The 121,896-nt window shown below is 38.4% G+C and overlaps 2 protein-coding genes and 1 long non-coding RNA gene across 3 annotated transcripts; 2 read left to right on the top strand and 1 right to left on the bottom strand.

Annotated features, from left to right (window-relative positions):
• Positions 1-561: 561 nt before the first annotated feature.
• LOC128382743 (uncharacterized) lies at positions 562-47,752 on the top strand. The gene is made up of 3 exons (XR_008323807.1): positions 562-631; positions 40,725-40,865; positions 47,620-47,752. It is a non-coding gene; the product is annotated as an uncharacterized LOC128382743 (long non-coding RNA).
• Positions 47,465-55,543, bottom strand: fbxo15 (F-box protein 15). Its single transcript, XM_053342753.1, has 9 exons — positions 55,455-55,543; positions 53,439-53,543; positions 51,845-52,084; positions 50,119-50,319; positions 49,905-50,034; positions 49,664-49,746; positions 48,645-48,790; positions 48,121-48,245; positions 47,465-47,792 (listed from the first exon to the last, which is right to left on the bottom strand). Exons 1-9 carry the CDS (start codon positions 55,541-55,543, stop codon positions 47,526-47,528), a joined length of 1,386 nt encoding a protein of 461 aa, XP_053198728.1. The 3' UTR covers positions 47,465-47,525.
• An 8,053-nt stretch (positions 55,544-63,596) lies between these two features.
• On the top strand, positions 63,597-64,986 carry cbln2b (cerebellin 2b precursor). Its single transcript, XM_053342522.1, has 3 exons — positions 63,597-63,884; positions 64,557-64,676; positions 64,789-64,986. Exons 1-3 carry the CDS (start codon positions 63,597-63,599, stop codon positions 64,984-64,986), a joined length of 606 nt encoding a protein of 201 aa, XP_053198497.1.
• The last annotated feature ends 56,910 nt before the right edge of the window (positions 64,987-121,896 follow it).

Here is a 121,896-nt window from a genome sequence, read left to right as displayed (position 1 = left end):
ATTTCCATGTATTTTGTTCCAGGTGTTTATGACAGTGGAGCCCTATTACTGAAGGTCCTCAGCCAATAAAGTGATAGTAGGTAGTTAAATTGTTTGTAATTGTTGTTTACAGTGTGTGTGCTCTGTGAGGTCAACTTTAATTATCATCAGGGGATGAAACCAGGCTGCAAAGCTGCCTAGGCATATAAGCATATCCAGAAGGGTTCAGAAAAGGACTTACAGGCTACTATGTACACAAGCCTAGAGGATTTTTTGGATCATTATGATTCTTAGCTTTGGGATTATATGACAGCATGACATAGTCCATTCAATCCCATCTTTATCCTGTTTAGTGCATAAGCAGGTTAGATTTAGGGTATTGTGTTGTGAGTGGACTTAGTTTGTTCGACTGCTGTTTTGGATTATCTGCAGTGGGTGGGCTTCATTCCCTTTCACATTGCTACTGATTGGCTGCAATCACAATTATCCAATTTCAAATGCCACTATCTCTGTTATTTTGTGATTATAAAAAGGGAAGTTGCTAATTTTAAAATGGTATATTTATGTGTGTGCAGAGTGGAGGAACCAGGTGCACACAAAATGCAAAGTAGACTGCCTTTTTCTTCATTGCAGTGGTGGCTGACCATCATGGGTAATGTAGCCATCCACTACCCAAAACTGACAAAAAACAACAACTTGATTTCTCAGAATCGAAGGACAGATAATAAAAACTCATGATCAATATCCAGAAACGTTGAGGATATCATATCATTAATTAAAAAAACCTTAGCATGGGAATTGACAGTGGGGAAAATACTTCCAGGCAGCAGGGTCAACTTTGTTAGAAGTGGGGAACAACCAACACCTGCCACTAGGTAATCTTGGCTTCGGAAAAAGACTGCAAGATGTTAATGGACCTGGTGATGCAGCTAAACTTCTCCCAGCACATTGCCACCATCACCACCCTACATCCTGATGTGATTCTCTGGTCAAACTCCACCAAGCATGTCATCTTATTGGAGCTGATGGTACCATGGGAGGAAAGCCTGAATGAAGCCTATGAGTGAAAACTGGCCAAGTATAAAGATCTTATGAGCCAGTGCAGAGACTCAGGATGGAAGGGGAAATATCTGCTGATAGGGGTTGGATGTCAAGGATTTGCTTGATATCTTACTGCCTTCTCAGTGGTTAGAGCCCTTTGCACAGTGGGTACTGGGGAAAAAAATAAGAGAGCAGCCATTTGTGAGACCACCAGCGTGGCAGAAAGAGCCCCTACATGGGTGCAAAGTAGATAGTTGTTCCCACATTGAAACAGGGGTCTGATCAGCCTCTGCTGGGTCACCTGGGGGAGGTAGTATAATGTTGAAAGACTCCCGATGATCCCAGGAACATTACTGATGATGTATCCAGCATCAGAAGATGTTCTTAACTGACACACAACAAAATTTTTTTAGGAAACAAAAAATTGTACAAAGGCAAAGGCACTATTATTCAGTTAAATTACAATAAAAATAACAATAAAAAAACTTTTCTCGACTGCAAAACAACAGTAACCAATGCCCATTGTGTGAAGTTGTTGAACCAGTGCATTCATCTGTCCACTGCAACAAAGGATCCTACTAGAATTTCCATTGGTATTGTATCTGGACCAGTGGCACCACATAGTGTAGTGTTAAGAGGTTGTAGTCATTTCATGTATTTCTGTGAGATTAGGTTGTCACTTTGACTTGATGTGTTTCAAATAGCAAAGTGTGTTGTGTGATTGCCTGTAGTAGACAATGGCAGGATAAAACATGGTTGTGCACTGTTGTTACAACCATGTGGGAGACAAATTAAAGCTGAAATTGAGCAGTTGAGTGCTGGCTCTTTCAGAGATTCATGTTTTAGTGTCTGCATCCATATTACCTCCCCTTATTTATTATCTGTGCAGACCTCCGTGTTGAGTGAAACAGACGTACAATCAAACTCAAATTATTGGGGCCAAAGGATATGGTGTGGGGGCACTTGCAATTTATGAATGCGGGTACATACGTGCATGCAGAAACATGAGGCGCATTGAGATTATTTATGAACGGCCACACACACACAACAAGAAGTGGCAGTAAGTAACTATGGCTAAAAATGCAGTTTAAAAGCCTGAATATAATATTTTTATTGGCGGTAAGACTATAAGGCTTTAAAAGATTCAAGCTTTATTTATTTATGCAGTGGCATCTCTCCAAATGCAAAACTGTTCCTCTTTTACAGCTTTGCTTCATTATCATTACCATGCACTATTTACAACATCACTTACCATTTCAAAAGAGAAATAAGGGATTTTCACAAATATTACGCTCACTGGCTTCCCAATACAATTAATACTCAACAAAGTGAGAACAAACATAAAGGAAATACTTCATATTACACATGATAATCATCTTGAATAACTGGTCTGTTGGTAAACGGCTAATGATATGTTTCCATTTGATTTAGTTTTGAATATGATGTAGAGCTGTCCACACCAATTAAGTTGGAATGCCTAACTTGAGTGACATGTTACTGTGAAATCAGAAAATAGCCTTATCATAATCAATGATTTTCATATGTTATTTGATGGTGACAAATCCAAAATGCTTCCCCACATTAGCAAAGACAATAACAACAACCTAATTTACTTAAAGTCCAACAAGACATGTGTCAGATAGTCATTTGGGAATGTCCCCCTACTGAAGTACAAGGTTTTTGAATTTACTGAGAATGTGGAAATGAAACAAATGTTTACAGATTGCATATTGAATGTTTTCCCCTATGTGAATGTTAGTTTGAATTTTGAATTAAACACGGACAGCCCCAACGTGATGTGCTGGACTGGCGATGTTGAATATATGACACACACTGTGGCCCAAATATGAACATGTCTGTGCCATCGAGGTTTTGAGGGTCTGAAGTCATTATGATGGCTGACTCATAGCTGACGCTGGAGCTGTCTGCTATACAGAAGACACAAATGTCTGTGTGGCTAACAGTATATATCTGAAGTTACCTCTCCATCTCCTTCCTGTCGCCCCTTCCACTCACGCAAACACACACAGCAAAACAGAAAGGGTCAGCGGTGAAACTGAATCAGAGTGCAAATGTGAGGCTTTTCTGGGTGAGTCACTGTTGCACATTGGAGTAAGAACTCATTACAAACCCAAATCTCCTAGGAAGATCAAACCGCAAACAGAAAAAAAAAAAAGAAAAAGAAATATGTGGAGGCACTGTAATTTCATTTCTAATGAGAAATCAATGGGATAAATAGGTTTCACAGAAATTGAAGCTAGAGAAGAGATGGGCAGACGAAATGGATCATACTGCTAATTAATAAAGAATCCCAATCCACTCCAATATTGTATGACATCACTGTATAATAAAAGCATTTACCAGCTCAATCAATATTTAACCACAATCCTCATTGAAACCATTATTAAATTAAAGATTACAGAGAAGTGACAACAGACTGAAATGGGCTAGACACACATCACTATTCCAGTGAGTTTTAAGATGAATGGGTATTTCCCATATTACTGTACCTACAGAGTTGTTGTAGCTCCACATGATGAATAGCTTTCTATATCTTTATGCTATTCATTCAGATGTTCCTGTAATTGGTTAACTAATAGAACTCATCGCTCAACACGCTAACAGCACCCAGCCATGCTTTCTTACAATTTCTCAACTCCATTTTCTACTTTCCCACTAATCCTGTGTCCCAAGGCAAACATGCTGTTTTCTGATTGCTAAAAAACAAGAGTTTGGCAAGGTTCACATACTTTCAAGGTTTTTCTGCCATCAAGGAACGACCCTTAAAATCAAGATGTCAATAAGGTCTTGTTTTTTGTGAGAAATTAATAATTGTTAGCTGCTAATGTGATTTGTAAGCCTGTAATGAGTTTGTTGTAGATATTATTCACATTCAAACAATTTCTAATTAATTGTGGCTTCACAGGAAATACAACAGCCATGAAATTGCCATACATGTTTTTGTCTCCTTATTTCACTGGGTTACACATAGTGTGAAAGTGTGAAAGTAAAGGGATAGGGAAAGGGTTATGTGCAGTTGAGTAAAATTGACTCTCAAATGTCCAAATTAGACAACAACACTTGTATTTCTTTTCTCTCAGTATGACACAAGTGTTTTCTCATCTGATGCTGCTATTGACAGGAGGCGTCCAGTGCTTTCCAAAGATGTTGCAAATCCCTGTTGCAAAGATTATAGCATTATTTTTCAGTAACTATTATAGTCAGGGTTTCATCCCTGAGTTCAATGAAAGCCTCACAGTTAGGCACTGACAGAGCAGAATGGAGTCTTTTGGGTATGTTAAGGTACTTTTTTACATGTTAAATACATTACCACTATGTTAATACACCATGCCCCACCGTTTCTCCTCTTTGTATAACCTAAATAAACCCAACAGCACTCATGTCTGCAGTACCTGTGTCATGTTTTTGCTAGCAACTACATTCACAGTAACTCAGGGGTGTAGCCTATAGCTCATTGACAAACTTGATGTATGTATTTTATGTCAGTGAGACATTTCTGGTGAGTAAATGATCACTTGCAGTTTATGTTACTAAATCAGTTCTTTGATTTACCACAAAACTAGCTAATGTAATGGCTTGTTAGTGGAGTTGAAGATATTCAATGAGTTGTTAATGTATGCACACATTACTACAGTAGCAGTGGATTTTAAGCATTTGTCTGATTATAAAACGCTGACTCTTTGAATTACATTCATCTCACACATTTCCACTGGTTCAACAACAAACCATTTCTCACTAAAATACCAAGTCCAACATCTTTGCCAGGATATAACCCATGCAAAAACATAATGTACTGAATAAATGCACTAGGTACACCATGCAATGATCTACAAGTGTGACACCTATACATTATTCAGAAACTTGGCTCTTTGCTCCTGTTCATGAACTTGGCTCTTCATTCTTTTACCTTTGGGCTTTCTTTAGTGGTGTCGACATCAATACTGTACACTTGCTGTCTAGAAGAATGTGTTCAGGTTGCTGAGCATCGTTATAGCTTACACTGAAAACAAAGTGCACTTTAAATAGTAATAATCAAAGACTGCCAATGAAGTGGTTCTCTGGCCGGTGATGAGCTTCTTATCCATCACGATGCTGATGGCCTGCTTGCTGGTCCCAGGAGCAAGAAGGTGTGGCTGCTGATGCCCCTCCTGGTTCTCAAGGTGTTCTTATGGGCTCCTGCACAACTGAGGGGGAAAAGCTGTAATATGTTCTTTTAGCCTTACATATGTTGTTCAAAGCATATACTGTAGCCCAGTGCATACCTGGTAAAACATAAGGTGGCCCAAGGTGCTGATCTTCACTGTCTTCTTTTTCATGGCTTGAGGTGATAGGACATGCAAGGGCAGTAGGAAAGATGCCATATCACTGTCACACTCTGTAGGAAGCATAAAAGTCTGGCATCAGCTTTATTTAATCACAACTGTGTTCCCTTTTGGCACTTCAATTTAACCTACTACGTGTGATCTATGCAAGCTTTTTGTGCCGTGTTCAGTCTGTGTTCCATTATAAATACTGTGTGTGATCTAATGCATTCAAAATCATACCTTGATAATCCTCAGAGGATTCATCATTGTACTGATTCCTGGCAGAATTCAGTAAACTCTGGAGCACTGGGGTGGAAGTAAGACTCTCTGCTTCTCGGATTACCTTTGTGCCACTTCTCCAGCAGTTTGTCAGCTATTTCTGGAGGCTAAAATCGTGAATTATCTGCGAAAACACAGAGTTAAGAACATTTTTGATCAATATACATTACCTGACAATCAAACTGTTAAACTTTTACCTATAAATTATGGTAACAGAAAAGGATGTTAATACTTGCCAGCACTGAGTATCCAGCAGCCTTTGAAACACTGAGAGTAGAGTGTGTGCTTCATTGGGGCTGTGGATGAAGGGCTGTCTATATTCAAAGGTCTCCTTCATCCTCTGCAGGATGATGTCTCTGTCATTGATGTGGTTAATAAAGGATATGACTTTACAACAATCTTCATCCAGATGACCACCAGGAGAGAGGAGAGGAGGGGTAGCTCCCTTTCCTGTCTTGGACATCTCCGTTTTATTTTCGGTTGCAGGGACACACGTTTAATCTTTCTCTGAATTATCTTGAGCCTCTATGCGATCATAAAAGACAGAGACATAGTCCAAGTTCAGCTTCATAATCAGCAAATAGCAGTAACCCCCTTTTAACAATTTGTTCATAGAATAAATGAAAGTCTGGAATCACAGTCACTAATCAGAATGAGTAGAATCTGACTTTACTGTGATTCTGAAACAGACATCCTTCTGTAGCAATGGAAAGTATACATCCATGCCACTTCATGCCTAATTCAACAGTTGCAGTAAATCCTACCTTCATGAAGGTTATAATGTCCACTGTTTTTTAAAACTAATTTCGGAGGCTTTAGTTTGTCCGGCTTCAATTGCATTATGTTATACCAGAGACATTTCTAATTTTCTCCACCCCATTTATATCAGTGAGAGGTGTCAAAATATTAGAAACACCTCTCGATATAACATATTATAAGTTACAATAGCACAGTACTGCAGCCTCCAAAATATCAATAAAGTTGAGTGCACCTCTGTGAAACTATTTGTTTTTTAATCAAAATCTTTATGAAGGAAGGATTTATTTCATGACTGTATTAAACTGCTTTAATTTAATCTAGGTGGACCTAACAAACTGACATTTGAATGTATCAAAGGGGCCCTGTACAGTGTGAAGTGCATCCCTAAGTAATCTTAACACTGTAATTTCTCAATGCAAAAATTAAATTAGAGAATGATATGCAATTACAGTACATACACAAGCTATATATACAGCACTTTCCTGGAGAGGGGATATTTTAATGCGGGGAACAAGGTGACAATTCCCAGTGCAAATTTCTCTTCAGTAATTTGCTGTGAGATTCTCCTGCAATGAAAAAAAAAGAAACTTTGTTGTTTGCTCACTTATCCAAGTACCTGAGAGCACTTAATAGGGATGGGATAATTATCACATTACTGCAGTAATACAAGTCTACTGCAGTGTTGAGAGACCAACACTGTCATTGCTGTTTTTTCTCCAATCTTAAATGCTGGTGTCCTTTCACAATCCAACAAGGTGACTAGTAACACACTAGAGGTAATTCAGCCCCAGATCCACTCCATTCCTTATTTAAGCAATCATGCACTGTGGGAATTTATTTAAAAGGAGAAAAAGAAAAGTTCAGTTAAATGACTATACCTTCCTAACTGCTGGGGCGAGCTGTCCTATTTCACACAATTCTGCTCATCCTTACAATTAAATCCATATCCTTCTATCATCAGCTTACCCCCAGTCTCAACTATGTGTGCGGCAAGAATGTTAACCATCTGTCCTCTTCTACTGTCACACAGCGTCCCTGTCTCCTCATATTATTCAAGCACTGTTGTCCCTCCAGGTTTCCAAACAGTATGGTCTGGATTTGGCTCTGCGTTTATCAGAATTTAATTGGTTATTCTTTGGATCACAAAGAACCTTCTCAGAGTTACATAAGAGTCAGTACAAAACTTGAGTAATTCCAATAGCAAACACATAAAAAGTTTAAATATTTCCTCTCTCTCAGACGTATGGTTAGCAGTTCTAGTATGGACTAACAGCAGCAAACTGGTTTCAGTCATCATTATGATGCATGATAGTAATGATGAGTCAAATAAAGCCAAACTTGATCATTTTCCTTACTCAGTCAGTTTTCATATTAACCATTTCATAATGGTTGAATGTCCAATGACCACCTACAATACAATACACAATAAAACCAAGCTACTTATGAAATTTACCTAATGCATCATGACTGTCCTTGATTACAAAATAAGTCCCCTCCATTGCAGATAATTCTGTTTACACTGTTTAATCTATCCGCAGTGATGTCTCTCAAGAGGCTTCAGACAAAATGGCATGTGAAAATAGTTATGGTTAGGGTTAGGATTGGGTGAATTTAAGTTCACCCTCAGAATTCTTCCAAATCAGCTGCTTGTAATTTGATGTATTTCTTGTGGTTTTGGTTTCTTCACGATCGTTTTAACACAACTAAAGGATTTTAATGGCAGAGTCACAGCAATGCTCAACCCATCTTTAAATATTGTCATAAACTTCAACGCATATTATTTTTCAATGCATAAGTGTATTTCTTTTACAATGGCATACTATACTACTGTATTTTAAACTATAAAGACCAACCACTTCAGATTCACAACCATTCACTACCTGCTCCACTACTACTGCAGGGCTACAGTTAGTTGACAATGTGTAATACAGCTTGAAGTTGAAGGTTGCCAAATAATCATGTCTATTATCCCTCTTATCTTACTCTTTCACTCTTTATCATAATAGCCCACTTTTCACCAAACACATACAAATCTTGCAACTCTGTATAGCTCTTACATTAAACATTATGTGTAGTTAAAGTAAGGGGTGCTTCACAATCTAGTTTAATGCTTTTTAAGACCTTTATGAGTTTGTAATTAACCTGACAATATTAATAGGGATATTTCTCAAAATCTCATAAAGTAATCAAATTAATGTCAAATGCAATGAACTGTGTCCCACAATTATGCTGTGTTATGTGTTTAAAAAAGCATTTAAATTCAACATTAAAATATTAATTACAATTTGCTTGAAACTGTTGAAACATTTTGACAACACGGTGTAAAACAATAAGGCTGTTGTGGTTGGCCTCACCCTCACAGAGCAATTTCCCCTATTAAGAGACACTCACTCAGAAGCTCTGAACATACAGTATATCTAACTTTCATCCACTTTAACAGTCCATTAAATCTGTAAACACCAGCTAAGCAGTCACCAAATTAAAGTCTGCTCTCCTCCTTCATGTTGGCTGCTGTGGTTCTGCACTAAAAACATCATTATCCAGATTCAAGCAACTATGAGACATAATAAGAGGACTTTGTGTCTTCTCAGAACCTCTGCCTGACCAACTGTTGTCAGCTGAGGATCATCTTACTGTTCTGTGCACTTCTTTAATCTTGTTACCTTTTGTGAGAGCAGGTGGTTTATGGAGTACCAATCAAAAAGTTACCAGAGAAAGAAAAGAAAGAGCTGGCCTGACTCACAACCAAAGACCAAACCATATTTTAATAAGTGAATCCCGTGGGGAAAAATATTCACCTCAAAGTTTAGGACCTACCATAATAAAAAAATAAGAGATTTAAGACATTTTATGTAATATACTATCTTCTAGACCCAAATAACTTAAAACTATTTTCTGAAAAAGCTAGCTTAATGTTGTGTGTCTTATTAATAGCCTACGTATGCTTATAGCCAACTAACTAATGACGACAGTAACAAATATTGGTATTTATTTTACTTATTGTAGAAAAGGCCAGAACATTCTCTGAAATTTGAAACAGTAAGCCAAAAATAAGCAAGTTAATACCAAATAGCAATAACAAGTAATAACATGAATAGAATTGGTTTCAATAAACTCAACACCAATCTCCGCTTCTCATGCTTGAGGCAAGGGAGCGAAAATGGTGTCTGTTGATGCTGCCCAAGTGCCCAGATGTTAACACTCATAGGCATTGAATATCATAAACACTGTAACGTTTTGCCAACAACAACAGTTAATTCCTCAGAATTATAACGCTAGAACCCCAACACTTCAGTCAAGTGAATTTGCTGTGCAGTAATTAATTAAGATTAATATAATTTGTTAATTAATTAATTAATCAATGAATATGTAATTTGTTTTTTTAAATCTATGAAACCTTGCTTACCAGCCCATTATAATTAACAACAATAATGACTATACTATCATGAATGTATGAACATGATTTTTATTGTTGTAGTTGTAGCTGTTTCTTTATGGATAAATCATATATTGTGTATATTGTGTACATATTATTAGCAAATTTCTTAAAGCCTCAAACAGCAAAATTGACATTGGGCATAAACACCTTGTATTGTTCAGGCTCTGATTCCCACCACTCCTCATCTCAACCTCACATCACCTGCAACCTCATTGCCACCAAGTCTAGTGTTATAAAAAATGACAGAGAACTGGGAGCAGTAGAGACATAAAAACACAACAATGCGTTAAGCTTTGTGACCTCCCGCTCTGTCCTTTCCCATCCCAGGTGATAAAGAGTTGCTGAAATCCTTTTGGTCTGCTGTGCCCCTCATGATACTGTATCCATGTCCCAGGGGCCACTGTCCCTGCTTTGTTGCAGCACACAGAAGTACATACTGTAAAGATACAACACACAATGGCAACAAAGGTCAGTCAGAAGTAGGTCGTATTGAAGCTATACTTGTCCTCATGGTGCTCTGACCTCAACTTTCTTCTCCAATCCACCTTCTCAGGTCTGTGTTAAATTCCATCTCATACTGTCACACTGGTCTCTGTGGATGTAGGTTATGGGAATTTGAAACTGATCTGAGGTTGAGAATACCTGGAAAAGAATTACAAAGAGCGTTCAATTGATTGGTCTTGCAAGTTGTGAAATAAATTGGTTTTGATATGAGAAAAGCAGCAGGTTCAGCTCTAGAAATTCAAAGTAGATACAGAAAAAGTCGCTTTTAAACTGGACCCTGTATCAGAGCTTAAAGTCTCATGTGTCCAAGTAAAGATTTACCCTTGATTATCATATTTGATGCTGATGGGTTCACAGGAGGGTTTAAATCCAAATATCACAGACATTTTGGAAAAGTCTCGATAGTTTGCTTGATCCCATTTATGAACAAGCACCAAACAATCAAGGTGACAGGAGCACATCAGAACTCCAGCAAAACTCTCATGATTTTATTCTGACATTGGACATTTGTCTTTGTGCATTTGGAATAATCCTCCACAGTGGAGTACAGTGGGTGACAATTGCCTTAATAATACAAGAAATATTTGTTTTGTCCACAGTGGGCATTATAAATAGATCAACTCATAAAGTAAAAAGCATGCTGCCATGGGGACTCATACATAAAACATGCATAAATCAACATAAATCATCAAGATTTATGGTTAAAGATTTATGTATGTAAAGATTAAAGATCATTCACTGGCTGTGGCATGTGTGCTCTGACAATATTGTTTGGTGTACAAACTGCTGGACATTTGTTCCTCATCACAATTCTGCTATTTCTGGATGACTGACCATATTTAACTGTCGACCTTGTAGTGAACCCAGTGCGATGACAAAACAGGCTGCCTGGCTCCCTTTGGGTTTGGGCTTCTCACTTATTTATGGGTCTAATTGCTTACTCTTCTTCCTCACTGGGAGATGAAATGTTTGAACTTCTGGGCCAAAGCACTGATGTTGTGCTGGCAAGCTTAGTTCATCTGGAAAAGGGCAGAAGAAAGAAAGAAGAAAAGAGCAATAACTTGCGACATAATCATTACTCCGGCGGGTTTTCTTTCTCAGAAGGCTCACTTCTGAGTCGCAGACTCAGCTGTCTGCAGATTAAACATTACCAAGCTGATGAACAAATGATCACTAATCAAATGGGCAATGAAAGATGTCTGAGTGGCAAGGTTTGACGATTAACTGAGATAGCTTCTTAAATAATTAACTTCTAATTAAAGAAGGTGAAGAGCATTGAAAAAGTAATTTCTTGTGTATCATTTACTAGTCATAAGTCTGTAATAAAAGAGTGAAATGGGGAGTAAAATTAAGTTAATATGATTAAATCAATCGGCAAAGCTTTAATCATAGCACTTATAGTACAGGCATCTGAGACCCATTCTGTAACAGCTGCTTGTATCTTTCATTTAATTCACTGACTCGTCAGCAGTTATGAATCAGGCAACAAGTCCCCATACCTAAATGATAAAACAGACTGTTTGTCAGTGCCTTTCAAAATGACTTGTGTGACTAATCTTTCTGGCAGCCACAATTTCAGTTCAACAAAAACTACTTGGTTAATGTTTGGGGAAATTTGCTCTCATGGTTTATAGAAAGAAAATGTGCGTACCAAGTCAGCTGTTTTATACACCTTTTTTCTAATAGATGTTTTACAAAGAAAGAAGAAAATCCATCATGCGACTTCTACCTTTGCGTTCTCAGGCTAAATGGATGCAGATGGTGTGCACACATGATTTGGTTTTTACTACAGTGGGTGTCTTCAAACATGGACATGTTAGAACAGAAAGATGCAGATGATGAAATTTAGACCAAAGACCCATGACTATGCGAGTGTAAAAACAAGTCATTTCAAGCATTTGAACAAATTCAGAATGTGATTTTGTATATTTTATTTTTTATAAATTTAATGTGACATGAGAAAGTATAAGGATGCACACATTATAATTAAGGATACTATGCTCTTGATTCCTTCCCATTCATTACTATAAGGCTCTAAATATCACAGAAACAATTTAAGACATTTCTAATTTATTCAGTAAAAAATAGCTCACACCTTTCAATAAGTTGTTTATTGCAAAGTTGAATCAGACCGTATCAAGCTATAAAAAATATTTTTCCATTCATAAATTGTGAAATTTATTCAAGGCTGAGAAACAGAATAATGAATACTTAATTGACTGATTCATCATGATTTTTGTAATTTTGTTTATTAACTGCTTTATTGATAGTGTCTTGTAAATATGCACTTAATCATTTTGTTAATTATTTTTTATATACCTATTAATCTGTTGTAATTAACCACTGAGCGAGTAATTAATAATGAGACTGGCACACTCTGCCCTGCATACTAGATAAAAGCAATGATTTGCAGATGTAGAACAGCAACTGGGTGTAAGAAACGAGCAAAATCTACCATCACACTGGAAATGTCAACACTCTCAAGGGCATGGAGATGAGGACTGACTGACAGGCTCATCTCCTTCTGGAAATCAATGTCTCTGTATTCTGATCACAATATAGTTTTTTCAAGGTCCAACAGAAGATGTTCTTCCTTGTCTCGCTTTCTTTGCCACTGCCACACAACAGCTGCAACATTTCATCTGAATGGCTGGGATGATTGTTGGGTGATGGCTGTGCTTAGTGTCAGAGCAACTCAAGAGGACAAGATGATTCCTGTTGACCTCTTCCATCGGAACAACTGCCTCTTTGAAGCCATTTCTGGTGAATTAGTGTCAGCGGCAGCATCTACAACAGTGACATTCCAACAGCATTCACACTTATCAACCACCACTCCATAGACACTAACCATCTCCACCCTGCAGAGCAAAGAGTCACTGCAAGTATAGTGTGTCCTATATGTAGTCAAGTGAAAAACAAGGATTTCAGTCAGGATTTCTGGAGCTCACATCTCTGTTAGTGATGCAAAAAAGCTGGCATTTAATATAGTTAAATACTTACAATATGATGTAGAAAACAATGACTTTATGCACAACCTCAGCATTGACTACTGTGATACCTTACTGGCATGTCTCCCTGCATGTACATTCAAGCAGATGATCCAAAATGTGGCAGCGAATCTGGTCTGCAAGCCGCGTAAAACAGCACAAGTCACTCGTGCCTAACTTTAGTGAATCATAACATGTGATATGATAACGATTAATCTACAGATCTTCCTGTTATAGATGAGATTAAACTTCATTGCAACAGACCAGGAAAGACTTGTATTTAGCCTAGCTGTTTGCCAGAAATTACTTTTGTTGTTGTAACATATATTTTAAAATAGCGAGGATTAACATCAACAAGATTAACATCTAAGCTTTACGATAGAATCATAAGGAGTATATAAATATCAATTGATATTTATTTTAATTCAAAACACAACCTGCTCTCAAGGTACTGAAATCTGATCTAACACAGCATGATTTGTTGTCCCTAGTGGAAACAAGATTCCAAGCTGAAGCACTCGTTGATCACGTGCCATACCTACCAGCCGGTTGAGAGGAGTGAGGAGTCAGCAGTCAATGGCAGTATAAAACAGAGCAGTCAGTGGTGTTATAAAATATTTTTCAAAAACTGTGAATCACTGCAGCCATGAGAGGTACTTGGGCATACAGTCATAAATGTACACAGACATTACAAGGCTGATAAGTCCAGTATGAGGATTAGCTGTGGACAAATTCACATACTGATACTCAAACACGACCAGGATAACACCTGGCAGACATAAAAATTAATTAATTAATATCATAAAAAACAACCTTACCCACTATGATGCCCTCTATGCATTTCTTCTATGAATCACCTGTTGGAATCTACGTCATACCGGACCTAACCTTAGCTTTATGGCACTTGCGTTGTTCTCTCCTAACAAAATACGTTGGCCTGTGTTGTACTATTTCTCAAGTGTACCTCACTACGGATTCCATAAAAGCTGATCAGACATCATGGGAATCATTTGAACTAGAATACACATCAGCAACATCATACTTCTTGTAGACTCAGCTCATTCCGTTGGTGGTTAGATTGACCAGTTTTGTTCTTATGGCTCACATTTTACTTTAATAGCATATTGGTATTTGTACAATAAAGAGTCTCTTGTAATCCACATATTTACATATCAATGAATGGGAAAATGCTTTCAAAATATGCTTTATCGACTTAAAAGTCAACCTTAGGCAGTGTTTATGTAGTTTGATGAAATCTGAAATGTTGCCTAAAGTGGTGTTTTGCAGTGATTATCTGAGTGTAACAGTAATCTCCACACTGAAAGATCAGCTGGTTATTTGGGGTTTTTTTGGGGGTAGGGTTGTCGATTTTTTCCCCTAGAATTTAACAAAAGCTTGATTTACTATGAGCTATTGACATAACTCTTCAATATTGCAATTAATACAGTTAGAGGTGTAATAGTCATGCAAATCTCCTACAGCAGCTACCTCACACTTATTTTGGGTGTTAGTCAAATATATTCCCCCCTAAATACTGAGATACCACATTTAATATACTGTATACCCTGCTGCTCATCTGAGAGTAGCTGCCATATTTCTTCCCTAAAGACAAAAAGTGACAAAAAAAATACCCAGCTTTCAAATTAAAAGAGTGATTTTCTGGTGTAATACAGGAAAATCCACTTCTATCCCCTCTCTATCCCCCTGTTGAGGGAGGAAAAGCCTGCTGAAAATGAAAGAATCTTCTCTTGAAACCAGGCACCAAGCCAAGCACAATGTCTGTTGGTGCTGCCAGCCCCAAGGATTCAAAGGAAACAAAGGAAGGATTCATTCAAGACCAGCAAAGGGGGTCGACTTTTCAAACATGGCAATTAACCCACGGCAAAAGATTTTGGTGCGGTGTTTGGATTTGTCAAAAAGAGACGGTAAACTCCTCAGTCACTAGTTGGTTTGCTTTGATGGAGAAGGACAGCATAAGAACAAGAGGGAATGTTATTCAGAGAGGCAACAGTAAATAATATTGGGAAAGCAATTAATTTGAGCTGCATTAAAGATATTTCGAGAGCAGCTCTGAGGTCATGGTGCTCTGTCACCACATATTTTAGCAATAGCTTGATTACAATAGGTAATAATAAAAAGTACAATCCTGGGACTAACTCACTTACTATACATTATGTAAGTGTGTTGTAAATCACAGGCCTGCAAAGTGCTGAATTTAAAATAACCTGAGGCAAAATGGAGGTCAGCCTCCATCTCCTATACTTGCTCTGCTTCTCAGGTGCATTAGCTTTGATAATTTATTGTGTGACAAGCAGCCCACCTTCTATGTGTACATTACTGTAATAAACACCACAGAAAAGAAAAGTAAACTAAGGACACCTTTGCTTGTCCTGATTAATGATGTTGTTTCTGTTTAGCACTGAGCATCTGGTGGTGCCTGTTCTCACAGATCGTGCGCCCATGGGAGTCAGGACCCAGAGCAGGAGACAGGTGCCAGCAAGTCAAAGGGCACATGTACTGTACAGAGAGGGGTGTTATGCATGGTGAGGTTCACCCCCCTTTACTCCTATTTCCCATTGGACAACACTGTCATTAACCTTCAGTCACGGCTATCTGATGACAAAGCCCACTGGAGCGGCAACTCATTTGCTTAATAAGAGACCTTATCTGAGAATGAAGGATGGAAATAGGCAGTCAATCAACAAAGAACAGTGAGAGTGAGCATATCCTTACCTCATTAAAACAAGGGCTGGTGTATGTAGACAGAGACAGGCAGGTTACAACCACTGCCATGAGCAACACCTGCTAATTTATCGCAATAGATACTTAAAATATTTAGGAATACAGTTTTTAAAAGGTTGATCCTTGAATGAAAGTGTTGCCGAAAAATGCAAATGCCACAAAGAGCAGCCAAACTTTAAGATGCTGATTTGCGCTACTTTTGAAGTGTCAGAAGGGTTAGACACATCAAACGTTTTCTTTTTCCTTTGAATAATAAATAAAATAATACATTTAATATGTACCACAGTTTTCATTCATAGTGAAACATTGAACACAGTGCTACAGCATTAATAACACAGAACACATAACATGAAAAAAATAGTAATAAGAGTTAAGATGAAAAAGCCTTCCTGAATATAAAGGATTTTAGGCCTTTTTCAAAACAGTCTAGGGTGCTGCCTTCAGATGGTCAGAAAGGCTGTTTCCACAAGCGTGGTGCAGCAGAGCAGAAGGCTCGATTCATGGAGGTTTGTGGTGATGATCAGTTTCTGTAGGTAGGGAGATGATGTCCATTAATGGACCTGTCGACTAGCAGGACTTTGTAGTCAATCCTGAGGGGATAGGGAGGCAGTGCAAGGAAAAAAGGTCTGGTGTCATGTGTTTATGTTTTTGCACTCAACATCAGCGCTGTACTGGAGCCTCTGGATGTTCCTACCAGGGATCCCTATGAAGAGTGTGTTGCAGTAGTCCAGTCTTGAGGAGATAAAGGGTCAGAGAGGGGAGAGAGATACTTTGTCTCATATGGTCATTAAAAGTCAGCTAAGGTTCAAACCTAACACCCAGATTGGTGACTGAGGAGGAAAGGGGGATGTCCTGGCTGTCAAATGTGAGATGAGGTATAAGGAATGACTGAAACTGATGTGGAGTGCCAATAAGAAAAGCTTCTGTTTTACTGCTGTTTAACTAGAGGAAATTTGTACTCATCCAGGCCTTTATCTCCTGCTAAGACATGTGCTTTGTATCAGTATTTTGCAAGGTTCAAAAGTTGGACTGTCACCTCGCTAATAAGCCCGATTTGCAAGAAGTGTACTGTCTGGCTGCAGCAGAAAGTGTATAGCTGTGGTTTTGTCACACACAGACGCAGGCATTAGTCATCAGCCCAATCTGCCTCTGATGCCTGATGAATTGGCAGGCCATAGTGGAGATGGCAGGCAGGCAGCCACAGTACAGCAATTATCAATCACACACGCTGTTGGACTGTGCTCATATTTCATGCCACCATTGTCAAATAGGATGAATGTCACGCTGGTGGATTGATATGCAGTAAAAACCCTGTACTTATTGTCTTATTCATCTTCAAAAGTAAATCTCTGTGGTTGGTATCTTTGTATTTAAAAGACCTTTTCTTTTCTTTTTTTAACAAATGTCATATGAAACATTGACAGTGATCCATTTAGTATGACAGCATCCTGCTCAGTTATATTGACCACATGTCACCAAACAATTTATCAGCCAACCACCATACAAGGCATGCACTTAAAAGTCTCCCCAAGGCACTCTATCTGGCTCCGGAGAGGTACTCAATGTCACTTGTCTTCTTGGGCCAACTGTTAAGTCTGACAGTCAGTAGATAACTTTATTATAGTACGCTATGAGCAGCAAGAAGGGGAATACTTTCGGGTAAATTGCCACCCTCAGTGTAATTTGAGCCTCATTTCAATTAGTTGAGTTACATTTGGGCGAGCATGAGAAGTTAATGGTGTCTGCCAATCTATTTGCACATTATAATGAAGCCAGAATGAGCAATCAGAGGCGGCGTGCCTCAAAGTATAACTGGCACCACACAAGAGGGACAGAAAGACATAAAGAGAGCGGGTACAGGAGTGTGAGGGGGCTCGGGCTACACTGAAGTACAGTATAATTACATTTGATAGAAATAGATAGCACAGAAAGAACAATTTGAAGTACATTATGGACCTATAAATGGTTTTGACAACATGTTTTAGTGTCTTTATAGAGCAAGTCCTAAGAGCTACAAAAGAGACACCACTTTTAACAACCACTTTCACAAAATGCTTACACTGTGGATATCGCTGCTTGTCCTTACGCGACATTGAATGAACTACATGTAGACAGTACGAGCAACCTGATTATCGCTAGAGAGCATAAGAACACTTAAGTGATAGATGTGGGCATCAGTAAAGGTGTCAGAAGCCATGTAAAAAAAAAAAAAGTAATAGGATGGCCATGAACTGGGAATAAATGACAAATACTGCTCATCATTTGTGTGCTAGTTTCTCCTTTGTACACTGGCTTGGGAGTAAAAAAAAGGTATTTAAAGGTTATACAAAAACTGTACACAGGCAAAAAATAAATGAAGCCTCTTTGAGGTGAGAAAGATAGACCTCAGGCAGGTTGAAAAACAGGCTGCAACAAATAACATCACAGTGCTATTTAATAATAATAATCAGCATTTTTCAGTTCTACTTGAGAGTGAATTCAGTCACATGTGAACCAAGATTATTAAGCAGCACAAGATTGATTTGCATTATGTTTCCAAGGCTAGGTTATGAGCTTATTAGAAACTCAATATCTTCAATTTGCAGGTTGGGAATCTTGCAGTCACCTTAAAGAAATGTCACGACCCGCTCTCTTCATCACTCTCCTGCTCTCCCTTTACATTAATTACCTTTTGTTCCTCATGCCTAAGAGCGATTATGAAGATCACGGTTTCCTTTCATTCTGTCAAATATGGTAATGAGCGGAACAATTATTTTCTGATTTGATGGGCTTTATTTCTTACTCAATATTATGTCGAGTTATAATGGATTTGGTAGTGATTTTAAAAGGATACGTGAAGATCAAACACTGCATAGGACAAAAGCCCTGTAGTGTCCTTAGAGGTGTTATATTCTTATGACCTTTTAATAAGCTCATTGAATGCATTACACAGAAGTGGGGAGGATTTAAATAGATTCTGAGCATTTAACATTTTTCATGCATGCTGGGGAAATCTTAAACTTTTTTTTCCTTCACTTAAATATTTCAATATCTCATTTGAGCCTCTGAGCTGGATCATTCCTTACACTGCCAGTGACATTGTAGATCTGCTCCATGCACAATGGGATGAAAGAACCAGTGCTCAAGTGGTAATACCATCAAACAAGCAGAGCCAGCCAGCTACATGTACAGTACTCATTTCAAGAAATTGTCCTCATGAGTACAATTAAAGTTGACTAAAAATGACCTTCAGTGACAGCATAAACTGGAATTCTTGCTTTTCATTTAATCACTTGATTTAGTGATCATAATTTATTTAATATTAACTAAGGTCATCATATTCTCTATGTAATATCTTGCTGTGCATATTGTTTATCAGTAATGGATTGTACCATTAAAGATTACATCTTGAATAGAAATTGTGAATAATAAAGTAGGAAACAATAAATGAAACATATTACGATTTCGTCATTAATTATGTGTACTTTTTTTTAAACTAAAAGTTGCAAGAAACTAGAAACATTGGATAGTGTGTCAAGGCAACGAGCCCTATATCTTATATGATTGTATAGTTAGGACAGTGGAGGCAAGTCCACTTCAAATTTAATTTTGTGCAAAATGCCTTAAGAGTTTCTATAAAACTTGCCTGGAATTTGGTTCGTATAAAGTAAGAATTGTGTTTGATCGAAAATATCTGGCACATAAAGAACCCCACAGAATATTTGTGACCAAGTGTAAAACTTACTCTTGATTTGTAGTCTTGTATGGAAATGCTTACAACATAAGGATTGATGACTGCGTCTTGTTTTTAGATCAAGCTATCGTCTTAGTTGGCATTCAGACTGACATTAGCTCTGCGTGAAGAAAGCAGAATGGGGGCAGTGCGTTGACGCAGTGGGGTGCCACTGCAGAGGGCATGGGCAAAACAACGACAGCAGATAAAACAGTTGCTGCTGTATTAACTTGTTAAAAAATCCTTTATGCAACATTTGTAATACTTATAGTAATACACTGTGCAGTGTTTTAGCATCTGATTAACCTTTAAATGCATTAATCTGTAGCTCAAACTCAACTTCCTTAATTGTATTTCATTGTCTCACTGATACCTTAAACAACACGTCCCCACCAACGCAACCCCTTGCATTGCTGTTTAAAACTGGGCTGATTATTGCTGTTTTACTATAGAGTAGGAAGTATTCTTCCTCTTCCTTCAGTGCTTGCCATCAGCACTTTCATCATTTGGAATGGCACTGGACCAACTTTTGCATTACATCCATTTGATTGCAAATTGACATAATTGGAAATTATCTCAATAATGTCTTTCCAAAATAGCAATTAAGGGCAATGGAGCCATAGGCAACCAGAGAGGACCAAACTGAAAAGGAAGGCAGAGAGAAAATGATGAGAGGAAGGAGAGGAAAAGAAAAGAGAAAGCTTTTTGCGGGGCCAGCCAAGCAGCAATTGCTCTGCACAGTTGAACAGTGGAGATAAGCCACAAAGCAGATGCCTGCATATCAAGTGCTTGCCTTAGTTGCCACATTTCCAATAGCTGACTCACAGCTGTGATTCGCCCAGAGGACAGGGGTGTATGTTTGTGAATGTACTATATTTCTTTTCCTGTGTGTGTGGCTGCCACTGTGCTGGTGTCTGAATGTTTGTTGGATTAGGAGGTGTTCAAGACAAAAGGACATGTCTTTCAGAGGGTCATGGTCTGGTTATTACCTTTGCTCAGTCTCTGCGACAGAAACAGAGCAGGAGGCATCGATCATGTGTGGCTCTGTGACCGCAGGAGCCATTCGAGATGCTTAAGGAGACAGATCAGTGGTTCACTGCTAACTTGAATGATTAAGAGCTGATTGAAAACTGAAATATAGTGGCACCTTGTGCTGACATCTGTGAAAGGCTTGATGCTGATGGGACCATGGCAAAACAGATCAGAGGACAGGGATATGATATTTTTCTAACTAAACTGAGTACACATGGACAGTTAATCTTTGCATATCATTGAGCAAAAATGTGAACCATATTTCTTAAGGTAGCATGCAGATATGTCAGTGCCAATACAACTCTGTTAGATCAAATTATTCTGCCATGTGTTTTCCAACCTTGGCTGCACAGACAGTTCTGCAGTATCATTCTCAATAATGGTTTTTGTTTTTCTGTCTGCAGCATTGATGCTTCCAATCATGTTTTCATCCTTGTTCAATTTCGCCTGTTGTCCACAAGTCTGGGTGAGGCTGGTTTCTCTGACACTCCCTTTTTTGTCTGTAGCCACTATTCACTGAAGACATGCAACAGAGGAAATTAAGAACAGGATCTTTCCTCAGGATTTTTTGTGCACTGTGCAGAATTTCCAATTAAACATCTGTCTGATGTGGAAAAAAGAGAATGATGTTAGGTAGGAAATGTATGTGTCCGGAAACTCTGTTTTTTATAGAATACACAAAGTAATTACCAAATACATGTCTTGTGCACCACAGGGTAAATGAATTAAAAGATAAAAACTCTGCATATGTGTAATAATATGTAAAGGTGACTGGTCAAAGATAAAGCTGAGATCAGAAATTACTCTCAAGATAGCCTTGGTGCTTTATTTCCAGTGTCCACAGCTCAAAGAACTATACAAAACTTGAATTGATGATTGCCTAAAAGGCTCATGAATGTACTGTGTAAATATGATAATTATGTAGTGTGGTAGAGGGTCTGTGAGAATTAAGAGAAGATGGACTGAAGCTATAATTTTAATAAGCAAACATCAGGGCAGCATGGCCAATTAACAGGCACTCCGCAATAGAAAATGCCAGAGCACATGAGATAACAGATTAGCATTAGCACACAGCATTATTACTGAGTGGGGCCTATGAGAGTTGAACAGAGTGTCAGTGATTTTTCTATTGCTGATTAGGCAAACGTAAATACCAAGATGAATGTTGTGTGAAAACTGGTTATTGATTTTGCCCATCAAGAGACACACTCTCCGAGGGACTATTGAACCACTTCTCGGCATTGGAGATGCAGAAGGATTTGTCTTTAAAGGTCAATGAAGATGATTCATGCTTTGTCGAGTCAACATTTAGACATTCAGAGGAGTTAGTTCAAACTTTGGAGGGGCCTGAGAGGAAGTCAGTAGGACGTTATAGAGAAGTGCGGAGAGATAATTAGACAGGAGGAGGATTCAAACGGTGATCACGTACATGTATTACTTGGGTTGACTGAGTATGCTTGCTTTTCTTCCAGCAGCATCCTGAGTCACCTTAATGAAGTGAAAACTAGTAGATATTAAAATCAAAATATAAAACCTGGGAGATATGTGGCATACACACATGTGGTTGCCAGGTGTTTTTAATACATTCATTTACATATGTGGAAGTAAGTAGACACACAATGAGACACCCTACAAAATTTGCTTGTAGTTGTTACTCAAATATGATACCTTCCTGATATCATGGTTGGTATAATCTACATTACATAATAATCTACACTAAATTGCATGTAATGCTTTAAAGCTGATATAAGGACATTTAAGTTATCATGTTTAGTGTGTATAACTAATACAATATAACACACTTATATATTTTTTTTGAGCTTACAGTATGTTTAGGACATTCATTTAAGGGGGATACACCTTGGGATTGAGAAACTAAAACAGGTTCCGGTCTCCATCAAAGGAAAATTCAGTTTGCATAAGTGAGACAGAGCAGAAAAGGGAGAGATGGTCCATCCCCTGAATAATGCATGCTGTTGCCTGCCCACAGTGCTTTACATGCCGTTTCCCTAATAAAGACTGGCCTTTCACCAAATACGTATGGCAGTTAAGTAAGGTAATTAAATTACACATCTGACCTTAACAAAACAAATGCCAGGTGTAATCACTGAGCCTGCTCATTACTGCTTCTGGTTTTTGGATGTCACTCTCAATTATTCATAGCTTTCCTAACAGACATGTAGGAATATACCATCGTCACTGGATTTATATTTATGTTGACAGGAAATGTTGTTTGAGGGGTTGTTTTATGAAGCTCTTTATTTCTACTTTTAACACCAGCTTAGTGTCTTTTAAGGTATTCTACTCCACCTAAAGAGAAGGGTAGTTGTGATGTTTCATGACAGTTGTTCTGATATGGAAAACAAGCATGTGATATTTTATCCAAGGCTGAAGGCTTTAATGTTTTTCAATTTATGATTCATGTTGAGATGTACGGTATGTGTTTAGTAAATGGCTTTTCATCAGTGATTATCAAGTGACCTGAATTTTAATTAATTTCATGATCTTTAATACTTCCATTGATACTCAGTGTTTGAAGGTTTCTGTGTTGGACATTATAAAAAACCCAACACAAGCCTATCGTACTGACTCAAAGGAACTATTTTTAATTTTGGGAAATATGCTTATTTATTTTCTTGTCACAAGTTAGATGAGATTGATTGATACCACTTTTATGTTTGTATGTTAAATATGTAGCTATAGCCAGCAACCGGCTAGCTTAGCTTAGCATAAAGCCTAGAAACATAGGGAAACAGTCAGCCTGGCTCTATCTAAAGGTGACAACATCTGCTTTCCTGCATCTTGAAAGCTCACTAATGAACACATTATATCTCATTTGTGTAATCCATAGAAAAAATTAACTGGTATTGAGTTTCTCATTTATCCAAAGAAAGTGATTGAGCACCTTTACTGGAGTGTTGAACTTTTCCTATAAAGGGGATGTATCAGGCACATTTCCAGGTTTCTATTTATATTCTGGGGGTGTAATGGTATGTCTTTGCATGATTTGTCTTATACTTAATGGCTGTGGGCATATATGGTCAGTAGAAGTCACTTTCAGAGCAGGCTGTGACCCTGGCTTTTTACTTTCAGAGAGCATTTTTACATATGTTTACCTCTAGTTTTAGAAATTTGACCATTTTTACCATGGGCATCTGACATATAGCACAATAAAGTCTTATTTCCTTCACAGTCTCATAATGAAAAAGGGGTGATGACATGATGTCCTGTATTAAGGAGTCTTGTAATGCTTACTTACTCAACGTAACATTAATCATCAAAATAAGTGAAATATCAGTGTTATTGATAAAAGTAATACATGTAACATAAAAGTTTTAGAAGGGTCTAAGCTGAAACGCTGTAATGTTCATCAGCTTTGGCAGGATTCAGTTGGAACATCTGTTTTGCTTAAGACACTTAACTTTACTGCCTGTGTCCTTTTCTAATCTAATGCTGAATAATCAAATTTAGAAGATATATTGTACAGCAGCCGTCAGTTTGACGTTATCTCTCACTTTGATTTATTTGCACAGCCACAAGCAGATGATTTGTAAACAGGGGAAGGCTGCCTGGGTTTGGCCTTTTGATACGACAGATCATGAAACGTTTGACTTTGAGAAGAATCTGTACACAGCTGTCAGTGTATGGGCAGATTAATAAGTGATAACAACATTGGGTGGAGTTCTCATTTTGAAAAATGAACAAAACAAAAGACAAAAATCAACTCTACATTGTGCATAGTTTATACTGCAGCAGGGCTTTATATTCCAGAGAGTGCTCATTCATGGAAAACTGCAAAGATTTCACCAATTTAACCACTGACCTTTACAGAGCAGGATTAAATAAAGATCCTAAAATAGTTTACTTTTAAGGTTCAAGTTCAGTTTGTGTTTCTTGTGTGGAAATGTGGTTTAAGTAAATTCGCTCAGCATGCAGCAGCATTGCATGCACATACATAAAAACATCACTGGCCAAAAGCATAAAAACGATGGTATGATTCAGCATGACATGTATAGTAAAACACCTTTATGATGATACATTAAATCAAATCCAGTTCACAGTGAGCAGTGTAGCAGGGAAAGGATTTTATGGTTGGTATTTCCATTTGTATAATTGAGCTATGATTAGTGATACAGGACATTTAATCGTCCTAATTGTTTTAAATTTTACTGCAACTAGGATATCAGATGAAAAAAGTTCCTGTTTTAAGCCTACATACTTTATTCCAACATTTGGGTATTTGCATGTACACAGCCTCATTATATTTATCTCACTATTCTATTTGGCAAGGATGGAACATGATATACTAATGAGCTGCCAGCAAAATTAATTTGGAAGTGGTCCCGGTCAATTTGAAATGTTTAATCATCAGATTACTGACTGACAAAATAATCCAGTGTAACTTTGAAATGTGCACTTAGTCTTCTATTTTGGCTTTTAAACACAAAACTGTCAAAACTCAAATGTTTGTTGGTTGGAACCTCTATATTATCTCCCTATATTGTTTTTTTCCCCATTTAATCTCTTTGTGATTAACACAAAAACTGTTGAAATCTTATTTAAACGATAGGGGTCTTAAATTACACAAGGCATCAAAGGTGTGATGCTGTGTTCCTGAATTCTGGATCATTTTGTGGCTTTTAGTCAGACTGTGTGAGTGACAGCAGCAGGGAATCAGAGAGGATTAACTCAGTCTTTAATGTTGCCACCCTGCATGCAAAACAGTTGAGCTTGTCAGTTGAGATTGCATCCGCGAAACGCTACCAGGGAGGTCATGAGAGAGAGATCAGTGGATTTTAAGCTCAGGGAAGGATGCATGTGATGCTTCTTTATGTGCATTGTGATGGAAACATCAGCATGCCATTTGCAAATGAATGCAAGATGAAAGCTTGATAGTTTTATACAAGAGGGTGCACAGTGACAGACAGTTATTTATATTTTGTTTTTCATGAGTGTAGAAGAAAAACCTGTTAAGCCTATAAGAACAACAGAGAGGAAAAGGAAGAAATGGCAGTGACTCAGAAATGTTTAGTCACTGACAAGCAAACAAAGCCTGACTTTAAATAAACAGGATGTCCCTGAACAAAGTAACTCCTAAATGTGTGTACATTAGTTCTGGTCCAGAAGCATCTCCACAGTTGGAAATTCAGCTTCACAGAACCATGACAAGCAAAGGTTTTTGGTGCTGCTTGGCCTCTTCTGTTGAGGATAAAAGAATGCAATTTGGTATTATATTATGTTATAGTGCACAAGCTTTGATCTAACATTTTGCAGCTGCTTAAGTGTGGTGGCAATAAGTGCTTTCTTTATTTCTGACCTGCTAACTGTTGAATTTTCCACCATTAATGTGCACTGGGTCAAACTAGGCTTTGCGGTTATAGCAAGAACACACCAAATGTTGGGTTTAGACACTGTTTCCCCTTGAGATAGTGGTAAGCAGTGAGTCTGCTCCTTTTGGGGAAAACGGGAGGCATTCTGATAGTGTTGCTATAGCAGCCAAGGTCAGATGTGTTTGACTGTGTTCCCTGAACGGGGTAAAGGTAACTGGAATCAGAGGTGCAGTGTTGGATGGAGGACAAAGGTCCTGGTTGTTGTCTAAGCAATGTTTTGTCTATAGACCAGTAGACTAAATTCTGTGTATTGTAGATGTGTTGGATCTGCCCATATTTGGGCATGGCTCAACCTGTGGCATTATCTGTGTGTTTAAAGTCTATCCCTGGAGGACAGAAACTTCAGAATTGATGGGAGCATCAGAAAATAATGTGTACTGATCATTCATTCATTTCTCCTTGGCCAAGTAAATAAACCTTTTCAATGCAAGACATCCTGGACTCCTGTCTACTCTCTCCATTGATGTATGGCTGCATAGTTAAAATCACTAACACTAACCATAACACAACCCATGGAAACTGTTTGTCTGCATCAAAATCAAATTAAACTATAAGAAACAGAAGTTAAGCATAACAATATTAAATATAAGCTATTTTAGTATGAGTTACTTTATCTCACAGTTTTAGCCACTATACTATGCATCAACAGGATAATGAATTAAAACAGAAACTAAAGAAAAACTAAAATTTCTATGTATAGATGTTAAAAATGTGTATTCTTCTTTTTTCTTGCTTATCAGTGGTGCGAGGCATGTGAGCTGCTCAGTTTATATGAACAATGTCATGCAAGCAAGGTAACATTATTAAATAATCAGATGATCAATATCAATCACATTTTATCACTGCAGAACCAGGAGAGCAGAATGGTCAGGGAGGTTATCGTTGCCTTCTTTTTAAAGAAGAAAAACCATCTAATCCTGTTTATGTTTCAAACAGTTCAATTTCACTTCCAGCTATCTGAAATTCAAAGGAAGCCCCAGAGGTGCTGAGCAAATGTTTAGGCCTGCAGTAGGAGGCCATACAGCTTATTCAGGTGTAACGGTAATCAGTCACTCAAGCAGCATCACACCTCTTTTGATTCAAATAAACTTTAGCGGATTTCATGCCGGCATAGCCAATTGTATGTTCAGATCAGCAAACTGGTGTCCTGGTGTCAGGACTTTGCTGAGCATGCGCCACATTAAACTTCTATCAAATATAAAATTTCTCTCTCTCTGTCGCTCCTGTTTGAATATGTGCAGACTGCAACCTCCAGAGAAAGTGTATGATGATTTGCTGACAGTGATTCTCACACTTGCTGTTGTTGAGATGTGTTGGGAAAACATTGCATTTTTTATGGTCTCACAAAAGCAGTTTAGGAAAAAAAATGGTGTCATACAGTACGTTCACTTCACATACTCACTGTAACGCAGCAGCATTATGCTTTCAGAAACCATGTTAGCCAGTTAAAGAGCGCTGGTTAAATTGGCTGACTCAGCTCATGCTCTAATCTGTTTGGAAATACCATATAAAAGTGCTTATGTGTCACTTATTCTTCAAGACCCTCATTATTTTACATTGATCAAATGTTTGCTTGATGAAAGTACACCCTTCAATTATTTAATTGCCTAGTATTTCCCACTAACACTTACGATATTAGCCTTTCAAAACTCAGTGTAATACAGGCGTGTTTTGTAAGCAGTGACTGAGGAACTGAGGACTTTCCTTGACTTTGTATATTTTAGCAACATGTCATATTTGAGGGAATTATGATCAAAGTTGGAGGGACTGTTTGAAGTGATTCAGTGAAGTCTGGCATTTAATGATACTGTGAGATGTTTGATCCTAGCTTTATGCATAGTATGTAACCAGATGAGTTACCCATCCCCACTGACCACAGTTCTTTATTTTCATCTTTTACTTAAATCTTGTACTAGAGTTCATCCTCAGTGTGCAGCAGAAGGTGACAGTGAACTTCCCAATTTAGAAGGCTTAATTAACCCGCTTGGGTCCTTGCCAAGCAAGCAACTATCACAGCTTGAGGCTGAAACCTATGTGGAAGTACAGTACCTTAAAATGCAATGCTACAGATGGCCGCTAGATGTTAACTTCCATTCAAAAAGCGTCCACTGCTCTCTAGAAATAAAAAGGCTACCACAGAGGGTTATTATGGTCTCATGTAAAATTACTGGTCCATTATTAAGAATTGAAGACTTACAGTAGCTTTGATGTCTGCTGTGTGGGTTTTGATTGACAGCTGTGATTGACAGTTCATTCGTCCGCTGCTCTCCCCAGCTCCTTGCATTGAGTCTGACTATTCTGTAAGTTTAATGTTCCTTGATTACGATACTTGCCCCTTTCACACTATTCAGGTTAAGTAGCTAATGTTAGCCCTAATGTTCCCAGGAAGCTAGTGTTCACTTCAGTCTGAGGTAGCGGGGCATGTTTCCAGAGTGTGAAAGGCAACACCCCACACTCTTTATTCACAAGTTCCTGGCTCTTAACACAAAATATGGTGCCGACCATAAGCTGCACCTCTGAGCTTAAAACAATGTAACTGAATGAGAGACATTGCTATTTCTATCAGGGTTTCCCACAGCACTTTACAGCTTAGGTGGCCGCCTAAGCAACACCTAACTAACGTCTTAAAAAAAAAAAAGAATTGATTACCACAAATCCAACACTTATAATGTGGGAAATTCCCGCACACATTTACAGCGATGTTTATTAATGTTCAACCAACGTCTGCAGCGGTGCTTACTGCAGGACGACCGGAACCGCTGTGTCCGACTGATTTTGACCCTGAACACACCTGTACCTAGCATAATGCAGACAAGCTAACAGTGATATTAAATTTAAGGAAACAAACACAGGCCGCTGGTTAAAACATAAATCTACATCATCTGAGGCAGAACCTGCTCGGAAAAAAACAGCGGCGCCCGAAAGACTAATGAAAACAGCGCCATGTGACGTCAACATTAACAACGTTAATCCTCAAACAGGTAACTGTGACGTTACTATAGTAACAAATTTCAGGCTAACCGGCTCAGAGTAAATGAACCATAGACATATATACATAGACATATATGTCTATGATATGAATGGCTCCAAATAAACAGGTGATATACGTGGCGCAATGTGTAAAATGGTGCAATGCTGAGCGTTTTATCAGCTAATGTTACAAAACGTCAATTTTAAATCACTCAAATGTTTCTCATTTAACAGACCTGAAGAGAGAGAGTGAGACATTCAACCCGTCTCACTGCTACCCACCACCTTAACTAACTAATTTTCTGGGGGAAACCCTGTCCATGTTTATAGTTGATAGTCCTATGCTTCCCAATCTGAGCATTATATATCCTAAAACCATTAAAGAAAAAAATGTTCAAGCATTTAAACCTGCAATAAATGGTTGGAGAGCACCATGCCCATTAAGTTGAGGTCCAGAAAACCTGATAAGTTAAAATAAACCATAAAGCTATGTGGAGATGAAGGGAACTTCAGAGTTGGGTGTTAATGCTCTGTGGGTTCATCACTACAGCTATAGGCTACCTTTCACATTATATATTTGATGCTTCATTATTATAAAAAAATATTGATAGACACTATAAAAGACCACAAACCAAATGCTTATATTGAAAGGAAACCTTAGAGTTCACTCCAGATTTTTGGTTCTGCTGTTGCCTGAAGGTTATATAATGTTGAAAATAAAGAATATTAAGTAAATGAGATTATGTTCTTACTCCTCGGTAAATAAAGCCAAAATAAACTTCTTGTATCCTCTTTCCTGGTGGCATTTAATGGAATTGTAATAATGTGAATACTTTATTGAATTTTATTTACCCTAACCATGGAGGGAAAATTTTTGCTTCTATTCCTTGAGGGAGATTAAGGACAGGTTCAACTACAGGACACATAGCACGGCTGCTAAAAGGGACACTTATACTGAAAAATGCTCGACACATTGCCAAGAAAGAAACCGACTGGAAACTTCATCCTTAACAAATTGCACTGTATGTCCTGAGGCGTTAAATTGTCAGCAGATTATCGGGACACTTGTAATGCTTCTTCTATTTGCATGCTGGTCTGACTGACTTTTTTCTGGTTCATATTATAAAAACTGTACATTTATCCAGTGTATTCTGCAGCTCATTCTCCTCTATTTCTTTTAAATGTTTGTAGGTTTGTGGCAACATACTGTAAATCTTGTGTCTTCTGAAATCTGTCAATAAGCACAATGGGAAAATTCCCAAACAATCCCTTGCAGAGATATATTGCAGCAGTCATTCATTGTTTTATGCAATACATGCAGTTAAAGGTAAATGCACATTCTATGCACAGGCTTTTTTTCCCTTTACGCCATTTTCCTTTATTTATGTGAGAATTAGTCATCATGGAATGCATTCATCATTAGAAGCATAACAAATGCAACTGGCGGATGTTCTTTACAACTGAAGGTTAAAGCACTTTATCATATAATCCGGCTCTGCTGGCCCTCACAGGATGGAGGAGTAATGGCCTCCCCTTCAGCACAGCTCACTCATAATACTCCCCAAACAGGAAAAAAATAGACTTACACTAAATCTTGTTAATAATTTAGCTTGGGCCAGGGGGGTTGAGGCACAATCTGTTCTACATTTCAAAGAGAACTATTTTTTTTATGGATTCAATTAACAACAGGTTAAAGTAATATACCTTTGTAGTAGCAAGAGATAACACAGAGAGCATTTGTAAGGTGTCACGTCAAATGACAAAGTGTGCTTTTGCAATATTAGAGGCTGTTTGTCAAGTCGGTGTTATCATTTACCCGACACGTTTGCTGAGAACTGAGAAGCTGACGGAAGAGAACAAATGTTGAACAGTCAAAGGAGGAAAGGGTTTTGCCAAGAGATGATTTAAGCCCCTAAAATGTATAGTTTAAACAATATCCCACTGTTAGGAGCTATATTTTGGCAATAAATGTAATACACTGCAAAATCTTAAAGGTCAACTAAATCTATGTTATTTGACTTAAGACCAGTGACAAAGCATAGAAGTATAACTTTTATTATATCCCTGAGATCTCCTGAGCTTATATTGACTGTAATTCAGAGACAAAATGTTATGTGTTGAAAATGAACTGTGAACCTGCTAGAGATTTATCCACTTATCTCTAGCAGGTTGTCTCATGCTAAATCAGAAATGTTAATGAGATTGATAAAATTAGACACATCAAAACATTTCACTACCCTTTCAAGAGTTGAGTTCATACCATCACAGACCTTGTGGGGTTATTCTCCAGAGCCTGAACTTGACATGAACCTATGAGCTACTGTTTTAGTTGAGCATGCTGTTTAGTTTCTTATGTTACAGCTGCCTGCGTTCAATACTGTGGCTGGAATGTAATTTATCTTTCTGTGTGTCGGTGATTTCCATTTGTTCTCATCAGCGATGCCACCATCAGATGCATCCTTAGTTGGAACTCTCAGTTCTCAATATCATATAACACCTGGCTTCTGAAAACCCTCATCTCTCAGCTGCAATTTAGGTTTTCAGCTATCTTGGTTTCCTGCAATTTGCATCAATAGTATAAAGATCCCTTTCAGATATGTTTTAGGACACATAAATAATAATAATGAATTAGATATGAGATGTTTACACTGCAAAAATGTTCAGCTAGCATGTTAAAAATCCATAAAAATATTTTATCTCATTAAAAAACTGAATCTGTGGATATGCTATTTTTGTTCAGTTTGAAAAGTTGGATGCCTCCTGCTTTACTGAAAAGTCAGTTCCCAGTGAATGTGCATTGGAGGCTTCACATTTCCACATCATGCTTGTGTAAGTGTAAGTCAGTCTCAAATTAGTCAGTTTTTGCCTGGAGAGAGACTTTAAGTCAGCACATATAGGGTCTTTATAACACCTTAATCCATATTCAATTAATACTTTAATTAATGGCGTCTTGAGGGATAGCAATTTGACCTTAACAATGAATGTACTTTAATATTTCTCATGTGAGGTACTGTTTTAAATTCTCCACCAGTCAGCAGAACCGATTATGGATTTGTAATATATTTTAGACAAAAAAATGTAATTTAAAAAAATGAGCAAACCAAAGAAAAAGCTGATAATACCTCCATAATGAAAGTCTGGAAATTTGGAGGAAAAAGAAAAGAAAGAATAAGATAAGAATTCAACAACCAACAAATTGTGAAGTGTTGTATTCTTTCTTGCTATGTTTCTGTAGCATCCTCCCTTATATTCTCTCAACCTCCTTCCCTTCATGTCTCAGGTTTTTCAGTCCAAGGTCAGTTTATTACACCAAGCCTGTCACTTTCCTAAATTCCAATTATGGTTTCGCCCTCTGCTCTAAGCGTGTTGTGAGGAGTCCTTGACAGGCCCAACACAATCAACCTCAGAGTCATTATCGTATATCAAACACATTGCAGCATTAGTGACAGTGTCAGTGCTCGAAGGCAAAACCTCCATTTTATGAATGGTAGCCCTGACAAGTGTCACATTATTGTGACTACAAATTTAGTCATATCTACCAAATTAATAGGTCTTCACAAATGGGTTGTAATAGAACAATGGGAATGCAATACGGAAGACATAACCTTGTTATGTCTTCTTAAAATTAAATTTTGCTGGGAAATGATGCACACTTGCCACCAATGAATGATCCAATCTCACAACAATGGCTCCACTAAAAACACTGCTACAGTATGAATGCCTTCAGCTATCTGGGCTATGGCATCTTCATTTTTATGTATTACCTTCTGAAGTCAGTTGTAAAACAAGGTTTGAAAGGCAGACTGTGCAGAGAACTCAGAGTGCTCTAAATGGAAATCCTGGATGCTTGTTGCAGAGCTCATCTTTGGCCTCTTGCTCTGATTAGTAATTCTGAAGTGTGTAATTATCAAAAACGTAAAAAAAAACTATGTACACATTTTGAATGCCTGTTACTTACAGGCCTTGATTAGCTGTTCAAATGAGAAGCAGAAACCTTTGTTGGATTTTTAACAAACTGTTTTTTGTTGATGTGTCTTATGATATGATGTGTGAAGGGTTCAGATAAAGGACACAAGAAGCTTAGGTTCTTTAGAGTATATTATTGCTAATGATTATGCCTGAACATGTGTCACATTAAATGAGAATGATAAAGAAAGTGAAATGTTCTGTTAGAGAAAAGAAAGGGCATAAAACACAATTGCCCTGCCCTCTCTTCACTCCTATCCAGGGAGGGGGGTGGGGGGGGTTAATTTATTATTGTGTGGGTCATCAAGGTTGGCTAGGCTTTACATCCTTTCTAACAATATTAAATGTCAGAAAAAAGCTGATGGATGGTCTGTGATCAGAGCTGACAAAAGAGGCACATAAAAAACACTCCCAAAGAAGTGTAAATGAGCTGAGTAGACATGTGTTCATTTAATTGAGCAAAGAGTGAGGTTTTTTAGTTTTTATGACTCAAACCACATATGCCGTTTTAGCATTAATATGCATCTGAGTTGGTTGCTTGTTGATGCTGAGATCTAAAAAAAAAAAAAAAATACCTTGTGACCTTCTGGTGTATGAATACCTGCGTGCCTTCTGATGGATTTGTGGATAGTTTTTGAATTCGTTGCTCAGATGTTTTATCATCATGATGCATTGTGCCTTGATATATCTCACTTTTTCAAGGACAGAATAGGTTGAACTTAATGTACTATAGTCACTGACATAACACAGAAAGACACACACTGATTTGAAGTACATACACTCACATATAACTTGTGCCGTGAATATTTGAATTCAGTATTTTTTTTTCAATGGTTACTGTTTTTTTTTAAATAGTAAAGAAATGCCCTCTGCTTCCAAACTGAACTAACTATGCAAATTGACTTGGCTGTACCTTAGGATGGCACTTACATAGTACTTTACAAAATGGCTGTAATTCACATGTTCACACGTGGATGACAAGAGAGCTGCCATGCAAGGTGTTGGTCTGTTCAAGGACATTTCGACCTGTGGGCTGAGGGAGCAAGAGATGGAATTGACAATCTGGCAATGCATGGACAACCTGCTCTCCATCCTGAGTCACAGCTGAGCCAGTTAACAGGTTCAGTCATACTGAAAAAAAACATAACAGAGCTACAACTACTCTGATAACTGATGATTATTTTCTCTAATGGTTTTGTTAATAAAGTGTCAGAAAATGTGAAAAATGCCCATTATAATTTCCTAGAGCCAAAGTTGGTGTCTGACCTCATCACTTTTATGACAAAGAAAATCATTATTTATCACATTTAAGAAGCAAATAGTTGCCGATTAATTTTCTGTCGATTGACTAATTGATGAAATGACAAATCATTGAATCTCTGAATCCTAATCATTATATTATATATATATATATATATACATCAAAATCCCTTGTACTTGTAAAGCTTATCTTTGAAGTACCACAGATTAACCAACAGAATATGACTGAATACTTGAATAACTTTACAGTAGAATGAACACATGACAGACACACCTGCCAGCATGAATACACTTTGCAACCCCAGGTTATCTTCCACCTCCCATGCCTTGTAAAGTGTGGCACATACAAGCCCTTAGCATAGTATGTTTGAATCTTACTCGGCACAATGTATGCAAGTGATTTTTACGCATTTGCACTTGCACTCATGGGACAAGGGCTGACTTATAGGCATAAACATAAACATAATACATTGTGCTCATTCACTCAAGGTCATGCTATGCTGCTGGGTATGCTCCCATTTGTAGTCAACAACATGAAATATTTAGCAAGCATCAGGTGTACTGTATTTGGTTTTTTTGCTGTGTCTGGTATGCTCCTAAGAAATCACCAGCAGCACCAGGCCTCAGTCATTATCTCCAGTACCAAATCTCTTAAATTTGCTGTTGGTTTCATGGAGGGATGCTTCCTAACACTCGCCTCCAGGGCTTGATAAAAAGCAGCAAACACTTCCACCTCAAGAACTCCTAAGGGCAACAGGTCGGATGAGCACAAATATTTGTGTGATTTTCAGTGTGTTGAGCATGTTGAGTGTTTACAAAAATCTTGTCCAAGGAAGCTGGACAGGTATGTATACTGTGATTATCTAAGTGCCCTCGGCAGTGACAGTACTCCATTGATTTCTGTAATCACTTTGAGGTAATTATGCAGGAATACGCTGAATGAGCTCCTCGGGGGACAACACAGAATGCTTTCTGTAGTGCGACTGTGTGATCGCAGCTCCCCAGTGACACCCGCCATGCTCTGCAGCAACCCTCTGCCACAGAAAGCTCCGACTCGACACATTAAATATGGGCATTGAGGGATGGATCTTAATGCAACAGAGCAGCATCAAATACAGAGGGGCTGCATACATTACTGCACGCTTTAAAGTTTACTTTGTGCTTGTCTCGCTAACCCTCTTCTTTTAAGTCAGGGGAACAACTTCAGTTCAGATAGCACACACTGAGCCTGGGGTTTGAGGGGTGCTGTCAGACTCCACTTACATTGACAAGTTTTATTTGAATGATCCCAGAACGCAGGAATTAAATAAGGAGGGATAGCAGCATGCAAAAAGTTGTCAAGCTTTGGTGGGGGAGGTGAGGCTAATAAATACAGCTGTAATAAATGAGATGGCAAGAGACAAAAATACAGGGCAATCTGTACAAACTGATTCATAACTTTATTATAATAATATTTCTCGTTATTATTGTGTATTTCATGTTTGATAAACCTCTACCCAGATGAACAATTTTCCAATCACAACTTGACAGACACAGAAGGGTAGGTTTGGATTTCTCCACATTAAAGCAGTGTGCAAAGGATGTTAAATGCTATTAGACATTTAAAAGATTTTGGATCTTTTTCAGCCTTTCTGACCATAAAATGTGTCTTTGGATGCATTAAACAGTGTGTTCAGCCAACATGCTTACTACCTACAGTAGTAACATAGTATTACTTCCAAAACTTCCAGGAAAATGTCATTAAGCTAGTCACATTTGATTGTCAGATTGCAGGTTATATTAAAAAAAGCCACTGTGCAGTATTTCCATACCGTGTGGAGATAAGTTTATGATAATGCTGGCAGCTCTGTCCTGCTCTTTATCTGATTTGTGGAATTTTACATTTTAGTTATCCCAGCCAACTTTAAAGAGATAGCATTACATTTGTCAAACGTATTGGGTAGTTCTCATCCTATAAAGGATGTGTGAGATTCAGTTAGTAGATTGTAATATATATAATAGTAAGGGCTTTTCAGAACACTTAAATGACAGGGAACATTTGCATGTCTTTGTATTACAATATTAATAATGACTATAAAATCATGATATCATGATAGATGTGTGTTCACAGAACTTGACAGAGCATTTCAGACTTTTGTGATGAACAGTTTCCGCTCAGTAAGCAGAGGTGATTTTGAGATGAGGACTGAGGCTGTTCCACTCAAGCTGTCACATGAAGCTGGCAGCATCAGTTCAACTGACACATCTGAAATTGGCTTTGGTCTACCTGTGTGTATACACTGGGATCCAGCTCAACCTTTTTCTGTACTGATCAGCTAGAAGAAAGGGCAAAGTAGTAAAGGACAGAAATGGAGACAATTTGGAGCAGAAAACAACATGCTTTGTCATGGTGGTTCAACACAAAGAGCTGTCGGTCATATTTATAAACCAGAAAACATTAATATAATACATAAGCTGCCCAAACGTACTTCTAATTATTTTAAAATTGTCATTTATATGTGGTGGTATTGTGTGTCATGTAATCCCATGTGGGATGAATCATTTCATTGGTATGAAACAAAAATAAAAATGCATTCATTCATCAATGTAATCCACATGCAACCTAGTTAAGTATATAGCTGCTTTGTCGATTCTTGCGACTCCTATAAGGACATGCTTTTTATACATATATACAGTATTTTTCAATCTGCTATGTGTATCTTCCATCTGCTTTCTTCCCATAAAAATAATTTGCATATGCTGGGAGGCTTTCTGGAATATCTTAGTCATACTTTAACTCCCTCTGTTTATCACAGCCCAAACACTTTCATTCCCTTTTGTTTAAAACATTTAAGATTTACACCTACTATGTTCAAAATGTCAAGGACGAAGCTCACTAGTTAAATTTCAAACAATAAATCAGATGCCATGATTTGTGCATGCATGCCATCCTCCTTGAAAGGGCTTACGTGTTTGTGCTTCTTAAATCAAAAGGCTTTCTAGTAGCTAATGTGATTTTCCCTGCATTTGTGTGTTGGCTGTAGCTCTTACGTGACTCTCCCAGATAGTGGGATCATTGTAAATTCCTAAGGGTGTTTTTGGACGACTGTTGTTCTTAAGAGGCTCTAAATAACATACAGCCCCCAGAGCTATGCTTATGCCATGCCTGCCTATGTACTGATATAATAAGTGATGCAACGCTTGCAAACTAAATGGACTCGTAAACTAAGTGGACTTGCCACTCAGAATTATGGTGATGTTTGAGCATGCCTGCTCATGAAAGTTTAATGTGTAACCTGCTTTAAGGCATGTTTGGGGTTGTGTTATGCATACACCTGTAGGCTGTAGCAAGTTTAGAATATGTATCCTGAAACAACATTTTGGCAAAAATGAGATTAGGTGTGATTGTTGTAATTTTTCCTGCTGGGAGTATGAGATTGTTTCAGCCATATCAGTTCATGAGCCAACCTCTAAAAGGCTTTAGTGGATGGAAGGAGCAGGAGTAACACTTTTGACAGTTAACTAATATGTCTAGTAATAATTTACTAATGGTGTGCATGTTAACTAAGGTATTAATGTATGCATTATTTAATAGTTTCTAAAGTTGCTATTCACATAAGTTATTACTGTAATGCGCATTAACAGTTTACAATAATAAACATTAAGTAGCTGTTAACAAAATCTAATGAAAAATGAAATCTGTAGACACACTCCATTGTCTCCATGTTGAGGTTTCTTGTTCCTTTATTTTCATATAGACATTCTTTAATTGATTGCCAAATCTAATTGGCTATTTATTAATGTTATTGTGACCCTTATTATAAAGCTGAAAACATGTAATCATTTAGTAACACTTCATAAATGCATTGGGATGCTGAATAAGCATTATTTACCATAACTGACCATCTATTAATATGTGTGACCCTTATTAATTTGTAACAATCACACAGCTATTAAACATTAGTGAAACATTTCCAACTGGAAATCAAGTTATCATGACAGCCATGATTCATTCCAAATTAAAAAAGATTAAAATTAACAATTTTATCATTCTTTGAAAGGAACAACAAAAAAGTGATTTCACTGTTCTACAAAAATAATGACAAAAATGTTTCCCCTTACATACATGTTAACTGCAGCTTTATAAACTATTACATTTTGTACAAATGTGTACCTTAGATAACATAAACACCATGAGTAGATATAGAATAGATATATTCGTTCAAGGTAACTATGTGTCAGTTAATTATCTGTATTAACTGATATTAATGTACCCTTATTGTAAAGTGTTACTGGAGTGGGCAATGATCACATTATTTGTGTTTTGTATTTTATTCATAATCATTAAACATGCTGAGGAAACTCCAACAGTCCCTCCAGGAGACCCTGCAGCTTTCTTCCAGAATGCAGCAAAGGAATTGCTGCAGATTGGCAAGTTATTCCTTATGTGGAAACAAAAAGAGGTAATTTTGTAATAAATATACTGAAACTTTAGAAGATACAGACTTGATTCAGCTAACTCAGACAAGTTTGTGATTAACTTCAACAAAGTCACACCTAAAAAGTGTATTTAATGTATGAGCAAAGGCTATATACTACAGTAAAACTGATATAGCAGCGCATAGAATCTGAGACGTACTTCATATCAGCAAAAACTAAAGATTGAAAAACCTTATATGAGATACTGTGTGTTCATTGCTGAAGTGGCACAGGTCAAACAAGGTACCCCTGTGGTGCTGCTGGAACAACCAAAATGGACTTGGGGCACCCATAGAAAGAAATGCACTGTTGGCAAAAGCCCTGTGACGTTGATGAATGTTGTCCTCCGAGGGTTAGGTAATATTCTCTGATGAGATGCAGTGTGTGCTCCAGCCCACAAGGTTGTGAGTACAGCAAAAGTGATGACGTGAGGGTGTGGAAGCCAGTACAGCAGGGCCACAGGATGAGGATGGAGGAGTCATGAGAACGCTGATAGAAACAATTTATTCCATCACACCTGGGCATCAGACATGAATGCAAAAAATACAATGTCATTTCTTTTCCCTGGCCAGATCCATATCAAGGTGCTTGTTCCACCCATATGAGCATGTTTTTCCATGAGTAAACAAAGCAACTGTGCATACAAATATAATAATAATACAGCAACTTTTCCAATACCAACACTGGAGTTATCTCACTGTAGACTTGGACAAAACAAATGATAAGATAAGCTCCTTATACTCTGCACTCTGGTTGCATTCTCCTATGAATTCTTACAGAATTGCTGCTGTCTTAATTAATTCCTCGTTCTGCCTTCTTAATTTGTACAAGCTAAATTTGACAAATCTATTGTATAAGGTGTTTGGAATTGATTAAAACAACCAATGACAATAGATTAACTAGTGTTATTCCCCAAATCTTTATTTTGACATTCATTATATGATGAAGAGTCTTATTTTTCCCTGGATGTCTTGTAAACATATAATAGGGAACATTCTGTAGAGCATTCAGAAACACGTTAAGCTTCATTTGCAGATAACAAAAACCAGAGTAGATTCATTGTGAGTCATTATTGTTGTTGTTCTGGCCTAAAGTTGCTTGGCAAGCAAAGCAATTTCCCAAATCCAGGACTGCTGAACATTCATCTAAAGCATTGCTTCAATATCAGGATGCTTTTATTGAGTATGACCCGCAAATCACTCAAAACTGCTTTAAGGGAAAACAACAAAAGTGATTATCTAGCAAAATATACACAGAGATTTGCTGCATGTCTGCCAAAAGAGTCGGGTTATGACCTGTACAGTCCACAAAAAATGTTGTAATAACTATTGACTCTTGGAATAATGGGACTGATTTATGTAATATTCATGTAGTATTGTATTAAGAGAATATATAATGTTATGCTGTGGATGTATTGAAAAGGAAATAAATGGCATTTTAAGATATTATAGAAAAGGGTGAGAGAGTCAAGAGGTGCTTCAGTGTCTTCTTCTGGTCATTTATTCTTCCTTCTCCAAGGCTCCTGCTCACTAGTGTATCGCTGTCAGTAAATAGTGATTATGCTTTAAAAAATAAGGACAAATAAAGATAAACACTATGAAACACACTGTAAGGAGTTATTTTAGGCAAAAAGGCAATTCCAGTGTTTACATGTTTTAAAGTTATGCAATATAAAGCCTCTTATCTCAATGCAAAGTCTCTGAACATCTTTGTAAGCTATAGGGGATATTTACAGGATGACAACTTATGCAAACAAGAAAAATGATCCCCACCATTTTCTGCAATCACTATTAAGCTGTGCTTCCTCTGTGTCATGTTGCCCACCACCCCCAACCCCAGCTTTCACATGAGTGTAAGAGAAAATTACCTCTCGGGTTCCAGACATGGAAAGACCATTCATCTTACTAATACCAGAGGTGAGTGATCATGAAGTGTGGAGACTCCAGTGAAAAAGTTGGGACCCAAGCGTATCAATCATCATCATGCCTGCAAATGGAGATCTCTCATCACACACCACACCAGGTAAGAGAGACAAACTAAAGCCCTTACCTCAACTGCTACTAACTGTGCTCATTAGTCAGATATGTTGGTCCTTACAGTATTTAACATAGCACCTCAGGGATTGTTGCTGTGGGAGAATAACTTTCATTAGTCACAGGCAGATCTGACACTTTCAATCATGGAGTGTGTGAGTAAAGGGATTGCCTTTGATTAACATGACAGCATAATTTAACGAGGTGCACCATACTTGACCTTCCACATTCATTCCACTTTGGTAAAGTGTGAGTGACTATGGATTAGTCTGGGTACCATGTAGGATATCAGCTACATACTGTAGAACTGCTGACTATGTTGCACTACTGGTTTTTAAACTCAAAACCTTCATGGTGAAATTCAGGGGATCACTTTGTCCTCTGGGAAACATAAATGTCTACAATGCAATGTATTTGGTAACTATTTCAATGAATAAGTGGGAACTTCAACCTGACAATGATGCTAGATAAAAAGTCAGGGCATCACCAAAGTTTTTACAGTTCTTCCTCTGAGCAGCATTGATATATGTACCACATTTCATGGAAATCCATCCAAGCTGTCTTTCTCTAAAAACCAAACATCATGGTGGTGATAAAGGGAGGACAAAATGTAATGTCAACCCTCTAATAGTTGAGATATTTCAATTAGTACCAAAGTGATGGCTGACAGACCTGCAGACACTGCCTTCCCTAGAACCATGCTGCTAGTGTGGCTAAAAAACAACTAAGCATCTTTTTCTCTTCAACTAGTAAGCCTTTTGTATGACACTTGATTCCCTGCTATGTGTCTGTAAGAGATCAGCAGATATGTTTTACGTTTCCCCCTCCAAAGGTCACTCTTCTTGTGCAAAAGCCAATGGCAGATAAGGTCCCAAACGCTCAGTCAAGGGTCATTGCCATAGTAACAGCGGAGGTGAATCTCATTAATTGAATACGCTCCACAAAACCAGATCCTAGCAGCAACATAAAACATGAAGACAGATGTAGAGAGAATCTGTAAAAGCAAACACATTCAGTGCCAAAAAACAAATTAACTGTTAATGGCACCACGAGAGACATGGAATTTTATACCGTTCATAGACCATAGTGAGTACAGTAGTTAAACTGAATGACAATGTTATGACTCAGCGACATTTACATTATTTGGCAGGTATCCGAGAAAATGCCAAGGTATAAGTGTGGCAGACTGCCCAACATATCTGTCTTAATTTGCTTTAACGACAGGTGCAAGCATGTGGAAATGTTATCCCGGTTGCAGTGACTGCCATCATCTTTAATGGATGTCACACACAGGTGGCCCCATAACAGAGATTTGATTAAAAGGCAATAATACCCTACCAGACTGGATCGGTTAACTGTGTCTGTAATAGAAGTACTTGTAATGGCAACTTTATTGTATTGAAAATTTGGATTCAACAAATGAGAACACAAAAAATGGAGAGACAAATCAAAAACATCAATTAGTGGTGATGTTAATGTTTTAATGTGGTTTTCAAGTGTGACATCTCACTCGGCCAAATCCCTAATAACTGCATTTCCAGTTTTCCAAACAGTACTGTCACCAATGTCTCCAACAATGACCTCAAATGACCCCAAACTATCTGTGTTTAATTTTTCATTTCAGTCAGAGCTGTAAGCTGGCAATGAAGAACTCACTGTGGCACTTCACAGTAACAAGTCAGACACAAGCGGTGAATAATGGTCCCCTCGGAGTATCCCAGTGTCAAAAGTCTACACAACACTCTACCATGTCATGGATACAACTAACCACTGGCTTTTCAATAATTCATAGACTTACAGAGGAAATAAACAGTGCCTGGTTGGTTGTTATTGACCAAACACATCACTGACTCTTCAGATACATACACTACACACATATAAGATTTAGCAACACAAAACCCACGAGTGCAGGTGTTTGTAACCATGACACACACCATTAAAATCAGTCCACATATAAAGAGGGAGGCTTTCTTTGTGTGTCTCAACTGTGCCTCAGTATGATCCTCTCTCTCTTTGGTTATATATCTTTCCGGCTCTCTCTGTCTATCCCTCTTAATAGTGGTTCAGATCAATAGAGTTAGCCTCAGGCACAGACCTTTGCACTAAAACCAATTGTTCCAGGAACTCTGTACTAGCAGAGCCCAGACTGTTTTCTGTGAATCCTGCCTGATTTTTGCATCCTACATTCTTTTTGCAATTTAGCTTGTGTATTTTTTTTGTTAAAATGCCAGGGAAACATTTTGAAGTAATATTATATATGAGAGTTCAAATATGCTCCAAATTTGTCAAAGGGTTGTGATTCATTTTTAAGCGACAGTCCATGTTGGGAGTTATATACCAATGCTCCAAGTTAGCATTAGCTGCTGGATGACATCTCTATAGGTAATTCACAGGCTAGCAATCTCCTCATACCCGAATTAGTCGAATCGAAGAGTTCAATTCATACATCAGGTGCATTCAATCACAGATTCAGGTGAAGGGCTGAGGGGAGTACAACTGAGCAGGGAAAGGGAGGTGAGGGAGGAGCAGAATCATTTGCATTCAAGTCACATGCTAGTGCTAGCTTGATTTCCAGAATATGCATATTTTATCTTTATGTAAAAGTTGCTGCTATGTAAAAATACTCTGCCTAAGTTTTTTATTGATTACAAGTCTTGTATGTAAAACCTGAATTCACAAGATAACTACAGTTGTCAGATAACAGTCATGGAGTAAATTGACTGTAATTTCCCTCTGAATTGTAATCAAGTAGCAGAAAATGAAAATGCACAGGTAAAGCACCTCAGTATTGTGCTTGAGTAAGTCTATACAAGTACTTGTGACTAAGTGTCTGATCATCACAACCTGTATCACAGCAATATGCAGGAATATAACTGTACATTTACTCTACTGTAGCCTATATCATTCCAGACTTAAGGCAACACCGGACCATGCAATAGGAGTGGCACTCCTGTCATACTGCTCACTGAGCTCTAGGAGCCACAAGATGAGCAACAGCTTTGATATAAATGGATTCCTCCACAGCTGTGTGGTCGTGATGGACCGCTTAAAAGGGGTGAATAAACCGGGGATGTCACTGGGCATCGTGAACCTTTTATAGTACAATCACCCCCTTGAAGCTTTCCCCACTATCCAGTTACCCTTCCCAACAGGGATTGAAAGAGTGGAAGAAATAGCAGCTGAAAGAAAGGTGAAAGAGGGGACTGATGGTCAGTGGTAACAGGGTTCACTTCCAGCAATGCAAATGACTGGCCATCTGTTATTTTATGGCGTCAACAAAACATATTTTGCTAGATTATGCTTCTACTAATGGGAGATTTTTGGCATAGGTGCTGTGAGCTGTTGTGGGTGATGTTTTTGTGATCATTACAAGCACAATTAACTTCCCTGGCCTCACCTCCTTACCCAACGGGGTAATAAATGTGAAATGTTAGGGATTAGGGTTTGAGAGGGCCGTGCACTCATCAATGTGACACAAAACTATGATTATCACCCACTCTTTTGGGAAATGCAAAATTGTGATCTAATATTCTTTTAAGACAGCAGTATGAGTTCAAAGGGTTGATGTGAATGAACAAAAAAGAACATGCGTGTTGTGTGCACATTTGCACACCAAGAGACAATCACGATCCCTCCTGGAGAATTTAATTAGTTGACTGTTTTCCTCCAATGAGAGGACTAAATAAAGCCTGTGTCATTTGCTTCTGAGGCTGAATAGTTAGCGGACCGAGCTGGTCACTCACAGGGGAGAGAATTAAAGGCTAAAAATGGAAGCAATTTGCTTCCAAGATTAGCCTCTGAGGAAACTAAGAAAGAAACTAAGAAAGATGAGTTTAATGAAGCTTTATGTCACTAAATTTATTAGGTTTTGATTAACATACAGTCTTGTAATTACATTGCAAAAGAGCGGAAAAGAGAGAATTAAAAAAAACAGCATAAAGACGAATAAGAGTGTAAATGATCTGCAGAAAAGACGTTCATATTGGTCTAACAAACACATTGCCGTAAGTCATTTCTCTGTAATTGTCTTTGGCAGATGGGAAGAATTCAGAAAATATAAAGCCCTGTGTCATTTAAGGATCTCCCTTTGTTTACTGAAGAGAGCCATCTACTGGAGAACAACCTACATTAAACTATTTTCACATAACCATACATTTACATGCTTGTATAACTACATTCTTATCATTCTAATTCTTCAAGAAAATACAATTAATAGGAAATCACCATCGGGGTATTAAGTTAATGGTCTCTACATCCCCACAGACAGAACATGCAGTGCTTTCAGTCAAAGCTCCCTGATCCTTGCCCTGAAAATCCATATCCCTTGTTTAGCCATTACTCAGACTCAAATTTTTTCATAAATGGCTTTATGTTCTCACGAGTCAATTACTCGCCCACAATACCTTTGGCTCCTGCTTTTTCTAATAAAAGGGGAATGAAGGATTGGCAGTTTGCAGCAGTTGATGGCAGTTTGCAGCAGCTGATGTGACAGCAAACACATGTATGAAGGTCACTGTGATGGAAATGAGTTGTAACACACTTGTAAGCTGAAAGTCATACATGGTACACAACATTCAGTCCAGGTAATAGCCAGCACCATGTAATTTGTCAGTACATTAAGTGTTTGAGTCAGCAATCCAGTGAAGTTGTATATGGTTCTCATCCCCATGGTTGGCCACTTTATAGCCATGACATATTAACCCTGATGTATTATACATGAACTCTGGATACAGTTAGAGAGCACAAAGCCTGTAGAAAGTTAAAAACACATGACAACTCATGGGAACCTTATGATTCCCAGAGCTTTTCTGTCCCCATCACAGTTTCTGTCTCAAATTCAGTTGTGTTGCACATGACCAATTCATCAAACATACTGTTATCCCTCTTTTTCCCTCTGGCTCATTTCCCCAAATGATTTTGGATCTAGTGCCAATGTAGTTGGTAATGTGTTTGGAAAAATAAGCATCATTTTCAAGGTGATGATGACCCTCACTGTGAAAAGGAAGGGAAGCCTCTGAAATCCTATTACCTAGAGACCTGCCTTATTTTATTGCCATCAGCACCGCTGGCCCATCAGTGGCACAGCAACTGTTTCCAACATTTAGCCCTACACTAATTCTATCGCTGTGGCCAGACTTGCCCAGGGTGTGGACATTAAACTAAATTTCATCTAAATATGATTACACAAAGGCTGCCAATGCAATCCAGGTAATGTTAAGGAATAAATGCTGTGATAAAAGGAAACAGAATTTGATCTGTGTGAATCTAACTTTCATGTCATTAACAAACTGTATGTACAGCATGGCTTGTTTTTTTTCAGAAAAACAATCAAGAGTTTAGACAGAAAACGTAATACTATTATTGAGTAGATACAGTAAGAATCTACATTTGCTTATGCCAGCAAGCAAACAAATGATAAAGATATTGTGCAGTATTCTTAAAATCTTGTAGACCAAATGTGAGGAACCTTCCATGATGGATGTACTGTACATACTCAATAACCTATCATCATCTTTCCTCTAACGTCTACATAAAGTTTCTATATAGCACTCTATCACAGCCTGTCCTGATAAAATATTATTTATGGTGTATGTAAACATTTTCTTTTATTAGTGACTGAATGTTGTTGAGGAGTGGTAATTTACATGTTTGGCAGGGTAAAATGACTGCATTGACCTGAATCACCTCTGAGCCTGGGTCTCAAATTAGATTCAATATTCAATGCATGCTCTGCTAGGGATAAAGAGTGTTTACTAAGTAAATAAATAAAAATCCATATTTGTATATGCATGCTTGTGATTGAAATGTCTCTCTTTCAAATGTATTAACTTCTGTAAATAGTTGCATATCAACACATGTAAAGATACAGTACAATAAATGTGTGTTTAATTGTAACAAAATAACTTTCACAACCACAGAACACTTACTTCATCACAACTAAATTGTGATACATATTAATATATTTTAATGTTGAGGATTTGCTTTAATGACTAATATAGTCAAACCACCATGGATATTTTCAGGATGTTTTGTTTTTGTAGTGACTGTATTGAGAATAAAATTACACATGCAGTGTAAAAACATCTGGTGTGTGCCACAATTTTACATATCTTAAGACTATTACAATCAATTAATTAGCAGATCTAAAACTATCATAACATTTTCATTTAAATTGGGTAATTCAAAACTCTAGTAGTAATTATATTATAAAATAATAATTCAATGTTTCAATTCACTTTGTTTTTCATCATTGTCTTTTTATTGAGTAAAGACAATACACATTTATATCAAACAGATTGAAAATTGAGAATACAATGTGGGTGAGACATCATAAAATTCAACCGACAGGAGGACAAACAGGTAAACTGAAACAGAAAGTAAATATATCAAATTGCAAATGATTTAATACATCCATTACAAAATATATGAATTTATTCAGCATTGAAATTAAAAATGAATCTCCTTATAAATTGCTGTTATACTGTAAATACATCAATTAAGTTTAAAATGAAGCATCAGATGATACAGGTAGCACACTCTATCAATATAAACAAGGTGTTGTAGATATGCTGATTATATAGAAGCAAAGTCATAGCATGCAACGTTAATGATGAAATACCTCAAAACTTGTTCCAGAAATACTGCAGGTTCAGTAATCTCTACTGAAATGCTTGTTGACTTTGCAAGTAGTGACATAAACAACTAAACTAATAAGTAAAAATTGCATCTGCTCCTTCATCCAGACAAGATTCATCTTCACCTGACCATCAGAGTCCTGATAGTGGATTAGGAAGTGCTCACCATCGTAGTCATAAGAAGTGGGCATCTTTACCGGCTTCATGGAAACAGGAGAGCTGACACACCAAAAGGGTTTCTTGGATTCATCCAGCAGAGTCAGACTCATGATGCAGCAATTCTGGTAAGAAGTAGAAAAATAAACCTATGTCACCACCTCTTACTTATTTGGACTATTGTTGTTGTGATTTCATTTTGGTACCAATATACAGTATGCATATTAGATATCTAAAGTCTGGCAGGCACACATCTACAAAACTGCCAAAATCTATTATAAAATGAGAGATTTCAATTGTATTCTTGTTTCAGCCAGACTCTGCATTGTAATTTCTAAAGACAGCTTTTGTGATAATCACACACAAAAAAGACATGTAGGCTATTTCTGTTATGTAAGCACTGTGCTCTATCTAGTGAAATCAAGTATGCGTAGCCTACAGTACATGTAGTACCTCCACTGCACCCTGCAGGGCTTCACACTTCCAGGGCAGGATGATGCTGCCTGACAGAGGTATATGCTGCGACAAGCTGGTCCTGCTGATGGCCGTCAGTTGGATTAGTCCGTCACAGATCTGAGCTGGTCAAAGAAGACATCAGAAAACACGTAAGCCTTTACACTATAAGAAGTAGCATTGGGTGTCACCTCATAAATTAACACTATATGAGGTTAAATCACTAAGGATTAAAGTGAAAAGTTCTGCAGGTTTTGAAACATTGTGATGTTAACTGGTTATGAACGCTTAAATAACCACCAAAAACAATTCAAGTCTTATTGAACACAGCTAATGAAGGTTATTTAACTATAAATATGCATTATGAGAATAAAAAGACCACACAAAGTTACCACACATATGAATCACACTTGCTCTCATTAGAGGCACTAACCCCCCTCCCCCAGCTTTTAAATAGCTCATATGTATTTTGTCAGCATCTTCGTCACAATGTGACTTTGTGAATATGAATATAAATAGATTACTTCTCCGGCAGAAGAGCTGGGAGAAGCTTTCAGACATAATCTCGAATGCAGTGTCGTGGAGAACAATGTGTAGTTGGTAACCATGGAGACCGTATTCAGGGTCTATGTCATCAAAAGGGGGGTTGACCATTGACTCCACATAGGGGCTGGAGGAAAGAAAAAGTAAAAAGGTAAATGAAAGAGGGCCTGTGGTGAGTGAAAAAGAGCATTAAGACATTTCATTAAGAAGGCATTTCAGAGGGTTTATTACTTTTGTGGAGTGTAATGATAACGTACTTTAACAGTGTGCTCTCACAAGAAGCCAGGAGAGGGGGCTATGACCACACTATGCTGCAGACTCACAGTAAGTGCAACACTATGAAGTGAGCTATGTAATCCTGAAGATGATTCATCATACCTGTCAGATTAAAACTGAAGTGAATCACCTTCAACTCTAAACAGCAACTAGATTACAATTTATTTTCAAATGCAAGGGAATACATAGTGAACACTGTGTGGTCTAGCCCACTGGTTTTCAGTCATCAAGTGCCATCATGCCCTGTGCATTCACAGATTTCATTCAAAATAAAATAATAATAATAAACATTAAAGCAGCAAATTTATACAATTAATCCTCTGTGTTTTAAGGTCTGCTAACAAGTGTATTCAATTGCTTTAGTGTTTGGGTGGAATTAACACCTGCTCTGGGTCTTAATTACTAAAACAAATCATGGGTGTAGTCATGCTTAGCTGGTCCTGACATACAAGAAGAAAATAGTGAAAAAGGGTACAAAACATTCTTCATATAAAATCTGGTACAATCACATTATCCCCTGTGGTGGTAAAACACATGAGCCAGTGATGCTAATGGTTCCAATCTCACCCAACAGTGCATCATATAGTAGGGATCACCTCAAGAGAGTCAAACCAATCCTGTCAGTTATTGTATCCTTTGAATTTGAGCCCTAACCATCTGATGGTGATACACTGCACGCCATATAAGCATGTGAATAAAAGGCGCCTGTTCAAGTGCAGCCTACCGATCAGAGGATCCCTGGATACTTTTTTCCACCAGCCTGTGGAAGTGAAGGGTGAACATGAGAAAGGCAATGCAGCGCTGGTCCTGTGAAGAGAGCCATCACTCAAATTAGACATACTGCACATTGTTTATATTACTGACAGGAAATGTAAGCTATTTACCAACCTAAATCACCTTTCCCAGCTACTGTAAGGTAATGAACAATAATTTAAAAGTGCCATGACTGCCTTTGAAGTAATTACCTTCCAAACACCAACAATGATGCCAGGCTGTAGCAGCTTCAGTTCAACCAGTCTGTCCTGGCCAAAACCCTGTGCGTTTTTAGTTAGAGTCTCCATGTCTAACCTTGCCATGAGGGACCTCCAGCCAGGTCTGACAGAGCAAGGAAAAAAGACAGTAGGAGTGAAAAGAGGAGATAGCAAGAGAGAGAGTAGATATGGACACTGGCTGTCTTACTTCTTTAGGCCGGGGCAGTTGAGAGCTATCCTCCTGACACCGTGGAGTTGCAGGGTAGAAATCTGCTGGTAGTCGGGCAAACAGCCTCCACTCCAGCACAGAGTCACAGAAGTCTCAAAGAACTGGGACCGGCGCAGCTCAAAAGTGGCCTCATGCCCTGACTTATCAGAGACTGTTAGCTCCCAAGTGACATGCAAGTTTCTGAAATAACACAATGCAAAATAACAGCAATAAGATGAGACAGACATTTGAGATTTTGCAATAAAAGCATAGACAATTGTTAACTTGCAGTGTGAAGAGAGAAAGACATTTTAACAACACCAACAATACAGAAATTAATAAGCTCTCTGTTTTACATTTGCAACAAGACTCACTTCATATTCCTTAATAGCCATATGAAAATACTAGTACAATTGCAATTGCTGTACAAAACTGAAATCTTCTTGCAGTGTTGGTTAAAGCTGAGTCTTACACTTTAAATCATGCAAACTATGGATTTAATGGCTATTATGTTTCTTTAGACAGCAATAGGGAGTAGTGCGAGCTAAGCTTTTCATGCTAATGAAATGATATGCAACGAATGAAACGAAACCGCAGCTGTTGTGATAAATCTCTTGATCCAATTCTGTCTAAACTGTGATTCAGGGCTACCCCGACTGTGATGCAGCCGGTGTCTCGCTGAGGCACCATACAATATCAATTAAGTGGGGGAACAAAGCTAAAAACTGGAGCAGCCCAGGAGGCCTCAGATGACCCTGGGGATTTCACTCTGCATTGTCTGTATGTGTGATGTCTTGTGAAATGATTATTACCAAGGTAAATCGCATGCTCCTGAATGTCTCTAACAGACAATCCCCCACAGGGAATTGTCTGAGTTGGTGCAAGGAGGGAGGAAAGAGGAAGGTGTGTGTGCATGTGTGTGTTGTGGATGAGGGGTTGGGGGGCTAAGTAATTTACTTCAACAATTCAGACAGCCTCTGCGAGGAACACAATTATTTCTACTTCCCCTCTGTACCACAGCGACTGCCACAGAACTCAAAATTGAGTGCTGCACAGCCTCTAATCAGAGGTTATAAAAACACAGCAGAAACCGTGGCGGTGGTGGTGAGGGAGCTTTACCCTGCATGCTGGCATCCCCCTGAGCAGACATCGCATTCAGACACAGACCTCCTTTCTCACCTTTAATAAGAAAGTGTCATTAAGTGCAATATGAAAAACAAACCATCCTTTGTTTTTGATTGCCGGTGGCTTGAACTGCCCTCTAGTCTTTACCCCTGAACTTTGTTGACAGCGAGGGTGGACCTACTAAGTTTTACTGTTTGCAAACCACAAACCGTACAGGGATTCCCATGATACCCCACAGAGCTGCTGCCTATTGTAAACAGCTACACATACTGAACAGATGGCAAACTCAGAATATGGTATGGTTTACAGTACAATGTGATATACACTAAAACCAACTATAAAAACATCTCATTTTCAACTGAAATGACCAGAGAAATAATTCGATATTTTTCTTAGCTATTGCTCAGTAGCTGAGAGGTTCAAATACTTCACAATACATAGTAAGCACTTTGATTAGCTTAATTCACTTGCAACACTTGTCAAGCCTCTCAAGTGTCTAGTAAGGGAAATCAAGCACCAGGTACATTAAACAAATCATACATCTTAAGTATTTCATCTAAACGGTTTTCAAAAGCCATTTCTGCCTTGCTCCGTCTCTTACCTGAGGACCCGCTCTGTTTGGCTGGGCAGCCCAGTGTGACGGCTGATGAGTCCAAGATGTCTTTTCCACTTGTTCATGTCATATGCAGCGACAGTCTTGAAGTGCAGCCACTTCCAGTAGCCCACAGCCTGATCACGAACCTCAACTGTGGCCATCTTTGGCAGCACCTTGTCCATGCACTCATGTTTTGACTTTTTCTTCTTCTTAAACTCTGCTATGTGGATCTTCTTCCACAGGGAACTGTAGTGATTGTATTGGTAAAAATGGACAAAAGACAAATGAGTGAGTGCCTGTGAGTAGAAAAAACTACTGACTGAATGATATAGAAAATGTCTAGTATGTTTTTTTGTTAAATGTCTTCCAGCCTAAAACAGTAAAATTCTCTGATGTTTCCTCATATGAACAGTAACAATCAAATGTTTGGACAAACTATGAATTATGTAGCTAAAGCGATTTCTAATTAGAGTTTGAAAAATATTTGTCATTCAAAAAGTGAATCTGCAGTGAAAAAAACAGAAATTAAAAAACTCTTATGTCTCTATTTTAAATCAAGAATAAATAATGGAGATAGTTGCTCTACAATCAAGGCAAAACAAACTTTGTCAGTCAAAAATACTTTAAATAAGTGTTTTTTAAATGTACTGAATATAGAAATGATCTTTCTGGTATAGTATATATTTTTCTATATTTTTAAACCTGCATTTACTGATTTTTTTGGCCACTTGGCAGCAGCAACAGCTTTTTGTAAACAAACAAAATACATAAAAAAAACTTTTATGGTGAGCAGTTGCCCATGTACACATTCAGCAGATATGGGACAACATTAGCATTCATCTGGAGTCATATTTTGGGCAGAGCTTTTCTGATGAGAACAGCTGCCTACATCTGGTGCATTCAGACAGAACAAGCAAATTTTCGCCTCGCGTCATAGGCAACTGCTGGACTGTTTGTGTTTATTTGCCCAAAACACCCAATGTACCAACTGTACGTTAGCTTTGAGTGCATCGAACTTGTCTGTGGGAATATGCCTGTATGTTTGTGTTCAGTTTAGACTCCCGTTCTTGCTGTTATTTCCCTCCAGTCTCTCTTTTTTTCCCTCTTGTCTCTGCAAATTTATGAAACAGATTCGTAAAGCCCTGCAAAAACGAGCAAATTCTTCCGCATTTTCAACTCGCACAGACACATCAATTCGCACTACCCTAGGTGAATTTGCGTGTACTGACATGTCTGACTTTATATGTAATCACACAACCTCTAAAATTTGTTTCGTGGTCCTTTTGAAACACTTGCACACTAAAAATAGTGAAGTTGTAGGCAGAAAATAAAAAAAAATGAGATAGAAGACACTGTAGAGCTGATTATTTCCTATGGGTTCATCACTGCAAATGACCATTTTCAAGTACCCATGTGATCCATTATTAATATAAAAATGTTGATCACAGTAGCTTTAAGAAAACAAGACTTTAAGGATCAAAATATAGAAAAAAACCTTAGAGTGCAGTGTTTAGAAACTCACTGACTTGTCTTTACTTACTGTCAATAATGTACTGTATATGTATGTGTGGTGCATTAACAAAACCTGGATGATACTTACTTATCATTGGCAAGCTGATAGAAGAGTTTATTGATGTGACTGATGCTGAAAAGAGCGGAGGCGTCCAGGTATGACAGGATCTTGATCAGGATCTCAGATGGCATTCTACGAAAAAAGTAATTAGACATGACAAGGAAGTGACACAGACGTTTTCATGCCACCTGTTGTTCTGCAAGCAGTTCTTTGGAGGCACCGGAGTATGAGACAAATAGGCTCTCAACAGACTACTTCATTTTTATCTTACACATCTGGCAGTAAATGACCCGTGTCAATGTCCCTATTTAGCTAAAGAAAACAAGCACAGCATAAATGAATAAATCTGTGATATTTTAGTATTTAGTATCATTAATGATATCTTTATTACATCTACCTGGTAAGAAAATGTCCTGTTCCTATCCTGTTAACCTGTGTGCCATCCATTATAATGCAGACAACTGCTTTCTTCAGAAATGTTCAGGTGACTCAGCGGTTGTTGGTTGGACTGAGGGTGGACATGATGAGGAATACAGGCGCATTATTAGGATTTTGGTGCTACCACGATCATCTACAGCTAAACATCTCACAGAATAAGGTTATTGTGGATTTTAGGAGGAAGAGGCCCAAATCAGTTGCAGTTACCATTCAGGGGACTGAGGCGAAACTCATGTCCAGCAATAGATACCTTGGAGTAAAGCTGGACTGGCACTGGCACTGTCCAAAAGGGGGCAAAGCCTACTGCATTTTTTCAGAAAGCTGAGATCCTTTAATGTCTGTAGGCCTTTCCTGTTTACCTTCTACCAGAGTGTGGAGGCCAGCTCCATCATTGGGGCATGATTCAGCAGGTGGCAGAGGTGAGATTGCTTTCAAAGCTGAACTCAATAATGAGCAATCCGACACACACCCACTTCATGTCCTGGCAGGACTGAACACTGCAGGAAGTGTAAACTGCCAGCTGCCATCAGATTGTTTAATTAAATTTAATTTCTGTGTTGTATGTACAGTATAACATTGTATAACATGTATTTATGTGGATATACATTAATACATGTACATTTGGGCATGCATGTTATATATTAGGGCTGGGCAATATATTGATATATTATATCAATATCACAATATGATATCACCTTAGATTTTGGATATTGTAATATCATGACATGGCATAAGCAGTTTAGTAGGCCATATATTTTTTCCATTTTATAATTTTAAATAATGTAAGTCACATGTTGCACATTGCACACTGTGTATTTTATTAGATATGACCTATTTGTGCTTAGTTTTAGGTGGTGTTTTAGGTGTTATGTTCACATGTCTCCTGTGGTTGTCTTGAAATGAGAAATGTTGCTCAAGTTTGTCTGATTGCACCTGCCCTGGTTAATAATGCTTAATCCTTCTAATTTCAGTACTTCACCTCACTTCAGTAAGTAATCGTTTTCACTTTTCAAAATAGCAACACTTAATGAATAAATCATCTTTGGTGTAGTTTTAAACTGATGAACGTTACATGCTAGATTTCAGCTACCAATTACTAAAATAGTTAACTTTTACTAGACATTTGGAACAGTCAGCACTCTTTTGTAGCATCTCTATGAGTGTGAAAAGGTAAACAATAATATAATAAGATAACAATGCAGAACAAGCTTCTCAAATGTGAGGATTCCCTGCTTATCTCTTTGTTATGTCATTGTAAATTGAATATCACTGAGTTTTAAACAAAACAAGCAAACCTCCACCCTTGTAAAGGTAATAAAATGTAACTCACATTCTTTTTATTTTTGTATTTTGGTGTTCTTTGCTGCATTTAGTGCCCACACATTCACCGGGGAAGGAATTAGGTTTCTTAATTTGAGTATGGAGTTAAGTGTCTCACTCTCAACACATATAACTGTATTGATTTTTGTTGTGCTTCTGTTGTGTTTTGCTGTAAACACCGTCTATAAATCCCTTCACTTGCCACCGTTTCTGCACACAGTTTTGGCAGGAGTGCTAAACTCCACGCAGGTGAAAAAACAGTAAAGTAGCATGTTGACAGATTACCTTTCCATAAATGCAGGAGATGATTTGTCAGCTCTTTTGGACGTCCTCACCGGCCGCACTGTGGGAGTAATTGCTTTTCGCGCTGCCATTTGTTTCACCGGTATTGACCCCTTTGAAACGACATTAGTAAGGGCAGTTTAAGGCCAATAACGATGAAGTTTTAAATGTTAACGAGCGTAAAGTAACGTACTAATTGTAGCAATAATTCCGCTAAATGAGAACCGGTTTATAGCTCTTGATTTGTTATTGAACTTCTGAGCTAAAAGTCTAAACTGTCCGCGTTCTGTCGCCATGGTGACACAGTCTTCCGGTGGGGAGTGTCAACATTTGCCTTCAATATAAAAGAGGGGGTAACTGTTCACGTTTGTTATTGTTTCTCGATTTTTTTTCAGCGTTGTGAAAGGTGTTGAGTTATGTAGGCTACACCCAGACTAAAGGGTGGGCCACACCAGTAATTTAGTCTTTCAATACAAACATCACAAATATAGTCACTATGAGTCAAATTTCACTCCAACACTGGAGCTTATACTGCCCATAAGGCAACTCAATTGTGCCTGTCCGACCCTCCCTGTCTGGTAAATGGAGGAATGTGCTCATCTTTCAAACTCCACACCCACGGTTTGTAACAGCTTTTATGACAACATTACCCGGGTTAGATTTATTTTATTTTAGAAAACTCCCTTCAGAACTGCTAAAGATAACTGCTTTTACAGATTGAGAAGTAGGCTATACTGTGGGCTACTCCTTTTGGTAAGTTAAAGGTGCAGTGTGTAGAATTTAGTGGCAGTCGACAGAAATGGAATATAATATGCATAACTTTGTTTTAATTAGTATATAATAATAATCACCTGAAAAGAAGAATTTTTGCATTTTCATTACAATAAGCCCTTTATATCTGCATAGAGAGTGGGTTCTGTAGATGTAGAAACGTCTATGTTTCTACAGTGGACTGTCTTGAGTGGACAGCTTGGAAAAATGATGGAGGCGTATGATGCATTTGAAAGACTTATTCCCCCTACACTTACATTGTAAAAGAGGCATTGGTAAATCAGCGGATACATTTTTTGAGTGTCACAATGACAGAAAAATGTGTTGTGTTTACGTGATATTGGCTAATTAGGTAGAGATAATGATGATACAATATTGACATTTTTTACTATTATTAATTGTATTTGTACTTATCTGTGACTGGCTCCATTATTAACATTGAAACATTAATCTTGATGATTCCAGAGCTGCTTCAGTCACAGTGTTATGTCTGCACATACCACTTAAGCCAGCACCATTTGGAGCTCCTGTTCAGTTACACTGAGGCCTACATTTTTGAGTACACAGTGCTATATTATAAGGAACATTTTTATTAGATGATATAATGCAGCACTATAATGGCACTTCATGTTCAAATTACAGGTGACTGGAACAACAGCCCAAGTTCAGTTCAGTTCAGTTCCAGAGCATTTTCTGCCATCTAATGGTCCTCTGTGGGGTTCCTCCAGGGAGCGCTGGCAGTGTTGTGGCCTAGGATGAAATGGTCTCCTTGTCACCTGTGGACATGTCATCTGTAGTGCCAGCTGATGACTCTGACACTGCCTCTTCTCCATTTGAGGACATCTGTAGTGTAATACTGGACCACAGTTACTAGTTGTCAGCATCTTTCACAAGTTGAGGAAGTACCACATTACGAAACCTAACTTAAAAAGTGGTACCTTTAGAAAGAAGCTCTGCAAAAATATACTGTTTCAAAGACATCAATCCTTTGAACAAAAGGTGAAAAGTGTGAGATGGACAGGAAACTACTTTTCTCTTACCTAGTTGCACTATAGCCCAGTTATTTTGTGTTTACATTTGACTGAACTGTAAATCTCAACATTGATCTCAAACTAGTTTTGTGGCCACCATAGGCTCTCTCACTTCTTTGAAAGGGAAAAGGGGAGGAGGGGGTATCCAGTTGGTTGCTATCTGCAACATCAATGCTAAATGCCACTAAATCCTAAACACTGCACCTTTAACTGATCTTTATTTGTTAAATAAGTGGAGTGTCACTCAGGTGCATATAAGAAAAGTGAAACCACACATGAACAGTATATATCCTAATGTTTATTAATGTAATTATAGTCTTTCAAAGAATCCACTACATGCTACACTACTTCTACCTGTACTTTTCTACCTTCTACTTGAAATACTCAGTATGGTGGTGCAGTGATTAGCACTGTTGCCTCACAGCAAGAGAGTTCTGGGTTCGGACCCCCAGCCAGCTGGGGCCCTTTTGTGTGGAGTTTGCATGTTCTCCTTGTGCCTGCGTAGGTTCTCTCGGGGTACTCCAGCTTCCTCCCACAGACTCAAAACATGTATCTTAAGTAAATTGGTCACTCTAAATTGCCCGTAGTTAGCCCTGTGATGGACCAGCGACCTGTCCAGGGTGTACCCTGCCTCTCACCCACACAGTACCTGCTCATGGCTAGCTCTAGAGTATAAACAGTATGGAAAATGAAAGAATGGAATTTAAAAATACTCAATCACTCCTCTCTTACTAAATATGTAGAAATGCTCCATTACAAGTACATTTTAATGCATAATATTTAAAAGCTTGGTTTTACTGCAGTAAAACTATAAATGTATTATTGGCTGAATGTAAATAACATTATAAAACAGTAACAGTACTCCTGATGCTAAATGGTTCCTCTCAAAGGAGGAAGAAAGAGGCACAGAGGAGGGACTGCTCTCCTATGCTGGACAGATATGCAACTGCTCTGTGTACAGAATACATCAGACTAATAATAGTAAAATTATAATTGTGGAAAATGAGACTGACAATATAAAAGACTGAATGCAAACATACAGAATGAAAAATGTAGCTCTACACTGAGCAACTTGACCTTAGACACATGACTTTCTCTCCACCATGAAGACTTGGTAAGAGAACACGTGAAAGGCAGCTTGGATGTTCATGGATTTGTGGCTGTTCAACAACAAACAGATTGTGCTCTGAAATATAGAGGACTAAATATAAAAAGTTACATGTAATAGAAACACACAATTAAAGAACAAGCACTTCAAATCTGTCACATTTTACACGTTTGTTATCTTGGGGGAAAAGGCCTTTTTGGAAAACCTTGGTGTGTGTAGGCCAGGATTTGAACTGCTCAGCAACTACAGCTATGTTGTATAGAGTAGTGAGTTTGGTGCTGGGCCTCAGCTCTTTCCAGCTTGAAGTATGGATTTGAGTCCATGATATCTCCAAAGTAATCCAAAAACTTTGCAGTCCTTTGGAAAAGTTGCAGATAATTGAGAATGTGTGCTCAAAGCAGCAGTAGTCGAAAAACAACAAGACAGACGAGGTGTATACAGAGAGTGAGTCTGTGTGAACTGACAGAATTGGCACTAGGTGGACCAGAAACTAGACTCTGTAACAATCAGCCCTGTAACACAACATCACTGTGAGGTTTTGTTCTTTTTTTCTAATCAGAGCTGATTTATTGACAGGTTGCGAAAGACCCCTGATCATTTTGTTTAGTGGTAGTGGTAGTTGTATTGAGCATGGTATTAAAAGTTGTTTTGTTCAGACATCAGCTCAATTTAAAACTTCACAATTCACTGAGTGATTGTGTGCTGTTTATTAACCCTCCTGTTGTCCTTGAGTCAAGGAAGGAAGGGAGGAAGGAAGGGAAAAAGGAGGGAGAAAGGAAGGGAAGAAGAAAGAAGGAAGGAAGGGAGGAAGGAAGGGAAGAAGAACAAAGGGAGGAAGGAAGGATGGAAGGGAGGAAGAAGGAAGGGAAGGAGGGAGGAAAGGAAAGGAGGAAGGGAGGAAGGAAGGAAGAAAGGAAGGGAAAGAAGGAAGGAAGGTAGGAGGGAGGGAGGAAAGAAGGAAGGAGGGAGGGAGAGAGAAAGGAAAAGAGGAAGGGAGGAAGGAAGGACAGAGGAAAGAAGGAAGGGAGGAAGGTAGGAACGAAGGAAGGAAGGAGGGTGGGAAGGAAGGAAGGAAGGTGGATGGAGGAAGGAAAGAAGGAAGGGAGGAAAGAGAGGAAGGAAAGAAATAGAGAAGGAAGGAAGGGAAGAAAGAAGGAACAGTCAAAACAGACGGGGTCAATTTGACCCGGAAGGACGACACAAAGGTTAAATTAAATAAGAGAATCAGATACCAAGTCAAGTAGCCATCATAACGGCACAAGCTGTAGTCAAAATGTAAAGAAATAGGACTGCCCCATTAGTGACGGCACATTTGTTTATTTTGTTATTTTGACCTGAGATCCGTCGCCACTGTGTGACATTCAGAAGCAAATTAAAAACATTATTATTCTGCCATGGGTATGATTGGTTTGCATATACCTGCTTATTTGTGTAAAGCTGTTTTTGAGTAAATTCACTCGAGCGGTAAATGTTTTTGAATGACAAGTTGTTTTTATTGTTTCATGTGCCATCGTTATGATCATTTGACAGATTATTTATTACTTTAACACATCCTGAAGTTTGCCATGTCAGAGTTTTTCAATATATAAGTCAGGTGTAACTATTGGGAGTCATTGTCTGGACGATTGTAACATTGGTGTTTCTTTCGTCTTTCTATAGTAACGAGCTGAAAATACAGTGACAATGAGCATTTCTTTCGCCGTCATCTTAAAATGATATTTAACTGTAAATCAATATGATTTGATGCAGGAATTTAAGGAAACAAAATGTGTTAATGGAATGATCTACATAGGTCTTAAAAATAGCATGAATCCAAATGCACATTGATTGTTGTATTTTTTTATTAAGATAATAATTTTATGATTATGTTACTTCTGACTCAACTGTGTGTTACTTTTGTCCTGATTCACACGGTCAAAAGTAACAGTGCACAACCCCTGTTCAAAGTCAAACTAGGTTAGGTTAGGTTACTTTATTGGTCTCCACCAGGGAGAAATTTGTCTTGGAGACAGGGAGAAAAGTTGCAGCACATAAATAACATACAATAAAAAAAACCAACATGCAATACAAACGTACAGGTAATAAGACAATGGTGGAACTATACAGAAGTTCTTCCACATTTGTACAAAATAGCGTCTGGATTTAATAGAACACACATGTGAGTCACATTGAAAATGAGTTTCTGTCTGTAGCGTTATCTTTTAAAATGATGTTTATCTGAAGTGTAACTTTAATCCCAGTTTTCCCCTACCTAGTAGGAAGCAGTTTTTAGGCCTCAAATGGAAGGTGAGTCCACAAATGAAACTGAGTGAACAGATCTATTGTGTCCCGCAAAATGATTAACACAACTCTTCACACACACAAAGTAATACTGTAAGCTCTAGCAGGCACAGTATGCTCTTCTGTAACCTTTCCCTGGGTTAGCAATATAACTCTTCATGAGGGTGTTAGCCCAGCACTAGCAGGGGAGGAATTGGTAAGATTGATGTTATTTGTCTTTTCACACATGCTAAGATAGAGGTCATATCTTCTTGATGTAAGACAAGAGATACAACACAATCTCCCTTCCTCCCTCTCTCTAAAAGGTTTCTTAAAGAGAGCTCCTGGTTGAACTCGTTTGAGACTCTGACCTCATTTCAAATATGAAGATACAGAGACATTTATAGCTGCACACAAACAGATGGACAGACAGATAGGAATACAAACAGAATACAAAAGTGGGTTTTTTTAGACCCCATGAAACATATGGTGTTTTGAGTACACAGTGGGCTCATTGCTGTAGACATCCTCTCATTTTGAGGATGTTTTTTTCGTACTATCTAGAAATTACTGATCATAGATCAAATAAAAATAGGTACAACATTTCAAAGGAAATCAGGAATCAGAATTAACAGCATATTACCTCAAAGTGAACTTCCTTGTAAATAAATGACAAACCTAAGTCTTGAATTTATATAGAAAACCACAAAACTAACCAGACTGACACTGAGTCCTTTTCCTTCCAAAAGCAGATGGCTCGCTTTTAAGACCCATCACGTAATTGACCTCGCCGTTCCTGGAAGCCAGTAGGCTCTGCTAGCTGTCAGGGAAAATAACCATAACGCTGTTGTCAGTCTAGCCGATCAGCTTGCCTGATGGAAGTAAAGTCCCTTTTAGGGCAACGGCAGCCCCTGGTATGGTAATGCCATGTAGGCCACATCCGTTTCCTTGCATGTCCCCCCATACTTGACATTTGATGTTTTCTGTAGCTATGTGTCCTTCTGAAGGCCTGGGGTCAGTTGTGGCTCTTGGATACCTGATGTCACTCTTCCGCATGGTTTGTCAGTCAGCTCTGACAGTGCAATGTTTGTCAAATGGGGTTGAGAAAGGGGGAAGGATGATTAAGTCTAAAATAATGTATTTTTTGTACTGCAAGTCATGTGGATCATTATACAAGGACATTGTGCAGCTGGTAGACAGTTAAGACACATATTCTGTATATTTCTGTCAAGGCTTTAAGTGCATATTCAAAGTAACTTTAAGTAAAATACTTGGTTTTGACTTGTCCTCCTATCTATTTGCTTGCATGCATTAAGATTACAGTCCCGGTGAAAATAAATTCACTCTTTTCCTCCTACTTTTTTCTTGAGCTGATAAAGTTAAATGCAATCTGTACAGACCCTCCCCTCTAAATATGAGCTCAATGCATAATGTAGCCAGTTAGCATATCTTTCAGTAAGGAAAATGACAGCTCATTAAAGGTCTAACGTGAGGGTTCACCACTTCTGAAGCCCACTCAGACTCTTCAGAGGTATGGAGCACTGATAGGGACCCTCTACACAGCTCTTCAAAGGATGATGACATGTCAGGAATTGAAAAGAAAGGCTAAGGGTGGTACAGAGCGGTGCAGGCCATTCTCTGTGAAGTGTGCGTTTTCTGAAGTGTCACCTGCTTTCAACTTGCTCAGGGCGTTTGTTAAGTGCGAAGTGCACGTGAAATAATTCGCAGATATGCCAGTACACACCCATTAATAAAATATGCAAAGCAGATATCACAAAAAAAGTGTATTATTTTAATCATTTTTATGCTTTGATATTTCTGTCACTGAAAAAAACACATTCTGCATAAGTAAAATCTACCACTGGATGGCGCACAAGTATCTTTATTGGACTCATAAAAATGTCCCTTCAAGTCTCAAATTAGTAATATATACATGAATGCTGAATGTACCATGCGACAGCAAGGTTATCCTCTGCAGCCCCCTTCATTTCGGATTAATCAGGGAGAGACATGAGAAACCCACAGCATATAAATGACAGACATTGAGAGCGAGTGATCTCTGTCGTCCTGAGGGGCCCCCTGAGCTCACAGCATTGAACTGATTAATATGTAAACAAACATTAGTACACGCACGGGCTCTTAATTGTGGGACACTTCTGAGGAGTCCTGTTGCAGTGGCTACACACAAAGAATGGGCGTGAGTTGTCCCTCGAAAGGGAGCCCAAAGACTCTTGGTTTATTGCACCAGCGATCTAAGTGCTCATTTCAGTCTGCGAGAGACAGAGAGCGTACCAGCGGGATGGAGAGCACAGGTAGGTCGTGATTTACCTTTTCTTCAGCATAAATGTCTGCAAAGTGTTTTTTTCACCTTAATTATCGACTAAAACGAGGGTTGAGATGAACTGTATCATGTTTTTTCCGAGGACAATATAATTTCTTACAAAGTGTTGAGGCGCTGAGTTCTGTTGGTAAGCATTCAGTACGCAGTACCACAAATAGTTGGTTTGATCAATAACAGACGATTACAAAATGAGCATTCATTTCTACAACTTGATTATTTACAATTTGCTATTTCCGGACAGCGGCTGGCTTTTATTTTGCGCGCCTTATCCATTTTACGCACACAGGATTAACTAAAGTGTAATGAATAAACTATATAAAAACGTATTCTGCCACAGTCTGACATAAAAACTCTGATTCTTTCTCTCAAATCATCAGGATTTACAACAGTTTTCTGAATACTCTCCCAAAATCAACTAAGACGCACAGGAGGGAGGGGAGTCACAGCCGGAGAGAGTCTGAGTGCGTCTGTGTGTCAGAAGGTGTTTGAGAGAGAGTGAGGGAGCATCACAGATAGAGGAAGAGAGAGAGGGGGGAAGACAGAAGGGAGTAAGTCTGGACCAGGTGATCGAGTACTAACAAACCTCCAAGGGGCTGCCGGGTTCTATCAGTGTGCACAGGATCAGCGATCCGACCATGGTGCCAGCGCGCTTCCCGGGACCCTGTGCCATCCTGGCACTGGCCCTCCTCTTGGGATGCGGCGTGGCTTTCTGCCTCGGCCAGAACGACACGGAGCCCATCGTGCTTGAGGGGAAGTGTCTTGTGGTGTGCGACTCGAACCCTTCTTCGGACGGAGCGGTCACCTCCTCACTTGGCATATCAGTCCGCTCTGCTGGGGCAAAGGTGGCGTTTTCCGCCGTGCGTGGAACCAACCATGAGCCGTCAGAGATGAGCAACACTTCCATGACCATCTATTTTGACCAGGTCAGATATCCACTGAATTAAACACTAACAGAGTCCAACAATAGTCGAATATGAATCAGATTTGGACCAATATCTTAGCACCATTACTATTTTTCTCTTAGTTGTTTTATTCTCCTCACGTCATATATTCTGTCTAATTACCGTGGGCGTATAGAACTTGTTTAGGTTGATGTTTCATTGATTTCATATCACTACTTGAGCACCGTGTAATCTGAGCCCGGAGTATCCATGACCTGAAGAATACAATGATGCTTTCCTTTGAAAGGGTTCATTTAATGCTGTGCGTAATTGGCGTGTTTTTGAGATGCGCTGCCAAAACAAGTGATCCTCCATGCAGGATCCTTTTACCACATATACATTTTAGGCCTTGACCGAATTTACATGTATATTGTTTTGCTTTTGGTTGGATATTCCAATATGTTTTTACGGCTCCAGTCTCTGGATAGCGGCCTGTTATACGCATCAAACTGGGAACCTTCCCAAACTGTGTATGAGTGCAGCCGAAACATTTGGCATAGCCTACCAGGGTTTGATTGATACGCCGCTCTGTAGTCACCATGCGTAGCAGGGACCCACAATACATTACCTCAAAACCAGCTGTTATGTTAAGTGAAGCATGCACATGGAAGAAAAATAAAGCGCTTTCTCATTGTGCGCCCTTTTTGGTCACAGGTTTTAGTGAACATCGGCAACCATTTCGATCTCAAAGCAAGTGTTTTCCAGGCTCCAAGAAGGGGGATATATAGTTTCAGCTTTCACGTGGTGAAGGTCTACAACAGACAAACCATCCAGGTGAGCGATTATCAAAAAGTTGGTCCATATATTCAGATTTAATTGGTGACATTTCAGTGCACGGTCGGATAAGCATACTAAACTAGAAGCCTGTCTCTCCCCTTCCCTGCAGGTGAACCTGATGCAAAATGATTACCCTGTTATATCAGCATTCGCTGGTGACCAGGACGTTACGAGAGAGGCGGCCAGTAACGGAGTACTGCTCATGGTTGAACGGGAGGACCGCGTCTATCTGAAGCTGGAACGGGGCACCTTAATGGGCGGATGGAAATACTCCACCTTCTCAGGCTTTCTAGTCTTTCCTCTATAATCTAATAATCTGCGATGATCCAAGTCGCACGGGACTCTGCTTAGGTCGAGGAACAAAAAATAACATGCCATTTATTTTTAACTTAAATAACTGTCAGCCAAGGAAGCCGACGAATATCTGTATACCTACACTCGTCCACTATCTAGTCAAATATGAACGTTTCCTTGGAGTTTTCATATATTCAAATCCATCAGTCAACTTTAACGCAATCTGGATGATTAAACGTATTGATCGGCCAGTGGCGTGTGCTTATCGGGTATGTGGATTTTTCTTGCTTGGAAAACAAAACTTTGCCAACAGACAAACGGGTGTACCTGGACAAAATGGACAAGGGAGAAGATGAGAAGTGGATGAACTGATGTCCTGGACAGGCCGAGTGTGTTATGCTCTATTTTATGTTTGTATAGCCTTAAAGATTATACGGTTTCCGTCCAAGTGAAGTATATGGAATTATGGACATCCAGAGAAGAAGTGGTTTCACGCCCAAGGCATTTTTTTGCACGAATGGAAGTTTTTCCTTTATGTTTTGTGCTGTCAATGGTGTTGCGTTTGGATGCTGAACATATTGAAAATAAGCCAAATGTAGGCCGCCGACGAGTTTATTAAAAGAGAAAAAAAGGCGACATATTTCAGCCACTGGAGACGACTTAAAGCCCTTTTATTAAAAAAAAAAGGTTATATAATTTATAAAGTACATATTCACATTACTGTGTGTTCTACATTTCGGAATCTGCGTAGCTTTGACTGATTTAATGTTCAGTGACGTTGCTCACCAAATGTACATTGTGGAAATAATAGAAGAATCCCTATATATGTCCCGCTTAATAAAAGATATTGTATTGTATAGGCTAAGCGCATTTATCACTACTTTTTTATTCATATGACTTTGCATTTAAAGGGAAAGGAGTGAAGAAGAAAAACATGTTTGTTATTAGAAATGAGACTTTTGTAGATTAAGTCAGACAAGTCCAAAGGTCTGAGAAGAGAGCAGACAGTGGTAACTGACCAGCTCGCTTTAGTCGCTGTCCGAGGTGCTGAAATACACTGTTGGACTCCTTTTTCCAAAAGAAAAGTCACGCAGTGGGACTTGTTGCTGGTTAAAAAATAAATGTTACTAACTAGAAACTGTATTTTTTACAGAAATACGGATATAGAAAGAAAAATATTTTTAAGGAAATTAACTTTAATATGATGTTTAGATCGTTTTTCTTGTTGTTGCTGATTAGCAACTATTGTATTATTTCCTGGAACTAAAACACAGCCATTAATACTATCGTGACTGGAAGAAGAACAGCAAAGCTTTACTGAGCATCAAGTTACAAGAGAATACGGCTATACGTTGGTGCGCTTTTACGCAGCGCAGCGAAAACAGAAAGTTTGCGTCTAAATGCATCCACAATAAAACAGATAAACATTGTCACGGAGAATCACAAATGTTTAAGTCAGATATGATTAAAGTTGATCTAAACTTATAGTTCAACACGCGCAAAGTCGTCCTTTATGAACTCTTCATGTTTTATGACACAATGGGATATCAGAGACAAAACCATGTTTGTTTGTTTTGTCATATTTCAGCCCACATACAAACAACCCTAACCCCATTTACTGCCGCCCTCCACCACCGCCCCCACACACACTCTGGCACACATAGAACCCCACCCTAACCAAATTCAAGACCACCTATGAATGGACATGATCCAGGTGTATCAGACCAATCAAAGTAAAGGTGTGACCTGAGCAAGAATCTTACTCAGTCTTTGATTGAATTACTTTTTGAGTGCAATCCTGAATCCAAACAGTCATTTGAGCACAAAGTTGAAGAAATGCACTTGAGAAGATTAAGATTTTTTACTATGACTTTTTATTTTATTTTTTAGAATTCTTCAGACACTAAATCAGCTCTCTTCGGGAAACATAGATGGAAAATTAAAAACAATATTAGTAACATGTTTTGTTTTTATGATGTACAGTAATAAGGTGAATCCAGGTGAAAGCCTTTAACCTGTATTGATTTCCTTTGTTCAATCTGTGCCAGCTCTAGACCAGCTCTAGATGACTGAACAAAAGCAAAAGTGCTGCATGTTAATATCAGAAAGGGATCCTCACTCTTTTGAAAAACCATGGAAGTTGCATGGAAGTAGAGATAATTCATCTTTTTGATGCTTGCCCACTGGGTCAAAGGGCAAACTGTCTCAACACATACTTATTGAGGATGACCATTAGAGCTAAAACTTTGCTCTGTTTACTCTGAGGACTTAGTCAGGGACACAACTTTAAATTTTTCTGTACCGTAGCTGGGCTTTGGTGCGCTCACAGACATCATTACTGACACAGGTGCATCTGTAGGAAATTTGTAAAGAATAAACTAAAAATGACTGGTAAGGAGAAAATGTACACCCTTTAATACTTTGTATCAAATGACAATATGGATATCATGCATTTTGATTTGTTTAGATTGGATATGATGATATCTACTAATCTACTAATTCTGCAAATGAAATCAGACTCAGTTATAACAAATTTGTTCTCACTCAAGGATACTCATAAGTGTTGCTATTCAGTTCCCCAATATTTAAGAAATAACATGGGTTGGGTCTAATAATGATGTTGGATTAAGTGGTGAAATATAGCATGAGTAATCTCTTAATGTAATTTCAAAGGCCTTTTTATGTAAGATAAAAATGAGAGCAGGTGAATGTGGAAGTTCGGTTTGAATGGAATCCAAATGATGTCATCATATTGTTATATTGTAAAACTCCATTAACCTGTTAGAAGCTCTATACAGACGTTCTCAACCAAGGCTCTTAAGTGACTCGATGGAGAACGTGTGATTGATTAAGCATCATGAAATCTGATCCTCATCCTTACAGAATGTCACTCAGCAGAAAATATCCATTTCATACAAAGCCAGCATGAGATTGGCAGAGAAAATACTTGATTTATGAGTAATGTAGAAAATATGTGAGAAGATTCAAAAGGCACATTGCAACACTTTATGATAATCCTCAGCTTACTGGAAACCACTCTACCATTGTATCATGTCAAACACAAAGAAAACATTGAAATAATTGTTTTTTTTGTTTTTGTTTTTTTAAAATATGGGTGAATAATGAAATCCAGCTGCTGGGCCTTGAAAACATTTACATTTATAATTGATAATCATACATTTAAACATCTGGAAACTATGCTTGCTTGCTTCTTCTTCTACGTAGATATCTGTTTCCGTCTTTGTATTTATTTTTTTAAACACCTTCATCTTGTGTATAACAGAGCACAACAGCTGAGAACAAAGACAAAGACCTGCTGAAGTGCTAATTGTGCCCATACTGGAGTGAAAAGTCGGTTTCCAAATTATCCCATTCAAATCGTTTCCTTTCTAAACCCGTTTGTCTCTGAACGTAACCCCTGTGGTGAAAACCAACAAAACCGTTAAACACACGAACAAGAAATGAAAACAAAAGCACTTTTTAGTTATTGAGTCAAACTAAATAACATTCCTTAACAATTCTTCTGTACATATTAAAGTACAAGATAGGAGGGTTGTTAGAGATCTTTTTTGAAATCCTTATCTAGGACAACTATTTGCAACTTCATGAGGACAATACAATGTATAAATAACAGGCCACCATAATGCTACCATTATTACAAACTATTATTCAGTTTAACTGGTGTGGGGTTTTTTGTTCGTAGCAGTAAATACAGAGGCACCCACATTATCAGAGATTGTATACGTACAATTTGTCAACCTACAAAGAACGATCAGTCTTTAAATATGGGGTATATTTTTACTGAAGCACAGATGGCATTTTACTCTGCTTTGTATGCCATGTACAGATCATTACAAAACTTGAAGATGCCATTAAAAAGCTCTGAATTCAAATGGCCTTTTAGCTTTTTAAAGCATTCTTTCTCCACCCTTGGTCTGTTTAAAGATTATGTTCTCATGAAACACATCCTTTGAGGATTGGTCTTGTAATTTGTATGACTCTAGGACACAACTCATTCAGTAAGATCATAGGCTGGCTGCACCGTAGGCCTGCGCACCGGGAGGTGCAGCCGTGCTCTATGCATTCGCATCTAAATTATGTAATAGACTCATCAGACGGATGTCATCTCTGGTTCCAGACTCTCATAGAGAATGTCAGTTATTCATTAATGAGGTTGTTTTAGTGTGTAAACACCCACACAGGCCCCAACACAGCTAGACATACGAGTGTGTGTATTTGCTCTTATAACTATTATGTGCATGCGTGCATCATACACACACACACACACACATCACAGTGTTTAATTCCTGCTCATTCAGCTTCAAACAAAGTTACTCATATTTGGAATCGTCTAAACATGCTGTGTCTTCAATTTGATGTGGAAAAAGAACATTAAAATAATTTTAGCAATAAGATTTAAAGTTGCTTGGTTGTGATTTTGAACGCAGTCCTCTGAAGAACAAGGCAGCTTTGACATTCATTTCAGCTCCTCTTGTAGTGTCTAAACATTTAATTGCATTACCTTGTTCAGTGGCTGATTTTACCACTTGTAACAAGGGTTATAGTTGACAGGTAAAGTGTCATCTTCTCTCAATTTTTTTCCCACGACAAATTAATTTGTCATTTGTGAAAAAAGATAAATGCCACTCCACTCCTCTTTGCATCAAAACATTTCTATAATTTATTGTTATTATTATTTATTCGTAGTAAAGGCGCTGTCAAAATTAAATTGTGCTTGATTCTGAAGTAGAGATATCTTTGTAACTGCTTTGTAAAAGCAATGTTTCTGATAGTGCTTCTGACAAAATCACATTGTTCTGCTTCTTCTCTACCCTGGCATAAAGCACCATTCATTTCATAAACTAGCTGCTTTAACAGATTCATCCACAAACAGTTCATTCAGCTTCCCACCAAAGTTTTTATTTTCCTCACGCATCACAGACATTATATGTAACACTCATCATTCATGGATAACTAGAAACAAATGACACAATGGCAATTGAATCCTTTCAGATAGATTTGTTTTATTTATGTTGGGAGTTCCCACACACTGTGAAGGACATACATGTTGTTGGTGCCTTCACCTTGACATTTTAGCCCCTTTTTTGTAGTCTTTCATGCTGAAGATAAGTTTGACCTCCACATTCATTTCTATAGACCTCGCATTTACTTTAGGTCAAGAAAACATGTTGATACTGTTAACACACTCTGAGACCCTTAAAAGGAGCCTCCTGACCCATTTTGAATCCCACTTTGATTCAAAGCTGCAGAAAGAAAGATAACAAGAGGATGTGTGCGCTGAGATCAACTGGAGAGATTCAACAATTATCAAATATTATCTTTAAATGTGCATCTCACTGCCTGGTCAGTTTGACTAATGGAAACAAATTTCATGCAGTATTTGTGTTTGGATTTTTCTTTTCTTCTTTCCTCGTCTGTTGGATATCAGCGTGTGCACGTGCATTGTATCTTTCTCAAGACACACACTGCCAAAGGAGAGAAACTCTAACAAGATTTTCAACCTTTCATTTTTATTGCAGATGAGCTAAATACATTGGTATGCATGAAGGAGAGGGAAAAAAAACCTTCAGAAAAGGTGTCTTTTGCCATAGATTCATTTTCTCCCCTTCCTAGTCCCTGTAATGGCTGAAATTGCCTTAAGTGTGATTGTGAGCGCGAATAAGCCTTTCACAGCATTATTTTTATTCAAGCTGTTTCCAGGCAAACCTACAGGCAGTTCCTTTTGGGTCTGAAATGATGCTTAGGGGCCCACTCAATCTAATATCTAATGTGGCTGAGAATTAAAAGAAAATGCACACTGAATGTCAAGAATTATCACCCTTTTTAATGGTCCAGAAGTCTTTATATCATTTTTAAAACCTCTTTCCATAGGTTTCCATCCAAATGAGCCCCTCTAATTTCATGGACCATTGTAATGGCAGTGTTCTGTTGGCAAAGCATGGAGATATACCCTGCATAACACATAAAACCACCTGTGCCCTCTTCTACTGTGAAGTAAAAAAAAAAACCTTTTCACAGAATGGAATATATTTTGTGTCCTTATATACAAGACTATATCAAATCATATAGTTAAGTCACACATCCTCAGATTTCACCTTAGGATTTGACATTACATTTTAGGATGTGCGGTGACCTACAGCTAATTTAAACTTGAATAAAAAAACAAACAAAGAAAAACTTGCAAACGGAGAATACACCGAGAGGATAACATGTGGCAGTGGCTTGTTAATAATGCATTTGTTTGCCAAATAAATAAATAGACGCATAACACAGAGACAAACATCAGTCACAGAACCGCCTCTGTGAACAGACCCATCCCTGAAGAAAGGGATGGGTGTGTGTGTAGGGGGGGGGGGGGCAGAGAAAGTCTGTTTATTCCTTCTGCCACAGCCTGCAATATCCATACTGCTGAAACACGCAATTCCCCAAAGAAAATACAAACCCCACCACCACCACCACCACCACCACCACGACACAGACAGTAGCCTATACAGAGCTATCCAACTCAGGCTCATATGAGTGACTCCTTGATGTGATGGTTCCAATACATCATCTGTCCATACATTAGATTCCGACACAGCAAGCCTGAGAGAAAGCATCCTGGACCCAGCACCTAACCTGTTTAACTACATTCATTAGAATGGGAAAACCGTGCCTCAGCATAACTAGATGGGTTGCATGACAAAACACACATGCACCAGTTGTTGATCCTCTGGATCATATGCACACACGCAGAAATAGACACACCTGTGTGCTGCTCATATGCATTGTGCAAAGTGACAAATATGCATACACAGAGATGCAGTAGCAGCAGTAACAGCAGCAATCAGGTTATTTTTTACAGGTGTAGGTGTGGATTCTGGTTATGGTAATTTTATAGATCATTTGGAAGGGATATGACACTGGGTTTAATAAGGTTACATTCCTTGCCCCTGTGACTAGAAATAGACTATCACCAACCACAGTGGAATAAAAACCCCAGAATATGTTCTGTTACTAATGTAACTAACCCACACATAGCTTAATATTTAAGGCATTTTGCACACACTGTTTTCTGGATAGGAGAGACCACAAATCTGGTGTTATATGTAAGTGTTTCGGATTCAGATTCATTCTTTATTGTCTTTTACAGAGGAAATTTGCTTTCACTGTCTGTATGCAAGTAACAGTCAAAACCGGAAATAAACAAACAAGTGTCTGTCAGTGTGCCTATTTAGGGCAGTTACCGCTGAGGGCACAGAACTCCTCCTAAAGCGTGTTTTTTTTTGTTGCAGAATGACTGTGTGTATCTGTCACCAGAGGGGAGGAGGGTGTGGCAAGGGGTCGTGTGTTATGGTCAGTGCTCTGCAAGTGGTGGCAGCAGCAGTGAAGGCTGGCAGGTTGGGAGTGGGGAGGCCAATCATTTCAGATGATAATTTTAGTGATTTTTGGGAACTTGTTTCTATTGGTGAGGGTAAGCATGGTGAAATAGCAGGTGGTACAGTACAGGAGGATGAGTTCATAATACTTTGGTACAGACGGAGCAGGAGGTGGTGTTTGACTGAGAGAACCCTAAGTTTGCGGATGGCAGAGAGTCTTTGTTGGCAGCGTTTATGGATGTCTGTGATGGGGTAATCAAAACTCAGTTTATAGTCCAGGATTATGCCAAGGTACTTACAACTCTCCACCATTTCCACTGACTGACCATTGATGGAAGTAGGGCAATGAGGGGTGTTGAATTTGTCAGAGATGAGCTCCTTCATCTTGGTGATACTGAGGAGGAGGTGGCTGTCTGTACAACATGGGCGAAGTGGGCAACCATTGTTGGTAGACTGTGACTGTGACTGGGCAAATATGGCTGGGTCATCAGAATATTTAAAGCATTTTATAATTGAAGGGGCCCCTATAATGGGCTATAACAATCGTGTGTAGAGTGTTAATAGGACAGAACAAAGCCTTGGGGGGCTCCAGTGATGAAAAGCCAAACATGTTCATTGAGCTTACACACCTCAGGTGATTCCTGTCACCCTACAAATGTTAATGGGACTGAATCTTATACGTTGTGGTATATTATTGCATTTACACAGCTCTGTGAATGCATGTGGAGAGTCCCTGATAACATTAACCTTGTACACTGTACACTGACAGACATGTGAGCTTTTTTACTTATAACTATACTACTGTGAAAAATACAAAATACAGTGATAGTAAAAAAAAAAAAAAAAAAAAAAGGAGAATTAGAGGTAAAGGAAAATATGTGATCAGTGTTGATTTTTATGTCATGTGGGCTCATTCCTACATGAGAATTATAATTGAACATAACTCATCAAAACATTGTTACAAAACTGAATATATGTATGCAATGAGGCCAGTTATTATTCCCATGACACACAAGGTGATAATCAGGAGTCACATTTAGGCCAGTCTATCAGTCTGTCAAAAGGAGCTATCTCACCTTATTATAAGTTATGCTTGGTACATTATGTGCCTACCCAGTTTATTTTTGGGGGTGAGAGTATGACATATGGATGGTTAAAGGGGGAGTAGGTTAAACAAAAGCATTGAAGTTTGCCCAACATGAAGGATAGACTTTGTTGTATTTTTATGTGTACTGTATGTAACTCCAGACTGGCATGCAATAACATATTCTTCACAGCTACCTTGAGCTAGAATAAAATATAAAGCACAGATGGTGTATATGTATGAAACATCTTACCAGCTAACATGACATTGAAAGTCTGCATTGTAATGTAACGCATGAAATAATATGGTTTTCCTGTATATTTCCGGCCAATAGTGAATTTGTCTAACACCTACTGTAGGCCCTGTTTTTGTTTGAGACTCTAATATTGAGAGTTTATTTCTGTGCTGTACACATTTTTCCCTGGACCCCAACAATAAACATATTAACACACGTATAGTCTTCTTTTCACAAACTCATTATACTATGATATAAAAATGTATTTAAAATATAGATTATGGAAATTTAAAATTCTTAAGGAGAGTCTTAAGGCTTTGAATTCATGTGTCCTCAATAGATTCAAAGATTACTGAAACTGTTTTGCTTTATTTATGACACTAAGAAAGCAGTGGGGTTTCATTTCCTTCCATAAAAACATTATTTCATGATCATTTTAAATAAACGAAAGATTCACAAGCAAAGTCTGCATGAATATTTGAATATCCTATAATAAATCACTGAATTCTTAAACAATATAGGAATTAGGCATTGCATTCTCATCATCAGAATGAATAATGCCCACAAATGTATAAAGTGAAACAGAACATAGAATATAACATTTTGTAATTGGTTTAGCTTGTCAGGTGAGGTAAACTTGGTTTTAACAGTGTTTTGCTGTTTGAACATTTTTCTGGTGACAAACCAGCATCCTCCACAATCTTGCAAAATTGTTTTAGCCACTAACAAGATAGGGCAGCAGGAATGAATTAGAGGTGGTGTTCAAAGTCTCTCAGCAAGCTCCAACTCACACTGCCTCTGGTCATTCACTGTAACATACCTATCTGAACATATAGTATGCTGTGGAATGGTGTTGAAATAAGATGTCCTTGTATACAGAGCATCTAAACATGTGGATACCCTTAGGCATCATTATTTCTTCCCTTAATAAGCTGTTGTCCTGGACTCCTGCATGATGCTGCCCTTTAATAATGATAGGAACCCATGATGTTCCCCATACACTTACTTTACCTGCTCCTCAAGCATTGATTTTGGACATATTGACAGCCTCACATATATATTTTAGACAATAGCATGAGTTGTGAAGCATAGGGATTTTTCTAAAAATCTTTTGAGATATGGCACCTGAACCGAGACATCTAATCTTGACCTAGAACTCATTAAAATATACAAGTGCTTTTGCCATGTATAGGGAGGATTTATTGGCACATTTTAGATCTTGACCCAGCTTCACACTATGCACAGAGGAATTGTAAGTGGCTTGAGAAATGGAAGGATTTAAGGAGAAAACAAATTTCTCAATAAAGGGATTTTATAGGGAAAATATACATTTCAAGAGGGTAAGAGTCATATATTTTCATGGGACTTAGAATTCATGTCATTATTTCTCGCTGTACACCTTTTAAAAATTCCAATATTGACAAATTGCATGTTGCTGCAGGTTAGACCAATGTCTCAGAGGAAAAGGAAATAAAAACCTGAGCATGTCAAGCTTGTCTTATCATAAAGCTATGCGTGGAGAGGCTTGGCGGAGAGATTGAATTAAGCCCGTGTTCAGAGTTTCTCCACAGCCTAAGGCATCACAGGGGACCTTGAGGAATGCTACAGGCATGTTTAAGGGCGAAAAGAGAGAGAAGTCTTTCAGTAGGTTAGAGAGTTGATGTTGGTCTGCCACCGGTCCAAAGCAATGAGGATGGAAATTTATCTCACTGTCAATAATCACCTTCATTTTCCCACACCTGACATGTGAACCTCAAGGAGGGAATATGAAGGGAAGGGAAGGTCATTTTCATAATGGAACACCACTTGAAAAAAACTACATGGGAACATTTACACTCAGTAATATTTCTTTCATTTAATTTATTTTGCCTCCACATCTGCATGATCTATGGCTTCTGTAAATCAACAATTACATTTAAAGAAATAGACTGACATTGATTTCGGCTTGATTTAGTAGCCAGTTAGCTTGGCTTAGCACAAACACAGCAAAAAGTGAGAAACACCTAGCTTAGTTCTGTCCAAAAGTATCAAAATTCATCATCAATTTGCTATTTTATTGGTCATGTGACTCGAAGCATCATGAGAGCTGGATACAATGCTACCACTCAGCCTTGCTGCAAAGTTGTCCAATGGCCAATGGCAATACCAAAAGGCATTTTTCACATGGACCACCATGATAAAAGAGACATCTGTAAAAATTGTTACATCACAACTGCAGCATAGTTAAATTATTACTCTGTCTTATTAATTTTTAAACCATGATGGTTTTGTATTTATAAAACCTTCCTACAGCTTTTTGTGTATGTGCGTGTATGATGTTATCCCAGTATAATTCTATGAACTGATTGGTAACATGTGGGTAGGACCAGTGCATGTGCAGTGGGCTATACAATGTGAAACTACAACAAGAAGGTTGACAACTTTTTGTATTATGTGCTCAGCTAGCAATAGGTGCCATTTTGGAGTCCAGTACCCGGAAATATATAATACATCCATGGTAAGGTGCTGGTCTATTTCTTGGCTCAGAGCAGTTGCTAGGCAACCGTCAGATAATCCAGAAAGTTAACCCTCCATAAAACAGTGAATGGATAAAATAAATGACAAATAACATGTTAATTAGTGAGCTTTAGAAGTGCTGGTGGGTGCATTTTGTTACCTTGGATAGAGTTAGGCTAGCTGTTTCCTCCAGTTTCCATTCTTTATGCTAAGCTAACTGACTGCTGGCTCACACTGATTAGTTACCATACAGACATGTGAGTATTATCAATCTTTCATCTGACTCTAAGCAATAAATCAACAAGTTTGTTTCTCAAAATGTGGAAGTTGTGTCCTGGCATACACTTAGTCAGAGGACTTCAGTTCTTAATACTAATGATTAAAATCCCTTTTTTGTTGTTATCCCACAACATGTAATGTGTTCCGCTTTTGGCTTGGGAATGAGCTTGTGTGTTTACTCTGTATGCTCTATGGCTGATAGAAAGAGCCTCTTGTTGGAGATTTGTACGTGCGTTGGCTCAGATAACATGTTTAAAGGATGCATTAGAGCCAATCCACTTTGGGGAGAACCTTGTGTGGGATCAATGTTGGCATGCTGATGAGCACTGCTCAGGTGTTGCCAGAGGCACCATGATAATGGTCAGAGCATGCAGAATCATTCCAGGAGCGCTGATGGCTTAGGAGGAATTAATGAAACACACACCAAACCACACAGCACACGCTTCCACAGTACACAGGCTCATCACTGGTAATGCAGTGACATCATACTCAGAGGTGAGAGGTCAGAGCCACTGTGTCTGAACAGGAAATTAAATGCAGCAATCACAGCTGACCCTGACATTGCAACTACATAGAGCTTAATCCTCACCAAAAAAAAGCTCAAATACAAGGATGTTCTCTACAAAATGTATAATTCCATGCTGAATTTCACCATTGTGAATACTTTAATATTCAGTATATTGCATAAAAACTTAATTCAGAATTATTTAAGACCATTTAGAATTACATGACAGAGGAGGAGCAGAGTGCTTAGAAAATCCATTTTTTGTTCTGATACTAGTGTCTGCTTTGTGTTGAGATTTGCCCAATCAGAGTCCCTCCCCATCCACTCTGCCCCAGTTATGGAAAAGTCCCCATCTGGTTTGACAATCTGTTTTGATGGAAATCAGTTGTTTTTTCTGCTCTCTCATCTCCACTTTCTGCTCTTGCAGTTTTACTTGAAGTTTCCCTGCAATCATGGCTCAGATGCTTCAGATGAAACTCGGGCATGATCACAGCTTCTCCAGCATTGTCACCAGTGCATCTCAGTGCATCTCCTGCCCAGGGGAGTAGCGCCTTGTACAATAGGAGCTCTTAAATTTCACCTAAAATAGGAGTCAGGGATTATTGTGATGGAAAGTAAGTGTGAGTAAGTGTCATTGTGAAAATAGTTTTTTTTCTAATCATATGTTCATTTTTAAAATCTTGATTTATTTTTACAGGCTGTTTCATCTTATTCATCTTAAAACACCATTAGTCAGGATAGTGGTGTTGTAGTGGTGTCTTTATAGGAGCTGGATTATGTTCTCTGTTTTATTTCCTTTTACAGTACATAGTTTTCTCTGAAATATAAATGGACATCATTGTTCCCTTGAATATTGCCTTGAATATATAAATAAATAAACCCTAACCCTAACAGCTTGTTAAAAGGGACAGTTTAAATCTTACTTAATTTCATGAACTGAACCATGAACCACTGGATCAAATTATGATGCTTATTGCTGTTCAATGCTAAAGCCAACATTACTAAATTTAACAGTTACTCATTGTTACACTGAATTATCCAATTCAAGCTGTTTACTTTTGTCTTGATTTAATACTCAGTGAATACAAAAGGAATATGAGGTTAGGTGTTATCTGAGGGAAAAAAGTCAATGCGTCTAAAACATTGTTAAATTTCAGCTGGCAGGAAAGTTTTATCAGCTCTACATACCTTTGAATGTCAGTGTTGAAAGAGTAAACACAGTTAAGAGAGTCAGCAAGAAAACAAGAGAGGGGGGTTGACTCCCCTTCATCGCCCCTCCCTCGTCTATCTCTATGGAATAACTGTGAGTACCATCACAAACTCTATCTCTGTCAACAACTGCCAATGCATCTTCAGACAGTAAATCGTGATCAACGTGGAGAGACTCTACCCAGGCAGAGAGGCGAGGAAGCAGAAGAAACAGCACTTTTTTTCTTTTCTTTTTTTTTTTTTTTTTGCCGAGGCATTGTGAATATTCTTTTGTGTCCTGCCTTCCTACTCCTCCCTTTCATATTGAAAAGTTTTGGAATGTTTTTAAATGCAAAGGTGGTGTGCTTTTTCTACTCCCCAAGTGCATTCCCATCCCAAAACAATTTCTGTATCTGTGTCTTCCCTCCCTGCTGTCTCTCTTTCACCCTGCACTTCTTGATTTTCCCTCTCCCTTAGGTTCACCAGATGATACCCAGTGTTGGGGCAACACAATGTTGCAGTAGCTTGCTGGTAGTTCAACTACATTCAGATTTGCATGGTGATTCAAGTAATTAAATGACTTTTTTTCCTTTTGTGTTCAGTTAAAAAAAACTGAAACTATAAAAAATTGGGGCATTAAAAGGAAAGGAATTACTTTTTACAATTTTTACTATCGCTTCTTCCATGCCATTTTTCTTTCATCCTGACTGCTGTGTGCACAATAAATACACTTCTAAAAAGAGGTCAAATACAAATCTAAGAACACATATAAAGATGATCTTAATATTGAGTTTGCTAGACAATTTGGCAAAGTTTAGATTAGCCACATTCAATGTTACATACAGGGAAGGGATTTAATTCAGTGAACATTAGTCCAAATAAATATGTCTTTAGATTTAGTTGTCTGACAACAATTGTCTTCTATCAAAAACCAACATGTAGCTAACCAGCTAATGTCAGGTTTGCTAACATACAAAGAAACACTAGTTAACATTAGCTGACTTGGTCATACCATTTTCATGATGTGTTTTGCCACCCTTACAATATAGTGCAATGCAAGGGGCCAGTCTTTCATGATACATTCAAGACTATGAATAGCTATAATCATTCAAACGAAGGTCTGGCTAGTTTGAAGTTGGGTTATTGTTCTTTTGCCACCTAAGGTTAAACCTAGTGTAGAAATTTTACATATTGATGAAGGTCCAAGCCCTTGGCAAATAAATTCACACAATGCATACATTTGATAATCGAGCTGGTATGTTAGAAAACCTACATAAAGACTTTAAGGTAAGTCTCACAACTACAGACAACAGGTCTTTGTAAAGTGTTTCCAAGTATTTGCCAGAGAGAGAAAGAGGAAGATGACAGAGACCTGATCTTACCAAAGTGACAAACATCCTCAATGGTCGTGGAGAGGAGGATTATCACTTACCACAACACCACAGATGTGTCAGTCAATACTGAACATCATGTCAACCAAAGACGCAGACGAGGATGCCAAAATTTCAGAGCCATAAAAAAAAAAAATCTGGATCCACCCTGGTGAAATGTCAAGCCCTCTGGAACAAACAGCCACAGCATGCAGGTTTAAGAGATCATCCAGGGAATAGATGGAAGCCAGCTGGTCAATCCAAATGCAAACTCTCTGGAAGTCCCTGGAGAAACTGAAGAGAACCACCACTGCAGATGAAGGGGACCTGGAAGATGTGTGAGGAAGACTTGAGGTACCTCACTTCAAACAAGCAGAGAAGACTTTCATCACTGAATATGTCATGGTAAATGTTATTAATGTAGCAGTTTTGTAAAATGTGAACAATACACATATAGAAAGCTACACAGACTTGAGGATTCAGAAACGTGTACCTATTTTACTCATAGTTTCAATTTTTTGGGTCTTATTTGTTTTTATAATTAATCTTTTTTTCAGGTTTGGCTATGTGTTTGAAAGCATTAAGTGGCATGTGCGCTACCCCATGTTCAGAATGGGAAACATGCCAATGAATGGAAGAAATGCATCTAAGAGAAGAGATGCAAATATCTTCAGTATCTCCAATAACAGCTGATGAGGAAAAGAAACAAGCAATTGGGCGTGACATTGTATCATTCTTCCCAAATAAGAAATATGACAAAGGAGACATGGTTGAAGTCTCTCTGAAGGCCCAGAAACATCCCCACTAACTGTTCTCATCTCTGCAAAAAGTCTTCATAAAGTTCATCATGTGAGCAGCAATGGTGTTTTATGGAGTAATAACTATGTGGTTAGAGTCTGGTTAGGTATAAGCAAAAAATGACTTGGTTAGGGTTAGGGAAAAATAATCACTTGAAATGTGCTTTATATTTCCTTAAAGTTACACAGTCTTTATCGATATGCCAACAGTAAACACTAAAATGTTACAATAAAAAAAAAATCCCAACTCACAGTTGGAAATAAGACACTTAGTCATAGCGGGAAGCATACAGTGGTCTCCTGCAGGATCTGTAAGACAGTTCACTTCTTACCATCTAACTATCTAGCCATCCAACCTGCCTCCTCCTTAAAAGGCAAAATCATCTAATCAAGTCACCTTATAATGATGTTCCTACAGACGCTACTTGGCATAAATTTTGCCAGCTGAATTTTAGACCTATACTGTCATTTTTCATGTGAGGACAGACCAATCATTTTGTATCGCATGTACAATGTCAATTTGAAGTTTTGCTATGTAGCTTTAGTTAACCAAACTAGATTTCTCCCTAGTGTAGCTTTGCTGTAGATCAACCTCTCCCAATGTGAAGTAATTGGTGGCTTGCAAAGCTATGCTCTCAAAGTAGCTTCCCTAACACTGATATGTGTTTTTACCTCCTACCATCTCTGAACATATAATTTTTTGGGTTCTGACTTGACTTCAAAGAGGTTTTAAGGCAAGTGGTTCTACCTTTCCTGTCTTTTCCGTGAATGTGCATGAGGAGGATACAGCCAGCTGCTCAGACTGAGCTTCTGTAAACTGAAAAAGAAAAAAGAAGCTTGCAAACTACACCTGTCAAGCATCGCTCGAACCCACATATGCACATGCGGCACACAATGATGCACATGTGCAAAGACAATAAAAAACCTCTCCAGTAACATATTTCTGGCATTGGTTCCCTTTGCTTTTATACATCTAAAGAAAGGGAAAGGCAGCCTTCATTTAGTCTCCTCTGCCTCCTTTAAGCTGTGTATGCTGAAGAACAGAGGGATGAGGGGTGATAACGCACCACACATGAACCTTAAAACATGTCCTACATCAAAAGATCCGCCTGTTCTGAACCCCTTAGATTCTTAGAACACAGTAAAACTGTTCAGTTAGTGGTGGGCAGAAAGGAATAAAAAGAGTGCTTGATCCATGTTCGACAGTGTGGGCTGTATTTAATCCTTGCAACAGACTATACAAGAATCCTGTTATATTCAGATATTCTTCAAAATAGCAGGGTTTTTAGGGCGGTGCTTCAACCACTCCCACCCCCCTTCTTCTCTACTCCATATCCTCCTCCATGGGCTGTCCCAGGTATTCCTGCATTCATGTGAATTTAAATAAAAAAGTACAGGGGAAGAAAGGGTGTCCTTGTGGCCACTCCTGCACCCTCAGGCTGTTCTTCTTTTATCACGGATTGGACTTCCTTCGCTCCACAATGACTGTGATGCTATTCTTTACTTCTCTGCTGTATAGACCGTTTTTGCTCAACTAACAACAGAATCAAATCAGGAGATTATAAGAACATTCAAACAGACCAAATTGGCTTCCAGGAGAGCTTAAATCAATCTAAACTTAAAATTGCAGGGAAGGAAGCCTTGGGATATTTGGAGAAAGAAGGAAGATCTAGACGGGAAAAGGGGGGATGGGAAGGGAGTAAACCAAGGCTGTTGTGGGTAATACAAGTGTGAAATGCCACAGCCTCAATTACTGAATGATTGAGGGCAATCCGACTGTGTGTACTGCCATTCAGCAGGAGAGAGGAGGATATAATGGATAAACTGTGATTATGCAGAGTCCTCCAGATTGAGAATGTTCATATTTACAGTGTGACACTGGGACAACAACAGCTGTATTACAACCTGTCATTCATGCGATATGTATTTGATTGCAGCCTCCAATTACCTAATTCCTGTGAGGAGCATAATACAGTGACTTCTGCCATGCAAGCTGATGAATTGTGGACTTACGCAGGAGCCCTGTTGCCCTTCATGCTATTCTGTTCATTTCAATGAGTAAGATGTTGACTTATTTTCTCTGAATGGCAGCCCAATTGACCTACATGCCACATTGCTACAGCAAGTCATGCTTTAATACAGTATGTGTCATGGAAATCCTGCTTTAAACCTGCCTCATTTCTGCTTGAAATTCTGATAGGGACAGCTTTCATCTGCCAAAAGCCAAACCTACACCATCCCACCTCTGTCTCCCTCTGTTTCTGTCTTTGTCTCTCTCTCTGTCTACCCCACCACCCCCTGCTTTGTTAAGCTTGCTAAGTGATAGGCCATGGCATGGGCTTCTTCGTTCAAAAGACAGGCGCATCATTAGGGAGCTGAAGAGTGCAGCTCCTGCCCCCAGGGGAGAGATGACAGTCTGTCACCGCCCTGGGGCTTACCTTACTTTGGACTATGGAAATCAAAGATGGTGCTGTGAAATTTGAATAGAAAAGGATGAAATACTTGCATGGCTTTTTTTTTTTTTTTTTTTACTATCTAGTATTAATTCTGCTTTTGGAAGATAACTAAAAAAGATCTGACCATTTTGAAGTGATAATGATAAATCATTGAGAGGAGGTCAGGCGACTTCACAATGGAAGTGTATTTTTGAGGTTTGTTAAAGTAAATAAAATTTAGGAAACGGTATTGTCAGATGTAATGCTCTTGCATCTGTGACTCTCCGCACCAACTTTGGCTAAATACGACTATGGAGGAGTAAACTTATTGATAACATGCCGAAATGTGAAAATTCAGTCAGAAGAACTACCTCTCACAATTACTGATTACCCACAGTTCTTTTCCAACCAAATTACCAACCATGAGCTTTCCCAAACCTTAAAAGTGTTTTCTCTCTCTTCTGTCATTCGGCTGTCATCTCGGCACCAATGTACTTTAGTGACCGACCTCCACCTCTTCCGCCACCTCATGAAGCGTGCCTGGCCATTCTCCAGTCAGTTCCCTAGACGTTAAGATATCACCAGAAGTACATCCACCACCATCAGGGTGTAGACTCCCACACCCATATAGAGCAAATAATCAATAACTTAAGATTATAAATATTTTCTGACAGGGTCTAAGCACCAAAGACTATAATCTATTGTCATTAATAAATTCAGCCTGTTTCAACCTCTTTATCTTTTTTTCTTTAATCTTACAGTCTCTCCATGATTGAAATACTGTTGAAAGGGGATTTTAGAATCCATAAGTGTCACAGAAGAAGACTTCTTTCAGAATTAATAAACTTCTGATTTTAGCTTTTGAGGTTTGCCTTGAGTTTGCAGTTCAGCATCTTTCTGCATCACTATGATAACCTTGTTCTGTCAGTGCAATAGTTTTGCTCAAACTCCTGTAAGGTACAGTGCTGATCTGCCACCATTAATGCCAAACAAAGACTCAGTTTGACAGAGCTGCAGCACCACAGAGAGCACAAGTTTGAATCACAGACCTTGAATCACTTTGCTATTGTATGGCTCCTTTCACCCCAGTTACTCAAAGCACTTACCAGAGAGGCTCATACATATGCAAATGCATGTGATATGAGAATGTAAGTGCATGTATTTGTAACGCTTTACAACGAGGTACACAAATTCATGAGTAGTTATCTAGAAACATAGCAAATAATACAACATATGGGTGTAAATATCTATGTAAATGTGTGTTGGATATGATTACTTTTTTATTTCTGCTCTCTCTGGTCTGTGCCATTTATGAGCAAATAGTGAACTCACAGATAAGACTGCAAGGTTACTTTACAGTTTGATAAGATGATGTGGTACTTAACTTGAACAGACATAAATTGTAAAATAGGAAGGAAACTATGAGGTAATTATGCATTCCTTGTAGCAGCAGAGTATGTTTCAGGCACAAATATGTTAAATTGAATATGTTTGCAATATGGAAGAATATGCTTAGGCTTGTTTATATGCCATTCAGCAAATACTTACATTGGTGATGTCAGCTAATAATCGTACTAATTGTAGCCAGGTGTCCCAAGAATGTTCAACTTTTAAACATAATGCGCAAAGTATATATGCAGGACAACTATTTCTGTTTAATGATCTCTCAAAGGGTATTTGATAAGGATAGGCTAGCTGCTAGCATGACATAGACTCATGGGAGTTGCTCACAACATACAGCTATCCCGAAGACGTATTGTCTTTGAATCACTTATCTTCTGAGCAAATTAATATTCACCTGCATCTTTGAATAACTTCAGTCTGTCGCCGTTTCTGCTCATTTTCTTGGCTCAGATAAATGCTTCTTGTTTATTAAATCTGGTGCACAAGCTTGAGGTTTATTTTAATAAGCCACTAAAAGAATTGAAAGAATTGACTTTTTTTTCTCCTGTTGATTTCAATGTGTGAAACTACTAAAATAGACATGTCACTTCCTGTGCAACAGCTCGGCTCCAAACAGAATTTCTTGATACTGTCAGCCAGTAAGCAACAAGACTGAATGAACACAACCACATATAATGCATTTCATTTTCATTATTTTAACTAAGACATGGTTGATTTCAGCTTTAAGAATGGGCCTGGTATGCTGATTCACAGAGATCTAACTGAATATTAGATATAGCATCGATCAGACTATTCTCACATAATTTATTATTATAATTATTTAGTAATTCATGAACTACTTCATTATTCATTGATTAGTAGTTAATTATTGATTTGTTTCTGACTTTTTCCTTTGTAATTACCTAGTAATTTGTTAACTCATGTATCCCTTAAAATATCAAGTCCATGTGCTGTATACACTCTTGCAAGCAAACTGTACATACTGTACATGCACACATAAAAGCACCCCACATAAACATGCACACATGGTAATTTGGCAACATAGACAGCAGGTATATTAAATGGAAGTGGCTATCCTGCACAACTGTTTCTTGATTTAAAACACTATTCAGTGGAACAGTGGGGATTAAAGGACCCCCCACAGCGTGATCCATTTTGGCTCCTGAACAGAAATGTGCTATCTAGGTGGTGTTCTGCCTGCTTATACACACGGGAGTCTTTGTCAATGCTAATTGGCCAGCCTACCAACCAGCGACGTGGAACACGGCTTCCTGAATACATCACGGATTGTTTGTTATTGAATGAATCCAAATGGTACTGTTAAAACCCCAAGATCTGAGAGAATCAAGAATTCAATCTGTGCATTTTTACCTACATGTCCTGCACTGGTAAAGGGAAAGTTGTCGGCTCACTGATTGCGGGTTGTGGCAAGAGAAATCTCCTTCCGGCTGATCCACTCCCGCACTAATACAAAATCTCAATTCCGTGACACTTGATTCATCTCAATTTATTGTATGTTGTTTCCATGGAGAACCTATTAACACATTAGCGGTGTGCTCATTCTAACTGCCATAAACCCCAGTGAGAATAGATTCCTCTCAACTATTCTGCGGTACGAAGTGTAAGTGTCGGAAGCTGCTGGTTGGTGGTAAGATAGCAAATGCCCCCATTTAATGTGTAGTGATTCTTTCTGTGGCATTTTGCCTCCTCCTGTTGTCTCGCCTCTCTTATTAACATGCACTTAAATTCCCTTTGTTCTCTCAAGTGCTCATTAAAGAATTCAGTGCCTTCTGATGTCTATAGTTTTACATAATTAGAACCCAAGAGGGTTCCACATGTGCACTAAAGTTCTCCATTTGTTTTACTCTGCATTAGAGGAGCAATTTGTTTAATTTCTCTGGAGTTTAACCTTGCTGACTGTGATGGAAAAGCACCTGCAAATCTTGCATTCAGTCAGATCACTGGTGAGAAAACATTGCTTGTGAGTGTTGTCTTCCTCGTAGTGTCTGCAGGATATTATGCATACCCATGACACTTGTATACACATTACAATTTATAACTTGAAAGTGTGTTAAAAGTATGAAATAATGTTTTATCAATATTTGTGTATACCTATGGCTGGTTAATTGTTATAATACATTATAAATTATTAATTAAAATTATATGCTGCTCTTTTTAAAATAAAATTCATGTAAAAAAACAAAAAACATTTACTATGCTAGGCCTTTTTGGAAATTACAGAGGGGAGAGTTTGTCGGTTTGCATCTGTCCTGGACATAGCTAATATGGTCAAACCTAACTACTTTAGTAGCTTTTGTTAATTGCATCAAAAGAAAATAATAATTGATAATAGAAATACATTTGTGTGCCTTTTTTCCAAGATTTAAATGAGAAGACTAACGCTGCTTTCATCCTCACAGTAAATACATAGTTACTGCCAGCAGCTAGTTAGCTTAGCATAGCATAACGACTGGAAGTAAGGGGGAACAGATAGAATAAATCTGTCAAAAAGTTTTTTTTAAAATCTACCAACCCCTCTAAAACTAACACTATCTCCCTAAAAACTATTTTACGACGGATTACGTGCCAGACTATTTCTTGACCATGACCAGTTGCCAGGCAACAAGTAAGACTAATTTTTAAAAAATGTCCAAGCTGGATGACAACCATTTTCATATGCTATATAATTCATAACCGGGAATGAAATGGCTTCCATCCTGCGTCCTCTCTGTGCTGCACCACTCCAGGATGTCACCACAGTTTCTGAGTCACACCCTGTCCAGCTGCCAGGCCTTTCATGGTATTGGGGGAACTAGGAGCTCAGGCTGATATGTCCCCCAGGAGCCATTCATTTACTAAGCCAATATTGCAGACTTTCTCCTTGGTAACACTATGCCAGGAGAAGTGTGGTTTATATCTCATGTTCTCTCCTCTCTATCCTTTCCTCTCCTTTCCTGTCGTCTCCTCTCCCCCTGTCATGATCCTGCTGCAGGAATGAAAGAAAAGTATTTGGCAATGTTTTCCATACTGCCATTGGTGCCAACAAGGGGGACAAGGACAGAGAATTTATTCAAAGCCATGGCCCTCTCTGCATCTTTTTTTTGTTTTTTGCCATGATTTTTCTACCAAAGATCCAAAATGCAAAAGCCCTTTGAGCCCATTTCTTGTGTTACAGCTGTACAAGGTTAAGGGTTAGAGTAACGCATGTGTGTCGGCAAGTGTTTATGCTTGGTCGAGCGGGTGTACACACAGTTTGACTGTAGTTTGTGTATGTCGGGGGGTCTGGAGTATGGAGAATGTGAGGTGGGGAGGGCTTGATGTGGTGTTTCAAAGTAAAATGGCCCGCCGAGGAAAACAATAAAGCACAAATGACAGGAACAGATGGCCCTCTTTATTGTCCCCTGAAATGCAAACACTGAATATCTTTGCTTGGTGGGTGGCATTATTATATATTTATTTTCTCCCTCCTGTCCCTCTCCCTGCTAATAGCACTGGTGGTTGGCACCCACCCACATTTAAGACTAAAAGGCCTGATAAAGGGTTGGAGCCAGATGCTTATTATTGGTTGCTTAAGATTTAATGGGCAGTGACACAGAGCAAAGATGACAAGGGGTGGCACAACTGTCCAAGCAGTTAAATGAGAGTGCACAGAATAAAGAAGACACCATGGCTCTGTCTGGAATCCCTCTCTATTTGCTACCTAGTGCAATATACAGTTTGAAAAATTATTGTAATTGATAAATGTCCAAAATCTCAATTTACTACTTGCAAAAACGGTGCATATGTCAGTTGATTATTCAGTTTTACTCTGCAGTTTTTTCGAGCGATGCCGGGCTTCAGAAAAACGTTTTTTCTATATTCAGTTCCAATTACCATCTGATGTGAGTTTGAGGCTGCTACAGTGTAATCAAAGGTATTATGGACTTCTATTTAACAACTTGCTTGCTAACCAAACATACATCAAGGAGAGAAAGATCTGTAATGCTTCCCATTAAAATAAGGTATCTGACTAAATTAAAAACTAGGCTGGATGTGTTTGCAGTCTCTTTTATTTGCCAGACTAATTTGTGGCCAGAAGAAGCAGTGCCAAGTTTCCTTGTTTTCAGTTTTATGCTAAGCTAAGCTAACCGGCTGCTGGTGGTAGCTACATATTAGGCATACAAACATGAGAGTGGTACCAATCTTTTCATCTAACTGTCGGCAAGAAAGCCTATAAGTGTATTTTTCGACTATTGGTTTCCACTATTGGTTTAAAAACACAGAATTTGTGTTCATAAAACTACCCTTGTCTTTAGAGAACATTATTGCCAGAGCTATAGGTTGTTTGTTCTGGTCCAAATCAGTTCATGAGTTAGTAAACTTGGCGCATTTCCCCCTTATTTAAGTTTCTTTTCACATACAGAAAAATCCAAGCAAACCCAAGCCACATGACTATGTTCAGTGCACACATGCCATGTACATTGTTGGTCGACCAGGTTGGACCCCAATTTGTTCTTCAGTTAGCAACAGCTGATTTCATTCATTTGCATCCGCCTGCACCTTATAGTTGGGTTGGATCAAGGTCAGATCATATTCCCACTGCAGATTTTTGTTTGTTTAGGACCAGACCAAGACCACATTCCCAATAGCTTGGGTCCATGTCTTCAGATGTGCCCAGGTGAACCACACCAAGGGGGAAAACAAACCAGTCTGATTCAACAGGAAGCAACGGGTCAAATAAATTGTTCATGACTAATCATGCTTTCACTTGCTTCCACTAGCATCTTGCTAACAACCAGAACTACTAATATTGGCAGGAGATGTTTTTTGACCGACATAGTAGGTAGCATTGATAAGGGAGCTAATCTCTTTATGTATGCACCATGTACAGTATAGCCATCTCAAATTGATACTGTAATAAATGGAATTACAGGAAGCTTTAATTTGGATTAGGGAGATTACTTGTTTAAGCTCTTTATTACTGAGTCTTTTGTAAAGATACCTTCCTTTGTGTGGTAGTGTGATAGGAAGAACCTCACACTCAGTAAAATTTTCAGTTGTACAGAGTTAAAAAAAAATACATAAATGCCTTTTGTTAAATCATTACCTCATTTGTCTCTCTTCCTCCTTACCCCATACTCATTTTTCTAACTTTTGCTCATCTGTGTCATACAACAAACTCGCTCCCTTTAACTTTTCTCTCCTCCTCTGTCTCTTATCTTTCACAAAATTCTCCCCCTCTTATATCACAAGCTCTCTCTTTGCCCCTCTCTATTTCCTAGTTCTCTTTTCTTCCCTCCCCCTCCAACCTCCCTTGCTCTCTCCTCGCTCCACGACCATAATACAGCAGTGGCCGCCCCAGTTTTTGCTGGGTTCATCGCTCCTCTCCCTGATAATTCCCCTGTATTAACTGGCTGGAGTTATTACCCGTTATATGAGATGTCTATGTTGAGAGCGCTTTATGAGATCCTGGTCCCTGTGGATAAGATGATGGAGTTGGTGAGTGCTGTCATCCCCCAGCCGTATAATGGCATCAGTTGGGAAATACACAATGCCATGGATTATTGATAGAGCCATATCTGCACTTCTGCTGACAAATTCCTGGCCTGGGTTGAAGGAGCACATAATCCTGAAGGATATCTCTGCTAATATGGCCGCCTCCATGCAGTAACACCTCTGCTCTCTTTGGGGTACTTTGGTTTCTCTCCTCCCCTGTGACAAATGATCAAGCATTCCCAGTGATTCAAATGAGAGGGTGAAGATTTATTCCAACAATAGGTTCTCCCACACCGTCTCACATAGAAATAAGTATCACACGACTGAATAGACTTCCTTGCCAGTGCGACTCCCAACACCAAATATATGATTGTATTTCATGGTAAGAAGCAAGAGAGAGCCGCATCGAACAAAGACAACTCGCAGACTTTAAAGATTTATCATGACAACAGCTCCTAGGCTATTACAGGTAAAGTCCAACATATGGTAAGTGCTGGTAGATGATAGCATGGGTGTAGCTTTGGGTATGGATGGTAGAGACAGTAGAGTCCCTACCAATATCAAGGTATTGCTGGATTGCCCTTACCAATATTTTTGCTGATCTTAAACAAACTAAACTAATGTTAATGTTTTGTGTGTTTTCTGCAAAAAAGTGTGCTCTTATGATAAAGAATGAAGAAGTAGGATATAGGGGATACCCAACCTGATGGTCTGGCAACCCTCCACTTAAAGTTGTACACATTGTTGACTAGCAGCAGCCTAGTCTTACAAGGTATCACATTCTGTGACCAGCAGTACTGGAAGGAATACTTACATCCTCAAGTAAAAATTTTCCATTTAATATAATATTTTAGTAAAAACATGAAAACAGCTAAATTTGTTTAAAGTATAGTGAATAGTTATGCAGAAAATCAGGCTGTGAGTGATATATGACAATTTTGAATATGCATTGACTCATTAGTATTAATGATGTACTTCATTAAATGTTTTTAATATATCTGCTATTTTTATTTATGTAAAGGATCTGAGTAGTTCTTCCAACCCTGCAGGTCACAAAATCTGATGGGTCACCAAATACAGTGCAGCAGCAGAAGTGGAGTAGGTGAAGTGGACAATCTGTTATAGTTTAAATGTTTCAAATGTCACAGAATTGAAAACAATGTCACTGGACTAAACTAAGATCATATTTGATAGTATACTTAATTTCAGGTAATAAACTGTTGTTAGCTAAATTGTGGTTGTTACTCAGACATGTTGTTTAATTAAACAACTTTATTACTGTTGGTGAAAATTACTCCCAAAAGCAAATGACGACATCTGGTCCTTTTTTTAAAGGAAGAATCAAAGCGTCAGTAACAGTTGAGCTTAGTTAATAAGAATGTTCTGTAATCAATCCAAACATTAATCTTTGAAATTAGTGCAAGAAATATTTACTATTTATTGCCATCTGTCCCCTTTTTCCATGTGTGAATCACAGTTATTATTGCATATGTGTCTTTAAGACATGAACATTATCTATAAGCTAAATAAGCCATAGCTTGTAGAATGGAACTATTTGTGACTGTCAGGCATCATTTTATAATTAAAAATGGCAGCAGCACCCTGAGCAACACAGAGGCACACAGACAGGTGAGCTGCAGCCTCTCAGGTGAGCTATGATGCCGTAGTGAAAGATCTAGCCTCAGGAGTTGAGTGAAAAATAAAACAAATAGAAGTTTTTGAGACGATATAAAAATGGCTTGAGCATTAGTGTCTTTGAAGTGTCAGTGGCATGAAACTTATAAGTTGTGTTGTCCAAACCACAAACTGAAAAAAGGACAGAATCTCAGATGAGGTTTGAAAACCTTACAACCTTACTTACAGAGCACATTACCTACAGGTTTCTAATTATATAATATTTTTACATGCCTATTTTAGTCTCAGATTTGTAGTTAAATATTCTATCAATAAAATAAAATGTAAAAATGAGAGAAAAAAATCCAGTTTCAGGCAAGTCAGCAAATGCAAGTTATTTTGCAGAGTCAGGCTTGTTATTTGTGTATGTATGTGCACGCATGTGCTTATGAAAGAAAGATGAGTGACAGAGAGCAAGTACATATACTCAATTATATTGGCTGTCCGACAGAAAATGTCCCTACCAAAGTTAAAACCAAACCTACACCCTTGGGTGATATAACAATATGGCAACTGAAAGATATCTCATCTCATTAGCAGTTCACCACCCGTCAAAACAAGCAGCTAAGAAAGACGGTAAACAATCCTGCACTCCCTATAAATAGAGTGTAGTAATTCTCCTGGCTCTCATTACATGCCTCCTCCCTCTCTATTCCTCAATCTGTCTGATGTGTTGTGGTGGGACTGGGGCTCAACAGCGTTTAGTCGGCGTGAAGACCACAGGCTGCATTCTCAGTTATGGCCTTGATTTTTTTGATCCCAGATGCAAGGATTACTCTCAGACATGTGGGTGAAGCGAGAGACAATAACTGATCAAATGCAAGTGGTTAACGAAACATACCGAGGGGCTCTACGGGTCCAATCAAAGAGGTTTCCTTGGATGGTGTGAGGATATATCAGAGGCTGTTGTGTACGTGCCTTTCAATACCTCCACACCAAGCTATTCACAGCAAATTTGCGTATTTATTTAAGAAATTGTATGTAAATGACCGAACAAGCATCTTGTTGTAAATTACTCCTCATTGCTCTTCTCGAGACTGAAGCCTCAGTAGCCATGTTGCTTTTCAGAAGAATATGAAATTACTATCACATTGAGGGAAATCAAAGTCTTGTTCTGCTGCAGTCCTCTGGGCAGCATTGTGCAGTATTGCTTTGGAAACTGGCCTAATTGGTATGTGTGGGCCAAACTCACCCCACTGCCTGAAACTAGCTGGCTTCATGTTCACAACAATTGGATTTGGAATAGGTGCCCTAGATTGTTTGTGTTTTGCAGTTAGGGTCTGTGTATGTAGCATTAAGAGTGCAAAGCTAATCCCAGTCTCTCCTCTGTCTATCATATTAGAATGCATGACTCTTGTAATTGCTTGAAGTCTATTGTAGCCAATAGCGTCAACCATGTATTTTTACAAGTGGTGGGTGGCTGTGGTCTCCTAAAGAAAATGGAGGGATTTGAGCTGAACAATTAGTGGCAGCTTCCATCTGACAGACCATATTTTTGCCTTTTAGCTCAGTGTATGGCCTGGCAGTGCACCAGAAAGCAGAGAAAAAAGGAAAATTAAGTCACCTATAATTTGCTTTCCCACAGTCAAAATGTGAAACAGACACATGACAGCTTAGTGATTCATCTAGTCCATGCACCATGTCTGCCTTCTGAACGATGATTGGCTCTGGCACAGGGCTTGCCTGCACCATGCAAGCAGAGCATGCAGGTTCCACAGTCAAAACCTGTGATGTGTCCTTTACTGTGCTCAAAAGTATTAACCTTATATATCGTCTTAAAATATGGAGGCAGAGTGTTTACTGTGTGCGTTTGTCCGAATTCTGTGGTCTCATCACAAACTAACCGTAAGGGGGACATGTTGAGTCAATGCTCCCCTGCCTGCCTCTCACCTCTCATTGGAGGCTATAAATGCACAATGTGTAAATAATTTGGGGAGCATATTAAGTCTTATTCTGTTGTTCAGCAAAACCCTAAGCACTGCTGGTAATGTGCACCGTGCTCACCTCCAACATGGAGGTTTGCAGAATTAGCTTGCGCCAGTAAGTTTTTTCCTCCCTAACGCACCATGGTGCAATATAGGGAGAGAGAGAATGTGATTACAAACAGTAAGTTATTGCCTCGGGCACAATTAAAACTTTGCAGACGAGCACTCCTGATTGCAAACTGAATCAGGTATGGTGTTGGTGGGGCATGTTGCTTGTAAATTGGTTAATTACGGAGCAGGAAGGCTTGCTATACAAGTATTAACTGGGAAATCTGCTCTACATATTCTGTCAGTCCCACATGCAAACCAGACAGTGGGGCAGCCCCTCAACTAAAAATAAGCTCATCAGCAATTTGGAGCTGTGTGGGCTGTCTCTCATCATGATGGAAGAGCTTTCACAAATGGGCGCTTACTGCTCACACACCAACAATGCCCGTCTTGCAAACATACAATCTCACTAGATGTATTTGTTGCCATAGAAGCAGCAATGAAGTTATATCTGGAATCAGATAAAAATGCCTTCATCTATGTAATTAGGCAAAGATGATAATAATAGTTGTACACAAGTCTTGTTGGGATGCTTTTGCAGTCGTCAGTAGAGTGAGAGGTTTGAAATGCATCTTGGAAATTATTGGGGGTTATTTTTTGTTGTGAAGCTGCTCTCTGTAAGATAAGAAATAAATATGTTTAACCATGGACTGGCCCAAGGACTGTGAAGTGCACAGCACCAATGACTTAACACCATGACTTGCAGGTGTATTGCTTCATGCCACATGTTTCTGACAAAGTCAGGGAGAAACAGCCCAAGGCACAGACTCGCCACAAGGACAGCCTGTATACACAAACACACACACACATACACATACACAAGCACACCTCATACCTCTGGAGGAAATGTTGTGATTTCTTAGTCAATGCCCTCAACGGTACAAATCCTACAGGTCTTACTCAGAGCCAGTGTTCACTGATGCTTGAGTAAATCAGAAGTGTTTTCTGACTGCAACTGCATTTGGCTCTGATTAAAGCAAAGCCACAGGCTAAAAGCTGTCCACATCTCTTTATGAGCATGCTTTTCTGACCTTTCTGTTCAGCGAGTCTTCTTGGGACTGAGGACTTGACACAACATGACATGTTGCCAGGTCAGTAAACATGGTGTTGTGTTGTTGGAGATGAAATAGCAGCAAGCAGAAAACAAATTGATGCATGCTTTGATTTCTTTTTACCCGTTATGTACAGCCGATGTTATGATTGAAACTGCATATAGGTTTTGTGAATAATGGATTGTATTTATTATATATATGTAAATAGTGCGTTATTGTATATATTATTGGTAATCTAAATTAATATTAATACCAAAAGTACCCATATCTAATCTGGTTCTTGTTATTAGAAGTGTCCTATTTTGGCTCAAGATAAGATTTTTAGTAGGGAGGTTGCTGTTTATATGATTCCTATTTTTTGTGTTTGGACTGTATTAAACAACTTGAATTTCTGACTTATAGTTTTTTATCCATACACTGCACAAATTAAGAGAAAACCTCGATATAATAAATCAGTTTTTAATCACATAAAGCATTTCAAACATGTCAGCACACTTTTCAATTCAGTTTTGTGGCATATTTTTTAACATTAATAAGTGAAATGATGTTGTCATAATATCAGCATTTTTCAGCAAAACAGATATGACCACTGCATTCATTCCTGCCTGGTCCTGTGAAGTGTTCACATGATATAGTAGATAATATAGTATTTCATTGTATTATATCTCACAGGTGTCCATGTTATTGTGTGTATCCTTGGTACCTGAGAATATGTTTAATTAAATATGTCCTGTAATGTTGATAACACAATGCTAAATACTGATTTTTTCATTTTGCCAGCATTGATTCAGAACTACATGCCAGCAAGTTTTTGTGACTCGCTGCTGCATCCACTTGTCACTGTCTCATTTAAGTGAAATTACAAATAAACAAATTAACAATTGCTGGTAAATGATCAAGTTATTTAGTGTAACATCTGTTTACATTACTTTATGTCACATTAATCTGCCTGTTATATGAGATTAGTGATACATTTAAGGTTAATGGGGCATGACGACTGAAAATTAGTAGCCAGTAAATGGATAGGTTAGCAAAGCCTTATTGTTAAATACTCTTGTAGGACTGCATTGTAGATTTATGTGGGGCGACAAAGATGGATGCCCACATCTTGTTGGCAAAGTTTTTTTTTTGGCAGCCAGACAGTAGAAAATATTGAGCAACCACATTAATACTGTAACCCCTCTTCAACACTCCTACTTCCCTCTGTCTCTCTCTTGTGTTTATGTAAATAAAGATTTATTATTTCTACAATCAAACAAATAAAATCAAAGCTTCTGTTTGTTATTTTATTATTTTATCAACTGTATGTGTGATTGTTGAATAATGTCACACTTGCAGATCATAATCGTGATGATGTCTTTGCCAACAGGTCCGCCGTCTGGAAATGTCACCCACAGGCCCACCAACTAGAGGGTTGCACAGGTATGCCAAGCTGCCCACCACCCACACAATACTCTTATCTATCGCCAGCTCAGCTTGCAATGCAATAAAACTGTAGTTATTTCTCTAAACAAGCTTGACAGTATTAAAAGGAAGGAAGGAAGAATACAGGTAAAAATATGTTTTCTATAATGAATGCAATGAAACATATAATAGTGGTTGCAATTGTTTTTGGTGGTATAGACACATTAGTGAATCACAGCGAATATTTGCACATTAATTATCAGTATTAAACCCTTACCATAAAGTAAATATATCTGTGTGTGTGTGTGTGTGTGTGTGTGTGTGTGTGTGTGTGTGTGTGTGTGAAAACATTTTTGTAGCACCACCATGCTACCCTTGATATACATGGGCCTATCTGACCCATTGCAATTATATTACTGCAACCTAAAAATTTTTTAAAAAAGGCTAAATTGTGCATTATTTTTACAATAAGATTACATGTGACTACCCTAGAGGAGGATGGGCTCTCCAGGTTTCAGGATTCAAACATTATCCTCTGCATAAATGATAAACCCTGAACAATTACAGTCATGAAAACAGCCTTGTTCACAGTTTTGTTTTCTGATTCCATCTCCCCCTCACACACTCTTAATCACCACGCCACCACTGCCACAACAACAAAATCTTAAGCTTGAAATCACACAACCCACACAGAGCGCTATCATCAGATAAAAGCATTGGATGATGTGAAGTAATTTATTGTGGCACTTGCTCATACTGGCACAGAGGGTTACATCATTGGCAGTATGAACTGGTGCCTTGCAGCTAATATCCTGTAGATGGATAGGATATTTTCTCCATGTCTGTCTCTGCCTTTGCTGTCTTCCTTAACAATGCCAAGAGGGTATAGACTGTTGAGATTTGTGCAGGGAGCAAATCATGCTGTTGTCCTGGTATTGTTTGACAAACATCCAAGAACTCAGGGTGGATTGACTCAGACTTGCATATCATTCTGTGGTTTTGGAGACTAAATGGAAAGTGCCAGGGGTGAAGTTGAGGCAGAGAGGGCGCCATGAATGGGCAAACTGATTTAACAAGCACAGGACAGACAGATGGTGTAGCGCAGCAAAAAACACAGGAAAAAAATGACAACAAAAAGGTAATAAGAGTGAAAATGCCCACATCAGAGGGAAAGAATGGCAGAGAATCCCCCTGGTGAAAAATTGTTGTGCGCCACAGTTCTCAGATCTCTCATCCAGAAAACGTCTTCAAATACAACAGGAATAGCAACAAACGACAGTCTCCAAATGTTGGAAACTGTCATTATCCTGATCTGTCACTGCATCAGTTGGTTGGTATCAAAGTCAGCGCCCCTGACTGAGGTTAAAAAGTTGCGATTCAAAACAGGAAAAGGAGAAAAATAGTCCTCTTGATATATAGTACATTTTAGGAATCCATGATAGCAGGATGTTGTTGTGGCAACCCAGGAGACTTAACAGGCTTCACAATTAAAATGAGAGTTATGAAATCAACCTATAGGGAAAACACAAAGTGGCCTTAATAAAGAATTTTTAAAAAGTAAGCTATAACTTAACAATCATTAGAAAGTTTTCTCCTCATCTTATCACACAGAAACCATGGTGCAAAAAAACTCAATTTTGTACTTAATTATTTTAATAAATGTACCACTTTTGTAGACATACAGCACATGGGGAATAGAACAATATTGTAGTCAGTCTCTGAACCCTTCAATCTCCCAGGTTTTGTTGTTGGGTGGAAACAATTAGAGAGTTTAGTCTTTAAAAGAAAGTATTTATGGCTGTGCTTCATACTGGGCTGTTACACATGGTTCACTACAGAGGAGGAGGGGGTGAGGCGTGTCCTTGACAAAATGTAAGGGGCACAGGTTTGTTAGTGTCCATTAAAGCAACTACCATGCATTTAAAAATTCCCTAGAAAGATTGTAAATTGATTTTTTTTTTTAAATATTGAGAAAGTCACCTTGTCTCGTACTCACCTTCAAGTCAGTGATGCCTGTTTCAAATTCTAACCTTCCATTTGTAACCAAGCAATTTGAGTTGCTTGGACAAGAAAAGTTTGGAGATAAATTTCAAATAAACATTTCCTTATTATGTTTACAGATGGCATCATACACCATTTTAGTTTAACCCTGGAACAGTTCTGTCTGGAAAAAAGAAAACTGAAAGATGTAAAAGCCACAAAATGAATGACTGCTGAGCTAGTAACCGTACCAACAGAACTCTTATACAGTAGGTCTAGTGTTCGAACACTGAACGAATGACAGTCGTTGACAACAAATCTCTGAAATGAACAATTCATATCAGCAAAATGACTGTGTGGTATCAGCAGCATTGTGTTTTCTACAAATCACACACTATATGCTTTAGCAGTTTAGTTTTATGTGAACACAATATTCAGGTGGCAGGCGTGTCCAGGTCCAGGTACTGATTGTTGTCATGGTTACGGCTGTTGTTATCGCCTCCCCCAGCCTGATGCAGGTGGTTTTTCCTGTTGATTTATTGGCACGGCTCCTGGTTTGGTCCACCAAAGAAAAACGTATGTGTATGTAAAATAGCAGTATAACATATATAACAGTGTGTAGTGAAGGAGAGATTAGACACCAACACGTATCCAAGGTCACTGCCATAGATTGGCACACTTTAACTAATGGTTGTGTTTGTATTCAGCTCCAATACATGTCCCACCATTTACCCCACTAGAGGCATGTGTGTTTGGTGTTAGGTCCACTGAGAACATTAAGCTAATTTAGATCCCTGTGTTCACACGTTGGTGTGTGTGTGAGGGTATGCATGTGCGCGCATTCAAATGCACATGCAAGCTAATTTAGATTTGAAACAGTGCGCTAGTTGAACACTTATAAAGGATTACTGCGGCGCAGCCTACATATTTTCCGTATATGGACTGTTTGTGGCCACAGTATCTATATTTGCATACTTGAAATATGAAATCGCTCTCAGCATAATTGTAGCCGTGGAGAAGTGGCATCTATGAAAGCGAGTGAAGAGAAAAGTAAATGACCAGACAGACTCAATAAGATTTTCTATGTTCCATACATTCATTAAAATATTTTGATGCATGAAATTGATTATTTTTACATATTCATCATTTGTGCATATGACTGACTGTAGTGTTATAGGTCTCAGAACTCACAGAGTGACGAGTGACCTTAGGCTTTTTCCTGTATAAGTAAAAAGTAAACGATGACAGATCTTGTCTCACATACACAGACACACACAGACGCGCGTACACACACACACACACACAAACACACACATACACACCTCAATGCTGACTGTGGAGATAAATAAATGAACATCCGTGGTCCCTCTCCACCCATAAAATATAACCCACAACCCTTCCCCAGGTTGTTGTGATTTGGAAACAGCTGTTGTTGTGGTGGATTCGCCCCTCTCTTCCAGATCACGTTTCCCCTCTCCTTCTCCCCAGGGAAGCTCTGGTAATATTTTTGTGGTTGGGAGGGGCGCTGAAGAGAGAGAGTGTGCGGGGAGAAACCTCGTCTAGTTCTCTGTCAGAGCTTTAAAGCCCAAGGAGATACTTTGAATAATGGAGCACCTGTACCCACCATCAGTACATATACAGCAGTGCATGCATGCACTGACTGACTACACCCCTCTAACACCCAAGTAACATTGAAATGCAAAATCTTATCCATTTTATTTGATTTTAGACAATACCCACAAAGAATTAAACCAGTTAATTAAAAAAAAAACAATGTTTGACTAATTAAACTATAATGAAAGGTCCATATTTAAGAACGAACAACAAAAGTCAGTACAACCTTCATTAGTGAGACTCTCCATTCTTTTTCGATATTTGGTATGCTCATCTTTATTTCTGATGACAGATTCAATGTTCCTGGGCATGGATGATACCAGTCATGCCCAAATCTTTTTAGAGGATGGCTATGTACTGCGTCTTCTGTTATTAGTAGAATCGCTCTACCCGTGCCTGCTAACTACTGCGGCAATTGTGTTTTGGCTTCTGTTCAATAGCCTACTGATGATCATGTACCTTCTCTCATCTTTCTAGAGTCTCAGAGTTTGGTTTCTTACTTGTTCAAGCAATTTCTTACTATGTGGAGCAATGTTGTATGGGACACAACCCAAGCCAAAATTGAAATAGAAATAGAAAATATGTGGTTTATTTATTTGGAAGTCACATGTACACACTTTTGTTACATTGAGGTTGTACTTTGAGGCTTGTATTTTCATTTTTAACCTGTTTTGTCTTTAATTATAAATAAGATCAAATTCCCTATCAAATACTCCACCCTATGAATACAATTATTATAAAATGATATGATGTTGAATCATTTAAGGTTTAGTATTATTTCACAGGAGTTTACTCAGTTTTGTTATATACTATATGTGCATCTGTATCTGTTTTTGTATTTAGTGAGATGATATATTGAGGGAACAAGACCAAAAGCACAAAGAATTTTATGAAATGAAATGTTTATCAAAGGATTCTGACTGTGTTTGAGAAGCATATTATATTTAGAGCGAAAACACACATTACTTTGCTATTAAACTCTCATCTACCACAATTTGCAGATGTATGTGCTCTGTAATCTCTTGAGATATCACCACTAACAGCACATTTATAAATTATCCATTTGTAGCATGTGTGGATTTCTCTCTGTCTCTTTCTCTCCCCACCAAATAGCTCCCTCATTTTGCAAAGCATCTACATTATTGCTAATCACCTGCTGTATCTCCGAAGATATTTCCTTTGAACAAGAGGCTATTATTCATCCTCCACTGCTGAACACTGTTCTAATCATAACCTTTACAGATTCACAGAGAGGTATGATGTCTGCACTGACTGCCAAATAATTTTTTTCAAAGGCTCACAGTGGGAGTTTGTAGCTGATATTTGTTGTTGGTTAAGAATTAGATATTGGATGTTTTCTTTATTAAAGGAAGAGCTCCACATTTTAGGAAATACGCTTTCCAAGAGTTACATCTGTATGGTAAATGTGGAGTTACAGCCAACAGCTGGTTAGCTTAATTTGGCTTAGCATAAGAAAGATAAGATAAAGATATAGATGATGCTTTAACAATGTTTAACATTAGGTACAATGTGGCTGATTGGTATATAGAATTATTATGATTATTTTATATTCTTATTGATTGTAATAGAGATCAGCAAAAATATACACAGGGAACAATGCGCACTCACATCTTTGTGTGTTTTGTAGGATGTGTTTGTGTAGTAGCATATTTAAATGTGCACAAGGCATTTCCCATTAATCCAAGTTTTATGGTTATGGTTGGTGCAGAGGAAAAAAAAAACATTTTCTTTCACTAAATAAGTCATTTTGAATTCAGAACCCTGAATATGTTTATTGCCATTGTCTGTGGAATACACTGCAGCTTTTTTAATAGCCTGCCCGGTGTGCACTCATCAATCACAGAGCAAGAGCAGCCCTCTCGCTCTCTCCACAGTCACACACTAACTAAGTTACAGGCTTCTGAAACTAACTCCAAGTTTTGAAATGTGATAAAAGTAATCGCATTTCTCCCAGTCAGTATCCTTACAGATGTGAATCGATGACATTAATTACTGCATCTTATTATACACCACAAATGTGTTTTCTCTCATTCTCATTTATGAAATAGGCTCTGATCATTTACCAGGAGTGGTTGGAAATAGGAGGAATTGGTGATAGGGTCATACACTCGGCAGGAGAGTAATATCCCCAACCCTTGTTCAGCCCCCACATCAGTATACAACATTAAACACAGAGGGGAAGAAAAGCAATACTTGCGTGTAAGAAATACTGCTTTTTCATTATTTGTCTTTTCGACAATAATATCTGACTTCTGTTTATTTGTGTGTGAAACAATAGACTGCAGGTTGTCTGTTTTCTAGACAGATGTGCTCACAGTAACCACAATGGATTTTCTAAAGATTGAGTTACCTCTTGGGACCTGGAGACTCACACACACACATACACACACGTGTCAAGAGACTGCATCTGCATGGTACCAGAAGAAGAAAAAAACAGAAACTTCAAGGGCCATAAAGCAACAGTTTACAGATAGGGATCCAGAAGCCCGGGGTGACAGTGCTTCAAACTAAGACAGAATACTTCCCCTCACAGACAAGGGACATTACCAAGGCCAGCGAAGCGCGACTAAAGCCTCATAATTGTTTGGGTTTCCTTTATTATTCACTCTTTATCGCTAACCACACATATGGAAAAGAAATTACAGTCACTCAAAGACATGTTGTGAAATATGAAATATGAAATACAGAGAAGCTCTCAAATTACGGCCTAGTTCATTTAAGCATCACGACAGAAGACATCCTTGTAAAACCACTGTTGAGCAACAGGATGATTCCCCAGAGGGTGCCACTGTGTCTCTGCCATTTATCCTAGTTAAAATTTCAACAATACAAGTCCCTTGCACATGACACTTTTCAGTAGGCTCATCAATACAAATGGGATTTGTGTGAATTTCACTATTAAAGCAGATAGCTGTTTTTCATCAGGGAATATTACGACACTCTATTATTCATTTTTCAGGATTTCAATGTAGCATCTCTTTTCATTCTAAATAATGTATTTCCCATTCTCATTGTAAGCTAAAGCCAGCATTGGATTACACCGATGGTAGTGTCATAAAAGGTTAATTGGATAAACTGTTTTCTCAGAATACAAATTATAATACAAATATGTTTTTCTAATATTTTATCTTGATGTTTCAAATAGACTCATTACAGTAGTGACACTATCTGCTTTTAATCTCTTTGATCGCTGCATTTCCATAAACAGAAAAATACCTCTTTACTTAACCCTAAAAAACATATAATTTGTTATTCTTTACCAGAGGTAGCTCCCTGTGTCATATAAATTCTAACAATAATTACAATAATGACTTTCTTTCTAAATATAGGTTTTAAGTATAACTCTTTACCCAGAATAAATTTTGAATTAATTAAGCTGGCATTATTTGGCAGGCGATGTGTGAAAAAGACAGCAGCGACTCTGTATTCATATTCAGCCGTGCCACGAGCAGGATCTGGCTAGTGAGGTGAAGAGTGGACAGGTTAAGAGGTTCCAAGCCACTGAAGGAGAGATGCAGGCTGTGATAGCTTGGAATGAGAGCGGCGGCTGCATGCTGTGTGAGTGTCAGGCTGGCACTTGCCACAACTGGTGGTATTAATAAGACTGGGCTAAGATGAGCTCTGGGACGTGGGTGACTCAACATGTGCTGGTGCTGCTGATGGGCAAGTGCAAATGAAATTAATGGGTAAGGGAAATCAAGTGAGTGAGCCCGAAATCAAATTACCAATCCAGCCCTCAAACAAATTAGTTGGGTGCCAAAGTTGTAATTGATAGCAACACAGGAGCATGCTATTGGATCAGACAATATGATCAAGCATGCATTGGCTCTGATGTGATTTACTGCTGTGTTATCATGATTAAATATTAAAGATGTGTGGATGATATCCCCCTTGGTATGCACGGCCTCATAGGATTAAGACATGTTGAGGGGCGATGAGGTGAATTCTGAAATGTTCTCTGCTGGTGTCTGTAAAACAAAGAACATAATTAAAAAAGAAGAAAATAAAATCCACATCCCATCTTTGTCTTTCTAATTTGGCATTGAAAGGAAGAGCTGAAGAGTGACCTATGCATGAGTAAAATACACAATGTAATATGTGAACGGAAGAACAAAAAATCCTGGCTGGGTAATATCAGAGCAATAATACATTTAGTCTGACAGCAGAGATAATATACAACACTTTTCATAAAACTTGACATGCTGAAGTAACCCTGCATCATCCAATCAAAATGCTCTTTTTCCACTGATAGTCCTGCCTTTCTATTGAACTCTTTGACCTAGTGTTAGTCTGTTCAGAACATTCCACGTCACCTGTCTCACCTTCCTGTCCTCAGTCCCACGACCAATCAGATCATCCCAACTTCTGGTTTCCTGCACCTGTGATCTATAAAAAAAGGAGGCATTCCAAAACAATATTTTAATGAGAGGAGAGTGAAGTATTGGAAATGTAAAAAGCTGTTGATTCCAGAGTGATCTGTGAGAAACCTGTGACCTGCTATCAACAATCAGTCTTATTGGCAGCTCCCACTAAGCAGATGTTGTATTTGTGGAGGGTTCAAATGCTGCCACCTGAAGCACTTCAGTAGGCATGGGATGGAGGAATGGGCTTTATCTGAAGGAGTGCAGGGGTATGTGTTCAACTACAGTGCAAATTAGCAATGTTTTTATCAGCTGGAGGAAGGAGAAAGATTCTGACCCCTCACGGTGAAAGCAATGTTCACCTAAACAGACTGGGCATTGTTAAATCTGGTGGCATTTAACCACCTCAGAACTGTCATACTATCAAGAGGAGCTTCCATCCTTACTCGAAGGCCTCCTTAACCCAAAGCAAGCAGTATCAAACAGTGTGTCAAAGATGAGGATGGTTTTAGCATACCATCAGGTGTGCCAGGGATCCCCTGGGTGAATTTGTCTGAGAGTAATTCAATTATGAATGCAGAGTATTTCAGACCACTCTATGTGTGCCTGTCACAGCTTGACTGAAAATAATAGAATAAAAAGGGGAGTGCTGGTGAACAAATCCCTCCGTTTTTGGATGGCCCCTGCCCCTATCTACACAACCCCGCCCTCCCTGCAGTACATTTAAAGCTGAAACAGCTGGCAGACTGAAAAAGTCATATTTCTCCATCTAAGATAATCATCAGCACTGCTGGCCAGAAACCCGGATACTACTTCACCACCGCAATCACCACCGCCCAACTGTCAACCTCCTTCTTCAGCATCCTCACCGCCCAGCTCACTTTCTTCTTTAGTGTCCTCACCACCAAGCTCTCCACATAGAGCAGAGAGTGATTATATGGATAGGTTGCTGTTCACGGTACTTCTGAACATGGTGAAAACTGTGGTGATTTGACTGTTGAACAAGGCTCTGTACAAATATAGAACTGAAATCTGTTTTGGGTGTGAGTTGATCATCATGAGTCAATGAAAAGACTTTGGACAGATAGTTTTATTCCCACCATCTAATGGGCACTTCAGTCACACTGTATCCACATGTCCAAGGTGTTTCGAAGGCTTTTCTTCATAATTTCAATATGACAAGACCCATTGAGGAGAAAATCACCTAGATTTATGATGTGCTGATCGGAGATGTTAACAAGATGAAGCCATTGGAAGAAGTTGTGGACTTTTGAAAGGGATTTCATGAATAATTGAAAATGGGTAATTACTGTAGATAACCTGTCATGTATATAGAGGAATGTGTTATCTGTCAGTTAACAGATGTTTCAATGAGAAGTTTTATCAGAGATGTTGAAGTTGTTCAACTGGAAAGCCCATTATATGTTGTTCAATCTAGTGCCATGCACACACCTTGGGTACTGTTGGTCTGCCAAGCTTTGGACACCATCAATGAGTCAATAAAGTGGCATAAAGAAGCTTGTGTCTCACTGTTGTTTCCAAAAACCTAAGAGCAGGCAGCAGGAAGCACATCTGAGAAATGTTTGATGACAAAAGTGTATTAACAGTGGAAGTGCTTTGGTAGCTGAGTGGTTACCGTGCGCATGCCACACAATTGCAGTGTCCGGTTCGATTCCAGCAGGGGACGTATGCTGCAGGTCATTCCCCTCTCCATCTTGCTCCCTGTTTCCTGTTGGCCTCTCTGCCTCCTACTTTCAAAATAAAAGGCAAAAAAATCCCAAATAAATCTTTAAAAAAAGAAAAAAGAGGTATTAACAGTGTATAACAATGTGTTACATCATTAACTGGTAGGTGACACTTATGCACCACTCCTGAGAACAGTCCATATACAAAGGATGTAGTGCAACGTTGTAAACCTGTAGGGTCAATATTTCCAAAATGATTTTGTTTTGTGGCAGCTTTGATGCTTTTGCCATCGCTATGTCTCACCTTAAATCGGCTGACAAAAACACTGCCTCAGAGGTGGTAAGCCATGCAGCTGGTAAAATAAGCCATTAAATGGGCAAAGGGTCTCAAGAAGGATCCAGTGGTATTATATTTTTGGCTAGAAGAAGAAGGTGGAGACCACTGGGGCAGCATGTTTCCTAAACAAGACTCTGATACTCCAGAAATCCATGGTTGTCTACAGAGTGTGCCCAAGTGTATTTATTTTTTCTATTTTTTCTTTTAGGGGGAAAAATTGAGGTAACACAAACAATAGTGTTTTTTTTACGTTTTCTCTGTTTTTAATGGCATAGTCAACCCATCCTTCTCAATCCAACGTAGGGATTTGTGTTTTTTCTACTTCCTTTTTCTCCTTCACACATTCCTTCCATTTTGAGTCAAAAATATTGGTTGCAAGCTTTAACATTACTCACTGAGCATGAAGATACGATGAGATCTGTCAGAGTATTTAAAAAACCCTTCCAACCCTAAGGTGGCAGGGTCAGTGATTTTTTATTTTTATAAGAAATAGATAGATTTTTATCATATGCAGGCCTTTCACAGTCTCTCCCTTACAAATAAATTGACCCTTGAGAGTCCATCCACCACGGCTCTTGGCTAATTTCTTCATGACATACTCTGCATTTTGAAGGCTGCACACAGGAAGACTTTGTACTACCTCATTCACCATTTCATCCAGTGCTCCCTCTCTCCCCATCCCTCTTCCTCACCTTGCACATCAGAGTCTTTAGGTATAGTAATACATACAGAGTAATACAACTCTACTCCATCCCTTTTTTATCAGGGTGCTCTTATCAGCAGAGTTTTGTAATTTTTTCATAGGCGTTCAAACCCGGTTCATTTAATATAGCTCTCATTTTGACATTCATTCTCGGCCGTACCTTTCACCGCCCTTGGCAGCAGAGGCTGCTGTCTGCCTCAAACAGTTTAACTGATGAGGCGACACCAAAAACATCTTTTTGGGCATCCTCAGAGCCATTTTTCCTCTCTGAATTATGTTTTAATGAGTCCTTGCTAGAAGCCGTCCAAAGATAGAAACAACCTCTGAAAGCAATGGTAGAAGAAAACCTCCAGATTGTTTCATTAGAGGTGTTTGCTTTTTAGGCTTTTGTTTTTTATCAGCCAGCAGTCTGATAATTTTCTTTTAGTTTTTTATACTGACCAGTGGACAGGTGAATGTTTCTTCTTGAAACATTTAAAGCAAGCTCACACAGAGACTGAAGAAAGTTTGAGGAGCAATGTTTTACAGCATATTTACATTTGCTTTGTGTCATGCCTCGATGACACAAAGTCAGTGTTCTTTTTAAATGCACTGCTACATGCTTATCTCGTTTTAGGTATATAGATGCCACTGATAGTCACGGGTAGTACTCCCAATTTTAGTCTGTATTTCTTCATGCAGGTAGTGGTGAGGTTAACGATTGAAACAACCTTCTTCAATCTTTTGTAGCATCTTCAAAACTTTCTTTTGGATGACTATGCTGCAAGTTTGTTCACCTTGGTGAAAAACGTTTTGTGTCAACAGCATTACACCCATGGAATGCCTGTATTACAAATCAAGTAACTTTGATAAGGCTAATGGTTAGTTTCATCTACAAAAGAATCAGATTGCTTGTGAAAATCCTTCAGCCACTGATGGGATTTTTTCATCTCAACCTACCTATGCTCTCTCATGACGATCACTTTGAAAGTGTCACCCTTTATAAAACACTACAACTTTACAGTCCAAAGTCTGTCTGAATTTTTGGACATCATTAAAGGTCAGTACTGTTTGATCAGTTAAGACCACCCTATTCTGAATCTCTCTGCTTCACAAAGTAGTTTCCCTATCAGTTAGATTGGGATGAAGCAAACCGCTTCTCCTTTATAATAATTTTGCTCTTTAGCGATTTGTCAAACATTATGTCATCGCCACCTCAAAGGTTACAGATCACCTGTGCAACCATAACGTACTGTACATCATAACAGAAATGTTGGATTGTATGGCTTGGTCAAGGAGAGCCTGAAACCATGTCAGCGTTACCCTTAAGACCACTAAGACGTTACGCTATAATCTCTAGCCTCTCAACTTCTGCTGTATCAGGCCTTGCCTGTGAGAAGGCCTTTTGTGACAGCTCATGTACACTTCCCATAACACTACCATAAAATAATCTGTAAACAGGAACACAATCAGGAGTAGGTGAGCTCAAAAGCTGTTTCATTTTCGACATTGTTGAATGTACTTAACGACACCACCATCTATTGGGAAGAATCATTGACATGTCACTTGTGAGGATTCTGTCTGATTTACATTTTCCTCTCGATGTTGACTCACAGATGCAGAGGGTAGCCTTAATCAATCTACCAACATTGTTTATTGTGCTCAAAAGGTCTGAATGGCTCTGCGTACATTCCACAGTTTGTGAGTGGCCAAGTGCAGCAAGGCATTCAGCAGCATTGTTGATAGTGTTCAATGGGTATAAAAGTTCAGGGCTGGAGGGGTTTTCATTTAGTTTGTCTATTACAATCTGTAACTGCACAGGCACTACAACTTCACCATCATTGATTAAATCATTCTGAGGGTTTTGGTTTAGTTCATCTGTTAAAGCCTGTAATTTCAACAAACGTCAGTTGTCAACATATTCACCCATGATCCCAATAAAAATGTGACACTTTGATTTACAGCATTTTTACAAATCACAATCACTGCATAGGGATAACATCTTCCTCATTATCCAGAATGATTCACTCATCAGAAGGAGATAGTCCCGCTACCTAGGGAGAGAGAGGGTGAAACACAGAGGTTTGCGTGTGTGTGTGTGTGTGTGTGTGTGTGTATGTGTGTATGTGTGTGTGTGTGTGTGACAAAAGACAAAAGAACAAGGAACAGATTAAGTAATGTAATAACCATGAATTAAGGCCCAAAGCATTTAAAAATATGCTACTATATACTTCAGATGATTGCATTGTAAACACAAAAAAATCACTAAATAGAACAAATAGAACATAATGCAATATCATTGATTAAACATCCCAGTAATGTATACAATAGCAGAATTAAAAGCGACACCCTAAACAGATGATAATTAAATTAAACAGCATTGTGTTACCTCTCTTTCACTTTTAAGTAAAAACTTCAATACAGGATTTTCCTGTACAATATTCATAGCATGGATAAGTACTTCTAGAAAAGGCATAAAATTAAGTAAGACAGACTTTTGCATGGTGGATCCTAATCACTAAATCCTTCCCCTAGGTGTTTGTATGTTTGTGTGTGTGTGTGTGTGTGTGTGTGTGTGTGTGTGTGTGTGCGTGTGCAAGTTTTTGTTACTTCATTGGGACCTTTTCTGGTAGAAACACCAATCTCAGGACCAGTAGACATCATGGGGACCAAAGCCCAGTGCTAATGAGGCAAAATATAATTTCTGAGGTCCTGATTAAGGTTAGGGTTAGGCATGAATTGGTTATGGTTAAGGTTAGTGTTAGAGTTTGGGTTTGGGTTAGGTTGTCCACAATGAATCGAATGAGTCAATCGAAGGTCCTAATATGGATTGCTGCACATTCAATTAAATTAACATTAAAACATTAAATTACTTACAAATGGTTTACTGTTGTTGCAGAATGGTGAGCACTGGTTAAACCAGAAACTGTGTAGAAAAATCATATTACATTTCCCCAAAGTTTGAAGAGACGGGGGGTTTTTTTTGTTTTGTATTTTTTTAATGATTAACATTAAATATAGATGAATATACTATGGTCCATGGAATTTGGTGTGCTGCAGCTTCAGACCAGGGAGCTTTTATAGGAAGCAAATTACTTTTAAAAAATCCTAATTTTCACATTTGGGGGTTCAATTACTGAGGTTAATTTGAATTAATTAATTGACCCTTAACCTTTAACCACTGTGGACCTGATTGACTAAGATCCGAATGAAAGGGTACTTAATTGCGTGATCAGTCCAACAGATGCTTAGTGTGTTTCCGGGTGATCTACTAAGAATAACAGGCAGAGGCAGCAGTATTTAAATGAGGGTTTTGTGTATCTTAATAGTTTCACCATGGAGAGTTTGGACAAGCAGAAAGCCCAAAATGCTAAATGAAATTTGATCCCATGGAATTAGAGGTTCGAGTGGAAGAGGTTAACAAACATATCAAGTTACACCAAAAAAAAAAAAAAAAAAAGACCAGAAATAAACGCTATATTGGAGAGTATTAGTGATAAAGTCAATGGTGTTAGTAAATGGAAAATATTCCACTCCAAAAATATTAACGGGAAGGAAAAGACCTGTTCTCTGTGTATTTTGTCATTGTGTCTCTGTCTCCTCCTCACCACAATAACAGCAGTTACCTGTGTGTAGTGTGCAGGTGGTTAATACCTGCCCTTCAAATGTATTATTTATAGATGCACTCACACCAGCAAAATTACCTTTGGGTTTGGTAAATCGCAATGTGTGTGCTAAATTAACATATTTGCATTTTCTCCTCCCTTTATTTTGCACACTGGGGTAAAAACGCCCCATATTACATATTCATTATGGCAAACGTAAATGGATATTGACACAAACCTCAGTGCGACCCATTAGCAGTACAGCAGTGATGTCAAGTTGACACACATTTTTACACACGCCAACCTTTAGTAAATTAGGCCCTTTATGTCTACTGTTTTCTTTCTTTTTCTTTTCTTTCTGTTTTCTTCGTTTTTTCCTGCTTACTTGTCACAGATAGTGATTCACACATATATGAAAAAGTCAAAGAGTAAGTGTTTTTGAGTACTGAACCCTCAATGCTTTCAGTTTTTATTTGAACTGAAGAATTCTGTGTACATGGGTATGGACCGTGTTAAAGGAGAACAATTATGGTTGAACCATCTCCCCAAAGTCATAGAAATGACATTTAGGAACGCCCCTCATTTTGTTAGGCCATGGGGCGGCACCCGGTGATGTGGAATGATCTGATTGGACGACTGTAAGGTCAAAGAGTTCAAAAGGAAGGCTGAAAGAGGGCAATCTGATTGGATAATGCGGGTTTACTAAAGTTCAGCCTGTCAAGTTTTGATGAAAAGTGTTGTATATTATCTCTGACAGCTACAGCATCTCTTGGGGTAGCATTTATTTGTTTGTTTGTAAATGTGTAAACTACGATTCCTATTAAAGTCTTACTCACCCCAGTTATGTGTGTCGCTTTGATACAGACCTTTTTTTTCTTCCCAACGTTGGCAAGGCCATAATGAACTGCAATGCTTTTAATAAAATATAATGATCAGCTAAAAACTGGTTTGAAATCAAACACTCCACCGTGGCTCAGCAAAACGTGTATCTTAAGGCGCATCCACTCTGCCTGCATAAGAGATGAGAGATTTTTTTTTACTTTTTCTTTTTTTTTAGATTTGCAAACCTTCAAACCGCCTAAAACATCAAACTGCTCCTCCAAATTTTCCAGCTTTGTCCTCTCAACTGTTGTGCATATATTAGCAGGCGCTTTACAGTGTGGAAAATATTTCACCAGTAGCTATCGGCTTCATGATTCATAAAACATTGCATTATATTGGAATACCAATTGGCCTATAGCATACAAAGAAAGAATCAGATTGGAAGTCATTTGAGTTTATTAATAATTCAAATACTGTTGCAATGCCATGTAATGTTGTCTTATTTGCTTTTTTACCTATTTAGATTAGCAACTTCACAGTGTAAACAACAATAAAATAGAATCTAAATTTGAAGACAGAAACATGCTGAGGCCCTATGAGGCAAGAGGAAAAGAATAAAACTTAGTCCTGTCTTTGTTTTCCCTTTATGATCCACTCTTGCTAATAATGAATTATCTGAGAAGTTCATCCTAATTAAACAGTGCATGCAGCATGGTACACAACCTCTCAATTCCATTTAGGTAAACCTCATAAAAAACTGTATACTGAGCATACAGAGGCACATATCCACACATCAAATCACTCACCCTGTCATGCTTATACCGTCAGCCCAGCAAGATATTTTAACAGAATATTTCCTCAGAATCTTGCAGTTTCTGTGTAAAATGTTCATTTTGGTTTATTAAAACAAGCTGGCTTTATGGCAGGATACATTATATGGATACATTACATCATTCTCTATACAGTACAATGCATGTATGTATGAGCATGCATGTGTAAAAGTGTGAGATAATGCGCACTTTGATTTGTTTGTGAATTTCTGTGCGTGTATTAGTGCATGTGTGCATATGTGTCTCGGCTTCGGTACAGGGCCGTCTCCTTTGAAGTCTGTTTACCGTGCAGAAGCCTTGCTGAGAACACTGGGATGACAATCTGCGACACCATTGACACCTGGCATGTAAACATTGACAATAACTCAGTCATGAAACCTCCTGCAGATTTGCCCTTTCTTAGCTTCATAAGCTTTGGCTGCAGACACAAATGTCCTCTTTGTTCACAGCAACCTACTTTTTCTATCAACTTTAAACTGCCTTTATGTTTACTTTAAATGTGGACTCATTAAAGCTTTGTCTACTTTATCAACTTCTGTTACAGTGTTACAGTGCACTCACTCACCCAGTGTCCGTTCCTTAAAGATCAGTTACAAGCTAATAATGTAAAGTTTACGAATAAGAACTAGTACTCCATCTAGGCCTGGATGCAATACTTGTAGCACAGTGTAAAAGTCATCTTATCATTGATTTTTAGGAGATTTAACAGTGTGACAATGTACATTTTTTCAATTATTTATTAAAGACTTTCTTTTTTTTATTAAGACAGTTCCTTTTTGTTGGAACAGTTGTTCCCTTCCAAAAAAGCAAGGATTTATGATTTCCATTTCACACTGAACTTCACTAACCACTTGTCTCATGTCACTTCCTGGACCAATAATCTTGCACTCACCGCTGTCCTTGCTCACATTGATGGTTCTCGTGAGAAACAATTTACTTTTTAAGCATAATTTGTCACCGGAGCAGTGTCGGTTCATTAGCATATCATCTTGCTAACTCTTGCCTTTGTTTTGACAGATAGCTTTCATAAGTCACTGGTAAAAACCTTCAGCGGACGTTTGGGGTTTTACTGTCACATAGGCTCCATCTGCTCGGTTTGGTGGGGTTTTATGCTGCGCCATCATTCACCTCCCACAAGCAATAAACACTGTCTCTCTACCCTCTCTCACTTTCTCCTTTGCATTCTCTTCTCTCTCTCTCTCTCTCTCTCTCTCTCTCTCGCAGTGGTGGATGTCTTTTTTATAATTCTCTTTCATGGGAAGGAGAGACAATAGACCAAGAAAATAGTAGGCAGTGTATTGGTATCACGGGGTGGTTTGATCTATCATCAGTGTTAAAGCTCATGCCCTTATTCTCCTCCCCTCTGCTTTGCATAAAACATATACAGTAAGTGACACTGTGTCTTTACAGAGATATGTAACTTTAAAGATCTTTTGAGGAATTTATTCGTATGATAAAGCAAAGTACTGCTCAACCTCTGACTTATGATATAGTAAAAAATATCAAAGCGGGAATGGCGCACGAGCATCAGTCTGCAGCTGCTTCATTTAAAACATACCACTAATGAATACATGACATAATCTCGGTTAATTTCTACCTTTTGACATTGCTGCATTTACAGCACCTATCACACATTTATACACAGCCGGCGGAGTGATTTATGAACCCTGCCCACGACAGACATTAGGGATGAGATACAATTGTTTTCCCAAATCAAAATAAATGGGTCACACAAGGTTTTCATATCGTCAAATATTTTGTGGTAGAAAGCAAACCCGGCAATATTGACTGTATAATTGAATCGTGTGAAAGCACAGTTGATTTAAAACAATAGATTTGAGGGATGGGGAAACCGTCAAGTCATGCATCATAGTCTGCATTTCACCTCAGGTTGAGGACAAGATTACTTGAGTCCATTTCAATCTCTCTTTTGCAAAATAGATTCACAATCTAATATTTTTGACATAAAAACAAGCTCTTGTGGATTTCTTTTGACATTTTAATGATTTAGACAAAAGCACTGATGACAATATGAAAAATCTTTTTTCAAATTAGTTCAAAGTAAGGCATAACCTTAGGGATAGATATTTCATCCCAATAATACAATGAATAAAAGTGTGACTTTTTGTGTTTGTGTCAAAAAAATAAGCTCTGCCACCTATTAAAAGATCTTTTTCATTCCTTGTCACCACCATCAATCTCCCAGTATTTGTAATTTCAGATTTGACATGTCCACTTTCTCTGATTAGAGTCCACATATAGTATGACTATATCCATTTTTTCGACAAAAAAACAATGAAATTACTTCCTTCAACAATTTGCCCTTTGCAGGATTTTATTGGCGAACGGTACCCATTTCTACCATGAGCAAAGAAACTCTCTGGCCAATTCAACCGTTATCAATCACCACTCCATTGGTTGCCTTCATAAGGTGCTTGGTTGTTTTGACAAAACATTTAATCAGAAATAAAGGTACACTTCTCTGAAATACGGGAGTTTTCTAACAGAAGTAGAGCGGAATGAACTGAGGTGGTTCATATTCAGTTTCCAAGGCCAAAACATATTTTAAGATGCTTGTAAGGTATGTTTGAGCTTAGTCCAAGACTTGAAACAGGCCAGTGAGGTTGTTTAAACATGTTAACACACAGAGTGATTAAAAGGATCTAAGGAAAGTCTAACTATATTCTAATGGCGTTGTCCAAAAGGTAAATCATCCGCACATATAACTGCATCATGACATCAGGCTGAGAACATGAAGTGAAACAGCCATATAACCAGCTTCCTTCTGGATATTAATAAAAACAAATAGTTAAAATTATATGACTCGACTGTTAAAGTGCTGCCAAATAGTCCCTCTTTCTCCCTGTGTCCCTCTCTCTGACACTCATACAAACACACCAGAATAACATTTATTCCCAGAATGGGACACAAGTTATATTTTGAAGCATAAAGTTTTAACATGTCTAGACTCAGCAAGCACAGCGAGGGCACAAAGTCTTTCAAGGGCTCGTTATATGCTAAAATGTGGTAATATTTGTGGTCTGAGAGAAAACTTTTCATTAAATTCAAGGCCTCTGTGTTTCTCCGGTACTCGCCTGTGGCATTATCAGTTCTGAACGGTACAGGCTGATCTCTGGGATAATTTCTTGGGTTCCCTCCGTGGGATTATTGATCCAACCATGATGAAAGAGAGTACTGTACAATAGTGGTCCAATTATAGTTTCATTGCCTGCACACAGCACAATCATTTGTTTTTGATCATTGTGTCAAGTACATTATTAGTTATTTGCCGTCCATCAGCAGTCATCAGACCTCGAAAACAAAGTAAGATCTTATTTAACTGCTCATGGACCACTTTGTCATGTAAAATAAAACATGATAAAAAGGAATAAATGAGAGCGCTTCATGTCATGTCCAACTGAGTAAAACATTGCTAAAACAATTACGGTACTTGTGTCAGCCAAATGTTATATGTGACTATATATTTTCATGTGCAAAGATAAAGTTATGATCAATTAGCAAACCATTAGTTGTGTGCAGCAACAGAATTGCCAGATGGCAATAAATGCAAATTTGCCAATTTAAGTAGATTAATTAGTTAGTAATTGATGGTGTCCTGGGGTTAATGCTTTGCAGAACGATGAATGGACGGAGGGTGGTAGTGTGTCCAAGCCCATGGATAACCACAAGACACTTTGGGGAAGAGACAAGAGACAGCATATCTCCGGTAAATACCTTGTATTCCCTCTGGCTATCTCCCTGACACTGACAGCAGAGATACTTGACATAGAACAACATTAGATGTGTCGATTCAGTGCATGACTGCATTGATTTACTTTTAGAGGAAGTGTGCAATGTTGCCATGGCACACACTGCACCTACATCCTCAGTTATGGGAGAGGAGAGGAGCAACAAACAGTATGAAAAAAAAACTGATGAAAGGTGAGCCATGTCTTTAAGTGAGCTGTATTCGTGCAGTCTATCAATCTTTTCAATCGTTTTTCCATGGCAGCTTAATATGAAAGAGTCACACAATCATATGATGGCATGAAGCCCGTAAAACAGGCGGTCACTATGACAACTGTGGTGGGCTGTTAAACTCTTATAGTATAAATATATATGAGGAAATAAACAGGATATGTGCAGAAAAGAAAGCTTATCTTGTGATTTTAACAAACCTAACAGCACCAAATAGAAATGCCTCCCTTTCTATGTGGGAGACTTGACAAAAGATAGTTCTTGGCAGCGGCGAAGAACGAAATCTAACTCGCTGTCAGTCTACCACCTGCATTGTTATGTTATGACACTTCAAACATCTGGAGTGCACTTTATGTTTTGACGTATTCTGTTTTTTTTGCCCGGAAGAGATTACCAATCAACAAAGCAGGCATCTGTGGCCTGAAGGCTTGTGAGGAGAGTTTGTGACTGCAAGGTTGCCAGTTTGACTCCCCAGACCATCTGGGATTATGTGAGATGGGGGAGGTGAGTGAGTAACACTCTCTCCTCCTCTCAACAACTGCTGCTGAAGGGCCCATCTGTAAGGCAGTCAGCTCCAAAAATGATCCAGTGGCAATTCTCTGGTTATATGGGGCAGCTCCCACAGAGTAGGGCAGTGTGTGTGTGTGTGTGTGTGTGTGTGTGTGTGTGTGTGTGTGTGTGTGTATGTGTGTGCTTTCTTAACTACACTTTAAAAAGGCAAGTAAATAAAATAAAAAAAATTGGAATGGTCTTGTGTTGGATTCAAATGACATACTTGAACATGAAAAAGCTTGGCATATTTTGAATACTCTGGTAAATTACTTGATTAGTCAATTACTCATTAAATATTACTTATGTAAAAAGTAATTGCATTACTGTAATTATTATTTAACAGCAAAATTGATTAGTTCCATTACTGATTACCGTTTTCTTTCCTACAATATCCAAACACGCGCAGGTGGTCGAGTGGTGAAGAGCGGATGCCATATATGCAGCGGACCCCACTTCGAGTCCCGGCCAGCGGACCTTTCTGTATGTCACACCCCCTGTCTCTCCCGTCATTTCCTGTCTCTCTACTGTCAAATAAAGGCATCTATGCCAGAAAAAGTCTTTAAAAAGAAAAACTCCCAACCAAATACTGGAGAAGCTACCAATGGGCAGCTGGAATCTGACATGTAAATTTTTATTTTTGTTACTGTGAGGCTGTATTTCTACTCTTTTAATAGAAGAACCAGAACTAAGCCAAGAAATAACTTATCCAGACCAAAATTATTATTATTATTATGTTATTCTGTTTTATGTAAAGCACACTGAGTTGCCAAAAGCCTTGCCTTGCCTTGCCTTGCCTATTATGATTATTAGTATTATTATTATTTTGTCATGCACAATGATTAAAATGATGGCTGTAAAAAGATGAATAATCCTCATAAAAGTAAAACAATGTATGGAATGAATGGAGCTCCATCTTGGAACTTGTTTTCCAGTTTTTCTTGAGCATCCTCCACTAATTAAGCGTTGCACTACTGTAACACTGACAGACTCACAATGGACAGTTTTTAGTATCAATTTCAATACAGCAGAACCAGAGAGCCTGTCTTTTTTATTCAATGATTCATTCCTTCTTGTCAAAACCAATGCTCAATTTGATCAATTCACTCAACTATACAGATTAGGTTGTTTAAGGTTTAAAAGGTTACATTTATTCATCCATAAGAGCATGGACATTACAGGATTTTTTTGATACTAGTGTCTAATGTGGCCTTGAGCCACTTGAAGAAATGTATCAAACTTTGCACTGCTTCTTGTCTAGAATCACAAAAGGCTTTATACAACTTTTTTTTTTCATTTGTACTCACCAAAAGAGATTTTGGTGTTTTAAAATATGTGACATTCTCCCTTTACTACATGTAGGCTTTAAATTCATAGAGAAGAAATATCAACCCTGAACCCTCAACCCTGTAACTGATTTGTAAATTGAAATCCCTCACACCACTCTTTACTGAATAACAGAAGTCACAGGTAACATATTACTGCGTGTGATATGTTACTGTCCAACACTGATGAATGTGGCAACAAATTCCTGTTATAATGTAGGTGTGAAATGTTAACTTGATCTAATTGTTCACATAAGTGCAGCTACGTACAGTATTAGCTATACATCTCCATGTATTGACATGTCCCCCTTTATATAATCTGGAATTATGTTAATCTACAACATAATAATGTTCTTATCCTACAGTATAAAGTACTGGAGGATCTATGGTTAACTCTTTTTTTTAACAGGATCAATGTGAAAACATGTTTGCAGTTAAAACTTTATTCCTAATATGTTCTAACAAACTAAATGATTATGTTATGTGTAATAATTTGGTGTTTATGTGTATTTACCTTGTATCTTGTATATGATGTCATCATCACAAAATAATTCCTGTACATTTAGTTTGTGTTTTTATTCAGCAGCTGTAGTGTTGTAATACATTACGCCAAATTCTATTTATGCTGGCTGTGCTGTTTTGCTGTCTCCATATTTAATATCTGCTATGTGTAAACATAATTATGGTGATGGGAGAAGTATCAATGCAATATTCATCATTTATTTGTTTATTTATTTATTTGTACAAATGCAGTAATAGGCACTAATGTTAGGTTAAAAAAGATATCTTTTTTTTTCACACTATTCATCTAGTTCCGCTTCATCTTATCACTACAGGACTGACAGTTGGCACACGCAGGATCTACATTATGAACTCTGTCTAAGAATATACCCACGTGTTAACAGTGCATCAATCATGATATACATGATGAACAAGTTGCTGTTTTTGGTGTCATCTCACACTAAAGCCACCAATTTAGATGAACCACCAAATTAGATCATCTCATGTGTGTTGCAGTGTGTGTGTGTATGAATGTGTACGTGCCTGTGCAGCCAAGCATATATATGTGTGTATATTCACTTGTGTTTCTATAGTATGTGTGAAGTAGTGCCTCCAATTTGAAGTTTCACTTCAGCACTTATTCAAACTAGTTGTGCGACTAAATATCTAATTATCCAGTATCAGAGGTTTAGCAAGAAAAAATTATCAGTTTTGGGGGTCTCACTGCTGAGACTCTCACCTTATGCTCTCTTATCTTGAGCAGCGGTAACTATAAATGTTTTGACCTCAGACCTTCAGGCAAAGAAACAATTCAAATAAGTATTTTATCACATCTGATTCAGTGCTGTAAGTCTGCAAGTTGAGAGAGAGAGGAATCAAGAGAGAGAGATGGGGTGGTGGCCCTCAGCGTTTATCAAAGAGCTTTTCAGAGCCTTTGACAACACTTCCTCACTTGCCACGGCAGCATACTGATCTACACTCTCCCACGCAGAGGCGCACAGAGATTTCTCTGAGGTTTAGGTGATGTGTGTAATGCCAAGTAAAGGTCTTTCAGCACTAAAATTGGTATAAACTGGGCTCAGACTACAGGAGTTTAGCTAAGGTTAGCCTCAACTAATGTTTACCATTACTTGGCAACACCATCTGCTACTGAGATTGTGGCCCTGCTTAGACATGTTTGTGTGTGTAGTGACGTAATCATCCATATTTGACTCCCTAAATATATTTGAATATGTGTGATGAGTCTGTGAGCAGTTCTGGAGGTTTAAGATTGGATCTGTAAACCCCTCACATTACTGAACACCAGTACCAACCCAGGTCCCACAGCAGATTGCTCCTCCGATTGTCGTGAGGAGTGAATTAGGGATAAATCGGCCCTGTAGTCTGAGCCCAGCTTAAGCTGCTGTATAGGACAGTCAGACAATAGATTTTTGATTACTCAATTAATTCTTAGCAATGTTACAAGTGTGGCTCTCGGGATGGCAGTAGGTCTGTCTGTCTGTCAGTCCACCCATACTCCACTTTGGTCCAGACTGATGTATCTATCATATATTGGATGGATTGGCATTAAATGACCTTTTCTCTAATGCTACCATGAGGTTGGCATTTGTGGATTTGAGTAAAATGTTTCAAAAACTGCTGGATTAATTGCTATGAAAGTTGGTACAGAAGTTTATGTCCCCCTCAGAATGAATTGTAATTATTTTGGTGATCCTGATCCTGATCAGGTCCAGTATAATTTGTGACCAAAACTAATTATGTCCCCATCAGCCCCAGCTGAATCCTTTGTTTTTGTTGGTAATTATCAAATATTAGAATGCTAACATGCTAAATTAAGATGGTGAGCATAATCATGTTAGTATTGTCACTGTGAGCACTCACAGGGTCGCTAGTGTAGCTGACTGTCTACAAAATGTAGAAAATAGTGAAAAATGATCATCTCAATTTCTCATTGGCCAAGGCGGTGTCTTCAATTAGCTTGTTTTGTTGAACCAACAGTCCAAAACCAAAATATATTGGATAATAAAGAAAAAGAAGTTGGAAACAGAGACTTTTTACTAAACTTTTTACTAAAAACATTTAATCAAAGTTATTGTTGTCAATTAGTTTTGTGGTTCACCTAATCAGTTAATATACTTATCATTTCAGCATTACATTTAAGCACATATGTTCTTCAAATATCAGAACTTACCAGCTTAAAACGGCAGTGCATGCATGCCTGCACACTTACCATTTAATGTTGGTCTGGTCATTCATTTCTTTTAAGGCTCAGTCTTTCTTTCTGTCTCCCTCCCTGTCTCTCCCTTGGCTCACATACAGTAACTACACACACAGACACTCTCACACACACACACATACACACACACATCAGCATGCTACATTTACAGTACTGGCCCTGTTTTCCCTCCAGCAGCTTGTGGCCTAACAGGACGCTCCCTCAAACAGTGATGCAAATAGCGTCCCCAGCTGTCACCTATCAGGGAGGATCCTCGGTGAGTACATAACCGGTCGTGTCCCACCACTGCAGCCTACGTCTCCCTTCATTTCCCATTACAGCGGGTGGGAAAACATTGGTGGAGGCAAAATAATGGGCCTGCTTAGATATGAGGAGGAGTAATCTAGGACAAGAATTAAACTTTCATCTCCTCCAAACAGCATTTCAGCGACTCGACTGATTCGTCTCTGTGCAACAGTGCCATTTGTAAACTCAGACATGAATTATTAACGGGGGAGCTTTGCATATCGTTGAGACTCATCGGACAGCTTTTACATCTTGGCACTCAGTAGGCTGCAGCCTCTCAGGTTATGATCGACATATAGTAATAATGGATCTTAGTAAACTTTAGTAGACAAACAAAATAAGAATTGCATTAATTTGAACTCAGAGGCTGGAGAGCATGGTACAGCATGCGGAACGCGGATTATGATTATTTACATGGTAACTGCAATCATTTTGAAATATTTTTTCTTTTCCTTTTTTTTTTTAGGTCAACAAAAAACACACACTGGAGCAAAACTCCCAGACTCAAAACTTCATTTTATCATTACAGGAAGGCAGCATAAGGCTCCAGTTAAGGTTTCTGCTGTCTCTGCAGTTCCACCTATATATATTGCCTTGTGTATAGGAACTGCCAACAAAGAGACGATTGGAACCATATGCCACTCATTTATTGCAGTGTTGTTGTTTTTTGTTTTTTTCACAATCAGCCACTTAGATGCAGCTATGTCATTTACATATTTGCATACCAGACAAATTGTTGCTCACGTCTTTCTCAGGACGTGCAGTCGTATATCAATACCATCCTGCTTTTTATCGGGCAGGAACACAATGTTTTCTTGTCATGTGTTAAACATGGGAAGTAGGTGTTACCCAAACTCACGAAAACATTTGATGGTAGAATTTAAAAGTGGAGAGCCTGAATGTTTATCCCACAGCATCACATGTATTCTACCAATACAATTATAGAGGTCCTGCTCAGGCATTGTGCTATAAAGCATTCAGGCATTATTATATGAACTGGCAAATAAAACATAGGCAACCTCGCTATTATTATTATAACAGGGACAAAGTGCATGTCATAAAAATTTCCCCAATCCATTAAGCACAAGCAAGAAAATGCTCAAATAGGTCTTTTAATCTCACTTTATAGCTTCAGCATATATGAAATGAAAATGCACTGATGAATAAATATTTCACATGAGATGGCCATTAAGTGTGTATTGTTTTGTGTTATTGTTTGCTATATGACCTCAACTTGTGGCGCGGCAGCAGACGTGAGATCAGGTGTCTGGGGTATGCAGATAACCACTGGCCAAATTCAAT

This window comes from Scomber japonicus, chromosome 21, assembly GCF_027409825.1.
Source record: "Scomber japonicus isolate fScoJap1 chromosome 21, fScoJap1.pri, whole genome shotgun sequence".
NCBI classification, from domain to species: domain Eukaryota; kingdom Metazoa; phylum Chordata; class Actinopteri; order Scombriformes; family Scombridae; genus Scomber; species Scomber japonicus.
This window is presented reverse-complemented; position numbering and strand designations above follow the sequence as displayed.

Bases quoted from the DNA above. Each gene is read 5' to 3' on its own strand.
- fbxo15 (XM_053342753.1), bottom strand. From the start codon at position 55,543: ATGGCAGCGCGAAAAGCAATTACTCCCACAGTGCGGCCGGTGAGGACG. The intron at 49,747-49,904 runs GTAATTACTTCA...CTCTCTTCACAG, and splicing joins TCATTGTTGGTGTTTGGAAG to GACCAGCGCTGCATTGCCTT. The intron at 48,791-49,663 runs GTAGGCTGCACT...TCTTTCCTCCAG, and splicing joins ATCCAGGGATCCTCTGATCG to CCCCTATGTGGAGTCAATGG.
- cbln2b (XM_053342522.1), top strand. From the start codon at position 63,597: ATGGTGCCAGCGCGCTTCCCGGGACCCTGTGCCATCCTGGCACTGGCC. The intron at 63,885-64,556 runs GTCAGATATCCA...TTTTGGTCACAG, and splicing joins TGACCATCTATTTTGACCAG to GTTTTAGTGAACATCGGCAA. The intron at 64,677-64,788 runs GTGAGCGATTAT...CCTTCCCTGCAG, and splicing joins ACAACAGACAAACCATCCAG to GTGAACCTGATGCAAAATGA.